The sequence below is a fragment of the Echiichthys vipera genome (assembly GCF_963691815.1).
Source record: "Echiichthys vipera genome assembly, chromosome: X".
In the NCBI taxonomy this organism is placed as follows: domain Eukaryota; kingdom Metazoa; phylum Chordata; class Actinopteri; order Perciformes; family Trachinidae; genus Echiichthys; species Echiichthys vipera.
The window spans coordinates 33,841,311-33,980,689 of record NC_139825.1 but is presented as its reverse complement, the minus strand read 5'-3'; the positions used below and the strand labels follow the sequence as shown (position 1 = coordinate 33,980,689).

The following is a 139,379-nucleotide window of genomic DNA, read 5'->3' as shown; positions in this document are numbered from 1 at the left end:
AATTCCTACACTTGGCCTGATTTGTATATTTATATAAAAACTGATCCCTTGTCTTTGGAAACAAAGGAAAGAGGGTGTTCCCCCACTTTAGGCGGGAAAATGAATGTATCTCATTGGATTTACCTCTAATTGGATTTAAAGATAGCAAAACCCAAGCTCTCCTTAGTTTTTTGTCTTCTTTTTGTCTCAGTCTTTAGACTCCTGGTGTTAGTTTTTGTCTTAGTCTTGTCTGTTGTACAGTCTTTTATTTCGTAACGTCTATCTAGTTTATTTTTGTCTTTATTTTTATAAGTAACTTTCTGCCTTCAGTGTTTTATTTGATTAGTTACATTATATTAATCAGTCAAACATTGTTTTAAGTTAGTGCTCGCTGGCCGGAGAAATTAAGCTTAAGTCAACTGCACAAGGTTACCCTTTAAGTTTATATCAAAGTCCAGTATTCGTCGGGAGCTTGAAAGTGACCAACTGACTCTTTCATTCACCTAACTCAAAGCTGTCAAAGCTGAAGAATCCAGAAATACCCATTCTGGCTTAGAGCTGAAGATTTAGGGTTCACAACCAAAGTGACCCTTGATGCTGAATATCCGTTGCCACAGTGAAGTGTCCACTATCGAGAGGCTGTTGCATGCTGTCCTGTTGGACAGCCCATCCACTCCATGGCCTCTGACAAATCCTCTGACGACCTGGTTCTGCCAGCCCCTAACCTCGGGAGAGACCCGGTGTTCTGCACGTCTGGGCGACTGCTTTGGAGCTGTGAAATACATCTCCTTCCTCTTGGATCCCCCTTCTACAAAGCTGAGTTGATGTTGTTGGTACTTTAATGAGCAGATCTGGTGACCACTGGCCATTTTATATTAAACTTTACTTTCCATAAAGGTATGATTAAAAATTGCATTGCCATATAAAAGTTTTTACCATTCCCATTCATTTTCTCTGTTATTCTCACGTGTGTTATTTCATGTTATAATCTATCATGTATATTACGTATATAACTATATTCATATTTTTGAAGTAAAACCCCCAAAACCCTGGCTGTTGCACTGCATGAAAACCCAGGTTATCAGGCCAGTGAGCTCACGATTATTTGGATGTTCCTGAGTTCAAATAAAGGTCATAAATAAAAATAAATAAATGTACCTGCTGCCATGGTTAATTGTAGTATCAGAGCTCCATTGATGATGTTTTTATGTTCATGCTCAGAGTTGATTGAAGTTACTCAGCTGTTCGGAAAAGGCAGAGTTTCCCATCTCAGGATCAACTCAGAGGTCAGCCTCAGAGTTTGTTGGGCCTGCGTTCAGGGCTCCAGTCAGTTTCATTATCTTCGATGGCAGGCAGCTCTATAAACAACAACAATAACAACAACAACAACGACAACGACATCAACAAACAAGAGGTCAGTCACAAACCACAAACTTGTCCACTACACTCTGCAGAGTATTAGCTTTTTGTGAAGCCAGGTGTTAAGTTGTTGTGGTAGTCACTAACGTTTAGTGAGTTAATGGCAGTGTTAGAAAGTAGCATTAGCATGAATGCTAACGTTAGCTATTGTTACCAATATCATGCTAGCTGGCCAGTATACATTACCCAAGCTAGCATTGCTACTAACGGATGCTGTTACGAACATAGTCAGTAAAGTTAAATTGGTAAACTAAACAGCTAAGAAATGTATAGTTGGTTTGCAACAAGGTGAAACATTTGAAAAAGGAAAATTACCAGGTTAAGTGACGTTTTTAATCCTGGTGGTCAGGAAGTCCCACCATGTCTGTATACGTTGAATGGGGATTTCTCCGAAGGCTCCCTCTAGTTTATTCTGTACCTCTGACAACGACCATTCTCCAAGGAGACAGTTTGTCTCCTCTACAGATGACGACAGCTGATTGGATTTTGCTTCCATAGTTAACGTTAATACTAAGAGGGTATATTGTGCTGTTACACAGGCCCTGTGTTTCAAGCTAGAGTCTATGGTTTCAAGAAATGGCACTTGCTCACGCACATTTATAACCAGCCAAATGACCGAGCTGACTCTAGCCTGTTTAGTGTAAAGTTTAAACAGAGAGGTTATTCATTCATTCATCTTCAACTGCTTGTCCCTATCGGGGTCGCGGGGGGGGGGGGGGGGGGGTGTACACCCTGGACAGGACGCCGGTCTATCGCAGGGCACACAGAGACAAACAGAGACATTCCATTCACACTCACATTCACACCTACGGGCAATTTAGAGTCATCAATTAACCTAACAAGTGCCTGACTGTGGGATTATTATAACCTCATTGGTGTAAATAGGATTTTTTGCTGTTTATATAGATACTTCTATACTTTCAAACATGTTACTTGTTTTAAACTGTCAGGTACTGTTAAATATTTTTAAAAAGGTATTTTCTTATGTTTTCTTATCATTCATAGTAAACAATGAACAGGGGACATAATCTAACAGACATTAGCTATTGTTAATCATTCTATCAAAGTTACCATGCACAGCTGGTAAAATACACAAAATGTTGGTACATGTCATCACTAAGTAAAACCATGTGGCTGTATAGTCCAATATCCAACCAAATAATAAAAGTAAATAATGCTTCAGTTGTTCAACTGAATACTGTCACTTCAAAATGTAAACTGAAATACCTGAAGGAAGTGAATGCTTTTGAGAATGTAAACTAGTCTAATGTACCTACAGTATGTATCTGATTATAAAAGCATCCTGTGATTCCAACGACTGTCGTTATAACACAGAAGAGCACTAACAAAGTCGAAACCAACTTCCCCCAATGACTATCACTTCAATGACTGTCATCGACACTTGGGGCACAAAGGTTTCCAGTGACATCATCAGCCTTGTATATGCCCTCACTAGAGGATAGATAGATAGATAGATAGATAGATAGATAGATAGATAGATAGATAGATAGATAGATAGATAGATAGATAGATAGATAGATAGATAGATAGATAGATAGATAGATAGATAGATAACTTTATTTATCCCCAAGGGGAAATTAGGTCATCGTAGCAGCGGTACAATACAATCAGAAATACAAAATATAAAATACAATATAAAATACAAAATATAAACTACAATAAGAGTACAGTATCGTAAATTTAAAACACTATATTACAATATACTATGTGGATTTTAAGGTACAAGATGAAGAGAGAAAGAATTATTTTTTTAATTAAGTGTATTCCCTGAGCATTGCTGTGAAGCGTTGTTGATTTTCCTGTGCCGTTCTTTAAGGCAGCGGGGTTGAATCAGTCTACTGCTGAAGCTGCTCTTAAGCTAGTCCAGGGTATTGTGGAAGGGATGAGAGACATTGTCCATGATCACTAGCAGTTTTGCCAGCATCCTGTGCTCCATCACCTCCTCCAGGGTGACAAGCTTAGAGCCAACAACAGACCCTGCCTTCTTTATAAGTTTGTTTAGTGTGTTCGCGTCTTTTGCTTTGATGCCCGCGCCCCAGGACACCACAGCAAAGAAGATGGTGCTCGTGACAACAGACTGATAGAACATCTATAGCATCCGGTTGCATACATTAAAGGACCTGAGCCTCCTCAGGAAGTAAAGCTGGCTCAGGCCCTTCTTGTAGACTGCCTGCGTGTTTGCGGTCCACTCCAGTTTATTGTCCAGCACCACACCCAGGTACTTGTAGGAGTCCACAATGTTGATGTCTGTCCCACCAAATGCAGACAGGAGAGGGCGGGGGCTTGCCGACCAGGTCCCTGTACTCATCCTCCCTCCCACCCTCTACCCGCCCCACAATGGCCGTGTCATCAGAGAATTTCTGCAGATGACACGACTCAGTGCGGTACTTAAAATCTGCAGTGTAGGTGGTGAAGAGGAAGGGCGACAGCACAGTTCCCTGGGGGGCGCCGATGTTGCTGATCAGATGGTAAGACACACAGTTTTGTAATCTTACATACTGTGGCCTGCGAGTCAGATAGTCATTAGGCCATGTGACGAAAGGAGAATCCCCCTGCATTTCTCCAGTTTGGCCTTCAGCAGCTTGGGCTGGATGGTGTTAAAGGCCCTGGAGAAGTCGAAGAACATGACGCGGACAGCAGTGTTGGGTCTATCCAGGGAGGAGTAGGCTTCCTGTAGCAGGTAAATGCGTGCATCATCAACCCTAACATGGGGCTGATATTTAAATTGTAGGGGGTCCTGTGATGGGCACACTAGGGGTCTGAGGTGTGCAAGAACCAGCCTCTCCATGACGTTCATAATGTGAGAGGTCAGTGCAATTGGCCTGTAGTCATCCAGTGCAACAGGATGTCCTTTTTTGGGCACTGGAACAAGGCAGGATGTTTTCCAGGCCTTCAGCTCGCGAGGGCTTATGCGGTCTGGTCCAGCAGCGTTTCTCTGATTGAGCCTCTCCAGCTCTCTCCTCGCCTGGCAGGTTGTGATGTTAAGTCAAGACTAGGGGGTGGGAGGTAGTGCAGAGTGGTGACTGTTTGTAGGCAGAAGTGGGGGAAGTGCAAGGGTCCTGGGGGAGGGATGTGTGAGAAGGTCTGTGGTGGAGGCCAGCAGGGAGGTGGGGGAGGGGGAGCAGGAGGGGGTGGAAACTAGTGTCTGCTGTGGCGGTCGGTGTGGCGTTGATGACGTCACACGCATTTCAAGATGGCGGAAAGCAAACAGTTATGGCGGTGGCGCTGGTGAACTTCCGTGGCAGATAGTATGGACGCAGTCCGATCGCGATGAGCTCGATGTCCGGGCTGCAGAACCCGTCTTTCACAGAGATGTGCCCGGGGGACACCACCTGTTGTTGACTAGCATGGTGAGCCCTCCTCCTTTCTTCTTGCCGCTCGTGGTGGTGTCTCTGTCGGCTTGGACCGTGTGGAAGCTGGGGATGGTGGTGTTTGAGTCCGGTATGTGGTCGTGTAGCCACGTTTACGTGAAACACATGATACTGGACTCTCTGTATTCCCGCTGCGTCCTGGCGAGCGCTTCGAGTTCGTCCATCTTATTTGCCAGGGACCTTACGTTTCCAGTAATAACTGCCGGGATGCAGGGTTTAAACTTCCTCCTCTGTTTAACTCCTGCTCTGCAGCCTCGCCGTCTCCTCCTTAGCTCCTTCGGTACTGTAGGTCTCTCCCCAACAAAGAGGGTTTGAGGCCCCAGGGCGATCAGCTGGTCGCGACTGTAAACAATGCCGACTGTTGAGCAGGCACAGCTTCCAGTCACCAGGAGAGACCAAAGCACGAAAAAGTTAACTAAGAGATATCCAAACCGTTGGATAAACATCTTGATGTGTGGACAGTGTGTATCCACAGCGCAGGGTACAGATAATACATAAAATAATACACTAAAAAAACAATAAAAACGTGCCGCAAATCCCACTTTTCATGCAGTGTTGTCTGTGAGCTTCCATTCTGTTTTGCAAAGTTATGAGGTCACTGTTCTACGAGATCAAACGTTTTCAGATTGAGATTGATGGAAATTAATTAGTACAATTAATTGATCAGAGAAACTGATAGAAAAGTATTCTTTTAATTCCTGCAGGTGACTAGATTTCCACCGGGGCTTAGTCCACATTACCTGTCTATACGGTGGTGGTGCCCCTTTTTAACGAGGGATAATTAATTACCCTGATTAATACTTAATAAGGTGCTCAATTAATTTATTGTAATATGTGTAGTTCTCTCTTCTTATGCTACATTTAGATGTAACAAAAAACAATGGAAATGCTTTAGAAAACTATTAAAAGAAAATCCACATGTATATGCCAGTCATGATTCTGATGGGAAAACCAGCACCAGCTGCCAGTGTATTCTTTGAAGGGGCTGTTGTGTTAGGAATACAATCTGTAGGTTACAATGCGTCTCTTCTGCACTAGTGCATTAGTAAATTATTCAGGCCTACAAGACTTTGGAAATACTTGGTGCATTCATGCAAAGTGTCTTCTATGCTTTTGAAATAGTAAAGACAGCAACAAGACACTATGGATGTTTAATGTACAGGAAAGCTACAGAACTTGGGTGGTGGGTAAAGTTGACATGAATTATCGGTTTGTCTACAGAGGCTCTTTGCACTGTAATAATTTAGCTTGTGTGTATACCTTATATATCTACAATTTATCTCTAACCACTCCCATGAAATACAACATAACAGATATTAATTGCACCTGGCTTTTATGAGAACATAATGTAAATTGTTAATATTGAAGGAAAATGAGCTGCATCTACTTCCCGTGTTGAAGTATGGCATGACATGCTGGTTATCACATCACTGACATCACGCATGACCTCGGTCTATGTGTTAATAAGCTTGGACACATGCCATGTTCAGTGATGCTTAATCACCACACACAATCTTGCACTACAGTACTTCCAAGGACATTATATTGACGTACAGTCAATCCCTGCAGGCTGTAGCTCAGGTGGCCGTTAATCTGAGGGTTGCTGGCTCAATCTCCTCTGGTCCACATGTTGAAGAAGCCAGCCCCAATACTGTGTTGCATTGGACAAAAGCATCTGACAATTACTGTAAATACAATGCAATTCTTATCATAACCATAACTGGTACATCCCTAAACTTTAAAGGTCCAGTGTGTAGTATTCCAAGCAAGTATTTGTCTGTGGACCCACAAATTAATCATTATAAGGTAATGAAAACACAACAATTTTTATTTACAGTTGATTAGACACTAAAGAAAACGTACTTACAGTATTGATTTATTCAATTTCTGCCAATCATTCACATTTCTTAGCTTAATGGAATGAAACTTGCTTGCTCTAAAATATTTGGTTCTGGCGGCAATAGGAGTCACCACTTTTATGCAAGGTTGTTTTTGTTGAGAGCAATTACAAATTTACTGTTAGATTTGGGATAACTGTGAACTAGCATAAATAGTTTGTGATAAGCATGTATGCAACTCAAAAGGAAAATAAAACACAACAAACTATCTGAGTCCTCAGAACTTTGATGTGAATGCAATAATAACGGCAGTCCATTTGATGGCAAATATAAGTGATTTTGTGGTGTGTTTTTTTTTTTTTTTAGCCTCTTTGGTATCCTGACAGAAGTTTTAAACACTGGTTATAAAAAATGTTGGATTTGCTTTAGAACGTTGTCCTTTTCATGTTTGTGTCAATTTGGTGTCCTTTAATGTTAATGTTAAGCATTGCTGCAAGGATCCCCATTTGCACCTGGATGGTGGAGTAGGTACTGTGAGAATCACATTCTTTGATTTCTCTATTGCTTTAAACACCATTCAGCCACTGCTACTGGGGGAGAAGCTGCGGTGATGGGAGTAGACGACACAATGATCTCCTGGATTACTGACTACCTAACAGGCAGGCCACAGTTTGTCCGTATGGGCAGTGTTCTGTCTGATGTGGTGGTTAGTGATACAGGAGCTCAACAGGTGAATGTACTGTCTCCTTTCCTGTTCATCTTATACACCACTGACTTTCAGTACAACACTGGGTCGTGTCACCTGCAAAAGTTTTCTGACGACTCGGCTGTTGTTGGGTGTATAAGTGAGGGACAGAAGGAGGAGTACAGGGCACTGGTAGACAACTTTGTGAAATGGACTGGACAGAATCACCTGCGGCTGAACATCAGCAAGACCAGAGAGATGGTGATAGATTTCAGGAAGAAGAGGAAAATGGCTTTCCAAACTCTGTGCATTCTGGGAAGGGATGTGGAGGCGGTGGAGGATTACAAGTACCTGGGTGTTACCATCAACCACAGACTGGACTGGAGATCTAACACTGAAGCTGTTTACAAGAAGGGGATGAGCAGACTTTACTTCCTTAGGAAGCTGAAATCCTTCAACGTGTGCAGCAAGATGTTGGAGATCTTTTATCAGTCTGTGGTGGCCAGTGTACTTTTCTTTGCTGTGGTTTGTTGGGGAAGCAGCATTGGAGCCAGCGACACCAACAGACTCAACAAACTGATCAAGAAGGCTGGCTCTGTGATTGGCTGCAAACAGGACACTGTTCTCACACTGGTCAGACAGCGGAGCACCTTCTCCAGAAGGCTGCTTCAGCTTCGCTGTCGTAGCAACAGATACAGGAAATCTTTCCTGTCACAATCCGTCACTTTTTATAATAACTCTCTCACCTCTGCCTGACGGAGAACTCTGGTCTCTCTACTGTTTTGTTTTATAAATCATTATTGTTATTATTGTTATAGTATATTTTGCATATTTTGTTGTATATATTATTGTTGTTTATTGTTTACAGCACACTGTGCACTGTATATATACGCTATGTATATATTGGATTCTATTTATGTTATGTACAAAGTGTTTATTTGCTGACCCACTACTGCTGTTACAAAATAATTTCCCAGTCTGGGATCATTAAAGTAATTCGATTCTATTCTATTCTATTCTAAATGATTAAAAAAAAACATTCATTTACATTGTGCGATTGAAGTAGATGTACGGAAAGTAGGTTAAAAGAAGTTAGCTGCCTACTAGCTACATTTAATTATTACTAATACATTTTTGTAGGGATAGGCAACATTACTTTGATTGACAAAGAACAAACAATATTGTATTAACTGACCCAAAGGAATCAATAAAGAGAATTCTAAGTCTAACTAACATTAACTAGTTGACCAGCTAGTGAGGGCATCTTAAGTAGCACATACAATTGTATATAGTATACAATATCTCATGCGGTAGCCTATACGAACACATGTGACTACATTACAACTAACCATGTCAAATTCCCTCTTAATTCTGTTGGTATTGGCTTATTTCTTTTGGCCTTGACCTTCAGTTGTCACCTGCTCTAGTGTAGGATGACCAGATGTCCCTGTTTTCTGGGGACAATACCCATTTTCAGTGACCTGTCCCCGGAAATATCCCCGGTTTTCACTGTAACTAAAAGATCCAAAAAACGCAAATGTATAGTTGCGCACCCTACGACTTGCACAGGTAGAACAAGTAACAAAATAACATATTTCTGGTATTTTGATTAGTGGAATAGCTGCGCGGTAGAATATTGTTTTCCCTTTGCGAGAGGCAGCTACAGGTACGAGATTCTTCCATGGAATTCATGCATCCATTCAGCCAGCTATAGTAAGTATAGTATAGTATAGTATAAGAAATAGCATTGATTAGATGGGTGAAGCAAAGGTGTTCTTGTAAGTGCTCATCTATCTTATATGTTATTTAACCTTTTATTTACATGTGTATTTATTATCTATAATGCATGTGATGAAACATACAGTATGTTTGTCTGTCAGCCATAGCTATTGCTAACATTATTAGCAGCAATGCAACTGACAACTGTTTAGTACTACTCTACGGCACATAGTTTTATTATTATGACATTTCAGTGTCACTATAGCTCCTTAGAGGTAATTGGTAACTTGTCAAAGTTAAAACCACAAAATAAAACCAACAGACACTTAGTCTAAACTATTCATCACAACTTTGTAACAGCCTGTCAGTGATGACCAGTGATGCCAAAACGTGTTAGCCTACTTAGTAACGCTATTCTAATTTGACTACTTTTTTCAGTAACTACTAGGCTAGGGGAGAGGAAGAGTTGCATGAAAAGGTCCCACTCTACTTAAAAATCTGGCAGGTAAAAAAACCCAACAAAAGCAAATAAACAAATAGAAAACATCAAAACAAAAACATTTCATCTTTAAAAGTATCTAAGAGGGGGAGTCAAAGGTTTTCTTAAAAAGAAATGTTTTAAGACCTTTTTTAAAACAGTCTTTGTGTCATTAACTGTTATGTTAACTCAAGTGACATTCATCGACAATTTGCTCATATAAAGTGACAATACATGACCCTCCCTTGCTATGATGTGCATATTCAGGGTTTAACCCTGTCATCTAGCATCGGCAAGAGGACAGGAGATTTATTAGCATCGAAGAGAATCTTGAAACAATCATCTGTATTTGATTACTTTTTTTATTTTGAGTGTGTGTGTTTGTGTGTGTGTGTGTGTGTGTGTGTGTGTGTGTGTGTGTGTGTGTGTGTGTGTGTGTGTGTGTGTGTACGTGTCCCAATGAGTCTCAATAATAAAAGGTGATATGACAAACCTATTTGCATAAAAGGAAGAATAACTTTCATCTTCAGATGCAGGTAGGTGGGTGTCTGTGAAGATCATTTCACACAATTAGATTGTCATCATCTCTGGAAGTGTCTGATTAAGAGGCCAAGATATTGATGACTTGGTGTCTGCATTTAGCCCCCTGCTACCCAGGGATTCAATTATTCATGTCATCCTATCAGTTTTCACTTGTTATTAGGACATCCTCAGTTTTTCATTTTAAAATGACATGGTCATTTCTCCTAATGAAAGTGAAATTACATATCCCATCATACATCTGTGTTGCCTTATGACTTGATCAGGGAGAAACTACATTCATCTAGTTTTGCCATGTTTGAATATAACCCAATCATGTAATTTGCTGTGTTTTGTGGTTCAGTTATGAATGGCTTTTCTGCAGCAGCAGTATTTACTTGAGCCTGCTCAAAAGTGTCACAGATCTGTGTTTACTTGAATCCAAGTGTTCTCAAACTGTAACGTCCTCGTCCCCATTCATGTTTTAAACCAGACACTGTAACATAATTCTATATACTAGCATTGGTTTTATATGTTTGTTTGTTATATGTTTGTTTTTTTCCCATAATGTGAATTGCTGGATATTAAAGGGATAGTCCAGCTATTTTTAAATGGGGTTGTATGAGTCTCAATAATAAAAGGTGATATGACAAACCTATTTGCATAAAAGGAAGAATAACTTTCATCTTCAGATGCAGGTAGGTGGGTGTCTGTGAAGATCATTTCACACAATTAGATTGTCATCATCTCTGGAAGTGTCTGATTAAGAGGCCAAGATATTGATGACTTGGTGTCTGCATTTAGCCCCCTGCTACCCAGGGATTCAATTATTCATGTCATCCTATCAGTTTTCACTTGTTATTAGGACATCCTCAGTTTTTCATTTTAAAATGACATGGTCATTTCTCCTAATGAAAGTGAAATTACATATCCCATCATACATCTGTGTTGCCTTATGACTTGATCAGGGAGAAACTACATTCATCTAGTTTTGCCATGTTTGAATATAACCCAATCATGTAATTTGCTGTGTTTTGTGGTTCAGTTATGAATGGCTTTTCTGCAGCAGCAGTATTTACTTGAGCCTGCTCAAAAGTGTCACAGATCTGTGTTTACTTGAATCCAAGTGTTCTCAAACTGTAACGTCCTCGTCCCCATTCATGTTTTAAACCAGACACTGTAACATAATTCTATATACTAGCATTGGTTTTATATGTTTGTTTGTTATATGTTTGTTTTTTTCCCATAATGTGAATTGCTGGATATTAAAGGGATAGTCCAGCTATTTTTAAATGGGGTTGTATGAGGTACTCTTCGATATTCAGCATACCTCCTTTAGGAGATGATGGCCACTAGTTAGAAGAAGCAGGCAGAAGTCTCTACACAGGAGCTAAGCACAACTGCTGGGGATGGGGGCAGAAGTAATAACACATTTTAGCCACTTTAAAAAAGGCACACCTAAAAAATTCCATTTCAGTTTAAATTTACACTTTATTGACATCATTTTCACCACATTACCTTGCTGTTAGACAGTGCTTCCCTTCAGTTTCTCAGTTTCCCCTCTCTCTTTATCGGCTGTTCAGTCTTCCTCTGCAGAAGTTCTTCTTCTGTAAACTCCAGCTCATAAAGGGTTCATCTTCTCTCCATAGTGAACAGCATATTGTCACTGCTATTGTAATCACTCATTTATATTTCTTGTATTTGTTTATTCCATAAACAGCAGAAAGTCTGACCCAAGAGGCTGGTATCTGCAGTAATACAGTGCTTTGAAGTCTGATTGGAAGGTAAATCAGAGAAAATATTTTAAATACAGTATAGTGTACTGTATTTCTAGGTGGGCCTTTTTTAAGGTGACTAATTTTTCTGCAGCCAAGGCCCCAGTCCACTGCAGTTTCTGTCTGTACTCCTGACTGCTTCCCTAAAGTGGTGGTGTTCTAACTGTCCTCTGCTGTAGGTAACACACTGACCTCATACAACCCCACTTCAGGAAAGCCGAGATTACCCTTTAAAAAATTTACTATTTTGGCTCTAATGCGGTCTACCTCTCAGTCTGTAATTATTACTCTGTAGTCTAAAGTCTTCTCCAAGGTGCTGGAAAGGAGGGTTCGTCCTATAGTCGAACCTCAGATTGAAGAGGAACAATGTGGATTCCGTCCTGGACGTGGAACAACGGACCAGCTCTTCATTCTCGCAAGGATCCTGGAGGGGGCCTGGGAGTATGCCCATCCAGTCTACATGTGTTTTGTGGATCTGGAGAAGGCATATGACCGGGTTCCTAGGGAGATACTGTGGTAAGTGCTGCGGGAGTATGGGGTGAGGGGGTCACTTCTGTGGGCCATCCAATCTCTGTACACCCAAAGTGAGAGCTGTGTCCGGATCCTCGGGAGTAAGTCGGATTCGTTTCCGGTGGGGGTTGGCCTCCGCCAGGGGTGCGCTTTGTCACCAATCCTGTTAGTGATTTTCATGGACAGGATTTCAAGGCGTAGTCGTGGTGGGGAGGGGTTGCAGTTCGGTGGGCTGAGGATCTCGTCTCTGCTTTTCGCAGATGATGTGGTCCTGATGGCATCGTCGGTCAGTGACCTTCAGCACTCACTGGATCGGGTTCGCAGCCGAGTGTGAAACGGCTGGGATGAGGATCAGCATCTCTAAATCTGAGGCCATGGCTCTTAGCAGGAAATCGGTGGATTGCTTACTCCAGGTAGGGAATGAGTCCTTACCCCAAGTGAAGGAGTTCAAGTACCTCGGGATCATGTTCAGGAGTGAGGGGACGATGGAGCGTGAGTTTGGCCGGAGAATCGGAGCAGCGGGGGCGGTGTTGCAGTCGCTCTACCGCACCGTTAAGAAAAGAAAAGACGAAAAGAGAGCTGAGCCGGAAGGCAAAGCTCTCGATCTACCGGTCAATCTTCGTTCCTACCCTCACCTATGGTCATGAAAGTTGGGTCATGACCGAAAGAACGAGGTCGCGAGTACAAGCGGCCGAAATGGGTTTTCTCAGGAGGGTGGCTGGAGTCTCCCTTAGAGATAGGGTGAGAAGTTCAGCCATCCGTGAGGAACTCGGAGTAGAGCCGCTGCTCCTTAGCGTTGAAAGGAGCCAGTTGAGGTGGTTCGGGCATCTAGTAAGGATGCCCCCTGGGCCCCTCCCTAGGGAGGTGTTCCAGGCACGTCCAGCTGGGAGGAGGCCTCGGGGAAGACCCAGGACTAGGTGGAGAGATTATATCTCCACACTGGCCTGGGAACGCCTCGGGATCCCCCAGTTAGAGCTGGTTAATGTGGCCCGGGAAAGGGAAGTTTGGGGTCCCCTGCTAAAGCTGCTGCCCCCGCGACCCGACCCCGGATAAGCGGATGAAGATGAGATGAGATGAGATGAGTCTCATTCAATGTCTGGTCCACAGACAGGTCGCATGTTACAAGTAATAGCCTGTCAACACCACTGAAGGCCCCTGTGCCTCTGATGGTCAGCTGCTCCAGTGAATGAGCAGAACTGTGTGTTGATTGTAAGGCAGCAGATATTACTAAAGCTTTAATAAACATCACAATCCTCTGCGCTGGTAACATTTTGCAAAAAACAAGTACAAGAACTGCAGTGAGAGGGAGAGGGAGTGAGAGGGCGCCTGGAAGTGGGCGAGCGATGTAACCCGACTGCTGTCTCTGCTGCTGGGGAAAAAGAACAAACACACACATACATATGACATACAGTGCATTAACACATTTACACCTCACAGAATATTATCAAATGGCAAGTTGTTTCCACGTTAAAATTACATGTGTGTGTGTGTGTAAATGCAATGGGCAGCAGTTAACCCATCTGCTGAGAATGCTTCATAATAAGCTAGATCTGGGCTCCCACATATGACACTTAGCAGTCATGATCTGATGTGTGGTGGGAGCTGACAGTACCGCTTCTCCTCAATACTGGGAAACTACAGTATTGTGCTCTATTACTGTCATGCAACAATATCCTCTTTTTTATGAGTGCAAATTGGAATCAAATACATTGAAATTTTATGCAGACACAGCTGAATACCCCCCACCTTGAGCCCACGCATGCACGCAGGCACACACACATGCACACACACATGCACATGTCTTTTACTTACAGCCACATTTCTGTATTGAACAACTTTCTTAGATCTCCAGGCACGCACCCACACTTTTACAGTATTTGCAGACTTCAAAATAAAATTGAAGTCTGAACACCCCCATACTCCCATTCTCTCTCTCTCTCTCTCTCTCTCTCTCTCTCTCTCTCTCTCTCTCTCTCTCTCTCTCTCTCTCTCTCTCTCTCTCTCTCTCTCACACACACACACACACACACACACACACACACACACACACACACACACACACACACACACACACACACACACACACACACACACACACACACACACACACACACACACACACACAGTCTTCAACAATCTACCCATCACAGTTGTTTCCACCAAGCAGACACCCACCCAGATCTTGTGATCCACTAGAGGTTGCTATTGTCATGTGTTCATGTTGTTTTGGCCTGTGTAGTTTTAATGGTCGACCTCCCTCCTTTGCAATTACATGAATTGGAAGTTTTAGCATTTTTTTTAAAAAGCAGAGCAGCCTTTTCTACATAACAGGAGCAAGAGCATTTCAACACAATAACTCACAGCCAGGCAGCTTTGCAGTGTATGGTTGTGAAGTGATTGATGCAATTGCACAGAGGCAGGGTCCTCCAGGGTTGCATCAAAGTGTCCATGGATGTATTGTGTATATTATGTTATAGTTGTGTGTTTTTTATTTGGTTGCAATCCAGAAGCTTTGGATTAACTGTTTCAATTTGCAGTGAGACTTCTTATGTACAACTCAGTGTTAACATTTCCTCAGTTCATGTGTCAAAAGGCAAGTCAGCTTTTTGATTTTCATATCTTGCCCAACTGATGTAACATTCACAAGACTGTACCGTTTCATTTTAGAATATACAATGAAACTGAAAATTAGACCTCTCATACCTTGGAGAATGTTCAATATTTAACGTACCATATGAGCAACTCTTACTTTTTTCTCAGGATATTTAAGTTTAGATCAATTTCATTCATTCAATCATCCAATCAAATTTTATTTGTATAGCACTGCCCAGCAATTTCAGTCGCCTTAATTTCCGTTGGAGGGTTTTTTTGTGTGGAGCTTTTCCTTTTCCAAACTGAGACTTGTAGGATAGAGGGTGTCATGTGTTGTATCGATTGACTTAACTTGGATAATGTCTGGATGCATTATATTGCATTAATGGCCCCTTTTGGAACATTTAGCTGAGCATAAGTGCATTGCTGGAGGGAGAGACATTTAGACCTTCATGAACTCTGGTTATCTGACATGTCTGTAGAAGTTTCAGTCAGGTTGCAAGTTACTGCTCCTCATGTGGTTGTTTTTGTCAGGGCAGTGCTTTACTATACTAAAAGATTAATTTAATGTCCTCTTTAATCATACGGACAGATCTGGTTCTGATTTGATCTGTTGTATGTGTGTTCTATCCTTTGCTAAATTATTTGTGAATTGTAGGCAGTATCAAGGCAAGGATGCTATTACTGATAAGCTTGATTTCAATAACAATTTTGTATGTGTTCGGCATCAGGAGATCCCACTGTACTAATTGATTACCCAGCTCACCAGATATTATCCACAACAGTGGCTCAATGCACTGCAGGACAGTCTCCATTGATAAGGCCTGTGGCAAGGCTTTTAATAACATCTAAGAAGATGAGGTGGAACTCCATGCCAACACAAATATCTCCCATGAGACACTGTTCAAAGGTTACGCTGAGGGTTCGCAGACACATTTGAAAATCCTGGGGCTATTTGTTTTTTAAACCATGAGCAACAAGATTTTTGCTATAATGCAGTTCATTGTAATGTAAATATAATATAATAACTATGGTTTTCCTTTACAGAACAATGATTACTAATTAATATTTTACATACATACAGCACATAGAAGTATTTCTGCCTCAAATAACATGCCTATTCGCATGTATGCCCCAGTGTTGTCAGGAGGAAATGAGTCATATTTGCCAAAAATACACATCTTTGAAGTCAGAGTTGGCCTAAGGATGAGTAGTATCCCTGCAAAGTAGTGTAGACATGTGGGGAAGCATATCTCATCAATAAGATCTGAAAGGAAAGACAAACAAACGCTGAATTCCTAATATTTCACTTTGGTCTTAGACCTGCAGCTCCTACAGTGAGATCAAAACCCAACTCATTAGGGTTTCTGTTTGTGTAACACACAGTTTTTGAATCAGCATACTTACTTTCAGCACTGCATATCAAGTGCTTTCATTAGTAGCTTTGCTGGCAATATCTGAATGCCTGGAGCAAGTTATTCCATACCTACTACATTTTACACCTTCTATTGTCAAAAACATATAACAATTTAATGTAGGGAGTCTATGCCAGTCTATCCTGAAAGAGGGATCCCCCTCTCTGCTACTCTTCTTGAGGTAATCCAAATTGACATTGACATTTATATAAGAATACTTGATTTTCATATTTTGCCACTTCTGAAACCTAATCTCCATATATATGTTTTTTGTTTTTGTTATGATTATTATGTTTCCTCAAGCAAGCGAGCTCTCATTCTGATGTATCTATAACTGGAATTGTTCCTCTTACAGTATTAAAAGACTTCCTTTCTCATTGTGGCATCTCTATGTTTCTGTGCACATCCAACAAAAGCACATCAGGACTGTGGCCTGTCTCTGAACCATGTTGATAATTAATGACATACAGAGTGGAGGATTACATCAGACTTAAACTGGCCTACCTCTCTGCTTGAACAACACAGCAGGGAGCTGGTGATAACATCTTTTCTATAGGAGGAGGTGTAGTCATGCTGAGACGGTCTTGCAAGTGGAAGGCCCTGCATGCAGTTTTTGTACATAGTGAGCTGAAGCAGTATGTTGTATGCAGTAATCTGTGTAAGCAAGCACATGAAGCAGAAGACAGCAAATTCACATTTCTCATCATCTAAAATCAAGCCACCAGTCTCTGAAACTACAGTGTTTTCACTGGGTGAAGAATACACTTGTATGGATGCTCATTTATACCCCCCCCCCCCCCCCCCCTCCATCCCCATCCCAACTCATCAAACAGCAATGTTTTGTCAGGACCCTTTGGCCTCACTTGTCTACACATGCACTGGGTAGACCTGCTTGTCAAACGCTGATTGAATCACAGGGAGAACGTGGTTAATGTTTTCCAAAATAACTTCATGCTTGACACTGCACTGCAGTGAAATCTGAAAAAGTCATATTTTTCTGGCTTGGTTCAGAGATGTTCTATACCACATTTGGTGATGATTGTTCAAAATGTGTAGGGGGAGTTGCACATTTTTTTTATTTTCAACACAATGAAAAATGGAATCCAGGAAAAAAAAGGGTTCAAAACAGTTCAAAAGTTACAAGTCAAAACCTAATCTGTCTTGTTAAAGCACCACGATCTGGACGAATTGCACCAAGTTCAACACAAAGCACATTATTGGGTCCCTGAAATATGAAGTAGATCGGATGAACAGTACTTGAGATATTAACACAATTACATGAATAAGTATGTATGTGTTCTTATCTATCAATTAACTCATCAGATCTGTTGACGAGTATTGAGTAAAGAAGAAAAGGATATAACATACATCCTCAAGCTTTTGTGGGAGAGCAAATGTAGCAGAGTTGAACCAATTTCTTCCAGAGGCTACAGCAAACAAAGGAAATACACTGAAATTGAACATATGGTTTAATGTCAGGTACATGTGTACACTCCCTTAGCTGTACTAACTCACCACCCCATCGTGAAATTTTAGTATTGTGGTTATCAAAGCATGTGACAAATGTTGCAGAACACATAGTATAATCCATGCAATGATGCTGCAGTCTAAAACACTCCTGGGGCTGTTTGACCCAAATTCAGAGCTCCATTTTGTGTGGCCGGTGCGAGGCAGGCACACTGGGCACAGCAAGAACAGGGTTGGGCTGCGCATGAGATAGTAGACAGCTATATTTATTCAAACAAGGAATCATCTCTTATGAAGGCCAATGTGTTCTCTGTGGAGTCTTCAACAAGGGCAGAGCTACTTTGTTTCTAGTGTTACACACAGATTCAAGTTTATGCTATGAATATGTATTTATCATTCCAGAGGAGTCTTCTTTTACAGATTGTAGCATAATGTTTTAAATTGTGGATTAATTTATGGGAGCTCGACCTTTAAGCCTTTCCCGTGTGTTAAATTTCCAGCTAAACGTGTTGTAAAAGAGACACAAAGAGGGAAAGCCTATGAATAAATGGATCTTGGAAACTTGCTGTGGCATGACCACAGGTTCTTGCCAAAACAGGCCTGTGAGTAGCATCCGCCCCAAATAAACTCCAGCCCTCCTCGCTTCTTTTTCTCCACCCATCCTCCAAGGCTACACCTGTTGCACGGGACACAGCATGTTGTTACAGCTTGCCCTCCAATGTTGGAAATGATTTTTCACAGCACAAGGATGATTCTCCTTTGATAGTTGGACATTAAGGTGACATAACAAGGTATGTTTTTCTCTTTATCTCTGCTCTCTCTTTTTTTTTTGCTGGCTTTTTTTGTTTTGTGGCTTAGATATTAAAATCAGGCTTTCCTCATCATGCTGCTTGTATTCTCATTAGTTCAACTGGATGTAGTATATTTTAGCCTCCAGGTGTGTTAGGGAACTATGTGGGAGATTATGAAACACTCTGCCCTCGGGCTTGTCTGCACAGATGAAGCTCACACTTTCCTGTGCTTATGGTTTTAGAGGGGAGTGTTAATATTTCATACACATCTCAGCAGTGAGGTTTTGTTGAAGTCACAATAAATTTTGCAACCAGGAAACATACAAACAATGTCCGTGAGCATGAACCCTTCATAGTGGCAATTCAAATTAATGAATGGCAATACATTGAAATAAAGGCACTTAACGAAGTGGTGGTAGAGGAGAATATAAAGAACGTGTGCTCAAGTACTATATGTAAGGACAAATTCAGGTACTTTACTTGAGTCTTTCTATTTTATGCAACTGTATACTCTGTGTTATACTCTCTATATATTATATATCACAGGACAGAGATGCTTTTAACATATGCTGATCTTGTAGAATATGATGTATTGCTGTAGATTAAAGTATGCAATAAAGAAGTTTAAATAAACACAACCTTGAACATCTACACCACTAAACATACACATTAATGCAGCAGTAATATTATTCAAGAAACATCATATATGATGTATGCCGATTTGACCATTTCAGAGGATTGAATGGGCGATATCAGTTGCTTATCCCTACCATACCGTAGATATGAGGTGGTATGGCCCTACTATAACTCCTAGTTTCCTTAGTAGGCTGTTAGAATTGTAACTTTTTCAGATTACTGATTTTCTTGTTTCTTGTTAAATGCATATTGTCATGTAAGTCATGTTCAAATGACTGTAACTACTGTAAATATTTGAATTGCCTCGTAAACTCGACGTCATTGACCTCAATGTCTCTCGAGAATAAATAAAGGTTATAATAATATCAATCTATTGTAATGGTAAGTTGGATCACCCATCAATGTTGCTCTAAGCTGGCAGACACATCGGCAGGACATCCACACAGGAGAAACCAGGCTTGCTTTTGTTAAGTGGTGAATTTCCTTACATTAAGTTCTTTAGTATGTTAACACAAACCACACTCTTTTCCTAAACCTAACCACATAATCCTATTGCTAAAACCTAACCATGTACATTTATTGCCTAAACTTAACAACATACTTGTATTGCCTAAACCTAACCATGTAAATTGATGCCCAAAACTAACAAAGTAACATCCATTTTGTTTGAACAAGCAACACAACTACTTTATCATTAAAAGTGACCCAAGGGATCCTAATGGCAAATTTAACCATGTGAATAGATTATTGTGAACCTACTGGTATGTGTAGCAGGCTTTTTCTAACCATGTCTATGAGGCTGATTACCATTGATTGCCCATTTAGTAGAGTGACAATGTCCGAAGTGGGTGCATACCCTAACAAAACTTTACAGGTGTGTAGCTGAGATCAAAAAGAGCGCTGGAAGTAGAAGGAAGAAATTAGGGTCATTGCCCTGCCACTTTACACCCATGGCCCGATATTGTATTGCAGTGTGATCCCATCCCAAGATGGTCTCTAGTTTCAGTAGCCATTTTAGTTAGGTTAATGATGTGATGAAAGCACTCAATGTCCTTGCAAGAATCATTCTTAATGGATCAATAAAGAGAAGTCTAAGTCTTAGTCTAACAGCAATGTCATATAATAATTTTTGGGGGATTAAATCAACATTAGTCTTTAAAATGCCAATGAAAAAATATTACAAATTCAGCTAATAAGTAAGGCAAATTACTCATTACTCCTGTTAGAGCATGGTCTGTGAGAGAAATGCTCTTTCCAAGGCTTTGCTTTGAAGCTCATCTTAGCTCAGTTGTCTGTGTGCAGGTCTCAGATCTTTCCAGTATCCCGTGGAGGAATCACAGCAAGTAGGTTTTACTTTTGATTTTTTTTCTTTCTTTCTTTCTTTCTTTCTTTCGTTTTAAATGTATCCGGATGTTTGGAAGTCCTAAACGAGTTCCACATCCTCTAAGAAAAACTGACACATGAATACGTTATTTAAGGCTTCAAAATATTGTTACAGGAATAATGGGGCTGAAAGGTGATACAAGCTATCATTTTAGAGGCCTAGCAGTAAGACACGACACGGAAATGTTTCTCGTGGACATGTAGACAATAGGGAACTGGACAAAGTAGGTCAATGTATTTTCTGAGGTGGTAAGTGCTATTCATTTGATCCTGGAGGTCACATTTCCTACCTGTAGGCCTGTTAACCCACACAAAGATGTTAGTTTCACCAACTTTCCTGTTTAGGAATCTGTCTTCCATCAAGGACTCACACCTGTTGGCCGTAGACACTGATGTGTGTGAGTGTGTGTATCTGTTGTTGTCTTTCTATACTTGTGGGATTTGTTGAGTCATGGAGACTAAAGGTCACAACCCCTAATAGTGTCCTGTGGCCTGTCTCGGGTTCAGCTGTCTCTATAAAGATGCCTGGGTCTTTATTTTAGTGCTTTTGTAATGAGCTGAGCTGTCATTAAGCTTTTACAACTTGAGCAACATGACCCATCTATTGAGTATTCCTAAACTACTCAACAGTGACACTTTTGTAATGAAGCTTTCACTCCTTCATGTTGGTGAATTATTATGCTTTTAAACTCAAATGGAGATAGGCCTACATACTTCCCTTTTTTATGTTTGCATGTCCCTTGGATGAATATACCCCAGTGCAGTTTGTATTTTACCTTATGTTATTTGGCAGTGGCTATATAAAGTCTGGCTTATCTATTGTTACTTTATCCCTTTCCAGCTGATGCACCATTACATACCCACATAAAAGCTTTTAATGTTTCCTAGAATGGAAATCCTTACAATCCTGGGCAAACACAGTCACAGACAGACAGGTGTGTCAGTAAACCCATCAAAAATGAGAACACACACATACACACACACACACACACACACACACACACACACTCACTCTCTCTCTCTCTCTTTCTTTCTCTAAAACAGCTACTTTTTGTGCACAATGCTAACACACCCTTTATTAGACAATTTGTGTTTATCACTTTTCTTTGCAGGGAGATAGCTGTATCTTTACACTGAGCCATATCTTATCAAACCTCTTTCGAATCCTTCGAAAAGACAGATGTGAAAACCTCAAAGTGCGTGTGTGTGTGTGTAACACAGCTCTGCCAGCCAGATGTTTCCTGGTCTTGGGATAATAATACCTTACATGGAGGCAGGTGAGGAGAGGGTCCTAATGCTTTTAAGTCCACATGCCATCTGGATCAATTTATCCTGCCAGTGGAAACGACTGCCTTCACCTGGCATTAGGTAGGAAGCACTTATCCTTAGTGCTTGTTTGGTCCGGGGTCGTGCATCATCTTGTCCTTTTTAGGACAGACTGCTCCTGCACTTGAACTATATGGCCAAGTCTATTCATTTCAGATGCTTTGAAGTCAAGAGATCATGTGTAGATGGTAAACAGAGTGCTGAGAGCATAATAGCCTTCTCTGTTTCGGTGGTTGTTAAGACTCTTTAAATTACAGTCACTACACTGATGAAACATGACATCTAGTGGTCCAATAGCTACACTGCAAGTTCAGTGAGGAAAGCCCATACAAGACAGGGAACCACACTGTGTTTAGTGTAAGTGTATTCTATAATGAAAATGAAGATGTAATGTGTATTATTCCCAGTTTTACTGGGCTTGGGGCTGAACCATATGTTTCACAGTACAGAGGAAACACACTGTAATCATAGCTGTCAGCCACTGACAGTTACAAGCTAACAAACAACAGAAACTAATAAAAGATGCTTACTACACTTAGCATTCTGATACCGATTTTAGTGCACAAGAGATTCCCCATCTGAGTCTGACTGACGCTGGATTCAGGACGCAAAAGCTATATTTACATGCTTTAATGTCCAAAAACCACATTATTCTTCTCATTCTGGTCTGTCTGAATACACTTGTATTTACCCTCTGTCAGAAACGCTGCATTCTAGCGCCTGTCTCATTAAGGCCCACATCTGAAAAAGTTCCGTCTGTCTGCTCTAATTGTTTTCTCTGCAACGTCATTGCAGGCCAGGGGATGACTGTAACAGCACAAGCACTTCTACCATGAAATATCACCAAGCACCAATTAAAGCACTTTAACCAAATCTTCACAATTGGGAAATCAACATCAGTGGCCACAGCATTCTCAGATGTTAGCATTTAGTTACATATAGCAGTGTATGTAATGTAAATAATTGCAGTAGCATGCCTTGAGCAGATGACCATACACAGAAATCTATCATAAGTTGATGTCAGCTTGTAGTCAAAGAAAACAGTATTCATGTCAGTCTAAATCAGGGGTTCTTGCTCACAGGGTAGTAGCTATTGTTCTCCACCAAAGCAATCAATCATTTAACCCTGTTAAACAGAACTGTTGTCCTCTGCATATGGCAAAGTCCACCTTTATGAGCTATAAAGGTGGAATTTTCCAAAGGAGGGTGAAAATGAAATATTCATTTAGTAATAAATTCAATTAAATGTAATTAAAGTATTCAGCCAAAAGAAAAATTCCAATACCCTCTCCCTTTTCTGACAGCCTCCCCCTTCTAATAATTTTGGTACAGTCTCTTACTATTGGCTTTCATTCCCTGATCTCTATCAAATGAACAGAAAATCTAGCTCCTGTTGTGCATTGGATTGGTCCTGTAGAATGCCAAGCCATCACTGTGTGGAGTGTCTTTATGGTTAGCCAAAACATCTGCTACACCCACAACCACAACCAAAAGAAAGCAAAGAAAGCAGGCGCAGCTTGGACTAGGAGAAACTGAACGCAACTACGGATTAAACAGTTTTTAGTAAGCAGACACGCCTAAAGTAAATAACAAAACAGGAATAGTATCAAAGCAGGCATAGCAGAAGAAAAATGAAATAATTTGATTTTCTCATCCAGGGAAATAAATGATTCAGGGTGGTTTTTGAGAACAAAGAGAGCAGAAATAGAACTGTTGAAGAGGGTGAAATAATGATGCACATGAGAGTTTTTCATGCTTAATGTCTTAGTAAATTAATTATCAACTATGTCCAGTTCAAGTTCTTGTTACCAAGTGATAAAGAATAAAATAAATGCAATAAGAAGAAGAGGGTGAGAAGAGCAGGGACAAAAGAGCTAAAAACAGGCAGTTCAGCTGGGATAAGAATTAAGCAGTATTAAAAAAAGAGGGGAGAGTGGCAGGAGGAATTGATGCAAGAAGACATGTTTAGGGGGAAATGGAGAAGAAAAGGAAATAGCTGACATGGAAGAGCGCTGAGAGATCCGTGTCAGGGAAGGTAAAGTAGTTAGAGGCGGTCAGAGAGAAATAATCTCAGGAGACACAGAGGACACATGTGATGAGACAGATGCAGGGAGTGAGAGGGGAAAAAGAGGGGTGGGGATAGTCAACAGATTAGATTTACACTGACTTGTGGTGACTCAGTGGTATTTTAATAAAGCTCACATATTACTGTCTTATTGTCTTAGACTTTCCCAACAAAATTAACACTCCTGTTTATTTGCATGTCAAGCTCTGTGAATCACACCATAAATCTGTCGTTGATATTGGGCCCTATTCCACCTCTTCTGAGAAGAGGCCTTTTCTAATAAAGCTTGTGGCTGTCTCCTGCTTGCCAGTTTTCTCCATCTATGAGTGGATCTTATCTAATGAGAAACAAGCATAACAATCTTAGTTTTGTATTGTATGGCTCTTGACTGGTCATGTGTTAAGGAGGATAGGAGAAGCGTGAAGATATCTCCTCCAAGCTGCTCTTTTATCACATATACCCACACACACACCTGTTGTCCTCTGTTTCACCTGAAACAACACTGTGTGTGTGCCCAGCAGTCTATCTCTGACTCAGCGCCGTGTTTGGGTCTCCCAGTTTCCCATGGCCCAGCAACAGGCGTTGTTTTCATATACTACTCTCCCAAAACACCATTGTGTCGACAGCTTTGCTTACACAAGCAGAGTTGAGAGTTAAATACTGTCTTCGGTGTAGTCTTCATGGGTGTCCCTGGGGCTACTTCGGGTGACTTTCTTGAAAAGCTTTACTCTGCATCAGTGAGAAAAACCTTTGTTTGTTTGTCATGTTTTTAAAAAAAACAAAACAAAAAAAAAACATGTTTATTGATTCTCAACAAAGAGAAAAAAAAGTAAAGAACACAGCACATCATGCATTACAACAATACATCATGGTCATAAAATGAGTGAAAACTAAAGACAGAATAAGAGCACAGAAGAAAAGAAAATATATATAACAATATTTAAATGAATAGGTTGGTAGACATACAATATTAAATTCTTGTTCGCACTGTGAGGCTTTGTACACTAGCCAGTGTCTAAGACACATTTTTAAGGTAATTCAGTTATGGGTCCCATGTTTGATCAAACATATCCTCTCTGTCTTCACTGTAGAATCTCAGTCTCTCCAGATATAAAGTGTTTGACAATTCTCCAAACCATAAGTTATAAGTGGGCACAGAATCAGTTTTTTAGCAATCCCCATCCCAAATTGAACTGCTTTTGAACTGTTTCTTATTGACAAAAGAAACGACAATCCTCGACCCCAGAATGGTAACTGGAGGGTTCGGTGCCATATTTTTAGCCCAGCTCTGTGGAGGAAGGTAATCTGTCTTGACCGGTTGGGGAGAAAGAAGAGGAGAGAGAAAGATAGAAAGTAGTAGTTATAGAAGTAGCAGGAAGCGTCATGCAGGATCACCGCAGCAGGCACCACCACGATCAGCAAAGACCTACACACAGGACCACCGCAGCAGGCACCACCACGATCAGCAGAGACCTGTGAGACGACAGAGCACAAACAACTCCAGGGAAGAAGTTGAATTAGTAACATGCATTGATGAGACATGAATGACACAGACAGAGAGGAGAGAGGGTCAGAGTATTAGGAAATGTATTATCCCCCGGCAGACTAGGCTTATAGCAGCATCATTAAGCAGAACAAACTCAGCTTTAAAAATAACAACATTGATGAGGGCTCGTAAGCCCTAGCTGTAAGCTTTATCAAAAGGAAAGTGTCTGCCTTCCGAATAACACTTGGGAGTTGGTTCCACAGGAGAGGAGCTTGGTAGCTGAAGGCTCTGTCTCCCATTCTACTTTTGGAGTCTCTAGGAACGACAAGTAGCCCTGCATTCTCAGAGCGCAGCGATCTAGTCAGCTGATACGGTACTATGAGCTCTTTAAGATACAACGGAGCCTGACCAATTAGAGCTTTGTAGGTAAGGAGATGGATTTTAAATTCTATTCTAGATTTTACAGGTAGCCAGTGCAAAGAAGCTAATACAGGAGAAATATGTTCTCTTGGATTTGTTTTAGTTAGTACTCGATCTGCAGCATTTTGGACCAATTGGAGACTTTTAACAGATTTATTGGAGCAACCTGATAATAAGGAGTTGCCTAGAAGCAACAAATGCATGGACTAGTTTTTTTGTATCTTTCTAAGACACAATGTTCCCAATTTTCGCAATATTACGCAGGTGAAAATATGCAGACCTTGTCTTTAGTTTTATGTGAGAATCGAAGGACATATCCTGATCAAAAATAACACCCAGATTTCTTACTGTGGTGCTGGAGGACAACACAACATCATCCAGAGTAATAATATCTTTAGCTATTGAGTTTCGGAGGCCTTTGGGGCCAAGTACAATAACTTCATTTTTTTCTGAGTTTAACATCAGAAAATTGCAGGTCATCCAGCTTTTTATTTCCTTAATGTACATTTGAAGTTTTTCTAACTGATCGGTTTCTTCTTGTTTGATCGATAACTATAATTGTGTATCATCAACATAATAATGAAAATTTATGGAGTGCTTCCTTATAATATTTTGTAAGGGAAGCATATATAAGGTGAATAGAGCCAAGGACAGAACCCTGTGGGACTCCCAGACTAACTTCAGTGTACATAGAGGATTTGTCGTTAACATGTACAAACTGAGATCTATCTGATAAATAAGACTTAAATCAGCTCAGTGCGGTTTATTTAAGGCCAATTACATGCTCCAGTCTCTGTAGCAGGATGCGGTGGTTAATAGTGTCGAATGCAGCACTAAGATCTAGTAAAACAAGTACAGAGACAAGTCCTTTGTCTGAAGCTATTAGAAAGTTGTTAGTAATTTTTACCAGTGCTGTCTCAGTGCTATGATTTATTCTAAATCCTGACTGGAAATCCTCAAATAACTAATTATTATGTAAAAAGTCACAAAGCTGATTGACGACTAATTTCTCGAGGATCTTAGAGAGAAAAGGAAGGTTAGATATAGGTCTAAAGTTGGCTAGTACCTCAGGATCAAGACTGGGCTTTTTAAGAAGAGGTTTAATTACAGCTACTTTAAAAGACTGTGGTACATAACCTGCTGATAAAAACATGTTAATCATATCTAATACAGGAGTGCTAACTAAAGGTAACACTTCTTTAAGTAACCTGGTTGGAATAGAGTCTAGGAGACAAGTAGAAGGCTTTGCTGCCGAAATAGTAGAGGTTAATTTGTTAAGGTCAACTGTAGAAAAGCAATCCAAGAATATATCAGGTCGTACAGTTGTTTCTAAGGTTCCTGGGTTTGAAGAATAATTAGTGCCAAGCGAGTTGATTTTGTCTATAATAGTTTAATTTTATCATTAAAGAATGTCATGAAGTCGTTACTACTGAGGGTCACAGGAATACATCGCTCAATAGAGCTGTGGCTCTCTGTCAGCCTGGCTACAGTGCTGAAAAGAAATCTAGGATTGTTCTAGAAGATGAATCAGTCAATTAATTATTTACTGATTAGCCTGACTTATCTAATGCTACAAATATGTCAGAATTTCCCCTTATTAGGCAAGACTAGTAGAAAGAGGCTGTGCCTACAAAAAAGAAAAGTCTGAGCTTTGGGGTATGACACATGTGCAGTAAAGTATGGTCTGCAATTGCTGTGAGGCTTATTTCTACTGCCATCTGCTGGAACCCTCCAACAGCGCAGCTCCAGTTCCATTGTGCATGAGTCATACCCCGACTCACAGAGATTCTTTTATGATGTCCTCATTAAATGATAGTCCTCATATGATGATAGCCTCCTTCCTTACCCTTGTTATCGGGGCGACCTCTATAGCTTCCCTGCTAGAGCCTGCGTCCCATATAGGTTGAGTCCTTTTCAGCAGCCCGGGTTGCGGCCCTTTACTCTGTGTCACACCCTCTGTCTTTTTTCCTTCTCTATCATTGACGTAATAAAAGTCCCCAAAGAACACTTGACAATACATTTAAAATGACCTCAGCATTAGTTTTACTTTTAAATTAGAGAAAGAGAGTACTTCTTTATTCCCAGTGGGATTCTTTTCTCTTAGAGCAGCACATTTAAGACATAAAAAAAAAGTATATAAAATACTTATGAACAGTAACTTAAATCACCACTTCATCACAAGGTTCTGCAACATTTTTAATGTTTGATTATGATTTATGCTATCATTGCATGCTTACATACCTATCAAACTTTAATAAGTTACACAAACATGCTGATGATTTTTCCATGTCATCACACCATATACTGACCCTCATGCAGCAGTAGACTAATGAGTCAGTGCGTTTACATGCACATCAGTAACCTGGAAAAGGCCTTACCCCGGTTAAGGTAATAATCAGGTTATTGGAGTAACTCGACCTCCGGTATAGTGGATGCCGCTCCACCAACATACAGCTGGACTGAATACGGCTTTATTTTCCGATCCCCCTTTGACAAAAACACAAACGGATGACTTTTGGACAGAATTACGACCAAAATGCGTCGTCTTGGTAGTGATGTTAGTTGCCATTGCAAAGTCCTTCCTCGGTTTAAAGTTTTTTCACGTTGTTTTCGGCGCTGTTGCTTCCTGGTTCATTCTATTTCCGGGTCAAAAGTCACCGGGGTATGGTTTTTACATGGTGTTTGAGAAACCTGGGTATGCCCTTAACCCAATTATAATCGGGTTTTTAAACTGCATGTAAACGCACTGCATGAGTCAGGTATGACAACAAAGAGCTGGGCATGACAAGATGAGTCTGAGATGTCCATATAATGGCTTTCTTTTTGGCATCACCCTCAGGTGAAACTGATTATTACTGCTTCACTGGTGGTAAATATACTTTTATTTTTTCATCAACCTAAAAGGCACTTTTGCTTTTTTGTGTGTAATGAGCATTACAACCTCATGAGGCCGCTACGGTGGCTCCAGACAGTCAGTCTTGTTGTTTTATTCTTAGTTGTCAGGAGAAAGGGAAACAACCTTTTTTGAGCCAAAGTCTCAAGCTTCCCACATTCTTGTGCCTCAGCTTGCAGCCCCCCCCCCTACCCCCCCCCCCCCCCCCCCCCCCTCCGACATGTCTGCTGTTGTGAATTTAACACCTGCTTCTTACTACACCAGCACCCAACAGTGTCCAACTCAAGGTTAAAACCTCTCAGCGCTTTGGCTCTCAGGAAAACACATCAGGACAGAAAGGAACCAAAACATGTGGAACTGCTCAGTGGGTCTACCATGAGAGTTTCACATATGATGATAATCACTACAGCATCTAAATCATTTAAAAAAAATTATATAAAACAAAAGCTTGCACATAATCCACAGAGATGGGAAAGTCCTTGATTTGATTTATCAAAACGGTCTATGCAGAAACATCAATTGTTTCACTATTAGTTCATTGTGCAGTCCTCAATTACTTAAAAAGGAAAATTAATGTGATATCACAAAACCACAAACACTTCACATACAATTATACACTGTCCAGTCCAGTCAAAGCCCACACAAACAATATGGAATTATGGTTTCTTCTTTCCAGCTATGGCAAAGATGTTTCCAATTTACATAATTCCTCTCCTGCATGGTCCATTATTCCAAGCATTTGATGTACTAAGTGAGCAGGATTCATTGGCAAAGCTTATTGTTTTCCGAAAGGGAATGAAGTTCATATTGAGGATAAACAGGATGCTGTGATATAAAAACATGAGGACAGTCATCTGGGATGTGACTTTTTGAGCCGCTGAACTACAGGCATCAACAGAGGATTATAATGAATTGTACCATACTGATCACACTAATTAAAGCATGTTGGCATAATATACTTAAATGTCCCATATTGTGAAAAGTCAGATTCCCATGTCTTTTTTAATTTTAAAGCAGGTCGAGTTGTTATATAAATACTGTGAAAGTATAAAAATGCTCAGTCGTCAGAGAAATACACACAGCCTGTATAAACTGTGTTTAAACGAGCAGTCACGACTTCCGTAAGGTTGTGATGTCACAACTAACATATAATTGGGGGCAATGGTGGCCTAAAGGTTAGAGAAGCAAGCTTGTGACCGGGGTGTCGCCGGGTCAATCAGGACCGTTTTCATCTCATTACGAGACCCTTGAGCAAGACCCATAACCCCCAATACCGCTCCAGTGGAGCTGCTCAGTGACCAGCAGAGCAGACTGTGGTTGTACTGGGCAGCTTCCAGGTGTAAACAAATAAAGGTAGAAAAAAAAAAGTACAGGTATAAAGTTCTGAACCTGAAAATAACCAAAATATGTACCCTTTAACCCACTAGCAATTACTTTTCTATGATGATTGAGTACTTATTATAAAATTATTTGCAAGCAACTGTTGTGTTTATTTTAGTATAATGTAAGAAGCAAGATATCTGTCACTAGCTACACTGACAAAATTATGTATTTGTATCCCAGCGAGACCTTCTCGATGTATTAAAATGTGATGTTGCATTATGAAATCTCAGTGTGGTACAGATGGAAAGCAATCTGAAGTGTTGCAAGCAGCTCAGTCCTGCCTTTAATTAGCCCTAGAAATTGACAAAGAACTCGGTAGGTTCAAAATTACAGGGGAAACGAACATTTGGGAACATTTAATGTCACAATGTGTCACTCGTCCGCACCTGAATGAATAATGAAAGACGAGCATGCATGCACATGCAAAGAGCCCCGCTGACCCTGCTGGAATGTCCTTGAAAGCACATCTTTTCTCCACAACATCCCTTATTAAGTGACATGCTCTCAAAACATGTCTCAAATTCTCACACAAAAAGACATCTGTGGTGTAGACAGATATTGACTGGGAAGGAGTCTGGACTTCCCTATTCCTTCTGTTTGCTAAAAGAACAACCAAATGTCTAAATCACAAGCCCTGTCTCCTAATCTTGACAGACCGGGGCCGGGCAGGAAATGATGTCACCATCACAGCAGCAGATCACCAGATGCTGATAAGGTTGCTCTCTCTGAGAACGTGAAACAAGAGAGAGATAGATAACCCCTTTGTCTTCTCGCTCCTGCTTTCACCTGCTCCCATCAAGACAGGAGTGATTACAGCCTAAAGCTTTTCAAACATTCGTCACTGAGACAGTGCACTTCATAATAATGTCACCGAGACATGCTGGAAGAGCCAAGATGAGGAAATTAATTTTCAATGATGAGATTGCTCATCGTCCACTGTGTTAAATCAAAACAACCAGCAACACATAAAGTTAATGACTTATATTTGGAGAGTAAATGGAGTCAGGTAATTGATCCAAGGCGTGATGCAGGGGGTAGACTGCCAAGAGGAGAGGTTGTGTTTCCCGTTCTTTAATGACGTTATGAGTGTGTACACTCACTGTGAGTCATGCATTATAAACACTTCAAGACCGTGGGCTGCTGTGTCTAAGAGTACATGGGAGGTCATGTTGGTTTGAAGAAAATCACTGAAGAGGTCCTGCTCACTTGCCTTAGGGGTCTCCCACTCACTAGAAAGGAATTAGACATGGAGGGAGGAAGGAAGGACAAAGCGTTCAGGGTCTCATCCTGCTGTGTTTGCATGCAAGTGTGTGTGTAAATGCATGTGTTCATGTCTGTACTTAAGAAATTGCAGTATGTGTGCATGTTTATACGATTGCTTAATGAAATCTGTGTGGGTGTGTGCTCCAAACTTCCTGGCTTTTTCTCCGGAACTCTCGCTCTCTATCTCTGTGTACATTTCTTTGTCTGGTTCTCTGTGTGTACATATGTATGTTTATGTCTGCATTTTAAAGAGTGCCCTATCAAATCTCCCGAGTCACTGACTCACAGAGGACAGAGCAGCCCCCTCCACTCTCTCTCTGTAGGCTTAGATGGACAGAACATCTGGTTTTCATGAAGGAGGGATCAAAACTGAGTGTCGGCCCGCTGTGGCCCACTTTCATCCACCTTGACCTCAGCTCTACCGTCACATTTCATTCCCGACTGTCTGGACTGGTATGGACCTTGAAAATGAGTGAAACACAAATAAAAGTAGATTGAACCTCTCTTTCTCATGAATCAGCTAGAGCCCTACTGATACATAGACTTAGGTCGCCCTGATACTATTGGCCCATTTTAGCTCATCACGGATAGGCTATCTTGCATTGTTGGATATGTTGTTGGTTGAGTAACAGTAAATTACCAAAGATATGTTTGAGGTCACTTATAAAAAATGACATCAAGTTTGTCCTTCTGGATAATGTAACGCTCAGTACATATCTGGGTCACAACTCACATTTAAGGTATCCTAACCAAACACAGATTGGCTGATATATTATTGACATTTTTTAAACCCTTAAAGTTGCTAGAATCAATATTTCAATTTAAATGATTACTTTTAACTCCTCCTTTTAATGCAAGTACTTAATAGCGTGATTTATAGACAAAGCTCGCAGGGAGTTAGTAAAGCATTTAGAGCCAGATTTTTTTCTTGAGAGTTGCTGGAGACCAAATAAATGTGCCAGGTGGCAAGAAACACTGCTAACACATTTACTTGGTTTGGTGATAATATATACAACTTTTCAACATTTTCAAAAAAATAAATGTATAATAGAATCCCAGATATTACGGAATAGATAGAGATATTATTGTAGAATGTTAAAGACACAAGGAGGTAAATAAAGAATTAAACAAAGGGAAACTGGGAATGAAAGAGTGTTCCACATTTCAAAGACGTCACCTATATATTTTTGGGGTTTAGGGTGAGAGACAAGTGATCATGGCTAGAAAAATGTGAGGAATGCTCAAAAGACTGCAGTTTCTGCAGATCGGGAAACCACAGATACCGAGATAATTAATGAGAGGCAGAGGCTTATGTTTCATATTTCCAGCTGCAACTTCACCTACTGAATAAAGAGAAACTTTAGATCAGAAGAAATATATTCTCCCTGTTCTCCTTGTGACGAAAATATGTATGGACCCTCATTTAATTTCTGGAATCTGAACAAACACACAAAACACATTCATTTTTAGACAGAAAATGTTAATCTTTTTTCCTTTAGGAATGTCTCGGTGATGAACATTGCTTCTTGCAGCAGGAGGTCTTGGGTTTCGTACTCTATACATCTTCCAAATCCAGATGTACAATGTAGTCCAGAGGGTGTAACCTACATTCCCCCAGATTAATGTGGAAGTATAGCAGCTCTCCTCAGATACCTGCTGTTTGGCTCGGACCTCTGCAGGGAAGCCCCTTTCTGCTGTCTCTTTCTGCTGCTGGGCAGTCTGCCGGAAGACAATTGCTTAAGAAAGGAAATGAGAAAGCCTGGAGCAGACAGTAGAGGTCCAGGAGGGACATGAGAGAGGAGAAAGACTGACTTAGCCTTTTAAAAGCTCCTAGTGATTAAAATAGAAAAAAGAGGGGCCACAAAAGAGGGGCTGGAAGTGCATATGCATCCATGTGTTTATATGCATGACAAAATAGGATGTAGGAATGTTTAAACTCTTACATTACATACAGTAACACACAGTGTCTGTGCAGGCTGGCATGCTTTTGTGTATCCATTTGTGGGATATTGTGTCTGTGGGTGTGCTCGGGTATGTGATAAAGCCTGCGAGAGAGCGAAGAAACTGAAAAGCCTTGAGGGGGATTTCCTCTGAAAGGGAAAGCTTTTCTCCTCCCCTTTTCAGACACTCTTTCTCCCTCCTTCTCTCACTCTCTCTCTCCCTCTCTCTCTTTCTCTCTCTCTCTTTCACCCCCGAACACTCAGAGTAGCCGAAGTGAAAGAGAAGTTAGGATCAACAGGCAGTCTGACGATTTGGTGCTCTCTGTGCTACACATTAAGACTTGTGGAAAGTCCAAGAAGAATGGAAATGACTTTGGTTATTTTTTCGATCAAGACAACTCAGTATCATGTGGAGTTACTTCAGTCGACTTCTATTGTTGATGCTCTAAACATGGCAAGTCTCTCAGCAAAGAGCCAAGGGAGGCTGTCTGGAGAGGATTATCAGGACCAACAATGAAAAAGTGTTCTGCCTTGTAGAGGGGAAACTTCAGCAAAGATGGTAAAGTAACATCACAATAGCACCAGTTTTTACTCCTGCTTGTCTTTCTTGCCGGTTGTTACTCTTTGATTTAAGAGTTAAAGTGCTCCACTGACCCAGAAACTGAGAGCGTGAGCCTCTGTTTTGGACAAGTGACTTTGTTTTTTTCTCGTGGCTTTTCCAGTCATGTGTGACTAAAGTTTGAAGCATTGTAACTGATGCACTTTATATGCTTTTACCATTTTTCTTTTCAGTTGAATGACATTGTGCACAGTATTGATGCTATTGCTTCTCTTTCTGTCTTTGTGACATACAATGCTAATGTAACTGCACTCTTCAAACCTTTTTGTTATCCTGAGCACAGTTGGTGGGACCATTTTACATCGACGGCCTACGGCATCTCAAGCTTTTTAAGTGTGTGCACACTGACAAAGAGTGAGTGACAGAGAGAGGCACATTGTCTTTTGTTTTGCATCTTTAAGTCCTTTGATTAGGACTTAATTGATGCTGATGGCACACATATTTCAGTGAGTGGAGAGAGTTTTGGAGTACAAATTATTTGACTACTTTTCATGCACATATAATGGAATTCTCCAGTACAGTGTTGGACACTTTAAAAAAGTTCAAGCCCCCAGGTCTTTTTTACAACTTGAGAGGACCCATCTTATCCTGGTCACAACAGGAACTAAATAACGACAAAGAGTGAGCTACAAGATGGGCACATGTTTAACGATGGGTTTTGGGGAGGATGCGGCTTCTTTTAACTTTTATCTACTGGTTGTTGCTGCTGTGACAAGCGTCAAATAAATGCAGATAAAGAGTTGGATAGAGATCATAACAATGCACATTTAGCATATCCTCTCTAATACTCAGCTCTCTATGTATTCATTGTACTTTTCTTCTTTTTATGGAAATCTGTCCAAGCATGCCAGATAAATGATAGCTTTGCAGAGAGCAGGAAGGAAGGATGATTAAAGGAGTACAGACTTGGCTCCTCATCATGGCCACCACTGTACTTTGTCCTCCCTTCACATGTGCTGCAGCACTTGTTTGACCAGCTTTTATAGCCCTAGCTGTTTGTTTTACTTCTTGCATGATTGATGTTGTCTTTTGTGACCACCCTCCAACAGCCACTCATGAACCGGCACAGTCTAAATTATTAGATGACTGCACCGTGCATGACCGGGAGTTTCAATCTTGGGTAAACACTCAGTAATAGTACATTACCCAGAGCCCTGGCTTGCTGGTGTGAATTGTATTTGTCTTCACATGAGTTACTGTGTTACAAGGACAGCCAATAATCATTCATTTACCAGCAAGGTCAAGTAACTTCTTCTTAAGGCCGTACAGCAGCATGTGTTTCATTCATTGTACAGTAAATATTTTGAGAGGTAGTATTTTTCAGTGTTAGCGTCTGTTGCAGAATTTAAAGTCTATTCAAAGTTAATGCAAATCATCCATTCAACCTGTGTGAAATTTGCTCCTGGTTTTTAGATTTACTCTTGCCAAAACATGTTTAGTCTGAGCCTAGGATGTTTTCCTGTGCCAACTGTCATTAGCATAGGTTATTTAAGAAGAATGTCAGATATAGCTTTTAAATTTTGTTTTTCCTACCAAGGAGATGATCTTTTAAAACCTGCTTTAACTAATTTTTGCATACATGTTTACAAATACAGCATTGAGAGCAACATTCGCATGAATTTGGTCTTTGTGTCCATCTGATAAATGTAAGTCCAATATTTAATCTCCGTTTTGCTCTTCAATAACTCCTGGGAAAAAAATATATCAGGCTCCTTCACTGCTAAAATCTATTCTAAAAATAAGTTAACCAGCTAGTCGCTTACCTTGTCTTTATGCTGTTTGGTGCTGAGCAAGTAGAGTACAATACTGTTGGTCTATCAATGTTTTTTTTGTTTTTTTTTAACTACCAGCTAGCTGCATCTAAAAATAAAAAAATAAAAATCAGTTTTGTAGCGGATGTAAAACAATGAGCTGAAAGATGCTAAAATGCTCAGTAGAGCCAAGGAGAACTGGAGAGAGAGGTAATGATTCTCTGTGAGTTTGTCAGTTTGTCAAGTGACCACCTTTCAAACATCTGTAGTCAACTGACCTATTGTTAGAGGTCCAATATTGTAAAGAGTGAGATTGATGATAAGGCAGATCGAGGTGCTGCTACACTGAAGTTACATTCATTCCCTGGCTGCGATGACGCTGCAGACACAGAGAGAACAGATGTGAAGACACAGAAACACTGACCAATCAGAGCATACTGGGCTTTTTCTTGAGGGGAGCTTAAAGAGATAGGAGCTCTACCAAGGAGCGTGAATACAGGTATAATCAGACAGACACTATGAAAAAAACAATGTGTTTTTGAATATTATAACATGGAAAATATGTTCTAGCAGAAAGCCAAAATACAAGTATTAACCTAAACATGTGCATAAAATGGAACCTTTAATATGCATAGATTTCTTATAGCAACTTTAAGTCTATTGATAACTGACAGCAACATCTACACACTTTCACATATCTGTTCCACATCATCAGCCATATATGCTCATCAGTCACAGTGCATTTTTCCATTTAATTTAGAGTATGCATGCACATACCTTAATCTATTACCCGTTGGAAACTCTTTGGACACCCTGTGTTGGAGCATCCAGATTTTGATGACCATATACGTATGTGCTGGCCTAGCACAGAGTCACAGCTGTGTCTCTTTTTTAACAGCCATGGAACAGACAGTCATCAGTAGCTCCCTCCCCTCCCTTTAAAAAGTCATCACATCTTTACGATACTATCGTCTGTGCTCTGTTTGGCAGACAAATAACCTGCCCTGCCCGCTACTTCACTTTCTGTGACTTTGCCAAATTTCTGAAGAGGCAGAGAAGGAAAATCTAAACAATAAACCAATATGATTTATAGAGAAAATATGTATAACTGCAGACATCTGCCCTCGTTTGAGCCAAATTATTTCTATCATACTTCCATCAGCATGTTGAGTTTCTGAGAGCTGTGATAGAGCTGTAAACCATATTTTTACTGTGTTTATTATCTCTCTATCACAAAAATTGGGTCAAACTCAACAGAGGCTGTGTAGTGTGTTTTGAAAACAAAGCCATTGCCAAGTGTTTGGGGGAAAATGTCTGTGCAGCAATAGGCTGTCTCTGAGTCCGCTTTCAGCATGCATTGTCTTTAGAAACACAATCACTCTCATTTCCTTCCCAGACTTTGTTTAAAATTCACTTTGTTGTTGTCTGGTTCAGTGATCATAACACACCAGTCTCATATCATACGAATACGTTTTTGCTTGCTTAAATCAAAACCAGCTGAACAACTTTAATCAGATCTTTTTGGCAAATCTGAGGTGACACCCTGCATGATGAGGCAGCATTTACTGAAGGATAAGACCTTTAGTTTGTATGCCATGTAGATTGCTGTGCTCTCTTTAACTCAGTTTGGAGTCTTGCACTTGTTTGCAAAGCTCAAGAATGAAGAGCAGCAGTTGTGAGTGTTTTATACGCTCCTTATAAACACACTCACCTGCTGAGCAATCAAGAAATCCCTTGTGTTAATGGTTAAAGGTTTTCACAAGACCCCCATTTACTTGTTTCAATTTCTTGGCCATTGTAACATTATGGGGTGGAGCTATCATGGTGTTTTGCATTCTCCAAAAACAAAGCATTTTATTTCCTGATAGTTTGCCAGAATGTAAGCTTTGGGAAATGAGCTGAGATCCAGGAGACTTTGTTTTGTCATGTTAAATGGGAGTCTTCTTTATAAAATCAGACATGGTGACATTCCTAGAAAAAAAGATAATATAAATATATTTTCTTCGGTTTTTACACGTCAGTTTTAGTTTTTTTTTAATTAAGATTGGGGACTCTATCTTTTGAGATTTTATGTCTTAAAGCCACATCTATCTCTACTACACATCATGCTACACATGATACTACCTTATCATCACCTCATCAGGCATTGGGCAACTTTTTAAACCATACACCTGTCTGATCCTGTAATACTAAGGACTGCTTACCTGGCATAACAGGGAAGGAGGTAATCAGTCCTTTTGTGCATCCAAAACAGAAGTAGATCTGTGTTAGATCTACTTCTAGATAGGAGGCATTGTCTCAGAGCCCTTTTTTTTTCAAATGTTACATTTCACAACACGTGGTTGCCATGAAGGGTGGCTGTGAGTCAGTGTTTGATTTCAAAAGAGATGACAGCAGTGATTTATGTCGGTTTTAAAACACAAGGTCGATTGTCCTAAAATATATTGTTTTGAATCTTCTGAGTTACATGGTAGAATATAACAAGCCAGACATTCATAAATTCATTATTTACAGATTCAGGGTGGATTAGTGAGTCAGCCTCATAGATAACTGTAGAGACGGGCTGGTTTTAAATAATTGGATCTATTGCGATTTGAGAAAAAAAAAGAAGGCCAAACCAGAAATCTGACACACTATTAATGTGGCCTCTTCACTTTACAAACATAACTTGACTTCTTACAAACTACAAAATGAATGAATAATAGGGACTCAGCCAGATTAAAGGTCTGATAACGGCCACACACCATGTTTACTTCTGGCAGCAGTAAGAAATTATCTCAGGGTTTATCTTGCAGGGAGCTTTTTTTTGTTTTACTGGTTAAAATGATTTAAGATGGCTAAGCAGAATGGAGTCCCCCCCCCCCCTGCTGCGTTTAACAAGAGAGGATCTAACACAAATACAGCACTGTCTCACTGCCAAATATGAGATACTGAATTTTTAAGGAGGAAAAAGTGGAGGACAGGGCTGAGAGATTACATGGTGACATGGTTTTGATTGTGATATGACTGAGACTGTGATCTTAATTATGATTGCTCTGCATCTTCCTACTTTCAGGTTTAGTGTGAAAGTAATAATAGTAATAAGCTACCAATTACCTTGTCTTCTATATATTTCCTAATTTTTCTTGTGGTTAGGTGTCATATTCCATGGCTGAGTTGGTGGTGTGTCAACCGAGATTCTTGGACACATCGGCATGTCTGTACGTGCAAAACTCAGGTAGTCTTAAGGATTTACTGGCAGGTCTTGACTCACCTGTCACTTCTGTTTATGTTTTGGGTTTAGCCCGGAGGTGCAGTGACACTTCATTTCTTATGAGGATTTAAAGTAAAATGTGATGACCAGTCAAGACAGAGAAATCAACAAATCCTGTGAGCAAGTCGCATCAGGAGCTGCGTCCATTTAGTTGAAGTTAATCCTATCTAAAATCACATTCTGGTCAGCTTACCTGCTCTAATCTTTTGAGCCATGACACATGTTGACATTATGCATTACACACCTTGACAGCTTGTTTATACTTTGGCTCAAATCTGGGTCCTGACTTTCTTTGGCCAAGGCCCAGGGCAATGTGGAGGAAACCTGTAATTATCTGCTCAGTACTCAACACTGCAAAAATCCCAGGGGGTCTGAAGAATGTACAAGATAAAGAGAGATGCCTGTTGTCCAAACTAGCATGCCAGTTCAGGGCAAACAATGGTCTTTGTTGAAGACTGAAGCTATTTCTAGTCAAATTACAGACTGCACTTGACAATATAGGGCAGAGAGGGAATCCCCTTGTGTTGAATGTGTAGAGGAGGCGGTGGAGGAATTTGGTCGTCAGCTGGACATTGATCAAACCCCACTGTCTCTACAGGCAAAGATAAAGGTTCAGGATTTAAGCTTGATTGAACACCCCTCGCTGGCTCATTGTGGGAGTAAAAGTACTTTGGAAAATGATGTAGCAATTATTTTTCTTTCAACAGAAGGAAACAAGAGCTGGACGTGTACTATATAGTTAAGAAAAATGTTACCATAAGAATGGAGAGAAGTGGGAGCTCACATAAGACTGGACAAATTGCTGTTAACCAGGAGTTTTTGTAATGGGAGGAACTGTTTAATGGCTGCTGTGCAGATAACAGAGAGACTAAATGTTTGATGGTACAATGCAGACCTCCTGCACACTTTAAAGATACCATATTGTAGAAAGTGAGATTTCCACATCTTTTTTTTATTATAAAGCATGTTGAGGTGCTATATAAATACTGTGAAAGTATCAAACTGCTAAATCTACGGAGAAATGCATACAGCGCATATTCAGATACTGTGCCTTTGAAAAAGCAGTCAGGACTTCTGTACAATTGTGATGTCACAATTATACTATATATAGGTAGAAAGTGCTGCTACATTGCCATTACGGTCATTCCCCAGCTGCAATGATGGTGCAGAGATACAGAGAGTGCAGATGTAGGGAAAGGACTGGGAAAAGACTGACCAATCAGAGCAGACAGGGGGTTTTCTGGAGGGGAGCTTAAAGAGACAGGTGCTAAAATGGAGCATTTCAGACAGACAGCATGAAAAAATTCTGTTTTTTTTAAAAAAACATTATAGCATACCAAAATACAAGTATGAATCTGAAAATGAGCTAAAGTCCCCCTTAAATGTGTGAGCTGTTTATACACTACTTTGGGTGTGATGAGTTGAAGGGGGATTGCATGAAAAGACCAAGAAACTCCAGGATACATCTCAGAACATTAAGTGTATCCCTGGCTGTTATAGAGGGTATGCTTTGACATCACTTTTTCATGTGGTGTGCACAGCTTCTTCACCTCCACTGAGTACCCAAACTAGCCCACTATTGCTACTATGAATTCGGAGAGCTATGATGTTGGGTGGGAACGAACAAATACCTTGAAAAAGTAGGTCATGGGAATCAATAATGGGCTGTACAACACGCAGAATGAGAGAAATCTAAATCATGAGGACTATAATAGAGTAGATGAAGTAAGTGAGTTTTCCATGTGTAATTGCAGACGATGTTTGTGAGTCAGGGTGTCAGATGCATAACCCTGTGTTGTCCAGAGAGACTGTGAATATAAATGTGAATTTAAGTTGTGACATGTTTTAAGATCCAAAATCCAAAAATGACTTAGCTAACTCATGATTATGATTAAATGATTGCTTTCAAATACCAAACCAAAAATGCCTACTCAGGACACATTTAGCTTTGAGTCAGAAGAATTCCAGCTGAAGCTTCCACAGATCAGGCCTGTCTGGCAAGTTGTTTGTCAGACGTTATGAGATACAGAAGTACTCACAACAGCATACTTTCCCTACCCTCAGTTCATTTGGCTAGCCTGTCTGAACTGTGAGCTAAGCAATGCTTAGTAAAATCTCAAGGGTCTCACTCATATGAATATGACGGGTCAAATCAGATAGAAGTTCCAGTCGAGGGAAACATCTCAAGCTTTTTGGGGGCTAGGAGCCGCATTATATCCCGGTACCAGAAGTGCTGGGAACCCTATTGTTTTCATAATGATTTCTATTTATTATTTATTTTTTCCATCGTTAACGCTCATACTGCAGCCTGCACCATACAAGTTATGAAGGTGAAACTTTGAACTTTAGTTAAGACCCATGCACGTACGGCAGACAAGAAAAATGACACGTTCACAATCAGGTGGCGCTTTAATCAAGTTGAACATGTTTTTGCCTGTAACTCCCACATTGTACCTCGCACATGCAAATTTATTACATTCAGGCGTTCCCTGACGGTAAGTGAATCTCTGGATATAGGCCACGCCCATTTTCTCCTTGTCTTTTTTTGCAGGATTACGATGTATGCAAAAGCTACTTTTTCAAACTCCTAGGCCAAGTGTCCGATCAAGATAAAACTTAGTACACGTAATGTTTGAGGGTCCTGACCAACCGCATGAAAGTAAAACTATTTAATTTCGATACTCTTATAAATGCAGAGGTTATAAAGGAACAACTTCCTGTAGATTACAGTCAAAACAGGAAATGCTGCGTATCTTCGTCAAATTGTGTCGGATTGACACAAAACCTGGTAATCTTGTTTCCTATGTCTTACTGAGACCTTCTGCAAAATTGTACACCAACCAATGCAGAGTTCATCATATCTTAGCAATTATAAGTCAGATTAACAAGAAACTTAGAACGATAGTTTCTGATGTTGTCTGAGGCTTTGAATATGACATCAGTCATCCAGGAGGTGGCTCTGTTTTGAAAATCCCTCATACCGGAGCATTAACCGTAAAAGTTATGGAAACAAAACTTTCAGAAAAAGCTTTTTGGCCTCTAACTTCCATAATGTACATTGCAAATATAGATTTCTCTAACTAAAATACCTACACTTTCTTTTTCAAACTACAATCTATGCTGCGTTCAAGCTGCGACTTGTGTTGTTCCCATGGACCTGTGGGTCTGAATTGCATCGCCTCTGCAGGCCGCCAGCTCCGAGTTGCACGGGGGGCTTGGACCCCTTTGATACCTGCTCGCAGGTCTAGTCAACTTTGTTTGGCAAGAAGTTTATCCAGGCGTAAGCATTTCTCATTTAAGCCAGAGTTTTAAAAAAGCAGAGTTAAATCTCGAAATGAATCAGATCACTAATATTTTTGTTAAAGGTTGAATTTCATTAAAGGATTGTTTCAAAGTCAGGATACAGAAGAGTCGACACAGTCTAGTAATTTTATGGAAGCTTAAAAAAAAACTGAAAGTCAAATACTCCACTTAATCAAAAAAACATATAGGGACATTGAATGTCTCAGCCCAGTACGGTGACTTCAGAGGGCTCTGTCGTATTACATACGATCTCTGGTTTGTCGAAATACAGTAGAACCAAAGCTGAAAGACTGCAGTCAGTCGCAAACAGCTGTGATGCATTACCATTCAAGAACCAGTCTCGAAAGTATTCTGCTCTCCATTTCCTAATCTATTGTGACAGATGTGAACAATCAGAAAAAGGAAGCATTCTTTTCTACTAAGGACATTCAGTGTCTACAGGAGATAGAAAGGCTCAGCATACATTTATGTGGTCAAATATTGATATTGATTTACCTCCAACATCTTGCATGTAATGCTGTTGATCGTCAATTTGTTATTTCACTGGTCAACTACAGAGACAGGGGAGGGGATAATATTTCAGGAAGAATCCTAGATTTACAAGATTTTACGAGAAAAAAACATTTATTTTCTATTATTTATTTGCAAGAAATAATTGTGGTTCCGTGACAAACAAAAAGCATTTTTCCTGGGTGCAAACACTAAACTGAATCGTACAATCAAATTTGATTGATTTAGTTAAATGATTTACTGAATTATTCCGTGAATCATAAATCAGCTTTGTGACCTTTGTTCCCCATGTTTCATGACTGTCCAAGGTGCTCCCATAGGCAGTCAGCACAGTCCCAGTGCTAACCAGTGTGGGGTCTTTGAAGCTGCTGCACTTTTGTTTACCCTGGGGCGGTCTCTGGTCCTGGTTAGGCCATCAAGCTAAATGAGGAGATCGGCTAAAAAAAGACTCCTTTGTGGGGCTGGGAGATTGACACAGCAGGGTACTGTGAACTGATTGCATGAATAGCACGCCTGCTGTGGTTAGCGGCTAAGGCATGTCCAGATCCAGAGTAAGCGTGAAGTCCTTATTTTTAACTGAATGTTATTTATTTTATTTTCATTACCAAGAGACATTTATTAGACTGTATTGTACGTGAATGAAAGAAAACAGCTGTAGATCAACCCACTTTACAGGTGCTAAATTAGAATGAAAATCATATACTGTAGGATTGAGACTGTTAAAGGTATATCAAACAGATTTACCTTTCTATTACCAGACCATATACCCCTGACTTTTCCAGTAAAGTCACCATGAGGCTCATTTTTTGTTTTCTATTAAAATTTCTCAATATATTGGCTATAATGCCAAAAGAAACACAAGACACACACATTGGATTTTACAAAATAAAATAACTGCAATATTATGACATTCAATGAGCCCATCTCTTTTTGTGCTAATTAGCAAATTGTTAGCTTGCTCAACATTATACCTGCAAAACACTGCGAATGTGTTTATGTTAGAATGACAACCTGTTGTAAAGGTTAAATAAAAAAAAGAAAGAGCTGTAAAGTAATTGTTTGATTCATGTGACAATTTACAACCAAATTAAGCCCAGAAATAATTTCACTGAGGCTCCTATATAATAGTATATCTAGTTTTTACTGTGCTCAACAAGATTGCATTAAATGCCTGGCTGTTTTAATAATCTACGTTAACAGCCCTCACAACTCAAATCATCACCACCTAGAATTTATGCCGTCTGGTTGGTTCACCAAAGATGCTTTAAAGATGGCCTCCTTTCCTTTCATCTTTAAAGTTTCTGTGTGTTTAGCTGGACGTCACCCATTGCGCAGCTGGTGCATACAAATATACCAGTTTAAATTAAGCATATCCTGGCCAGACATGAAACAAATTGCACATACTGATGGAGGCCAGACTTAAGAAGCTTTTGTTGGCTGAACCGAAATACCTCTACCTAAATGTGAAGATGATAAGTTTTTTTATTTACCTGCAGGCTTTTAGTTTTTTTAGTGATTACATGCCTTTACAGATACAAGTAAGCCCAGTAATAATAAACTGATCCAAAAAGTGCTCTCATGTAGAAAGGTGATCACTTCTCCTTCATTTTTTGTTCCTGACTTTAAAACAGAAAAACTATTTTGAGGGATTCCAAATGAGCACAGTGAGGGGTAAAAGACCACGTCAAATATTTGCCCTTTCATTTTGCATTTGCAGAACATTTGTTCTTGACACATATTAGCCATGTGGACCTTCTTCAAATAAATCCATGTTAGAATGGACATTTGCAAGTGAAATTTTTTCCACGGAAATTTATCTGAAACTTGCAACAGGTGTGATTAAAATGGCCATTCAATTAATATTTAAACCACAATTAGTTACTGCAATGCCAGGATTTCAGTTGGGGACAGCTGTTTAAATGATATGAGACATGATATTCTGTAAGGGAAGATTTATTCTGCCTGTTTTATGATTCATGTGTCTTGAATTTTGAAACGTCAATACAATTGTCATTTGAAAAGAATTTACAGATCACACCACTCCTTTATTTATGCTCTGACATTGATGTTCTGTTCAGCCTTCACATGCACAGCTGGTTTCTTCCAGTCAGTTGTTATAGTGTTTTCTTCTAGTTTTAGGGTGTGTTTGAGGTCCCTTGGCTTTGACAGACAAAGTTGTTATACTGCATCAGCAAGGTCTCTCCAAACACACATTTGAAAAGCAGACTGGGGTTTCTTTTGAAGAAGAACAAAGAAACGGGCAACGTTAAGGATCGTAGACAAAGTGATTGGACAAGGAAACTTAGTGCAGCAGATACATCAAATACATCAAACTTACTTCCCTTCAAAATTGGAAGATGTCCAGCAGTGCCATCAGCTAGGACTGGCAGAAACCAGTGGGACCCAGGTACACCCATCTACTGTCCTGAGGAGTCTGGCCAGAAGTGGTCTTCATGGAAGAGTTGTGGCCAAAAGGCCAAACCTCCGACGTGGAATCAAGACCAAGCGACTCAACTATGCACAAAAACATAGCAACTGGGGTACAGAAAAATGGCAGCAGGGTCTCTGGACTGCTGAGTCAAAATTTGAAATATTTGGCTGTAGCCGAAGGCAGTTTTTTGTCGAAGGGCTGGAGAGCGGTACAGTAATGAGTGTCTGCAAGAAACAGTGAAGCATGGAGGGGGAGGTTCCTTGCAAGTTTGGGGCTGCATTCTTGCAAATGGATTTGGAGAAAGATAGATGTTTGAATCAACCTACGAGCCTAGCTCCTTCAAACATTGTGTGCAAGTGTACAGAGAAGAATCGATGCTGTTTTGAAGGCAGGATGGTCACACCAAATATTGATTTGATTTAGATTTCTCTTCTGTTCAGTCACTGCATTTTGATAATTGATGAAAATAAACTATTAATACTTTAACAGCATTTTTTTTCACGCCTGCCTAAAACTTTTGCACAGAAGTGTATGTACTTTGATTTATTTATTTGTTCTTGCTGTTACTCTTGAGATTGATCCTGGACAAAACTTAAGCTAGTCTCAAAGTCTTCATGAAAAATAATGTAGCTATACAAACCTCATCTTACTGACCAAAACCTCTTCTTGTCTTCCAGAACCCAGAATCTCTGGACTCGTCCATCCAGGGTGCCCTCTCTGCCCTCTTCCCACCTTTCGAGGCCACAGCGCCCATCGTCCTCAGCCAGCTGTTTCGCACCATTGAGGAACGTTACCACGGTGATGCACTACAGTGTCTGCTGGACTTCCTCATCCCCTCCAAACACCTGCTGGAGAGTGTCCAGCAGGCAGCCTGTGTGAGTATCAATACATCTCGGTATACAGTGCCTATACAAAGTTTTGATACCCTTTTGAAATAGTCACTTTTTTTGTTTTTTTGTTTTTTGTGATAATACATGAAAAAATATATTATTCAGTGTGATTTACACATTTTGCCTTACAACATTCAAGTGAATTTTTTTTTTAAACTTCTGAAAATTAATAATAATAATAATAATAAAAAAGAAAAACTAGAAAAGCAGTGTTGGAAAATTGATGAGTCCCCAGATGTATTACTTTGTGGCGGCACATTTTCTTTAATTACAGCCATGAGACATGGCACATGTTTGGATATAGGCACTGTATCCATCTGCGCTCAAACACTTTTTACTCCTCTCTTACAGAGAATATTGTGATAATAAAACACACAGATATGATACGCGCATTTTCTAAATACAGTGTGACTATCCTTTTCATGTAATTTATGTCCGGATAACTATATTGTGAATAAACATCCATATATCGGCTAAGTAATTACAGAAAATTACGCTCCTTATGAATACAGAACTTCCCTTCGAAGTAATCCAGTGAGATATGTCTGTACTTCTGTTGCGTTCATTGCAAAAAAGGCTAGCTAATCTGGCATACTTCTAATGGTTTCAATTTGCCAAATGTAATCATATACAGGCTAAAATATGTGGGCTCAAGTTGTAGCCCACGCATTTCTCACTGACTCCATGTCAACATCATACTTCCTGTTTACATCCCCCAAACTGTTCCAAAAATTAGAGCATGCATATCCCCTGATTGAAAGTAAGAAGTGGAATAATAATAGTGACATACAATACATTATTTTATTTTATATCAATATTTATTTAGATATTACTAAGGCTCAGAAGGTCCCATTGTGTGGATGACAAAAATCTTAAAATAGGAGGCAAGAAAACTACGTAGAAATGAAAAAAAAAATACATCAATGAAATACTGAGAAAACTACATACCAAAAGTAGCAAAGTACAGCAAATTAACCCGAAATTACAAACTGAATTTATTTTACATCTTTTTGTTTTTTACTAGGCTGGATACTCTGATGTGGTTTTCCGCTGTGAGGGCTGGCCTTTGTGTCTCCATGACAAAACCGTCATCCAGTTAGCATCTGTGAATCCTTTGCTGCTGCGTCCTGGAGACTTTTATCTACAAGTGGAACCTTTCGGGGAGCAAGCAGCTCGTGTTGTCCTCAAAACTCTTCTGGAGGAAGGTTGTCGAGAAGTTGAGGAGACCCCCATCCCTGAGACTTCCTACCCCTGCATCTTCACTGAGGAATGGCTGCAGGACATTAATGAAGGACGCTGTGCAACTCCTCTGTCACGTTGCTTGCTTTGCACAGATCAGGGAGTGATCAAGTTACCCTGGGCTAAAATTGCCATTCCAGAGTTTTTAGACAAGCCAAAAATCATGCCAACTTATCGAGAAGTTCCACCTGAGCCAAAAAAGAACACAGTTCCCTCCCTTTTTCACTCTGCCACGCTCCCGATGGAAGCCATTTTTTCCCCTGCAAAAGACAGGATGCCGTCATCTTTGAGACCTGTGGACTGTTCTTCCAAACTTGTTAAAATGGATCATGAAAGACGAACTCCCAAATCATGCTCCAGACCTTTGATCAAACCTGTGGGTTGGGTGTCTCCAAATACCTGGGACAGTCGTAACTATCGAGAGATTGAGGGCGATTATGTAGACCTGGTGGATATTGCCAAAGGGAAGGAGTTTGTAGATAAACAGAGAGAAAGCCATCCAAATCCACCCAATTCAGTTTTGTTCAAACCTGTTAGACCACCGCCTCCTGTACCGCTTGGGCATAGTGTTCCTTGTGGATGCACCCTTCAGTATGCAGAGGAGCCTTGTACACCATGCAGCCAGAGAAGGCTGGGGCAGGAGCCCACTGATCAAGACTTGAAGTGTCGGTACAGAGACTCATACGTGGCAGCACTGAGAAACCCAGTTGCATTTGAGAGGGGGAGTGTAGACCTCATGGCTGCCCTGGAGGAGGTCGGCCGTTGTGAAGAGGGAGACTTAAGATCCAAGGGTGCATTTGAAGGTCAAAGAGACGAACTTGGAAATGTTTCTAACCACTGTAATAAACCTGTGATAAGTAATGAGCTCTGCCAATACAGACACTGCTGTGAACCGACACCAGCAAACTTTGCATCTCATCTGAAAGACCTTCCGACAAGTTCTGAATCAGAAGACCTCATGAAGGAATCACCCAAGATTTTGAAATCAACCCCTGGTTTGAGCCATAGTCACAAAGTTCATATGAAGCTTATTTCCCACCAATCAGGACATAATGCTTGTATGTATCCAGGATTAGATGGCGACATTAAACCACATCAGAAGGTGGAGGTTGTGAAACCATCAGGGAAACAAAAAATGAAGGTTAGGTCTCTGTCCACGGTGTCGGATACTTCTAAAGGGAGTCCGCTTCTCTATAAACTCAACAACAGGAGCAACAGTGACATCTGCCCTGAAACAATCACCAGCATAATGCAGTGTAAGAAAGATGAAATGTTGGATCAGGTGACTCTGAAGCTGGAAAGACTGAAGTCCCATAAAAAAGGTAAGCAGAGTAGGCTGAACGTTCAAACGTCTTTTTTTTTTTTTTAATACAAACTTTCTTTCTCTTTTCCTTTCCTCTCTTCTTCTTACCCCCCACCTACACACAAACTTTGAACATTGTTATTACTGAACATGCAGACATTTATTATGATCTGTTGCTCAGTGCTTAAAGGGCCACTGAACATTCACGCCAAACAGACTGACTGAAACTCAACTGTGACCTTGTGTGCTTGAGGGAATTTGCTCCACTGGAGATCATAAAGGCTCTTTAGAAGGAGGGTTCAAAGGTCAAAGATTAGGCTTGAGTATGATCTTCTCCCACTGATGTCTGGGTTCTTCGGCTGTACGGCTACATTCAAGTTATTCCCATTACTGAGGGAGTGAACGGAAATAGCAAGCTGCACAAATCAAAGGGAGGGCCTGAACCCGTTGGGTAAAAAGAAAGAGCACAGCATTCCTCTAATGCAGAAAGACAGCATGACATGCAAAAAGGAGATTTCTGTGTCCCCTGCACCCACTGGCATGTACCCTCATGCCCTCAGAGGGGCCTGTTGAGATCTTGACTGGAGACATGCTTGTCATGGACTATTAAAGCAGCAAAGAGAGAGAGTACAGGCGAGGCTTTGTTGGCCCTACGGAGAGGCCAATTAGGATGTCTGAAATCAAAGACAGGCTTAGAAGGCAGGCTACTGCAGTGTTTTGTTACAGAAACCATGTCCAATGTTTAAAGGCTGTCTCTGCACAGCTTTGCAGCTGCATCCATGTTAATAGAGGACTAGTAAGGTTTACGGTTGAACAACTGAATAATTACTGTTGGGATAAACGGGTAAGGGTTTCTGGACAGAATAGAAATTGGAGAAAGTTGACAGTTTATAGGGAATTTTCGCTTTGTCTTAGATCCTCAAGAGACAGTATGATTAATTGAACACAAAAAATGTATAAGAAACAAAACAAACACAAACAAACATTTATTTATTTTTTACAATACGGCAATTATAATTTCATTTATTTCGTTTTCTTTTGCTTTTTCTATTGTTTGTGTTTACTGTCACACAGACTCCCAGTCAAGTAGGAGTGAAACTCCCTCCACTGCAGATGGACCAGACTCCCAACTCCATAAATCAAAAATAGAAAAGCCATCTTCTCCTCAGGTTCAACTTCCTTCTGCAAGTTTCGACACTTCTCAGCCTCCACAAACCCAGGAACCAAGTTTCAGAGGCATAGGTGGTCTGCTTGAGCTGGGCATTATTAGTTTGCCAGGTACTTGATTTCTGAGCATTTACCCAAATGTATTCTGTGTGTTTTCTGTATCTCAAAAAGTCACTATCAAAACTATGTTATACTGTACTGGCAAAAAAATGGACTTTGAATTAGGGCTGGACAATATGGTCAAAATCTTCCTTTCATATCTCTCATATATACGTATATCACGGTATAGCACGCTTTTCTGGTGATATATAGTCTATATGAAAAAAACACATAGAGAAAGTTATTTTTGTATATTCCTGGGTGAATTGCAGACTTGACAAATGAAAGGTACTGAGTAATTTCTCATTTTATTAAGAACTAGTGCAAAATGAACATAAGGATCAGAATGTAATGCTTGGTCCAAATGATGAAAATATTACCAAGACACGTTTTTTTCAACATTGCAATAGAAATGTTATGGAAAAATATATACAACAAACATTTTTATATAATTTTGTCAGTATAAATATATATAGTATATCTTCCTTCTTTCACCTTTTTATCACAATATATATATATATATATATATATATATATATCACAATATCCCCACATATGTGAAATCACAGCTTATCTAATCCAGTTGGTGCTAATTACATTGAACTGTTTTGTAATGTAAAGTTTGATTTTAATACCAAAACTGCAGATTTCAAATGTTTCTTCAGGTATTTCAGAAAACATTTTCTGAGAAGTTTTTTCTTCAATTTAGACAATATGATTGTGTATTCCATTGAAAGCTCAATCATCATAATGAATTATCACCCTGCCCTACTTTGAATGACACACAACAATGACGTCACTAACTTCCATCTATGCTAACTTCTCTGTTCTGTTTCCTCAGGCAGCAGGGACAGGACAGGCAGGGCAGTGGTGGAGGTCCATGGTGGCAGAAAAGAGTGGATGTCCCCTCTTGTGTCAGCCTTCAATGTCTGTGAATTACTGCTATACTTACACTCCATACCAAGGTACTGAAACAGTTATCTCTGTATCTAAAATGACCAAATATCTGTAATTGGGAGGCCCAGTGATGATGGTGATCCCTTGACTTGACCAGCAAGCTCCAATGTCTGCTAGTATGTAATAAGAGGTTTGACCATGAGAGGGCAGCAGATGCCATGTCGTGGCCAGAGCAGACTTTGAACAATACTATGCATGCTTTAACATCCAGAGTAATTGACCCCCTTTGGGTCATACCTTTGTATAGTTACCGTTTTACAGCTAATAAAATAATATATTCCAACTTTATGAAAGGATTTTTCCCCCCTTTTCCCTTTAAGATAATCTGGCAGTAACATTGACCTGTGCTGACCCTCTGCCAGATGAGTGTAAATACGCCTCCCCAAAGGTCTACTAGTGAACATTTTAACAGTGCTTTTTGTTTACACTGGGTTTAATGGTGTCTTTGAAGTTCAAAAAGCCACTCTTCTAGATAGCTTGGCCTTCCTCCGTCCCCACTAAAGAGCCATACCACAACAGTCTCTGGCCAGGCTGGCTGCCAACTGTCTGGTATGCAGCGCCTTGCTAGAATTAGCAGCCATGTCAGATCTAGGCTCACACAACAGTAAATTAAGAAGAGGCCTTTAAGAGGGGTTCGTGAAGGTGTCAAAGTGTGGAATAGGATGTGTGAAGAAGAGTATGTGGGTGTGTTGGAGAGATTATAAAAAGATAAATACAAGTTTGAGAAGCAGAGTCCTGTCAGTAAAAAAAAGCCTTTTATCACACAAATGCCCTTCATAAAGAGATCAAGTTGCACTTTGCCCTTACTTGATTCAACGTTTCGTAGGAAAGAAGTTCAAGAGCTGGGAATGACTTTGGTCATCAATGCCAGGAATAAGCCTCCTTCATTTCACCTCTACAAAGCTCTGCTGATGGCCCAGGTGAAAACAACAAACCTGCATGTACACGTCCAATTCAACAATGCCTGCATTCAGCCATAACACACACACCATGTCATCAGATGCTGAGGCGTGTCAAATTATTACATTCCTTAATTCACAGATAAGGAAACTAATGGATTTGTCATTGTGTGTCTGAATTTACGAAACACAAACACTGAGTAACACAAGTTCATTTTAAGTGCAAGTTTCTGACTGGTTAGAAGTAAAGAAATGCACCAGAGAGCGCAATTTCCATTTGTATCACAGACACTGTAACAAACACTGAAGACCTTTTGTACCTAAAGTATCTTGTCAATTGTAAGAGGTCAGTGATACAGAACGCTCATGGTTATGTGTCTAATTTACTGACTGTTTGCTACAGGAGCAAGCTCTCCATGCTGTCCACAGTATCGTGATGCTGGTGGATAAAGACACTTGTCCTCGACCTGAAAAACAGCCAGGAATACAGGTCGGAAATGAAAACCACGGCCATGTTCACCTTCATTCTCTTGATTTTGACAGTAGAGATGAGTAGTGATTAACCTTGCCTTTGTGTTTGTCTCTAAGATGGACATGGTGACTTCTATGAAAGCCCTCAATAAGACAGTTGAAGCTTCCCAGCTGACCTCTGACCTGGGAGGGACCTTTACTTACAGTCATACGGACTGGCTGCAGTTTCATCAGGTACAGAATATTCACTCACATCCCCCACAGAACTGCGGAGCTACCCTAAGATTCAGAGGACACTGCTGTTCAACCAAAGTTCACCCACCGAGGATGACTCCACACACCCACACCAAACATTTATTATCTGTTGTTTCTTAATGTCACATGAAGCTTTGGTCTTTGAGTTGAGGGAGGATAAGGTCAAAAGAAGGAAAGTACTATCCAAATAATTAATTACACTATTCATTATAGCGTGAATTACTGACTGTTAAGCTCCACTACCAGAAGCTGATTGTGTATACAATATATACTGAGCTATAGGTCAAGATAAGATTTACAATATGTCAGCATGATTTTAATGAGAACATCCAAAACCCAACTTCCTCTCTAAACTTTTCTGTTTTGCACATCAGAGAATTTAACTGCAGCTAAAGTTTGACATTGACAACAGGGGTTCAGGATACATCTGAGAGGGTCAGAACTTGATTAACTGGATAGGAAAGAAGACAAAACATAACGAGATGTAGTGTTTTTTCACCTCAAAGCTCTTGGTTTCTTTTCAATGTATTTGTTTTCTCATTCTCTTCCACTAAAGTCTTCCATTTAATTAATTTCAGAGACTGGTTTCTTTCATGAGTGACCTGCGAGGGGCAGACAGCTTGTTGCAGAAGGCTATCAAGAAAGTGGATGGCAGCGAGAAGATAGATACCGCCCAGGTAAAACAAACTTGTTCATAGTGTTAGGTTAGGTAGTGTACCGCACATTTTGGAGCAGGTCAGACGTGTTGACTTTGATTTTGGTGTGGCTGCTACAGGAAGTACAGCAATGCATTGAGGAACAGAAGGCCTCAATGAAAGAGGTGCTAGAAGACACTCGACTGGTAACTCTGCAAAGAGAAGGAGGGGCCATACTGGCAAGAATGAGGCGGGAGGAGTTCAGGTTTCCACAGTCTGAGGACTACAGGTCAGATCAGATGATACTTATGGTCTCCTTCGATCACAACACAATGAGTACAGCTACATTGCTCAGTGTTTTAATCACGTTTACCTGCACTGTCTTGTATCTACACTGATCAATAGTTATGTATTAAATGAAATCTTCTGCACACCCACACAAAAGTTTTTTTTACAATTACCCTTACTCTTAAACCTTACAACTCAGTTGTTAGTTGGGTGAAGCTATGATAAAAAATATGCAGTGTCATTGAACTACAATACAGCCTGTCCTCATTCACTGTTTGTACATATACCTACGGAAAGTAAAGCACTGTAACATATTTATTACTGTAGAAATGAGAAATCAGGTGATACAGTTTAAGAGCGCCACAAGCCATGCAGGGAGAAGTGTCAGGGTGGTGGATGGGACCCAAAACACAGGATTTTCACCCATGGGACCAGTGCTCATGTCCTGGATGTACTAAGCCAAACCATGACTTTTTTCTAATCACACAAATTGTTGTGCATAAGGTTTCCTACAATATCATACGACCCTACTGATGGGACTACGTAGAAAAAGTGGAATAACAGTCCAAGTTGTCCCGCCCTGACATTTACAACAAAACCAACAGATGGGTGAGGGAGATCAATTGAATTTTGTAACATCCACACTGTCCTTAGAGGAGTTCTGGTTAGGTGTGAGTGGACTATGGGTGTGCAGGGGCTTTAAGATTTTACACACAATATACATGTTAATTTTTAAACTTTCAAACTTCCAAACAACATAATAAGCTCTATGTCGAGCAACTACAACATTGAAAATGTGACTGCTTAGGTATTAACAAATCAATAATACATAATAATATTACCCTGCCAGGGGCCACTCTATACAATGATACTTATTACTCTATGGTTGCATTGAAAAATGGAGTAATTTACGAATGTTTTCATGCCTGAATATTTTTTTAACATTTACAGATTATACTATACCCACACAATTTATAGTAGACTGTTTTTTGTAATTACAGCAGTATGGCACCAGAATTTATTCAGGCAACAAGCAAGTCAGCATGTGTGTGTCGTTATAATTTGCCCCATTTCACAGCCTTAATTAAATTATTACTTACATGATATATTTAACCATTTGCAAAAGTTAAAATCAGAATGTTACATCACCAATAACCTGAGTTGATCCTAACTAACGATACTGCATTTACCCCCATAATACACTTAACGAAAAAATAACAAATGATACCTTGGAATGCAATTCAAGTTGAGTGTGTGAGAGTTTGTAAATGTTTGCAGAGATGCTCTGGAGTCAGTGACAAGTCTGTATAACCAGGTGGAGGAGAAGCTCCACACTCTAGTGATGAGATCAAATGAGTCACTGCAGCACCTGGAGTTCCTCTACAGGCTCAGAGAAATGGAGGCCAAAATTATCACGGTAATTCCAGTTAGTTGCCTCACAACATTCAAATCTTAGACGAGATGATGGGATTCATCAAAGCCCTTGTACACCCACACGGGTGTTTTCAGTTATTCTAGCTGATTAGACCTCTGCTTAGGTTGAAGGTGGGTGGGGCTTTGATGAGAATTTATTGGGAATCTATGAGGTCATACATGTCCATCTACCACTAAGAATGATAAAGGTGTACACTGTCCCGCCTTAACAGGTGACACAAAGCTAACAGGAGACTCGGGAAGATGTCATTCAATCACAGTAGACACACCCAAACAGTCCTGAGAAGAGGTCTAATCAACGGATTAACTGAAAACACCTGTGTAGGTGTTAAGGGGCTTTAAGTTAGTATTGTACAGGGGGAGATGAAAGGTGGTCTTCTTTTAGACATTTTCATTATTGTGACTGTTTCTGAAAAATAAGTCATGTAATGGTCACAGTTTGCTGAGCTATAAGAGTTATTCTACATAATGTCTTGCAGGCCGGGATGTGGTTCAATGCAGAAGGCGAACAGAGGCTGAAGGACTCTTACATAAGAGATGATACCCTGGTGTGCACTGAAAAGGCCTTGCAGCTCTTTGATGTGTTCCTCACTCAGTCTAAGGTATTACAGAAATATGAGAAAAGGGATTTAAAAGATAAGAAAAGCTGCCCTTGTTTGGCTCTCTGTGTTTCTCTTTACATACCAACAGATTTATTTCATTGCCCAAAATATGTAAATATTTAAATCACTGCACTGTTAACAGTAAATAGTAGATTATAGACTTGTATAGAGTAGGTGGAAGGAAATACCAGTTCCATTTGACATCTCATCATTTGTTGCAGGAGAAACAACAGTACACCTTGACCCTAGTGACGGAGGCAGAGGGAGTTGTTAACACAAGTGATTCCAGTCCTGCAACAGATGTTTTTCGGACTCTGGTCAGCACTTTCAAAACCAATATGGATGATTTTATGTTGCGGGTAGAACAGAAGCACAAAGAACTGGACCTACTGGCGCATGTGCACCGCTTCTGTGAACAGGTTTGTACTTTGTCATTTCTCCATGCTTTTATGCCCATCTGACATTATTTTCTAACTTTAGTCTCTTTCTTCACTTGCCTTTGTATACATATTCCTGACTAGTTTGTTTTCACCTTTAAACCTAAAATGGTAAATTCACATTTCTTTCTCTCTCTATCTCTCTCTAGGCATCTGTTCTGGCCAAGGAATGCATTCATTTTTTGGAGCAGCTCGAGCAGGAGTGTTACTCAGCTCAGACCCTGAGAACACTTAAGATGTATGAGGAGAGATTAGGTGGTGAATTCTCCACCCAGCACTTCCAGACTCTGAAAGCTAAGGCCTGTGCTGTGGGATCAGGGGCCTCGGGGGCTATGAGAGTGTGGAATGCAGCTTGGGTCCAGTGCCAAGAAGTCAGGCAACGTCTTCAGGAGATGCAAAAGAAGGAGAAAGGCGTAGATAAGAACCAGATCCAGCAGTCCACAGCTGCAAACGCTCAAGCGGAAGATGGAGTAATGGAGGAGGAGAAAAGGAGTGAGCTGGGGGAGGATGAATGCTCCCTGATCCAGCTGCAAACCTCTCCGAAAGAGAAAGTCCATATCTCAGAAAGTGAAGGAGAAAGCACCACTGCTGCATGCTTCAACCATTTAAAACCTGAGTTGAAAGGAGTTGAAAAATCCCAAATGCAGAAATTACCCAAAGTAGCAGATAACAATGAGCAAGTTACTAATTTTTTTCCACAAAACACTGACTGCCACCCAGAAACCCAACGGAGGCCAAGAGAGCACCATAGTGAGGCAGATCTGAGGAGCACAGACTCAGTTGAAGGGAGTGATGATTTGATGCACCAATCTTTGGGTCGGTCCCTGAGCGAGGGCTCAAGTGCAAGCTCTCATTTGACGAGCATATCTGGTTTTTCACCTTTGGATGTAAGACACAAACACTGTCAAAGCAAAACACAGCTGCTGGAACAAAATCTGGAGCCGGTACAAAATCTCCCCATTTCCCATAACGAGAGTTTACAGTCAGGAAACCTGAACTGCAAGTTAAAAAGAGAGAGTAATGAAATGGAGGGTGGAGCATGCACTGCCTCTACCAACGGCCCTACAGATTTAAGGACCTCAGAAACATTACTCACACCAACAGAAGACAATGGCAGCAATGTTTTGTAAGTAATAGCCCCTCCCTTGGCTGTAATCTACAGCTCAGTGAGATGCTGTCCAGTACATTATAGAAACAAATAAATAATGTGAAACTGAGTATGATCCCGAGTTCACCTTGATTTACTTAAGAGCTCTCACAGAATCAATGATTGCACATTTTTCATTTCCTATATGTGGAACAGGAAACTGCGGAGGATCATGGAGGAGCTACTGTCCACAGAGAGGGAGTATGTGAAGGCACTAGGTTATGTCCGAGAGCACTACTTCCCCGAGCTGGAGAGGCCCGATGTCCCTCAGGACCTTAGGGGCCAGAGGGGAAGCATCTTCGGCAACTTAGAAAAACTCCACGATTTCCACCGACATCATTTCCTGAATGAGTTGGAAGGCTGTGTGAATGAACCTTTCAGAGTGGGGCGCTTTTTCCTACGACATGTAGGTGTTTTATTGACAGTGCACAGCGTATTTAATTGAAATTACAGTTGGGTGCACCTCAGAAATCAGTTCCATGACACATCCAGGTTTTAGCACATGTGAGTCTTTGTAATGTCAAGTAGTGGTTCAGGCTTTTCTGTTTTGAACCAAAACACTGGAAAAAAAAAAAAGGCCTTCCAGATGTTTCCCACTGATATGTCTTTAGCTTCCAAGGTATCAACTGCTTAAGTGTTGATATGATTGAACACACTTTTTGGAAATAAGGAGCACGTAGAGCAGCTGTGAACTGCTGAGATTGCTCAGCCTGTATTTCACAGTGTGGTATGTCCATTTTTATTGTTGGCAATAATAATGATGATGACTAATGGTCTTTATTCATTCCTTTTATTTTAGAGAGAGAACTTCGCTTTGTATGCCCTTTACAGCAAGAACAAACCGCAGTCTGATAGTCTTCTGATCAATCATGGACAAGTTTTCTTCAAGGTGAGCACCACTGCCATCCTCACTAGACTCTCCATTTCTCTTCTCAAAATCATGTCATGACATAAAGAATTCAGAAATTGTGCCTTTAAATGGGCCGTCAGAACTTCTGTAAGGTAGAGCTAAAAAGTGCAGCCTACAGTACCTTTAGAGTCATTCCCCAGCTGCAATGATAGTGCAGAGACGCAGAGAGCACAGATGTGGAAGACCTGGAAATGCTGACCAATGGGCTTTTCTGGGAGGATGGATTAAACCCACAGGCGCTAAAACGGAACAATTCAGATGAAGGGTGAATACAGGTTTATTCAGACAGACAGTATGAGAAAAAATATTTGTTTTTTGAACATTAAAGCATATAACCATGTTCTAGAAGAAACCCAACATACAAGTATAAACACGAGAATGAGCAGCATGTGTCCTCAATTAACAATAGGGGAGAGAACGGTGTATTTTAAGATCAGTCGATGTGAGCAGCTCTGTGAGGCTGTACTTAGCAGTGGTTTGCGCTAAATCCTAACGTCAGCATGCCAACATGGTCACGATGACACCCTAGAGCCTTGTTGCTAGCATGGCTGATAAAAATAAATGACCCAATAAAAATGTGCAGTACATCTCGATTCACTATTTTAGTCCTGATCGATGCTTTCCCATCCACTTAATATAAGCGTGCTCTCCAACTCAGGTTTAGCATTATCCTGATAGCTATACTGACAGAATACTGCTGCAAGTTCACTGAGAGCTCTGTCTCCTCTCCTCATACACCAGCAAAAGCAGCTGAAGCTGGGGGATAAGATGGACCTGTGGTCGTACCTGCTGAAGCCTGTGCAGAGAATCAGTAAGTACAGCCTGCTGCTGCAGGACATGATGAAGGAATGTGGCCCGGGACAAACCAGAGAGATGGCTGAGGTCAAGGCCGCCCTGGAGGTCATCAACTTCCAGCTCCGCCACGGTAACAACCTGCTGGCCATGGATGCCATCCACCACTGTGATGTAAGACAGTTTGTTTCTTTTAACATCTTGTGTAGCATAAGGACTACAACTACATTTCATTGTGTACTTGGCCTTGAACCTTGATTTTGTAACATTAAGCAAGATTAGGAGGATTTCCTGTCCTACATATGGTGCAAACATATACAGGTATGCTTTAAAGATACAGTGTGTTTCTATTATACTGAGATAAGAGTTAATTATCACCCTCTCATCCAGTGTTGGATTTATAATTTATTTATAATAAGAATAAAAATGTGTGCAATACCGTTGGAAAATCATGATGAACCTGGGATGGAAGGAATGGGAAGGATGAAGAGTACAAGGAAAAATAAATAATAATACCTTTATCATCTTTTCCATGGTATGTAAAGGGAGGTTTTGTGTGTGTGGGATGATGGTCCGGAGCTCCGTTATCTGGAAAGCAGTGATAGAGTGGATGGAGTTGGATTAATAGGAATTTCAACTTCGTAACTTTTATGGCCCATGTGGTATTGTCAGAAATACGGTTCTAATTATTTTGTCTTGATGCTCACTATAATTGCATTAGTCAATTATAGTATTACAAATCTGCCATTACGTTCAATGTTTATAAGTCTGTATGTTTGTTTGACTATGTCTTTAGAAGCTAACCAATTATATGTAGGAGCAAAGGCTGATTTTTTAATCACACTTCTATAGGAATTGTACAGTTCAGGTTTTCTCTCTCTGGTGCATTACTGCTGACTCCAGTACTTGACCCCCAGACTCTCCTTATGTGAACTGCAGGTTAATCTGAAGGAGCAGGGGCAGCTGATACGCCAGGATGAGTTCTTGGTAACATTCAGGAAGAAAAAATGTTTGCGCCACATTTTCCTCTTTCAAGAACTCATTCTTTTTAGCAAAACCAGGAAGACGGATGTAGGAAATGAAACATATATCTACAAACAGTCCTTCAAGGTACACATGTTACTACATAAATATTTTAATGTAACATTTAAATGTATTAATGTGTATGAGAGAAGTGCCAGTGAATTGAGCAATAACAGTACTGCCGCCCACCACTTCCTTTTTACGACAAGTCAATGCAAGGTTGCTCTCTACACCTACCAATTGCTGGAATGAATGACGATTACTTTTATCTTGCAATATGTAATCATCATGTCATCATAATTTACAGACAAAATTAGCAGCTTCTATATTGTGTCATAATTTTGGAAAAGTTCCAAGTTGCTGCAACCTCATGCAAAACAGTCAGGAGCTAACAACTACCACCGGGTCAACAAAGCTGTTGCTTTGGCCCCATTTGTTAAAATGTGCTGTACTCCAGGCATCTGGTCTGCTCCTGCTTATGAGATTCCCTCTTTACCCACAACGTACATAACATTCAATTTCAGTCTTTCCATCAGATTTTAAACTACAATCTTACATGATCAGTTTGTCTTTGTTTTCATTAAGACCTCAGATGTAGGCATGACCCAAAACAGCGGTGACAGTGGCCTTTGTTTTGAGATCTGGTTCAGGAAGAGGAAAACTCAGGACACATACACACTTCAAGCAGTCAGTCGGGAGGTAAAGGACGCCTGGACCAAGGACCTGGAACGGATCCTGTGGGAGCAGGCAGTACACAACAGAGGTACCAAGAAATGCACACACAGATATAAACACACACTGGTGATGCTCTGATAACAGGTTGATTACAAGCTCTGTCATCAAGCAAGATCACAGCAAAGGTTATACGGTTAAAGAAATGTTTTCTTTATCAGTGATAGCAACATTTAAATTGCCAGTGTGAATTCAACTTGTGGGTGCCTCAAACTAATGATTTCACATATTCCAGAGGTTCGAATGCAGGAGAGAGTATTCATGGGTATTGGAAACAAGCCTTTCATGGACATCCAGCCCAGTGATGCAGCTATCAATGACAGGGCCGTCAACTATGTACTGATGGGAAGAGGTAAGTAAATACTGCCAGTAAGACAGGTCTAGATAGTTATTCATTACTTTCATTATAGTCAGTAGATACTGTGATAGCTTTTCCCAGCTTATCAGACTTCCAAAAACTAAAACTTAATTTCACCTGGTCTCTGCAGAAAACAGGGTGCTGTCCTCTGTGGGATCACATGGGTCACAGGATGGCCTTCCTGAGGGACGACAAAAGTCTGTCGGTTCAGGTAGCAGTTCATCTTCCTGCTCTTCCTCTGGAAGAGGTTCCCTGTCCCCTATGGGATACCTGTGTGGGCAAAAGAAGAGGGTGGTTGTGCAGGGCCTTGGAGGATACGTATCGCCTCATGGAGCTCTGGAGGAGGATGACCTGGACCATGAGAGTGGGAGTCACAACTTATTGTGTGAGTTTAGTGTGTACAACTAAGAAAATATGTTCTTCACTCATGTATGACCAGAATATTGCTTGCAATTAATTGCAAATGGACTAGAAGAGTAGCTGCAATGGTACACGCAGGAACCTCCCATTACCATGAGTGTGTTACTGATGGCCTCTGAACAGCTTCACTGAGGCTGCTGCTGGGTATCATGTTTTCAAGCCTAAAGACACTTACAGGGTCAATGTTTTTTTTTAAAGCATCTAAGTGTTTGAACATTGGCTTTCCAGCTAAGACATTTCTCTTACTCAAGTTCCATAGGTTGGTTGTATCTATGCTTCACATTATATATATAAATTTTAGACCATACCGTACAGCCCTAGTTAGTTAGTTGATGGATTGGATCATCCATCCATCCATCGATCCTGTGTGTAATCAAGCCTTTTCTTTGTTTCAGTGGACAGCTCTGAGTCGTCAGGAGAGAGTGTGAGTGGCTTCAGCAGTTCCAGTCACAGCTACCACTCTGCTATTGGAGGAGAGGTGGACGACACCTCCTTGGTCTCTGCCTCCATGATCACTGTTAACGAAGCAGAGGTTGCTCATGGGACTGAAGCCTTGGGAGTCTTCAACAAACCACATGCAGGATCCCCAGGAAAAACCCAACCACCAGTTGCTCCCAAGCCCAAGTTCAAGCCACAAGACCAGGCCAAGGATGTGCCCTGTGGCAAGGTGCAGTACAAAGCTCATAACCAGTGATTGAGTTCATATGGTTAAAAACTTTAAGAATACACAGAATTCCCTAATGCAACCTGACCTCTTATTAATATTAAACTAATATTTTTCATTAATCTCTTAGGTTCAGAGCACTAGTGTTGGAAAATCCACTGAAGTTTGACCTTGTACAAGGTGAGTGTAAAGCACAGCAATTATATCATCCATGTTTCTCAAACTTGTATATAATACAATTAATGAATAAACAGTTAATAATTACGTGTATTAAATATAAGCTGTTCTACTGTGGATAGAAAACCTTTTTTTTTTTTACAATTTAATTTTTTTCTATAGATTTGGAGGCAAGCCAAGAATAGCCAAGAGCAGTCTTTTGGTGTCAGCGTTGAAGATGAAACTATTTAAACAAACGTTATACCAGCTGTTACTGTAATCCATTACCACTCTGTAAATAGATTTTAATTTTTATCTCACCTCTAAAACAATAGGCCAAAATAACGTAACTCACAACGCTTTTTATAGTGCACTGTAAATCAGTCTAGTTTCATACCTTATGGGATCATAGAGTTGCTGCGGTCTTTGAGTCAGTGCTTAACTGCTATTCATAACATTATGCTAAACTGTACAGTATTCAAAAAATGTGGCTAAATATTCCGGGTGAAATAAAATGTGCAGACTTCCATAACCATGCACTGTCCTGACCCCAGGATGAAATCTTGTGGATGTCTGTGAAGAATTGTGGCACAAAGGCTGCAAACACCATAATGCCTTTCATGTCACAAATGCATTTCCTTTTGTACAGATTTATCAAACTTAATTTCAATAAATAGTATGTGTCTTGCCTTTTCCTTGAAAATAAAACACATTCACTTTTTTTTTGAATAACCATTTTGTATAAACTACTGTTACTGAAATGGAAATATGTAACACTTGTATGGCTTTCTTTCTGAAATAAAGAACAGTTGCTGTGATGATTAGTATGTTGGCTTTCATCTGTGTCTTTATTTGCACCACAACTATTTTTTTGGTATTCTTTTATTTATTCAGATTGGATTTTAAGAACTCAAATATTGATTGCTAATATCTATCTTTAAATTGCATTTGCCAAATACTACAATTACTAGAGTAATTGTCTGAGCCATTGATATAGCTGAGCTATGAATTTATAGTACAGATATTTTAGACATGTTATATATTCTGTAATATGTGATATGGATATAATTCCCTTATTTACTGAAAATAGGTCATCAGAACATCATAACATCCAAGTTTTCCTTGAATATTTTTACAAATAAGAAAAAAAACAAAAACAAAATCACTTGATTTAGCTACAATATTAACTTTGTTTTAAAAGTGCAGAGAAGAAAATGAAAGACTGTAGCCCCAAAGTCACATTTAGCTGTATCACAGATATTAGTGTAGAGTGGTCTTTTGCTGAATTGTTCTTAACAGTTACTTCTTATGTCAAAGGCCATGATTTCTGCAGTATGGAAAAAGTCACACTTCACTGAAACTGAAATTTTTATGGAAGGTTCATTGGAAGTACAGGTTTCATAAAGAGCACAGAAAAAAATGAATCTGGAAGGGATTCCAGGCAAGAGATGCTGTAATCTCTCGGAAGTAACCAAGCCTTCCTTGGAAAGGGCACTCAGTCATTTCCACTCTGTGGGTTTGTATAGGACTCTGGCTTTACTTTCACTTCTGTTAATCACTGACTGAATTTTACTGATGTAATGACAAACTCTGGAGCCAAGACTTGTGTTTGTAGTTAACACTAGTCTGCCCAGAGTGCTTCAAACCTTATGAACAGCTTCATCCTCTACTTTTATTGACACTGTTATAATTACATTCATAATTGATTTTAATTTAGCATTTTTAGTGCAAATTGGTCAAATTTTATAGTAGTATACTATTTTCTGCAGCTGACTCATAAGCGGCAGCGAGTAATTATGGCAGCAAAATGGTGGACTCAAAAATTAACTACAGCTACAAACTACTAAAATGACCCATGTATTATAAATGGACTTTTCATTTCTCAAAGCGCTCTACTTCATGCCACATCATCAGCAACCATCTAAATCTAACCACACAGCAATGGGGTTCAGCATTTAACCCACAGCCGCACCATTGATGTTTGCAAAGCGCTCTGATGCTTTTCATTCTTAGAAAAACTTGTTTTTGTGCCAATAAGATGTTTTCTAATATTAAGTGTTGCATGAATTGCATTCAAGGCATGGCATCTTTAATATACATAACACATTTCATACAGAGGATTGAAAGTAGTAAATACACTGACAAAGTAGATCATTGACATTAGGTCTCGCAGTACGAGCAATTTAGTGCTGCTAAGCCTAGTCTACACATGCAAAATGAGTCATAATAGTAGGATGTCTACGTTTGAATCTTATCCAAATCCTACCCTCTCATTATAGTGATTATTTTGCAGAGGAAGCCAGTAACCTCTGCCCCCTAAATGTAATGAAATGGCTTATTGAAAACATGTCAACACTGATACTATTATCCACCAGAGGTGTGAATCGCGATTCTTTTTGCATTTTACAAATAAGCCAAAGTGAAAGCAAGAAATAGTGGACAGTCCGGGATTTGCAGGGATGCAACTTGCACCCTCAAATTTTAAATCGGAAGTATGAAAACAGCTATACATACAGTAAAGTCTGGAAACACCCTGGGTTTCACGCACTGACATGACACGCAGAGCACTAAAGCATGCTGAGCCAGCACTATGTAGACAATGTGAGACTAGTGCAACAGTAATACAGTCGTCATGTGACCATCTTTCGAAATTGCGATCAAACCAGTCGTCACTCAAATCTCTGTGGTCAAATTAGCAGACGCTATCTATAACTGTAGTGCATCCATATCTATAATGACGCTTATTTTAAAAGGCATTCAAATGCCCCAGATGGAGCTGACGGACAGAACCGACAAGGAGAGCAGCGACAGATTGAAAGAAGTTTCCAGAAGATAATTGTGTGACTACGTCTGGTTTTCAAAATAACTGTTAAAGAGTTTATACAAACTATATGGAAAATAGATTAACAGGATTATTTAGCTGTTACAGCAAAGTAAATAACGACATTTAGTTGTTTTTTTCCTGGATTTAATTTAAAGGAAAATACCACTAAGGGGAATGCCACTACAGACAAGGATATTTTGATACTGAAAAAAGGCAAGTGCTTTCATTAGTGGGTCATATGATCAATCGCAATTGTTTTAACTCACTCTTTGATACATAGGAACTTAAAAGACAATTAAATAGATGAAAATCTTTCGGAGTACATATTTAATTAAAAGAAAAGTACCACAAAGTTGTCAGTGATATGTCTTCATTTATTGAATGAATAATTCCTGACAGTGACAAATACATTTAAACTGAGGAAATCTCTAAGTGTAGACACAATTCAATTTTTACCGAATCAATTTAGAGATATTCCAGAATAAATGTCCCATATTTGTACCTTGAAATTACTACATTCCTGACGACTTATACTACTACTTAAAGTGTAAAGTGTATTATTCAACTTTTCCCATGGTTGTAATATTGAATCATAATACTTAAAACTCAATACATATCGAATTGGCATCCACATATTGTGATAGTATTGAAAATAAAAGCATATTTTCCCTGACCTATTATCCACATTTAACATGACTTGGATTTTGTCTGCTCATGTTGTTTACCTGTACCGTGTTTGCTTTTTTTTTTTTAAACCAAATTTTATCTTTATTATTGATGCCTAAGATGCCTAACAACATCAGGCTAAGGAACTGTCAATAAAAACTAGCCATTATTATTAGTAGTAGTGGTGGTAGTAGTAGTAGTTATGGACAGCTAAACTTTCTGTCTGCACCCTTATTCTTTCATCCTGACCATTGGGAAGGAATGCGGACAATGCATTCATCAGGCGGAGACTTTTGTTTAATAATGTACTACACACACATATCAAATGTGAATAGATTAAATGGTGGCTCGAAGCAGTGATTGGTTTGGTGCCTTGCCCACAAACAGTCTTTGCAGTACCCAGGAAATTAACCAGGCCACACCCAGTCCATCCAGGACTTAAACTGGTGACCCTTAGGTTCCCATGCCAAGTTGAGCTACTACCAGACAGGTTTAGGTCTCAGGGGTATTCCAGGCAGCTGGAATGTCAGCTCACCTGTGAGAAAATATTTGTCTATAGTTTGTCTCTCTGTATTTAGATCTGAATTTGTAAAACTAAACTTGAATATATTCGGTGTCAATTAGTTACTTAGTATTGCTATTTATTAACAAATGATCAAATACGTTGCTGAATGCTATTTTAAAGTGATCTGGCTAACTGAATGATCCCTCTTGAAGCGATATCCCTACCTGGACTCTAACTTCTGGAAGGCTGTCGGACTGAAGGGCATTGTATACAAAAAGCTAACATCGCTTGCACTTTGCCATGAATAGTGGATTTTTAAAGTTTTTTATCTTTGTTTATGTAGGCCCCTATGACCTGTGAACAAGGGGGCACTTGAAAAACTCAATTGACTGGCATGTTTTCTGGCATGTGACTTTTTTGTTTTATATTTTGTTAGAATTTTGTATCAAATAAGCATTGTCAATTTGATCTTTTACAAAATCGTTAAGTAGGTCTACTTTTTCTATGCAGCATTGGTTAACCAAACTAGATTTGTAACTTATGGAGCCTCCACGTCCTATGGGAAATTGGTAAATACCAAAATCCGACATCCCTAATGTGGTAATTTCCACTGGGAAGTTCATAGAATATTTTGATACACAGTTGCAGAGATGAATTAACCTTTGACCTTTTCAACATGGCAGAGCGCAACAACACTGTTTTTGAGCTGGTAGAGAAGATTATGTGCTTTAGATTAGTTCAGACGAAGCCTATGTAGCTAAAACAGAAATATTAGTTATCTCTTTCGTACTTTTAAAAAATCTACTATTAATGATCTATGAAAAAAATACTGGCTATTCTTTACCTTTTTGAATTTTGATAAACCCTCTTCTCGATGGAGCTGATGAATTAGGCAGTCTAAAATGGTTTTCCCCAAGCAACAGATCAGGATCTGTGGGTCCTATGACAACAAATGCACTTGAACACAATGCACTGGTAATTTCCAGTTCACAAGTGGAAAGGATCATCTTTTCAATAGCACGTGAAGGCAGCTTTAGTTCAACTTCTTCCATTGCTAAGTAACTGGTAGCTACAATTAGCTATACTGTTGGTGCCATGTGTTGTTTTTGTGTATCATTTAAAAAATAAAACATAACATAAATTATACATCACTGTGTAACCTCCCTTTGCAGTAGTCTTCTGCCTCGACTGCTCCACACAAGGTCAAAGAGTTAAAAAAAAAAAAAGTGAACAAGAGAGTGTAACTCAATTATCTTTGTAATGTCGCAATATCACAGTCACCGTTCTTACCGTCTGTAATGAATCACAGGAGGAGACATGCAAAGACAGTATGTGTGCACGCGCGTACGTGAGCACACGTGGGGAGGGGTGCGTTATGTCTAGTCACGCCCACCATCAAACTGACTAGACTGACTCGCACGAGAAGGACTACAAATAAGACCGAGATAACAGCGAGGAGTGACACAATATTCCCCTCTGAGCTGAAAACAAACTTTAGTCAAAGAACACAGCAGCAGACATGGCGCAAGGTAAGTACCCTCATTTTATTTCAAAGCAGACTTGTCATGAGCTTACAGTGCTATTTAAAACGCAAGTGCCATGTCATAATATAGTTTTGAAGCATTTTTAAATGGTTAAAAATAAGCTTGATGCATGTAGCTATTTATTACACAAGTCAGTTATGCCATGATTTGTTCTTACTATGTCCTATTATGGGTGTTTGTGTGAATGTTACTCTAAATAGAACTAACTGTCAGTGTATTTAGATTTTTTTTATAGTCATTGACTTAGGAGTTAATAACCAGAAAGAGCAAACTTTCACTACGACTAGGACAGTGTTGTCACTAAACTGTAAATTAAGCTGAAGAATAGCAAAGGTGACAAATGTAAAGTTAGCACAGCCTGCACATATCATCACCCTTTATGAGTAGGTTTCAAAGCTGCAGGAGTCAAGCAGACGTTCATCAGAGATCTGAAGACCAATGCATCTAAAAAATGTTTGAGCAAATAATTAGTGCCCTGGGACCCTTATAATAGCAACTGGAGCTCCTTTTACAGGCACACAGCAGCACACTACAAATAGTTTACTTTCAAGCCCTTGTAAAGATATTTAAAATATCCCAAACAAGAATGTAGACAAACCTTTCTTGCTGGCCTTATCTCTGAGATCCCCTCTAAAGGTTGATATATGTCTTTGACCTGTGCACGTAGGCAAAATGTGTAGCATGCCAAAAATATCTGAAGAGGGCTTGTGGACATTCTATGGTAGAGAAGAATCCACTTTTCACTTATAGGGTGTGTATTTGACAGAAATACTGTGAACAAAACAGTCTGACATCATAACATAAATTATTTTGACATTTATTCTATTTAATCTTTATAGTCAAAAGTTGTCAGTAAGATGTCTATTGAAGCAGCTAAACGCAGTAAATATGAGCAAATGTACACCCCCTGCAGAATTTGCAAGTAGAAAAACAGCATTATTGTTAATTCAGTGCCACCTGCTTCCATGTGTTGGAAGTTTACAAAGCATTTAATTGAAACTGAAAGTGTCTGTGATGGAGCTCTGAACTGAGCATGGGTGTTACCTACAAAACTAAAAACTCCTTTCATTGCTGATGGGAGCATATTTATTTTTCCAGGACTCAAATAGTGTTTACTGTACCAGTGACTACTTGTTTTGATTTCCTTATAAGGCTTATGTTGGCCTCAATGCTCAGGCAGTCCCTCTGTGTATGGTGTGGGTTATGGTTGGTAAAGTGGGATTGAAGCGTGGGTGTGTAAAGTATGTAAAGGTTAGGGAGGGCAGGGTACAGACTGCGGAATCTTAGTCCATGCATTCCATATTAGATCATTGTGCTGCTACAAGTCATGTAACTCTACATAATAAACACCATCTGCTATAGCTCAACTGCTTTACCTTGAATGACGAAATTAATTTTCTTTTATATCACTTATGTTGCCACAAAAAGAGCCCCAAATCACTACAGAAAGCGTGATGTCAGTTTCCCGTTGCCCCTTTAGTCTGTTGTTTCTGAATGTTCCGGGTGTCAGACATTCATATGTTTTTAATCTTTGTAAAAGTTTTCTCATTTTGTAGGCTGGGGATCCATTTTATTTTACTTTGTTGTGGTGTGAGTAAAATAAAACTATTCTCTCTTTAAAAGGAAAAAGCGAAAAGAAATCAGAATTTATTGGAGCTCTGTGAGATGTTTCTTTCCCCAGATGGTACCTCAGTAAACTGTTAAATACCATCGACACTCCACTGCAATGCTGACATTTATTTGATATTTGCCCAGATCAAATCTGAGCTAAACGACTGAACAGTGTATGCCCAAGCTAAGCAGCAAAGCCCACATAATCCTCTGACTACAATCTCCAGCTGTCCCAGAAAAGGTAGCGTTGCCATCCTTAAGGCACTGGCCCAAATTAGTCGCACTAACATGTCTTCAATTAGGAACCGAACCAAGGTCAAGGCCAGTAAAACATTAGAGCTATGAGAAATACTGAGGAATGATGGACTTTGTGTAAAACAACAGGAAGTAGTTGCAGCTGTGTCTCTGTTTACCCAAGTCTAGTCTAGCCGTAACACTACTACCTCATACCAATTTACAGGGTTTTTCTAAACACAAAGGAATAATATATGGGGATAGGTTAACCTCCTGATATGTCATGGGGCAGGAGAGAGACCCTTATATTTTTCCTACAAACAAACACGAAATCAAAGGGTGGGATTCTCCTTCGCCCTGGAGAGAAGGAGTGGTTATGTGTTTGCACATTTGACAAGGAGTCTGAGTCTCTGTCTGTGTTTACCTCTTGTTAAATCCATACAGAAAGCCCTGTGTAACTAAAATATTATACCATAAATGACTGCAAGTGTAAAAAAACAACAAAAAACAGGCACATAACATTATTACAAAAGTTAGTTTGTAGCGAGGAAACATTATAAAATATAAAAAGCACATTTATGGCCACAACATGAACAAATTCACACTCTAGTTCACCACAGGTTTCTGGTTAATTCCCCACAAGTCTGTCATAAAAACGGCATTTGTAATTGTTGGGCCTTGTAAATCTTATAAAATGTCCCTTATCCTATACATAACTATACATTTTACAACTTGCCCTTTATCAAAACTATGTTGGCATTTAAAGTGCTCCATAAACATACTGTATACACTACCCTCCAATTAAATTAAAATAAGATCCAAGAACCATAAAAAAAATAAGTTTTTTTTTAATATTCTACACACATTTAGAGATACCCTTTCATTGTTATGTAACATTGTATGCATCTGTGATGAGACAAGCTTTTAAATGTATTTATGTGTTGTTAAAAGGACAGTAACTAAAATACTCAGTCCATAAGATGATGATTGTTCTACATCCACATTATAGATTTCAGAGATATGTAATAATACGTTTTTCTATGCTTATAAGAACCCTCTCTTTTTTTTAAGATCTTGACATTGAGCGCTGGAACCTGGAGAGTGAGTTCAACAACATGGACCATCGCACTGATCTCAATGGTGTAGATCGTCTTATCTTGAGGAGAGGCCAAACTTTCACAATCAGCTTGTACCTCCGCTCCGGAAACTACCAACCAGGATTCAGCTCTCTTGACTGTGTCGCAGAGACAGGTGCAAGTCCTTGTTTACTTCTTTACTTTTACATCTTAACTTTGCACACATAGAATTAGAAGTACTTTGCTTTACTGAAAGCATATTGTTCCATGCGTAATTGTTGTATGATACTGTACATAGGCATTTTTAGTCATTTCCACTAAATGCACTTTCACTTTACTTCGATTTAGGAAGTTAGGGTCATATTTGAACCCACTGTGTGTTTCTGCAGACATTATTTCCTTTGGTACCTATTGTGATTTCAGAAATGAGAGAGGAAAGTAGCTGGGATGTTGCCTAAAAGGAAAAAGGAAGTCAACTTCCCTTGTTCAGTTTTCAGTGACACTGCTCCTGGCTCTTACAATGAGCACATATTACAGTAGCTGTAATAATTCTGTAGGTTTTTCCATTATTAACCCAGCTCCTCCCTCATTGTTCTGCAGGTGTTAATGGATTTAACTGTTATTGTTGGAAGCCACAGATACTGTACTCTCATGAATTTGCTGTCAGAATATCCTACAAACACTGCAAAACATCTTCCTCTTCTCCTCAGTTCATATTTGGATGAACTTCTCATGTAGAGTAAATGTAGACTATGATAAGACTGTTGCTACTTGCCATCAAATCCAAAACAGGAAGTGTTGCTTGCCAACAGGAAAGCATGTGTTTAATGATAGATAACACGATCAACCTTGAGAAGTCAAGTATGTTTTTTTGGAATAGACTAGGACCCTTAATCCCACTCAGTGAGAAGGAAGTGATCTGCTCTTGGTTTAGATATCTGTACCGGCTGGAAGATGTAAAGGAATTGAATTGTTTTGAATGAAGGAAACACAGATGGTTTTAAGTTTATGTAACTTACCCAAATTCATATATGAACTGAGGCCACTCAGGGAGACTTGAGTCGCATACAATTTTGGTCATAATTGGAAGCCATTACACAGTTATGCTCTCCTTGCATGAGACGAGATTCCAGAGATGTTTGAACTAAATTGGGGCAGGGTTGGGACAATAGAAGAAATGTACCCTGCAACACAATTTGTTTTTATTCCCCCCACATGTAGTCCCAGGGTTCTAACCATATTATCTGTTACATGCAGGTCCTCAACCTTCTGAGCAGTATGGCACCAGGGCCTCCTTTGGTCTGTCTGCCAACATTGACACCTCCCGCTGGAGTGCTGCTGTCACCAGTCCCCCTGGGGACATGGTGGCCCTGTCCATCTGCTCTGCCCCTGATGCGCCTATAGGCCGCTACACCCTGACCCTGGGGCGATCTGGGCGGGTTGAATTTATCCTGCTCTTTAACCCCTGGTGCCCAGGTGGGTAAACAGATCATACATCAAGCTGTCGTGAAGTGGGTCTTGCATAGTTATCTTAGGCTATTAAGTGCTTTGATGATCATGTTTCATGGGTGGGCTTATGACAGGAGCTATTCAGGAGCGGTGCTGTAGAGACTATATAGAGGGATGGCTTTGGCCAGAGAGAGGTTAGATGTCTCCTGCTGCTTTCAGTCTTTATGCTAAGCTAAGTTAACCTTCGCCTCGCTGTAGTTTAATAATGAGTGGACACATATGAGAGTGATATCATCCAACTCAAGACAGAGCAAACACGTGAATTTCCCAAAATGACCAACTATTCCTTTAAGTTAAGTAGAAACTTCACATTCTATGAGAGTGCTTTGAATAAACTCCATCAACTGCAGGGCGAGAATTGAAGTTCAAGGACATGTATTAGGACGTTCATATTGTTATTTGTTATGTCTCCTTGCAACAGGAGATGCAGTATATATGGACAATGAGCAGAGTTTGGCAGAGTATGTCTTATCTCAGGATGGAATAATCTTTCGAGGCAGCTACAAACATCCCATATCTACTCCCTGGAACTTTGGCCAGGTACCAACACCAATACTGACGCTGTCAGCCTCACCTCATCTTACACCCACAGTCCACCAGGCCAGCCAGCATTGTGCCAGGGGGGTGAAGGGGTTTAAATCATGCTTATTCTGATAACAGAAAGAGATCCACTTAGCAAGTGATTAATAATGAGTTACACAACTGCAAACAGGCAATAATTTCCGAACATTTGGCACTGAGATTAACTGAAATATTTATATCTGACAGTCTGGGTCTGATCTAGTGAGAGTGTTAACATATCTAGCCTTTTCTTTGATAGTTGATATACAGTTTGATTAGCCTGTCATTAGTAGTGCTTTAGTTGTGCAGCCACTGAGCTTCACAGTATGTTATAGTTACATATATAATGGGCTATGAGTTTTCAGCTGTTTTTGCTGTTTAGAAAAGGACATGTCTCACATCTCTTTTTTGATTAATTTATCCTTAAACCTGACTCTGTTTTTTCTGAACAGTTTGAAAGTGGAATCCTGGACATCTGTCTCAAGATTTTGGATATGAATCCTAAATGTATGAATAATCCTGGCAAAGACTGCTCAGGGAGGAGAAATCCCATCTATGTTTCCAGAGTGCTTAGTGCCATGGTAATCATTCATATATATGTTTATGTTTGTGCCATACAAATGAAAAGCTTGGATTTCAAATGTAAAAGTTTGTTTTACAATCCTTTTCTTTTGCCTGTTAGGTTAATTGTAATGATGATAAAGGGGTGTTGCTGGGAAAATGGACAGATGGCTATGAAGGAGGTGTCAGCCCCATGTTCTGGAGGGGCAGTGTGGAGATTCTGCGCAACTGGGACACACAAGCCTGTCAGCCTGTTCGCTACGGACAGTGCTGGGTGTTTGCTGCAGTGGCCTGTTCAAGTAAGATAGGGTGCAGTGGAGCTTGGTGGCATATCACTGGAAAACATACTTGATTTGTCTCAAACAGACACACCATGTAAATACACAGTTGCGGTATAAATTTTGCTCCTCTTAGTATCGCAGTACTCATATAAGTTGTTTTGATACCCTGTTAGTTTCCAGAGCCCTCGGCATCCCCTGCAGAGTCATCACCAACTACCTGTCAGCCCACGACAATAACAGCGACCTGGTTATTGAACGCTACATCAATGAAAATGGAGAACTCATTCAGTCTAGAGAAATGATCTGGTAAGAACTCAGACATTTGAAGTGTGTAATACTAAAGTATTTACCTTCAGTCTGAAATGTTTTAGCGCCTGCTTCTTTAAGCCCCCTCCCTAAAAAGCCCAGTCTGCTCTCATTGGTCAGTTTTTCTAGGCCTTTCGCAGCTGTGCTCTTGGCGTCTCTGCAACGCTGCAGCTGGGTAATTACGTAACAGCACTATGGCAGCGGTTTCTACCTACATATACCATCATGACATCACAACCATACAGAGATATTGATGGCTGGTTTAAAGTTTCTGAATTAAATGTTTCTTTATTTTGTTTGCTGTTTTGTTTGAAGAATAAGGCTAAATCTGTTTGATAAGATTAGTATCATTATTAGTTGATTTCTATTGGTGCTTTCGTTTTGAAGGTTCTGAGCAGTCTGAGCCACCAGATGAAGTCTACATATGTGGGTAGGCAGGTATACTTACAGGTAGACACTGGGGAGGGTTCATGTTTTTTTATACAGGGCATGAGAGATGCCATTGCTATTTATTTGCTTGCCAAAATGGTTAAATATACCTCACAAAAGTCTGCTTGCCTGGACAACAAACTTATTTTTTTGCTTCAATGACAGTTTGATTTTGAGTTTTTTTGTCTATGATTTAATTGAGGACAAATCGCTACTGCATTCACTTTTTACTATATAAGAACTTTTAATATACATTGCAAGGAGAGATTTTTGTGTAATATAAGGAGATTGTCAGACTACTGTGAACTATTTGAATATGAAAGTAAGAGTTTTGATATTTTAATTTGATGTGCTATGGAAATTATTTTCATACCCTACACAGTAGAGATGTACAAAGTAGAGGTTTAGCTGTGACGAAACTAAAGTCAACCAGTTAACTGCAGTTTTGGTAATGACATCCGAACAAGTCCATTTATGAGATGTCTTTATTAAAGTAAAATGTATCAAATGCAGGAATCCAGCTGATGTTATATATTGTATCTGTAGGAATTATCACTGCTGGGTGGAGAACTGGATGACCAGGCCTGACTTAAAATCTGATTTTAACGGCTGGCAGGCCAGTGACCCTACACCTCAGGAGAAAAGTGAAGGTAATGAACACGCTGCATCAATGAACACATGAGGCCATTTATGATCAAGACGGTGGATCCATAATTTTTTCTTCTGCTTTCTCCCCACTTCCTTTAGGAGTGTACTGCTGCGGCCCCATCCCTGTCAGGTCCATCAAGCAGGGTGAGCTCATGTTCAAGTATGACGCTCCATTTGTCTTCGCTGAGGTCAACGCTGATGTCATCACCATCATGAAGAAAAAAGATGGCAGCATATCGAAAGTCACAAGCACTGCAGTGGTGGGCCAGAAGATCAGCACAAAGAGTGTGGGCAGTGACACCAGAGAGGACATCACTCATCTCTACAAGCACCCTGAAGGTAGAGAGCAATGCTGAATATAGTCCTTACCATAAATAGAGTATGTTATTACAAGACACCATAAAACATGACCTTTACTATATACAAACCTACTCTGCATGCCAGCAGATCACATCAAGGTTAGTTAATGTTACAATCCCTGTCAGTATTTGTGTGACTCTTAATGTACACGAGTTGTTTAAGAAGGTTAGGTATAAGCTTCATTATTAGAAGGGAATTCTTTGTGTTAAATATATAGAAACTGACTATTTTGAATGGCTAAAACTTGTCAAATTTGAAACTCCGCGTGTGGTTTGTTGCTTCCATATTTCTAGGCTCTGATGAAGAGCGGGAGGCTTTCAAGAAGGCAAACCACCAAAGCAAGCTGCTCCAACAGCAGCAAGATCAAGGCCTGCATCTCACTATCAAGGTCACCTCAGACATGAAGAAGGGCTGTGACTTTGACGTGTTTGCTTTGGTAACAAACAACACGCAAAGCGAGAAGAAGTGCCGCCTGGTGTTTGGATCCTGCGCTGTGTCCTACAACGGGTTCCTGGGAGAGAACTGTGGTTTTAAAGATCTGCTCAATGTTGAACTCTCACCAGGAGCAGGTGAGCCGAGTCACCATGTGGTGTTCGCATGTGAATGCTTTATACACTCCACTTTTCACTGTGGGTATTGAAAATATTGCATGTGTTCTTCTAGAGAGGCGAGTTCCACTAAGGCTGAACTATTCTAAGTACGGTGGAGTAGTCACTGAGGACAACTTAATCCGTCTGGCAGCTCTGTTGATGGACTACTCCACCAGCGATGCAACGCTGGCAGTGAGAAACATTGTGCTGGATAATCCTGAAATCCAAGTCAGAGTAAGTCCAATGGCCTGCAACTGATTAATTATATGTATTGTCCAAGTTAATGCAAAGTCAAAAACAAGCCCTGAAAAATTGATTACAAATGTTAATGTGAAAAAAATCAGGCCAGTTATTTAAATAAAACCAAGTCTGAGGATGATCTTAAAAGCTTAGTTTCAGCCAGCACTACAGGATTACAGTATTGAAACACCAAAACCTCTTCTGACAGTATGTATAAATAAAACTTGATCCAAACAAAACTATATAGTACTTACTGTGAGACATCTGTGACTGTGCTCTGCAGATCCTGGGAGAACCAAAGGAGAATCGGAAGCTGGCTGCAGAGATTACACTCCAAAACCCTCTGCCAGAGCCGCTGGAGAACTGCTGCTTTAGCATCGAGGGGGCCAACCTCACCGCTGGACAAGTTATCTCTGAGAGGTTGTATGAGTCCATCCTTATCCAGTTAGAGATTTGTTTTTTTTACTCACACAGGTCACTAATTGACCTATCATAAATTAGACACAACTTAGTCAATCATTTGAACATTTTCTCTCCAGGACAAAGAAGCAAGAAAATTTTAAAATATGTGTAAAACCGAAAAATTAGCCTACCAAGAAAACTCATTCTGTCCCTTATTGTCATTGTCAAAAGGCAGAATGAGTTGGCATTTTAAAAATCATCACATTTGAGCTCCCAAGTAGCTCACCTGGTAGAGCCCCGAGCTTCACAAATATATGAAAGAGTCTTTCCTGAAGCGGTCTGGGGTCTGAATCCAACCCGTAGCTCTTTGCTGCATGTCATCCCCTCTCTCTCCCCCTTCCATTTCTATCTTAAGCTGTGTCTATGATAAAAGCCCAATAAATAATAAATAAATCAATAAAATTGATCACATTTGCGCAATGGAAAAGTTTCATCACCATTTGACTTCCAAATTATGTTATTTTGGTTTGTGATTTGTTGCACTGCAGAATCCAGATGTCTGGCTCAATGCTCCAATGTTTAGTCAGGACAGGAACACCCTGGTAGAGAAAAACCAAAGTACTGGGGTTCACTGGAGGTGACACAAGATTTAGACAGAATTCACCAAATTAAATAATAATAACAATAAACTCTTTTTGATTAGATTTGTGTACTTGTATCTCACTCAGTGAGTAATGTAAGGAGAAGCCAATCGATGACTTTAATTCTGACTATGCAGTCAGAATTAAAGAATGATACATAATGTACCTACTCTACATGGTGCATTTTCAATGTCAGCACTATTGTTTGGCCAAAGCTCCATTCCCATCATCTCCATAAAGAGTAAAAACTGTCATGAGTCCTATGTCAGTGCAAATTTATTATCTAAATATTTATGCAATCAGAGTACTGTGATAAATCCCTCTCAGTGTGTGTCACAAACTTAATATTTAAATATTTACCCTACAGGCTGGGCTCCTCAGTGGGACCTGGGGAAGATGCTAAGGTGAAAATTTACTTCACTCCCACCCATTCTGGGCTGAGAAAGCTGGTGGTCGACTTCGACAGCAACAAGCTGTGTCACGTCAAGGGCTACAGAAATGTCATTATTGGGAAATAAAGGCTTTCAACCCTTACAGTCAATCAGACAGCAGTACTGTTACTATTTTGTCAGAACTGTTAAGCCATCCAAATGTAAGCAAATGCAACCTCTTTTGCAGTGTTTCATACATAACAAAACTTTTTTATTCAAATACTTTAGAATTTCACTGTGTATTCCTAATCGCTTCAAATACACCTGTTTTTGTTCAGAGCCATAGATATGTAACTGTGAACGCATTTAGCCATCAATCAAATCTGTGCATGCAAAACTTTTAACAGAATATGGACTGTGATCTGAAGTGATGAATAGTATTTTAAGTACTATGTACTATTTTTATACTTTGCAATTAAAAGCGTTGTTAAACATCTCAAAATTTTGTGATAATGTTTCAACCAGTCAGGCTGTCTTCACACAATGTGTTATGCAATGTGCAGATGTTTTATTTGTGCCACAGTCTACCTTTTGCACATTCTGCCGAAAGCAAAGATGATGATGCACCTGCCGCTGTTTTTGTGTTGTTTCAATCATGACATTTACTTCTCCCCTCCTTATACCTGGGGCCTGTGGATGCTGTTAGGTAATTGGTCTTGTTCATGGCAAGCTGCAGTGCTACTCAATAGGTGCTGCTGTTCCTATGGTCTTAATTAAATCCTTTGTAAAAGTACATTTCTACCATCAATACCGGTTTGTGTGTGGGCACACAAGTATGCATACAGTATGTGTTATTACTTTTGGTAAAGTTAGAGGGTGCTCTCTTCTGGCCACAAACGGTTACTGCACAACTGAAGGTATAATTTTGAACAGCTCCAACACATAATTAAATACCAAACATTTTATCATCTTATAGATAAACAAGATAACTTTGTTTTAAACTATGTTTGGTAGGTGCACAGAAAATGTATCTTGTCCTCCCCTCCACAACAATCTTAGGCTAAACACCATAAAATAGGATTTACAACTAAGGATCTACAAACGAGTTTGATTGTGCGGCCAAGGAACATATTTCCTCTACTGAGAACATGGCTTACCCACACTCTCACTAACTTGTATTGTATAATGTAATAAAGTACAACACTTTTCAACAATCAATATTTTAATGATAACAATTAAAGTCTACAGTGCCAAGTGTGAATATGCAGAATTATTTATATATTATCTTGATGTGATGAAGGCATACATTTTTATTCTGAAAAACATTCAATTTGTGGTTTCGAAAGCTAAATACAGATAGTTATTAAACAAAACACATAAAACATAAATTAAATCAATGCACTTCAAAAAGTTCTCAGATAAATTAAAAATAAATCTTAAGTTTTCTTAATTCTGCATTTACATTGTAATACTGCAGCTTCGGGCAGGTTTAAATAGAACACAATAGGACTGGCACTTTGCAAAAGAGTGTTTGTATCATTTATTTATTATTTATAATATCCATGATGACTCCTATATTGGAACTTTGTGATGAGAAGTTCTGCATGCTCGGTGATTGAAAGTCCTGCTCAGACAAAAGTCTAAGTCTAGTCTCTGTAACTACAGCTTTACTGTCACATTAACATAAACCTAATGCAATTGAGAAAGCACAGATGACAAAGCAACAAAAAGAACAAAATCATATGTACAGTCAATAAAATTGTGGCCTTTATTGGCATTCAATAGCACTGGCATCCAAACAGCAATATTAAAGATAGAAGAAACAAACTGTGAAACACAAACGGTTCAGTTAGGATGCCTCGAATCTGTGCTCACGTGTGTGTCGTGACAGTCCCTCTTCAGAGAGAAGTCATGAACATGCAGATGGACGGGCAGACTGCCCACTCTAAAGCACACAGCTGTCATTACAGTCAGTGGTGCTGCCAGCTGATCTCCTCTTCAGTTCCCTGCCCTCTGTCTGGTGGTGGGGGTGCGGGTGGTTGCCCTGTGACCGCTGCCCTGGCTTCTGCAGCTTGACATCATCTATCCCCCAACTCTTCTCAGGCTCCACGTGGAGGTAGGCGCGAACGCGGTGTTGCTGCATCACGGTGCCACTGAAGTCAATGACACGACACTCATATGTGCCTTCATCTGACGGCTTGACACTGGACAGACGGAGCTTGTGGGAGATGTTGGTGCCAGCCACTTTTACCACCTAATGGTGACAAAAATATGTAATGCAATAATGTAATCTTATTTAAATCGATATGTTGAACACACACTAAAAAATATTTTTAGGAACTCTTTAAACACCCCATATTGTAAAAAGTGAGATTTACATGTCTCAGCACGTATTCAGAAACTGTGCCTTTAAATGAGCTGTCAGAACTTCTGTACTGTTCTTATAGCTCAGCTATACTATATATATATAGGTTGCAATTCGATTGTTACAGTCATTCCCCGGCTGCAATGATGGTGCAGAGACGCTGAGAGTGCAGATACAGAAGACTCTGAAACACTGACCAATCAGAGCAAACTGGACTCTAAAATGGAGCGTTTAAGATAGAATACAGATAGATACAGATATACAAAAAACTGACAGTATGGGAAAAATAATGTGTTGTTTTTTACATTAAAGCTTGTAAACCTGTTCTAGTAGAAACCCAAAATCCAAGAATGAACCTGAAAATTAGCATAATATGGAACCTTTTGAGGTTGAGTCTATGAATGGATAATATAAATATATCTTGCAAACACTTGATGCTTTTCATATTCATTATACCGTAATACAACAACAATATCTGCTAGTTTTCCTGGATATTGTCTTTGCTTTGTACTCGTTGACAGCTGATGGAAGATCAAACTTACACTAATTTTGGTGGCATCTTTAGAGGTTTCCTCCAGGGGTACAACCTGCAAAGAAATATGGATGATGCATAAGCAATAGAAAGCAAATCGAGGCTGCACATTTCTAAAAAGGTCTCATGTTAAAAATGACTCATTTCATAACAGCAAAACATTGCAGTGGACAAACATGTTTGATGTTTTTCAGCAGTCATTTCTTAACAAAGCGTCTTTATGGTTACAATTTTCTCTGGTTGAGCTTCATGCATGTTTAATGTGTGTGTATGAGCACAAACACTCTACAGCACCAAGCATGTAAGCCTCTGGGCAGGAGATTGTGTGTGAATGTGAAGGCACAGAGGTATTCTTTTGGGCATAGGTATGAATAATACATCGAGCAGACTGAGATTTTCAAAATCTATTTCTTTCTCAGTGCCAATTATAGTGTCTCGAGGCACAACAGGGGAGCCTGAGTTCCCCCATGATGGGAGAGAGTCAACCTGTTCCCCCAGTGCTGGCAAATGCTAATCAGCAATTATCCCTTCGTTTCCAGGCCAGAGGGTTTCTGCCACGGCTAATACTGCATTTCCCTCTGCTGATATACGGAAAGCTTTAGGTTCAGTCAGAAAAGTTTTGTCCGCATAAATCGAACTGCAAAAAGTGAAAAAGTGACACTGAAAATGGACTTTGTAACTCTACATAACAGTTAATGTTTTGATTGGCTGCTCTCAAGCACCAACCATACATTCTTTTTTACCAACACACAATATGATGGTTTATATAACACATAAAAACTTTCTTTTTAAAAGCAAAACAAAACATGGGCAATACACAAATAGTGAGTGGCCATTCACATATGCAGCATTTCTGTTACAGTTACTTGAAGAAACCCTTAAAGATGGGAGATGAGAAAGTGGGGATTGTTGCATTTTTTCTGTGCAGCACAAAACACTTTAACACAAGACCACAAAGAGGACTATAAAAACATTCTGTTGTTTCTGATCATTTGGATGTATTATCAAAATATCCTAAACCATACCAAGTAGTTTTTGTTGCCTAAACCTAACCCAACCCTGCACTTGAAAAATTATGTCAAAAGGGTGCCCTGAGTGTTAAAAACATGGTGCCAAGAGTTCCTGACCAAGTGGTCGTATGTGAGTAAGGAGTAGAATGTGTTGATGCCTACAGCCCAATGCGTTGAGTACCCCTTCATTCACACCATCCATAATATGGTCTTATGAATGGATCATAAATGTTATTTAACGCCATTCATCATCTTAAATATTGTTTTACTTTTTTCATACAATTTATTTGTCATCTTTAGGTTGCTTTGGTTAAGATTGTATTCCTACTATGAGCAGTTGCCCCTTAGAGGGGCAGAAGCTGAACCATTTTAACTTTTTATTCAATGCTTTTATCCAATACTTGTAACAAATTCACACCACATGTTCCAACTGAGAGCACATAAAAATGAATAAACAAGCGGGCAGAGGATTTAGTTATAAGTGACTCAGATTACTAGTTATTGTGAATTTACTAAATTTGCTTTTAACACAAGTATAGAGTATACTTTTTTAATTAAAATCCCAATTTCTATTTTCAAGTCAAGTTTGCTTAAGTTAATTAGCCGAGTTTTACAAATACCCCCTGGCAACTGCAGAATTATCCCCTGGGTCCAAGTATGCCTAGCTGAGAATCTCTGCATTCGAAATAAACAAGAAAGGGCTGTTTTCCCTCACAGCTTACATTATTAGTGATCTGTGCAGGCTTCTCTTGCCCGTCTCTGTGGTCCTTGATGTACCACCACTGGATCTCCAGAGAGTAGGAGGGAGAGCCCGCCCCACGGAAGGAACAAGCCATCTCTACATCCTCACCGCTCTGCGTCGTGATGTCGTTTGGCACCTCTGTAAAGAGAGCTGCAACAGAGAAAGATAGGCTTAAGACTTTCTCAAAATGATAGTAAGACAAATTCCTCAAGATTTTTCTTCCTCTGGGAGCTTAGTGACAACATTTCACTGGTGATGTTGCAGCATCACACTTCAGCAAGAGAAAAACTGTGACACACAGGTACAAGGTGTTGGCTGCCAAGTAATGGGAAATTCAGAAAGAGGGTATCAACTCAAAAGAAACAGTGCTAATTGTTAGATGAAAGCATGGCTTACATTACTTGGTGGTCATTTTTGGGCAAGATCCATCATCCATCATATTTTTCCAGATACTGTAGAAGCAAGCGCAATTATCAAGATACATGATAAAATCCTTCTGTTGATAGTAGCCAAAGTGTCATAACACTTCAATCCCAAGCATACACACACTATTTTCTATGGTTTGGCTTCCAGTCGTTTATTCAATATATGCAGCATGCAGTATGTGTGTGTGGGGGGGACACTCTGTGACCATTCTAGTCTATGGATGCTCAAAAATAGTCAATGGAGACATCAACTGACCTAAATGTATCTTTATAAACACACATTCAGCTTTCTTAAAACACACTGTAACAATCATAGTTGACCTAAAACAAGGAAAAAGAATGAATGAAAGCTTGAATGAAGTTGTTTATGGATAATACTATGACTTAATCAAGGGACAACTTGTTTTATCCGCTACGTTCTTTGTCAGAGATGTTACAAATGTAACTTGATTTCTCCAGCAAAGGTTTTTAAAGGCTCAGATCACATTGATGAGTAACAACTTCATATTAAATTCAAATTAAACATTTATAATACCATATAAGGCTGGAACAGAAACATAAAAGATAGAGATACTGAGTCAAGGAACCAGTAAATAATGGCAGCTTTTCTCTTCTGTACAATTGACTTCTAAACAGAATCGATACACGCTAAGGTTATATTCCATGAAGTGTAATCTTATCATAGTCAGTATTGACCATTCTACGGTAATTACAATATAGCTCATTTATCGTAGAGGGAAAGTATAATGTGCATTGATTATATGTGAATTTACAGTATCACACTATACTGAGCCTTGTATAATTCTTCATTGATTTTATATGAGCATATTTAAGAAATTTTACAGGCAAAATTGTGCTGAACAAATGTTTTTTTTTCCTTCCTGACGTGGGCATTTCCCGATATAAAAAAAGATAAGAAGAGCTATTAGCTTTGAAGCTAATGCATTATACGATTTCACTTTTGTCTAGTTCTGGAATCTGATTTTAAGACACTTTTTACAAAAGCTGAAAATTTAACACAATCTTTTCTGCATCTGCTGTGAATCAAAACTATTTCTTCATTGAACCAAATACACTTGGCAACTGGCCCTCACTGAATAATCAAGCTACTCACTTCTACACTTTAGAAGACAGAGTTACTAATAACCATGTCAATGCATTATGATTGAAATATAATAATATATTTTTTCCATTTGGTTTAATACAACACTGTCAAGTCATCACCTTTAAAACTGCATACCGTAGGCTGAAAGTATTTGCAATTGCAATTTGCAACCAATAGATGTGTACAACATCAGCATTTATAAGATTGCTCCCTACACCTACTAAAAATCCCCTAAATACATCAGTAACCTCATATATTATATTATATCATATAATATAAATACAACAATACAATTTTAAAAACTCATTATACACACACATTGAAATCTAAAAAAAAAAAAAATTAAACCGGAACAAGAACTGTAACACATTATCTACTCTGGAGATTTGAAATGTGAGACCAACTAACAACATTATAATAAAGTGTAAAGAGAATTATCTCAGTTATCTAGAGGTCATACTGTACCTTTACACAATGATGTGTAATAATAATAATAAAAATAATAATAATAATAATTATCAGAGAGACAACAGAACTAGACAATGTTTAGACCAGGTTAGCAAAGAGAGAAGTCAGTTCCCGTATCTGTATTTGACATTCACTTGGCTCTTGATGAACAGAGAAAGAATAGAGAAAGTGTGGAGAGGGCCATTTGAGAGACTGGAGTCGTGCCCTTCATGCACTGCTACTTGTGGCCAGACAGTGGCCTCATTTGTCAGGACAAGACGTACCGGATATGTGGAGCTGTGCGTGCAGAGGAAGGGGAAAGAGAGGAAATGAGAGAAAAGAAGGACAAGGGCAGAGGTAAACCAAGGCGAGTGTGTTCATAAGAAAGATGAAAAAGTGAAGAAAAGTGATGGGAAATGCAAGGAGGAGCTGTGAAGCAGAGCAACTAAATACACAAACACACACACACACACACACACACACACACACACACACACACACACACACAAAGTGATAAGAAAGAAATAGGACCTTTACAAAGGCCTGTTAACAAAGGAATGATAAATGGAAAGGTAAGCTGACAGAGCATCATTTACAAGTGCACTGACCCTTGTTCATAACACCTGCAGGCAGCATGTACTTAAGTTCATATTCTCCCAGTGTTGGCTCTGCATTGATATTTACAGACCAAAGTTAGGACTAACACAGAGAACAAATAAATACATTTTCTTTACAACCCTGACAAGCTACTCATCTTTAAATTTACAACATCATTCAAAAATGCATATATCATTCTTCAGCTGAGATATAAACATGGATAGACCCCCAAAATAAAGTATTTCCATATGTAGGATTTACATCATCATCATCATCGTGTTTCACTCAATATGTAAATGGTTAGTTTTTCTGCATGTTATCATGGCAACATGGAGATCCATTATGTTTGAGCACACAGCACTTAATGGCAAGCTCTAGTTGAGAATAGCATGTTCTTTTACTTTTCTCTTCAGTCTAGTCCGTATTATGCAAATTCTCCTGAGATTGAAAAATAACAGGTGAGATAAGGGTAACATTTCAGTCAAACTCAGTCTACCTCTGCAGTCCTGTTCCATCTCCATCCCACAGTCCTTATCAAGATACTGACAGATGCAATGGCAGACAACACACTTTCTCCGTGATTTCTGAAGCTCATAGTAGGCAGCTCTCAGCGAGCACACAATTCTCATGGCTGTCATGAGATGTGTGCCATATAACATACGGCCTGAAGCTCAAATGTAAAAAAAACAAATGGCCTGAAGCTTTTAATATGTAAGAATACAAATATTGCTGCTGTGATAAAAGTGAAAACTAGAGACAATCTTGCAATGTGATCACACCAGCCAAGTGTGGGGGGCCAATGGCCCTTCCCTACTTCCTGTTTGCCTAATTCTGGCACCCTTGCTCAGACCACATCCATCTTTGAACACCACCTTAGCTATGATCAAAACTACACACCTTTCGTGTCCAAATCTTTCACGGTTACGTCCTGCTATTTTGACAAAATCTGGCTGTAGACAGACGGACTCAAAAGCACCTCGTAAAGTACACACATACACACAAACACACACACACACAGACTCACAAGGTGAAAAAAATGCCAGCGTCACTTTTGTGGCTGGTAACAAGTGATAGACCAATTAATCGGTTGGCCAATTCATACATTTTGAAATAGATGCCTGTGCTCACAAGGCTGTAGCTTGTCTGTAGTTATAAGCCTCAACCATGCACACCAGCTTACAGGGCTTGAAAAGTATTATATGGGCCGTATAAAATAATTTTTCTTTCTGGGTAGGATTTTGTATTTCTGAGGGAAAGCCCTGATGAATATTAAGAAGAAGAAGATCCAGTAAATAAACTTTTGAAAAAAAAGGTAGGAGCTGTCAGCAGCAGTTATTTTTGAAGTAGCTACCCACTAGGGTTGGGCGATACGACAATAGCATTAAAACAAAATCTAAAAATGTGTATTGTATATATTCTTCCATATCGTAAACCAGCAGCCAAACTGCATTACAGGAATATTTACATAACTCTATGCTTTACGTTCTGATCCTTCATTATGTTAATTTGCATGAAATTTCTTAATAAATGACAAAAAGCTTTTCATTTGTTAAGTATTTGATTCACACTGGAGTATCCTCTTTTTAGTGAGGCTCCATCAGAACATGGTAACAAAAAATATAAATGTCTCTCAAACAATCAATTCCCACATTCCTTTCACTGAGATTGGACAAAGGATGAAAATCTAAAAAATATATATATATCCTGAGGGGAGACAACATGAGATGAAATGTGAATTTGATGAGTTTGTGTCTAAGAAAATACATTTTCTTCATGGGCTCTTGTCAATTCTTCTTCTTTCCATAACAATTGATATTAATTTTGAAGTAGCACTCTGTAAGAATGTTTGAAGAGGTGTTGCATAAGAAAAAAAAACGTACCAAATTATGTTATTATTATTCTTCTTCTTACAAAAAGAAGCCTGAATAGCAGAGAACTTCACTGCACATACAACATATGAACAAACAATCGAGGACGGCATCCCAATCGTCTGAGGTTGCTTTTTGCTCAACCCCTGTACAATCATAGTCAGCCATCATAGAAACCCCCTTCCCTGTGTTGCCCCTTCCCTAAAATCAACCGGTCCTCAGCAGAGAGGCTCGACAGCTTCAAGTACCTTGGTGTCCACAGCACTAAAGGCCTGACCTGGGCACTGCATACTGACTCAGTAGTGAGAAAGGCCAGGCAGAGACAGTTTGACCTTAAATACAGGGTATACCCTCAATGAGAAGGCTGCTTTTGTCTATCTGTGTTTGAAATTAAACTGAAAATGTTAAAAAATAACAGAGAATTTGGAGTTGAAAATCTGCCATCATCAGTGTAAACTGCATGTGTACTGGTTACATTTGTTGATTACAGTTTAACAACGACTAGCATTAAGTTATTGTCTTTTGATCAATACATCCTTGCCCGTCACCATTTATCTTTATGATATAGACTTAACAACTGATTACTGAAAATTTAATTTGATAGTGATTTTAAACTATTTATGTCATTGTTTGTGATACAGTAGTATTCTCTGAAATGGCATCCTTGAAACCTTTGTGAATGTTAAAAACAGTCCTTTTCTACAACTTACAACTAAAGTAGAGTGTAAAGAAGAACTGCTTAAGAATAATTCAGCAAGCTTAGCCATTTGAAACCACAGTGCGTGAAGTCAAAGTCAATTCAAGGAGAGAGCTACTAGCCCTCAGATATACTCGAGAGTCCAGAACTACAGTCAGACAGACTTATAGCTGCAAGGTAATTCCTGCACTTTCCCATTTCTCAAGCCAACCAATAAGACCCCAATTCTGCAAACGCAAGATTTTTCTCAATTTTCCACTTCTTTTTTTCTACTGGTAAAATCCTTTCTCAACTCTCTCTCTCTCTCTCTCTCTCTCTCCAGCTCAGTTACACTCCCACAAATCCCCCCCTCTCATTGTTGACACTACTTTTACTCTTCTCTCTCGCTTTTCTATTCCTCTTTCATGCTTACTTTCGACCTACTAGAGGTTCCTTCTGCCTCGTCTTCTGTTCCCTCACGATCCTTCCCCCTTTTAATTCAGTTCCCCTTCCCACACTTTCTCCTTCTCTATGTGGCTCTCTCGTTGAGTGGGCAATCTGTGTGTTGGCTCTCTGGTGTGTGGCATAAAGAGCTGCCTCCAACTCTCTGAGTAGCTCACTACATCTCCTGGAGTCTTGCCCGTTGGCTCTGGCAGGTGTTCAGCATCCTGGGAGACATACCCTGTCTGTGAGCGTCTGCACTGCATGTGGTGTCCTGTGTGTGTGTGTATGTGTGTGTGTGTGTATGTGCGTGTGTGTGTGTGTGCGTCTGTGTGTGTGTGTGTGTGTGTGTGTGTGTGTGTGTGTGTGTGTGTGTGTGTGTGTGTGTGTGTGTGTGTGTGTGTGTGTGTATGTGTATGTGTGTGTGTGTGTGTGTAGGTAAACAAAGCTTTGTCGATTTGAAATGCATTTCCCAAATGAACTATAATAGTGCGGCTGCATGTTTTTGTTGCATATTTAATGCAGGCCATAATGCATTGTGTGTCCCTATATATCAAAGTAATAGATGTGCGGCAGAAAGGAGCCTCTCCAATCATCATTTTGAAACATATTTTTCTAACCCACACACACACACACACACACACACACACACACAGGGGTTGTGTTTGGATAATTTGCTTATGTGACCACGTTTTTATTTTGGCATACATGTTTTCTGCCAAATTAACAGCACATTTTTTGGTGTCCCACAGCAATGAGTTTCTATGGAAGCAGAACCTAACTACCGGTATATCATTAACTATTAGCAGAATTAAAAATCTGTCATTAAAATATCTATCTAGAAATATGCAAAAATCTGAATCAGAAAAAAAATCTTCACTTTTGGATATATGACAAACTCACATTCAAATATATTGACAATCTTACCAATACATTACCACAAAAGATTGTTTTTCTGTGGAAATAGAACTAACTTCTATATGTTTTGGAAGAAAAGTATAGTTGAAGCTGTTTTTGGAGGATGTGATTTATAGGCATGCCTGTTGCAGTTCTTTTGCCCTTGGATGCTGTTTATCATTCTGCACTTTGGTTTATTACTGGTGATGTTTAGAGCTTTTGTCACTGCATCCTGTATAAAAATGATGGCTGCATTTCTTTGGCAGAGCATAGACTGTATAAAAAGTGGATGTAGCATACCCATCCGGGTCCGTTCTCTCAACTTGATCCAATCGTACTCGCCTATGGGATTAACCATTTTGTCCGACTTTGACTCCGCCCCGTTGGGGGGAGTGAGATATGTCCATCTGGCTAACGTATACCTCTGAAGAGAAGTGGGACCCAGTAGCTAGCTGTCACTGTCATTTATAAACTTTAACCTCCAATAAAATAAGAAATAGCCTGGTACAAAATAAGTTCCCCCCCCCCCCCAGTGTTGTCATGGAGATAAAACATTCAGATAAGAATGTTTTTTGTACCAGTGGGTTTAATTATGCTATTTAACATAGGGATCAATGAGAAATTGCTCTATTGTGCAAACGGCTCCTAGTGGACACCCAGAGAACAGCAGTGTTTGGCATTTCCATATTGGATCAACCAGGAACTCGCTGTGATTGGGACTTGGCAGTGAGGTGTAATATTTGGTATTTGTTTATGTTGTTTACTCACACTAGTAAGCTACCACCTTACATCACAATGATGCTGGATTGAACCTTATCTAATACGCTTTCATGAGTGGCTTGCTTGAGGTCCCACAAACAGGTTATGCTCTTGGAAAGTTGGGCTTTTCAGTCAGTGCTCCCAAATTATAGAATGATATCCGACACACTTTGAGGATCAGTGCGCTCCTAATCTATGGATATTTCAGGGAAACGATCACTGTGTCACTGTTTCAGCAGATTCCATTGTTTTTATTTTTGTTTAAAATAGTTTCTAGTATTTCTTTGTTTTGTTTATCTGACTTTTATTAGTTTTTTCCCCACCTGTTTGCTTTCAACTGTAAATTCTGCAATAGTCATCTTTCTACTATTGCGCCACTGCGAGTTAGGGTTATCTTCGAGCCAGCCTTCGTTGATGGCTCTTGGTTGCCAGCCGGAAGAGCAAAAAACATTTGCCTTTCTATTATGAAGCTGATAGTATTTCTCTTGATCTTGTTTGGACTTGCTCCCCAAGCCCGTAAGCTTCCGCACATTTTTCTTTTGTTAATAACTCACTGAACTGCCCTGTCTTCCTTCCTACCCAAATTCACCCCCTGTAATAGTACGATCTGGCAAGGGCTGAGATATGTACTACAGAGCGAATGAGGGGAAGTGGAAACATGCGCAGATGGGCAGGGCAGGTGATGGGGAAAGGTAGTTAAGTCCAAGGGCATCTGATGAAATCGTGATGTTAACAGCTTCAGTGAAACAAATGTCATCCAAATTTTCACTACATCTCCCATCCCTCTCCACAGGACTCTCAAGGCTATTACTCATCTTTAATAGAGGAGAATAAGAACAATCCTAGATTTCTTTTCAGCACTGAAGCCAGGCTGACAGAGAGCCACAGCTCTATTGAGCCATGTATTCCTATGACCCTCAGTAGTAATGACTTCATGACCTTCTTTAATGACAAAATTATAACTATTAGAGACAAAATCAACTCGCTTGGCACCAATTTTTTTTCAAACCCAGGAACCTTAGAAACAACTGTATGACCTGATATATTCTTGGACTGCTTTTCTACAGTTGACCTTAAAAAATTAACCTCTACTATTTCAGCATCAAAGCCCTCTACTTGTCTCCTAGACTCTATTCAAACTAGTTTACTTAAAGAAGTGTTACCTATAGTTAGCACTCCTGTATTAGATATGATTAACATGTCTTTATCAGCAGGTTATGTACCACAGTCTTTTAAAGCAGTTGTTATTAAATTCTTAAAAAGCCCAGTCTTGATCCTGAGGTACTAGTCAACTATAGACCTATATCTAACCTTCCTTTTCTCTCTAAGATCCTCAAGAAATTAGTCACCAATCAGCAGTGTGACTTTTTACATAATAATGAGTTATTTGAGGACTTCCAGTCAGAATTTAGAGCAAATCACAGCACTGAGACAGCACTGGTAAAAATGAATAACGACCTTCTAATAGCTTCAGACAAAGGACTTGTCTCTGTACTTGTCTTACTAGATCTTAGTGCAGCCTTCGACACTACTGACCATCACATCCTGCTACAGAGACTGGAGCATCTAAATGGCATTAAAGGAACCGCATTAAGCTTGTTTAAGTCTTTAAATCTGATAGATCTCAGTTTGTACATATTAACGACAAATCCTCCATGCACACTAAAGTCAGTCACGGAGTTCCACAGGGTTCTGTCCTTGGACCGATTCCATTCACCTTATATATGCTTCCCTTAGGAAATATTATAAGGAAGCACTCCATAAATTTTCATTGTTATGCTGATACACAATTGTATTTGTCGATCAAACCAGAAGAAACTGATCAGTTAGCTAAACTTCAAATGTGCATTAAGGAAATAAAAAGCCCGATTTTCTGATGTTAAACTTATTTTTGATCAGGATACGTCCTTCGATTCTCACATGAAACTAACGAAAAGGACTGCATATTTTCACCTGCGTAATATTGCGAAAATTAGGAACATTGTGTCCATGCATTTGTTACTTCTAGGCTGTCTACTGCTACTCCTTATTATCAGGCTGCTCCAATAAGTCTGTTAAGAGTCTCCAGTTGGTCCAAAATGCTGCAGCTCGAGTACTAACTTAAACAAATCGAAGAGAACATATTTCTCCTGTATTAGCTTCTTTGCACTGGCTACCTGTAAAATCTAGAATAGAATTTGAAATCCTTCTCCTTACATACAAAGCTGTTATTGGTCAGGCTCCATATTATCTTAAAGAGCTCATAGTACCGTATTACCCGACTAGATCGCTGCGCTCTGAGAATGCAGGACTACTTGTCATTCCTAGAGTCTCCAAAAGAAGAATGGGAGGCAGAACCTTCAGCTACCATGCTCCTCTCCTGTGGAACCAACTCCCAAGTGTTATCCGGGAGGCAGACATATTATTTAAGAGTAAACTTAAAACTTTCCTCTTTGATAAACCTGTGAATGTTCTCATTCGTCCAGGTCATCGTTATCCTCAAAGCAATTTCAGTCAAAAACAACTAGACTGGTTGTTTGTCTAGGAAGACGTTTCACCTCTCATCCAAGAGGCTTCATCAGTTCATGTACGCATCTCTTTGATAAAGCTTACAGATAGGGCTTACGAGCCCTTAGCAATGTTGTTATTTTTAAGCTGATTTTGTTCTGCTTAATTATGCTGCTATAGACCTAGTCTGCCGGGGGATAATCCTTTTCCTGATACTCTGAGCTTATCTCCTCTCTGTCTGTATCATTTATGTCTCATCAATGCATGTTACTAATTCAACTTCTTCCCTGGAGTTGTTTGTGCTTTGTCGTCTCGCAGGTCTCTGCTGATCGTGGTGATGCCTGCTGCCATGGTCCTGCATGACGCTTCCTGCTACTCTTATAATCTATCACCTTAGCTGTGCTAGTTTCTACTTTTCTGCTGTATTAACTGCCATAACATATAAGTCATATTCACATTATTATAGATATTATTATAGTTACTGGAAGTGTCTCTGTCACTGTCTTTGTGTCTGTCTTTGTCTCTCTCTGTCCTTCTGTCCTTCTCTCTTTCTCTCTCCTATTCTTCCTCCCCAACCCATCAAGACGGATGTCCGTCCTCGATAGAGCTGGGTCTTTCCGACGTTCCTGCCTGTTAAAGGGAAGGTTTTGTCTGCCACCATACTCTACAGGGGAATTGTTGGGTCTATGTAAATCATAAATAAGTCATAGAGTGTGGTCTATACCTAGTCTGTAAAGTGTCCTGAGATAACTTTTGTTATGATTTGTCACTATAAATAAAATTGAATTGAATTAAATTGAATCGAATTTAATTGAAATTCAAGGCAAGACACTCAGCAGTGATTTCACAAGAGGATTGCTTAGCTTTTGTGGCTGCTAAACCTGCAAGAATAGGACAAAGAGAAACTGTAATTCTCAAAGCACCTGCAAAAGGTGAAATGCCTCCCTAACTGTGCCGCCAAACAAATAGCACCATGGTGCTCCTGTACTATTTGCACATATTTAAATGAGGTAATATGGATACATTTTGCACAAAATTCTTCCATCTTCCGTTTCTATGCAAATGCCTCGTTGCAAAAACAGTCCAATTTAAAAAGATCAGCGCTAACAGCTACAGTAACAGGAACAGTGAAATTATTAGCATCTTCAAAGAGTTTTTGTTAATGAAGCTAATAAGGGATTCCTCTGCTTTAAATCAAGCTATTTTCTTTCCTCGTCTTAAAGTGCAAGTTTGAAAACACCAACAGCACTGACAGACTGGATATTAAAACTGACAAAGCAGCGTTCAAAGTAAGGGAGGCTCTTAAGAACTTAAAGATCAGATTCTACTTGATTCACACTGTTATGGGGGAAACTGAGTCATGTGAGCAAGGGGATCTTCTTTGGGCCACTTTTGCCTGCAGTCTGAATGTAATCTAAGGGAACGATAGAATAGGGAGAGGAGAGGAGAGGAGAAAGTGAGAGACAGACTACGACAAAACCATTAATTAAGATCCTTTTTGTTAATCACAATTTTCTTGAAATCAAGAAAAATTCATAAAACTACAGGTTGATAAGCAATAATTCTGAACTGTTGCCCATCCTTAATCTGCTGATTGGAGGATCCATAATAATACATATGCAAAAATGAGAATTTTATGAAATGTCATTAAACCGCAATTACACGACTGCGAGGGATTTTAATTTGACATGACAATGAAGACACATCGAGGCAGCACTCTAGAATCTGGGAGACATGCACCCAGGATAGGCAGGGAGTAAGACTTAAGGCCTTTTCACACTTCGAAACTTTCACACCGCTAATAAAGACATCAACCAATCACATTGTTTCTTTACTCCTGAGGATTATAAGACAACAACACAGAGATCTGCTAGTAGACCTCATACATCCATGGATTTAACAGAAAACTATTTAACTCTTTCAATCTCGACAAAGGCAGCACAAATATCTCCACCTCTTCAGTTTTTGTTGGCCTGCCCCTGCTGCTGAAAAAAATCCTAGAGGAAACACAGGCACCACTCAATCATGCTGTGCCCAAACTAAGGCATCATCATTCTACCTCTCTTATTCTTGCTCCTCCTCCTCCTCCTCCTTTCAGCTTTATGGATCTGACAGGTGTCAAATTGTCTTTCAGTTTGCTATGCAGGTGCCCTCTTCAGCTTGCCTGTGAAACACGACTCGTTGACAAACAGACAGTCTCCCGGTGAGTCCCGTGCCAACGCCCTGACAAGCCTGCTCTGCAGACATCCTACTGTTTTCTGACTTTAATCACAGTAGCCTCACCAGATATCAATCCCATAACATTGATAGAATGATAAATCAACACAAACGCTGATCCCAGGAGAAAGCCCTGAACTGGCAGAGGTAAAAGTGAAAAAATGTATTTGTGATGGGAATAAAGACTGCCAGGGAAATCTTAACCACACTGGGTTGACTAATTTATAATGCTATAGCACAGAAAGAGTTTACTTGGCCTTTTCTAAGTATAGATTTTCATAAAGGCAGTACTGTCAGAACCGCCTTGAGGCAGGGGACCCTTACTTTAAGATGCAAGTACAGTACATGCATTTTTAAAATGGTCCTCCTTCGCATCTCTTACCATACTGCTCAGAGAACAATGAAAGAAGTGGGGCCATGAGAACACAGAGGCGGCTGCTTGCTATTCACAGAAGACTCATTAAAAATGAAAAGGGGAGAAAATACTGTAAGAAAGCAATGTGGTGGAGGAGATAAATATAAAACAAATGCATATACACTGCTCCAGCCCAAAAGAAACCACTCTTAAATATTCTCTCACCTCAGGTCCAAGGCAAAATGAGAGGGATAAATGTGCCAGTGTGAGGTCAGTCCATCGTTTCCCTCCCTGTTTAAGAGGGAGCTTGAGCTGTTAGAGAATGACTAAATTACAGACGGCTTATTAGAATAGACGAGAAGCAAGTATGACACCCGTATCTTTGCTGGTCCATGTGTGTGAGAGCCAGACAGAGAAGCTTGCAGGGTAAGCTTGTCACCAACCCTGCTTGCAAGCTTCTGTCTTTCTTTGCCAAACCACTAAAGGATAAAGCTTATGTTGTTCAGTATTTTTTCTTATTTTGAACATGTCACATGAAAAGACCAAAACAAACAAGGTGTTAGACTGTTTCTACTAAATCTACTACTAAACAGGTCACAATTGTAACATTATATAAAAAAAAAGGCCAATTAATTTCCTGAAACATTTGGGTATTGTAGATTTTCGCATTTCCTCAAACAGGAGTAAAAAATGCATTCATTTAACCTGATCCAGGCGATTGGATGAACCATTTGTCTATCATTTTTTTTCCATAGAGAAAAGTCTTCAGTCTGTGCGTTTACATGCAGTTTAAAAACCTGATTAAATTTGGGTTATGGCAATACTCCAGTTTCTCAAGCCATGCCATGTAAACAGCATACCCCGGTTTACGGACCTAGATAACTCCTTCAGTAACCGGGGTATTCATGCATGTAAACAGCATTCTCCGATTAATATCGTGTTTCAAGTCTGCGCATGCTCCGTTGGTTATAACTCCCCCTCCCTACTCTGCGGCAGTGATTTCTTAACTGGAAATAGAATAAACAAGGAAGCGACGGCACCGAAAAAAACATGAAAAAACAACAATAGAGCGTTTCCTTTAAACCGAGTGAGGACTTCGCCATGGCAACTAACATCACTACCAAGAAGACCGGTTTCTGTCCATTTTCCTGACGCTTGTGATTTTGACAAAGGTGAACTGGAAAATAAAGCCGTATTCTGACCCTTTCATGTATATGAGGGGACCTTCAATAATCCGATTATTTGCTTAATCGGGGAAAGACCATTTTCCGGGTTACTGATTTGCATGTAAACGCAAGTGTCGATGTTCATTGTTCTTTGCTCTGAAGTAATACTCTCCAAATCTGATATTACTGATCCTATTGCAGCTAACCTCTTTAGGGGCTGCCATATTTGTTATGAATGAACAGTCAGTTAGTGTGTCATTGTTTGAAATACCGTTTGATCCGGGGGAAAAATTATAATATTTGACTTGTAATCATCTGTTCAAATTTAAAATCCTCCTTAAACTTCAGTGGGGAGTGTTCTTAAAATGCACTGTCCATTAGTTTACTAACTTAAAATGCAACTGTGTCATATAGTAATATTAGCTTGTCACTCAAGCAAGACAGGGGAGGTACTAAAAGGGTGGAATGACACTAGGTCAAAATGTATTCATATGCTGAGGCAACAGGATGGGAAATCAGCAGGGTTAAAGCCTACATAACCATGGCATTCAACCAGTGGAAATCATAGTGTACAGTGTAGTCCCCTTCAGATTTTAGAAAATACAACTAAACTAAAAATGTATTTAGCACATGCCTGTGTTAACATGCATGAAATCAGGTAATTCCAAAGTCAGTACATACATTACAGCCATGTAAAAGTAGTGTAGGAATGTAACGAAAACATTTTAAATGAAGCCCTAGTAGCTGGAAGAAATGTACAAAATCCTTCCCAATGTAAAATATTTTTCACCTGAAAAGTTGTCACCTAACAGTGACTGCAAGTAAAATCAGGGTCATTGACTCAATGTTCCCATTTGAGTCACATTCGTAGGGCACTGAAGAGAAGAAATGTTTCACTAGGAAAAATCAGCCACAGTAAATACCAAGACATGAAAAATCCAGCTTAACATCGTAACTTCCACCAAGGTGAATGTAAATAGACCGTGAACAGAATCCCTGCGGGAAGAGGTATTTCTTGATCTTGATGAATTGCTTAAGTAATCACCAGAGCCCCATGAGAATGGTGGATGAAACAACAAGGAACTACTGTGATAAAGACACCTGCTGCAGATATTTATCTTGATCTTAAAAAGCTTTAATCCTGTATGCAGATAACCAAGAGGAAGAAGTTATGTTTGGTTAGTTAATCTGGAAAAAACCTTCAGGGTTACAGCACTTTGCACTGGTTTAAAGTCATAATCTGTAAGATTTGAGATACCTTTTTTCTAGTGGCCTCTTTGGCAGTAAGATGTAACTGCGAGCGAGCCTGTTCTTTCAGAGCGCTCCATCTTGTCATGTTAACAGTCACTTATTATATTATTATTATGTGTGTAGGCTTTTATTTTGGTTCTTTTGTGAACTTTATTGGCACATTTACGGTTTACACATTTAAAGACTATAGTTATCAGATTAAGGCAGTTGTATTAAGTTATTGCATTCTTATTAATTCACAACTTACAGTCAAAGATGAGTTAGTGTACCTGCAGTTGTAAATTCTACTATAGCCTCGACTCAGTGTGCTGACAGATTTATGTACAGCAGTTAGTACAGTACTTATACAACTGATAACCAAATGTGGAAAAATACACACACAAAAACAGAAAGCCTGGAAATTTACCAGCAAGTCAACAATGCTGTATTTGCTTCAGAATCAGCGGTTTATACAGACAGGAGTCTCCTTGGGGAAATAATCGTTTGCTGTGAGACCTTCCGCCTCCATTCAAGGTGGAAGGTAAAATAATGATATAAGAATGGAGCCGGTAATCAAGCAAGCAGCTGTCTGCTTGTTGCCGGCGGTACTCCAGAGTGAATTTTTATAGCCCTTGGGACAGTAGACTCAGGGGCTATTTCTGCATTTCCTCTAAGTGTGACAACAACATGTATCATGTGTCGTTGACAACACATACTGTGGCGTCTGAGCCATTTTCAAGAATGCCGTGTACTCCATCTAAAAGTCAACATCAGGTTCTGTTTGAGTGTGTTGCCCTTGAGAACCTTAAAGAGATGGTGTGTATGTTCTCACAAGACTCGACAGCTGAGTGCAGTGGTAGCTTAGAGCACTCTCTTGGGCATGATGTGTTGAATGGACTTGAATGAAGTTGAAGTAATGTGATGTATCTTGACATTTTTCTATTAAAGTGGGCTCATGCAGCCAGGACCTCATCACAAATGCTCCGTACAGTTTATCCTACATCCTCTTGATTACAAAACCTTCTGTGTCAGAGTAATTACCATTGCTGCACATTTAACTGAGCAGAGCTTAACATCTCAGCCAGAGGTGAAAAGGTACCACACAAAATTAAATTTTACAGGCTCACTGCTAACTTCTCTGTCGTGTTTCAGAACAGATTTAAAGAGCTGTTTGTGCCAAATACAATGGACATTTAACAAAACACTACCTAAAGCTACCTGTTGCCTCTGCTAGCTGCGGTGTGACTGATCTCCTTGCAAGTTCACTCTCAGGACACTACCTGGTTTCTATTTATTTCCTGTTGTGCACGTTGAAAGCTCCGAGATGGACAGAGAGCAGGTGATCATGAAGTTGAACTTAAACAGGCCAGAAAAGGTACATTGAAGAAGCTTGGAGGAAATGACTCTCACTGCAGTGTGAGTGACTGTGTGTGTGGCCAGTGGCAGATTAAGGTGGTAAGGGGTCCCTAGGCTACTGTTTGTTTGTTTGTTTGTTTGTTTGTTTGTTTGTTTGTTTGTTTGTTTGGGCCCCCCCCCATTATCAGTCAGTCCACAACCTTGAAAAATCACTGCAACAGGAACCATGTTTAGAATGTTTACGTATGTTTACAACTTTGAAAAAGTCTGAAAAACATTTCAGTAAATCACTGATTCATATATATATATATATATATGGAGAGACCAAATAAAAGCCTTACATATATAATAAATATATATATTATATACACTGCTGAGGTGCTGTTGAGCAAGGCACCGAACCCCCAACCACTCGGGGCACCAATCCATTGGCAGCCCCCTCTCTCTGACATCTCTCCATTAATTGCATTTATATAGGTCCTGTTTGTGCATTTGTGTGTATTTCGGGCCTGTGTGTGTAACCTGAATAATAATAACAGAGTGAAAAAAATTGAATTTCCCTTTGCAGGATTAATAAAGTAATAATTCTTCTTCAATTCATTCTATATATAATAAAAAGTGTAATGACACACAAAGGATTACTGCGTCCCCAGAGGAAGCAGTTGTTCCTTTACGGTGAGACATATTAAAACTGACCAGCATCCTCTTAAGGTTAGCATTGGTTCAACCATCCTTTCACTCCCCTTTTCTCTCCTTCGGAGCCTCTGCCAGCACCCTCCGCTGTGACAGCATGACTGTACAACCTGTTTCTTCCCTCCCCCCTGCACAGTCAGAGCTCCATTTAATTGAAGTCAATGCAAACTGCCGGGGCAGGCCATCCTCATTAAGGGGACACCGAGCAAAAGGACTGGCAGAGGATCCCAGGCACTTTGAAAGCCTAATGAATTGGTACACGCCCCCACACTGTGAAAGTGGAACGCTCACAACAGATAACAGGATGAGTTCTGCCAAAGAACAGCAACACCATCTCACACTAGAAATGAAGGGTTCAGAACTGATGAGGAAACCTTTTGTGGCGTCATCATCACTTTGTGTTGTGAAAAAAAACTCACACCCAACCACATCAACAATGGTCACTCTTAGCTTTCTCCTGACCCTTTAGGCAGGTGAGTCATATACCACAGTGAGGTGAAAGCACTGATTCACATATCCTAGCCACTTGACTTCTCAGAACATATCATTTCAGGTAGCAGATGAATCAATCTACTCTTCAGCTTGGAGGAGCTGGGGTGCAGGTGCTGTTTCGAGCCCCAGATGCACTTATCTGAAACAAATGAGTCAGGTCTGAATCCAACAAGCACTCTCCAGAACAGTGCATCCAACCTCTTTGCTCTACATGATGGCTCAGCTCCCTTTTGCCTAGGCAATTTATCAAAGAGACCAACTGAAAAGAAAATCTCCTGAGGATTACTTAACCAAAAAGGATATCACAACTCTCCTTTCTGGTGCAGGAGCTGTTGTTCCAAAATGGAAACAGAAGGCTTTTATTTGGTTTTCTGGATAAAAAAACCCTGAACAGTTCTTTTTCCAAAAAGACTTTTCATTCTTGTTATGGATCCCCACACTGAGGAATTTTCTTTTTCATGGCTAGTCTGGGACATGGAGTAGGAAAGAAAACACAACAATTATAGCCCATTTTAATTAACTCCCTTTGGGAAAATGCTGCTAATTGATTTTCTTACCTGTCCAAGACAGTCAATCCATTTTGAACTGCTGCGCACCACATTCATTTATAGCGATCGAGCTAAGCTAACTTGCTAAAGCAGCGTGGGACTCAAGGGACAACTGGTGAGACACTGTAATGAAGTGGTTATCACACAATTAAATTAGACAACAGTAAATCTATATTCTAAAGAAAGGTTAAATTGCTAAAAGGTAAAAATGCCAATTATGTTCAAAATAGCTGACAGGAAGAAAAGTAAAAAACGTTTTCGACACTTGCAAAAAATAGTACTCGCTAAAAATTAAAACACAGTGTTCATCATTCATCTGCACATGCTGCCATGGCACAGAGGTGGATTTAAATCAGCAATATACCTCTTAAAGGAACAGTAATTAAGTTGTTTCAGCAGCTGTTTGAATGCCATACATTACCAAACGAAAACATACAGTATTTAAGGATGCCATCTCGTACAGCATAACATTGTGGACACAAGCTATAATTTAAATCATAATGTATGCACTACATAGTACATACTGCCATGCCCGTAAAGGCTAACCCTGCAGCCCCCACAATCCAAAAGGGCCCTACCCTCGACTGTAAACATACAGTCTATGCTCCACACAGAGAGCACTTTTAGAAGCGTTTGTAACAATCGCCACTCAGGCGTCTCATGCAAAAGATATGTTTTGATTTCATTAAATGCATCAAGTGGGTCATGTGATTATGCTTCAGTGCGCCATCCTTCGAACGGACACAGCATGTGAGGTAGACTGGTCCATAGCCTACTTTGCCTATTTTTTTTCAGGATCAGTACAACATCCAGGTATTTTTGACATAAATTTTGCTTTTGTTTGCATACTAAATGCTACATTTTGGAAAAACATACTGCTTGTATAGTAGACATTTTCGCCTCACTCAGTATCGAGTAAAAATATAGACTCGAGAGATGTGGAGGAGCATTTACACTTTTCAAGTGGTTTCAACAAAGTCTAAGAGAAATAAAGAGACATTGAGAAATGTTAAGTAAGTTTTACTGTTGTGTAATTGGACCCACTATGGACCCATTAATTAGGATCCATATAGTTCTGCTTCATTGAATAATCAATTAAAAGTATAATACAATCTTAGAGCGGGTTTCACTGAAAACCCACTCAAAATAATACCATGCATAATCAAAGCAAATAAATCAGAGTCACTGAAAGTCAAGAGCACAAAGTATGTGTAAATAAGAACCAGTCCTGGACTAGTGAACAATAATTAACTAACCCTATCATTTTTGTTCCGATAAAAGGCGTGAATAAAAAATATGGTGAAGGTGCAGTACAGTGCAGTACAAGTACAGGAACAGAGCATCCAAAGCCTTCACCCACCTCCATAAAAAGCACATAGGGCCCGGTGTACTTTAGGAGCCTTCAGGAGCTGTGATTTGTCTCATGAACACTGAAGGCACAAGCCCTTGGCTTCTTTGTTTTGATTTTATGGTTCACCTTGGCTTGCATTGTACTTAGACATTAGACATGTCCAGCAGTTTAAACCTTCAGCCAAACCTGGGCTGTCGGTTAAGCCTTTTTAAAAATATATAATCTCGTGTGAATTTAAATGAAAAATACTATATTTTTTCTCATTTTAGTGAGAACTTTAGTGCAAAATATAAACTATTTCTGAAAAAAAGTATGTGTTTTTCTTCAATTTAGATGACATAATTGCATATCACGATATCTCAATATATGATCATGATACAATTCCACTGATAGACGATAAATTATCTTATTGAAATATTGCCCTATAGTTTCAAGCCACAGGCCAGGATAGCTGTGTAGCTTATTCAAAAATCACATGCAACATCTTCAGCTCATTCAGGTAAAACTACAGCTATTTTATTTCAATCCTGATTCCACTATAAATGTCATCATTAAAAGAAAAAAGCTTTATTGGTATTATTATAACCTGGATATCAATATTTATAGGGGAACCTGTATATTTTGCTCTGACATACATTTACTGGAGTTATCTTTAGCATTATCAGATATTTACAGCAGTTTTTCATATTTAATTTTTCATAAATAATTTTCTGCAGAAATAATTAAACACACAACAATCTTAGGACATTTTGGTCAGCAGTTATGGTCTAAATATGTTGAAAAAGCCCCTTGGACTACGGTATGAAAAGCTGTAGCCTACCTGACTTAGTCCAAGTAATAGTTTGTGTAATTCTTAATCCAGCTCTTAATAAGTTATGAAAGTGATCTGCCATATTCAGTTATATCAAACGCTTCACCAAAAACACAAAAATATGATAAAACGAGCGATATCCATAAGTTCTATTTAATACCCCAACTCACAGTTATACTGCAATAATAGTATAATAATAATCTTCATAACAAGATTAAACTTAAACAACAAAAAAAAAGAACCCACCCAGGTACTCCTCAAGAGTGAATATTATAACATAGGAGCTTATTTTTCTATTTAAGCTATCACCAACAAACACATGCCATAAAGCAACTTACCGTTTCCAGAGACATAATTATCCACCTCGCCTTGTCCGGCGATGAGAGCTGCGTTAAGTTGAATATAAAGTCCCACGTACTGTAAAATCCCTATTAACACTCCAAAGGCTTCCATTGCTTCAGCCGGTGTTTCAAGCAGTTGTGTGAAATGTGTCACATTAGGTGGAGAGTATCGATAAAATATCCCCGCCGGCGTTGAGTAACCCTCAGACATAAAGCTTGGGGCTGGAGGGGGGAGACGCTACTGCTGCTGCTGCTGCTGCTGCTCCTGCTCCTCAACTCCGTGGGAGGAGATGATGCGGAGGGAGAAGCAGCGTGGAGACAGGTGCAGCGGCTCGCACTGAGAGTCAATTAGGCGGAGGGATCTCACAGTTAGTTTAAGCCTTATTTCTGCACTACATTTGAATTATGTTTTGGTTCACAATTTCTTTTAGGCTACCTAAAAGCCTCCTGTTGGTTTAGGCTAATGTATTACTACTGTATGTTAAATGGATTAAGATCCAATCTAGGTATTTATGGTCATGTTTTAACCATTGGTGAATGGTGATTGGGTTTGATTGGGTGTAGCTGCAAGACAGATTTCCCCTCTGGGATATACAGATAAGGTTGAAAGCTAAAGGAATAGGCATAGTTATTTCATACAGACTGGAAACAGTAGGAAACAGCTAGTCTGGCTATTAACTGTTAACCTGTTATATGTAGTTTGTTATTAAACCGTACAAAAACCAGTAAGGCTTTTTGAGAGGTTTTTTTTTAAGACTGGCACTTTATTCTGGTTTTGCCACCACAGTTCTCATCATGTGCATCCTAAATATAAGTAATTATAACCAAAACATTATTTATGACCTAAATATTAACTATTAATAAATTACTACTAATCATTATCAAAATAAACACAAAACATTGTAATATTGTTGCTTTCATAAAATGTAGCCTCTTCCTTAATGCAATTGCCTTCAGTCTTTCTTTTTTCTTCACAGGACCTGTGAAATTTACTGATCTAAACCTAAACAATGATCTAAACTACATATTCACTAATGTTGGGGTGAGTTATATGCCAGGACCTGTGCATACATTCAGGATGCTAGAAAATAAAGGCGCAGAAAAAGTGGTATCAATCGGCTATAAACCCAACTAATATCGTACCGTAATGTTTACGTATGCACTGAGTAACTCTCTCTCAGTTTTAAGTAGGAGAGAGAGAAAGCATACGTACATTTATATCGATAAAATAGGTTGATATGAATATAGCAGATTTGGGGAGGGCCAGCTTTTTCTGTGGGGGGACTACATTACAGAGCCCAGTACAAAGTTGTAACGAATTGTTTGAGAACATAACAGAAAAAAAGTGATTTATCTGCAGCAGTGCGTGTGTATGTGTATGAGCACTGGCCGATCGTCAGGGGGTGCAGAAAAGCGGTCGCAACACTTTGTGCAAAAAATGAGCAATCCAAGCAAATTAAGGTTCACATATGGGTTATGGTGGTTACAATTAGCATTACTATATTTCCACATAATAAAAAACAATGTTGCACGCATGATGTTCTTGACTTGCAGGCTACAGTAGGGTCCCAATGGGTCCAGCTAACATGCCAAATGCTCAATTACTCAAAATGGATCCACCAGCCAAGATTTCTGTGTTCACTGGGGAAATTTTACCTTCAGTGAGATCTGTGGCTGTTTTGCTGTCTGATGTGACTGCAGAGCCTCATTTAGCTCAAAACATTTTTAATGTGAGGAGTGCATTGGGACCAAAAGATGGAGTGGACTGGATATGTTTCGCTTTGAGAATGAAGATGATGAACATGGCAGACAGAGCAGGAATTTTCAGTGCTCAATACTTGCAGAATGATTTTCAAACAGGTGAGTAACAGGCTCTTCACTCATTTTCCAGATGAGCACATCAACAACCGCTGCATTGCCTAACCACGTAGTGTTGTACCACAGTGTCCACAGCTCTCGTTATTTATTGTTGGTCATTGACTTTGGACATGACAGCTCTGCTGATGTTGTTCCAGTTATGTATAAGTTGACACTTAATGTAATATGTGCTGTGAGAAAATGATCTATTATGCAGATGGTTTGCAACCCCCTCATGGTCATAAAGAGACGGAGATGAGCACTTGCCTTTTAATGGTCATTGGTGTGTATACTTACATAATAAAACAGTTGTAATGGCACAGTCATCAACACCCAATTCGGATCATATTCATATTTCTGAATGTTTAAGTATTTTCGGATTCATTTTCACATAATACAGTGTGAGTATATGTAGGTCTGTGTTGAGCTGTCCAGGGCTTAAATTGCAAACACTGTCTGGGCTCAGTGAAAAATACAACAGGCCTTTAGTCAGTGTTCTTTCTTTCCTAGTTTGACAACCAGAAGTTTCAAATAACGGAAGGACAATGATCTCATAATGTTAACACAAGAAGAATATGCACAATGAGCACAACATTGCATCTCCATTTCATACAATTATTTTACTTTTATGTACATGCTGCTGTTTCTATATATCTTAATGTATGTTTAGTCTGGCTCTAATGATCTGCAAAACTAAGATCCTGACTGACTTTTTATCTAGTGCAAAAGGTTTCTTCAGTTTTCTTTTTGGTGACAAACAATGGAAAATACATGTTAGAAAATTATAAGATAATACTCTATATCGCTGGGTTTATTAAGAGAGGTCTAATCCCTTCACAATTACCATGGTGCCTGCATAGGCATTTGTTGTTGCTCGAGTGTGTAATTAATTATTATCAAAGGGAAGAGAGTCATTTATCCTGCTGACTTTGATCCATCTGTGCAAGAGCCTGACATGTGGAGCTCACAGCATGCACTTCAGATTTTATGGGGAAACTTTTAAATTAAAGTTTGAACACATTTAAATTGTTTTTGTTTATCACCCAGGTTTGTATTAGAGTCACGTGGGGCCATAAAATCCATTTGTTTGCCCTGACTTTAATGAGGTATTTACTTCCAAGGCACCTGCTGTCTTCTGTCAGTGTTAGCAATACTGGAAAATTATTTGTTTGGGGTTTAGATATTTGGAACATCCACAGCTAAAAGCCTGCTCTCATCACATATGAGCATGAGCAGATAGCACCATTTGGAGAGCTCAGAAATCAATTTGAAGCTACAGAAGAAAAAAAAACAGTTAACCTTAGAGGTCTTTGAGAAACGCCACAATTTCTACTGTGTGCCTGGTCCAAAAGAGGCTGTTTATTTCTCTGGTGCTGCTGTCTGCTCCCTTCCTGTGGGTGTCAACCAGGCTCCCGAGCCTGGAGGACTGAGGGTAAAATTGAAGCTGATGCATGCAGACGTGAGCCCCTAACGGACAGGACACCTGCCTGGTTGCTCTGAGCTCAGCACCTCCCCAGCACTAACTGCCTCAGACAGACCCAGCCAGAGATGAAGTGTATATAAATGTGTGTGTGTGTGTGTGTGTGTGTGTGTCTCTGTCTGTCTGTCTGTCTGTCTGTCTGTGTATATTGGAGATGATGGGTATAGAGTACAGGGCCTGTAAAATGTAAAATGAAAGGAGCGAACTGGGAATGTGACTCAACCAGGGAGTGGATTTCAAAGCAGACAGCTTCCATAGAAGCTTTATGACATCCATTATTTATTGAGGTCTTTTTGACACATTCAGCGGCTTCTTTTACCTGCTGCTTTTAGATAGCGGAACAGAGGAGTATACGTTCCTCTCTCTGAGCAAATTGATGCAATCAGCAGAACTTGTAAGCCCCATTTACTCTCAATATGACAATACATGAAATATTATATACTAAGATTTTATGTTAAATCTATACATTTATATTAGATTTAAATTTGTATTTATTGAAAAACTATGTTTGTTTTCTTTTTTTATTTGGCAGAAAATCCCATGGACCTCCTTTGACTGATCTCCATTATCATTGAATTCCCCACAAGCAAATTTTGACACCAGTCATTGTTTGCTGTAAATCCAAAACACACCGGTTGGTTAAGGTATTGTACCTTTGAGGTTCTCTCCAAGTTGCTGAAACCTCCATGTTGTTTTTTAGTCTAAATAAAACAGCCAAGCAGAGCACATGCAGCTCAGTGTAGCCCTACTACTTACCTTGAGTTGTAATATGCATCAAAGACACTGTTAAAATGATGAATTCGTCAGTTTTATGAGATGAGCTAGCTGTTGTAGCCAACTAAGCTAATTGTTAGCATAAGCTGCTTTCTAGATTAACAGTTGCCAATGCAAATGTATGTTAGCTGGTCTGTATAAACTACATAGGCATGTGTTACCTACCTCGTCTGAATAACTTATGAAGACAACTGTTGGAATATTATTGCACATATTTATTTGTAATTTTGTAACATGTTATGCTAAGCTAAGTTTAAGCTTTAGTAAACCACGCTCAACAAAAAGCAGCCTATTGAGTCTTCTGGTAGCTATCTGTCTAGCTCTGCAGTGTGCTGCATCTGCAAGAGTAGAATAAGCTACTTATACACATTTAAACAGCAGGAAAATTACAGCATTTCTCATATGAATTCCTTACATAAATAATTTAGGTCTTGATCAATTTTTAATATTTACCCTGGACATGCCTGGGCTCTCCAAAAAATATATTAAATGGCTTGTTTCCCAAAATCATCTGAATTTACAGAGGCTGTATTATCTTGGTTTCATGTGTTTAGATTTAGAGTCAGTTTAAGCCTGTTTGCCACTTTACTCCTTTACAGGGTGACCTACTCATTGATGTCAGTTCCAGTAAAGCCCAACCCATACAATCAATTTAAATAATTGCAACTTGCACATTGAGCAAAACACATGAGTCACACTTATGGCTGTTCAGTTCCAGCAAGCTTCATTATGTTCATGATTCAAGATAGCGACAGAAAAGTGGTGACAGGTGTGAATGAGATCAACATATCTTTACAAGTTACGTAAGTCACATGTTCATTTCTTTGAACAATGTGTGACCGCAGGTGTTACAGCAGCTTCAGTGCCATAGAAAATTGACCTTGATGGGATAGATACAATACTCACTGCTGTCTATGAAATGCATCTTGGCGCATTAACCCTTAGCTTCCTGTGAACTTTAATACATCTATTGCTGTTTCAAGAAGGTTGAGAAAATGGCAATATGTGTGGCGGAGAGGCAATTTTACCCTATAAAATAATATATTTTTGCACAAAAGTGCGAAGAGATTTCAGGCTTTTCAGCACTTCAACAATATTAATCTGAGCTCCAAGCTTTGAAAATCATATAACCACAGCTTTAATACACAAGGCGAGGGCTAAAGTGGAAGCTCACAGACTCAATCATTTGTGTTTTTTCAAGCTGTTTGAATCTTTTACATAATCTTAACTCAAAAGTTCCTAAGGTGTCTTCTCTCTAACTCTCTTTGCAACAGCCAAGCTTTTCAGCATGAACATGGTGCAGGTATCACCTCCAAAGGCTATTTTCGGAGTCAAATGGTGGAAAATTTTTCCATACCCTGGTGAAGACATGCAGGGCTTATGCTCTGAGAAAAGCGACCCTCCTGGGGGTCGAGTAGAGGAGAAAGCTGACTTGTACAGTGAGTATCTTTCTCATGAGTCTCAGGCTCAGTAATCACTGTGCATCAAAAGTATGCCACAAGCATCACACAAGGAAAAAGATGCATTTAATTTTGATGACATTTAGATAAAGCATCAATGCTTCCCCCGATGCATTACTTTATTTGCAACCATAACAGCATTGGCTTTAAAACTGCAGGATATTCATCAGGGGAAAACATTCATAAGATGATTTAAAAAAAATGAAATGCAACACTGAACTCGGTGTGTGGTTGAAAAATTATCCCTCATTTATCTCCCCACCTGACTGGAAACTGTCAAACCATTCTTTTGTAGCACTAACTGATGTAATGTAATTTACCTACGCAAGACTCTTCATGGACATTATGCCATGACACTTGTGCTCAACAGGTGTAAAGCATTTTCACACACCACAGAATGCATCACTTCCCAGTCAGGCAGATCGTTGGCTGGTCTCTCTCCTCTGTCTCCAACTGTCATTTCACTGACCGTTCAGGGAGCATTACATGATGACAAAAATCATGCCACCATTTCCTGGTTCACTGAATATGGCTTTGTGCTCCAGTAAATCTTTCCTTTTTATTTCTGGTACAATTTGAATTGGCTGCGGCTGAGAGGCGAAGATGTCAACTTGCATCCAGGCAGGTGTGGCGCGTTAACCATGTTTCCATTTATTGCTTTCCTCCTGAGGCTAATGTGGCTTGACGGAAACGGATGCAATGGATAACAATACATCAGGGTGTGGCAATGAAGTGTATTGTGCGTCACATGTAGATGCAATGGTGCTGAATATTCAGTAAAAAATTTGAATCTGTAAATGAGAATTTAGTCAATACCTGTAGAAAGTCCAGAGCAATGGACTGAGTTGTGATCAGTAATTATTAACTTATGCAAACACCATTGTGTGATTGCATACATATGAAAATTAATCATAATGTTAGGTTACATTCAACTTGATAAATGATCTTTATAAGCAAATTAATCAGCACTCAATAGTTTGAGATAATTAATTACAGTTTCTAGTTATGTCTCCAAAAAAGTAACTGAAACAAATTATACAAATTATAAAAGTAACTTGGAAAGTATTGCGTTACTTTCAAGTAAATTTTTATATGCTCAAATGTGTTAAATAATTTGGACCCCACCTCCACCCCTCTTTAACAGAACCTAAAATACATGTGCATGTAGAATTATTTATGATAACTCTGAATTTAATATTGAAATGGACACTTTATACAATAAATTATTAACAGAAACCATCTACACAAATCTTAACTATTTTAATGTTGCTGTGGGAGTGTGAGACATGACTCAAATGTCATGTATTATTTTAGATATTATAATTACTATGTTTATAAAGTGCATCAATAGAAATAACACAATAGATGTTTTGGAACTTTTGGTATTTATTATACTGAGCACTGATCTTCTTTTTTATTTTTAATGCTTTTTTATTGTGTTGATTTATCATGTTATGTTGTGTGTTGTTTTGGTTTTAAATGTGAAACTTGTATGTTTATGCTGGTGTCTTGGCCAGGACTCCCTTGAAAAAGATATTTTAAATCTCAATGGGAATATTCCTGGTTAAATAAAGGGTAATAAATAATATACCCTCATTACAGAAAGCTTTTTGCACAGGAGGTGAAGCAATCATCTGTGTTCTTACTCTCAGCAGCCCTTGGCATTTTGACAAAGTGGGCAATCAAATACTTTTTAATCTTCTATTCCAAATGTGATCAGTACTGCAGGCTTGGGTTTTCTCAATTCAACTTCAGCATCCTACAGGCCTGCAAAGAAGTTTCTGATCAGCTAGCAAAAGCAACAATGAACAGACAGCCATATGCGTAGCATTTTAAGCCATTCATTATTTAACATTCACTTATAAACCATAGCTTGTGAACATGATCTGTGTTTCAAGAAAAAGTTTGATATTTCAGGTTTTATTTCACGCTCATTCATTCATTTTTTTTAATGCTATGTACTCTCTTGTGAGTCGGAAATAAAGTTGGAATTGAATTCACTTTCCGTGACTTCTTTTATTTTGTCCGCCAGGACCGAATGTAACTCAGTCACGGGTGTAAATAATTAACTCTTTAGCTTTTTTTATTAGTACAAGTGTTCAAACAATACCAAAATCAAAATCCACCAACTCAAAATTACTGACTTAAACAAGTAAACAACACTAGAGATTTTGCTGTGCTGCCTGGCTTTGTCCAAATGTGACAAAACTGGATTACCAGCAACTCCAAAGCTCATTAATTAAGTTAAGTTATTCTAGTTTCGTTAGTACTGTTCAAATGCATGTTGCACGTGCACATTGTCATTGTTGAAAGTGAGCTATTTCATGGCTCACTTTCCAATGAATTAATGTGAATTGAAATATAACTACTTGATTGGGTTCAAAAAAAGATGATGGTTTGGGTTGAAATAAGTTTGTTTCTTAAAACATTTAAGTTATTTGTGAACATTAAGTGCGTTGCAGTACGTTGGTTAACAGGCCTCTTTAGTGTTACACATTGAGCGATGACGGGACTATGTCACTCTTGCCTGGTTTAAGTACGTGAAAGTCCTGTTTGTTTGACCCATCCATCCACTCGACCTTAGGGTGGCTATGCAGACGTTGACCAGAAATGTATTAAAACAAACATAATAAAATAGAATTGAAATTAATTTAATCTACAGTGCCAAATCATGACAAACGTTGTCATGACGTCGGACAGACCCAGCTCTATGGAGGGCCATCTGTCTTGACCGGTTGGGGAGGAAGAAAAGAAGAGAGAAAAGACGGACAGATGGACAGAGAGAGACAAACACAGACAGACAGAGACATACTTCCAGAGATGCAAGCAACCACAAGAGCAACAGTGACTATAGTGATAGCTAAAGTAATGTGAATATGACTAACATGTTATGGCAGTTAATATATCAGAACAGCAAGAAACAGGCAGAGCCAGGGTGACAGAACATGAAAGAATCATCATTAAGCATCATTAAGCATAACAACATCAGCTTAGGCCCCATATACATGCAGGCTTCAAGAGAAATTGAATGCCAATAACAACTTAGCTAAACCTTTAAATATGGGGACAGTGTCTGCCTCCCGAATAACACTTGGGAGTTGGTTCCACAGGAGAGGAGTATGGTAGCTGAAGGCTCTGCCTCAAATTATACTTTTGGAGGCTCTAGGAACGACAAATAATCCTGCATTCTCAGAGCCCAGTGATCTAGTCGGATAATACGGTACTATGAGCTCTTTAAGATACAACAGAGCTTGACCAATAAGAGCTTTGTATGTAAGGAGAAGGATTTTAAATTCTATTCTAGATTTTACAGGTAGCCAGTGCAAAGAGGCTAATACAGGAGAAATATGTTCTCTTCGATTTTTTTTATTTAGTACACGAGCTGCAGCATTTTTGACCAACTGGAGACTCTTAAAAGACTGTCTGAGACACAATGTTCCTAATTTTTGCAGTATTACGCAGGTGAAAATATGCAGTCCTCGTTGTTAGTTTTATGTTAGAATCGAAGGACACATCCTGATCAAACATTGACTATCCTGATTTCTTACTGTGGTGCTGGAGGACAACACAACATCAACCAGAGTAACAATATCTTTAGCTATTGAGTTCCGGAGGCCTTTGGTGCCAAGTACGATAAATTCAGTTTTATCTGAGTTTAACATCAGAAAACTGCAGATCATCCAGCTTTTTATATCCTTAATGCACATTTGAAGTTTATTTAACTGATCGGTTTCTTCTGGTTTGATCGAAAAATAAAATTGTGTATCATTAGCATAACAATGATAATTTATGGAGTGCTTCCTTATAATATTTCCAAGGACAGAACCCTGTGGAACTCTGTGACTGACTTTAGTGTGCATGGAGGATTTGTCATTAACATGTACAAACTGAGATCTATCTGATGAATAAGACTTAAACCAGCTTAATGCGGTTCCCTTAATGCCTATTAGATGCTCCAGTCTTTGTAACAGGATGTGATCATCAAAAGTGTTGAAGGCAGCACTAAGATCTAGTAAAACAATTACATAAAAAAGTGCTTTGTCTGAAGCTATTAGAAGGTCACTAGTAATTTTTACCAATGTTGTCTCAGGATTTAGAATGAATCGTAGCACTGACTGAAAGTCCTCTAATAACTCATTATTATGTAAAACGTCACACAGCTGATTGGCAACTAATTTCTCAAGGATTTTAGAGAGAAAAGGAAGGTTAGATATAGGTCTATAGTTGGCTAGTACCTCTGGATCAAGACTAGGCTTTTTAAGAAGAGGTTTAATTACAGCTACTTTAAAAGACTGTGGTACATAACCTGCTGATAAAGACATATTAATCATATCTAGTACAGGGGGGCTAACTAAAGGTAACACAAATACTGGTATTTTATTGAGGTAACAGTAGCCCATTATCTACACAGAGTTCTTCAACAAAGGGCTGAAAAAGACTGTGTATTGTATTCACACATATGATGTGTACAGAACACCGCATTCATGCCTCAACATTCTTCCTTTACACTACATTAAAGGACATCTGAGAGAGATTAAGCAAGAGGTTTTAAATGATAATTATACAAAGGCACAGACATATGTGTTGGATTGTCTAGGCATCACTTCATCTTCTCTGACCAGTATACGAGACGTGGCTTCAACTGCCTTGTTGAAGTGGTTGACAAAACCATATCTCATTTCCAAGCTATAGCAGCAAACTAGAGGAGTGACAAAGGGTTAAATGTGGATATAAAAAAGTTTAAGACCAGAGTGATTCAGACCTACGGGGCTGGTTTAGAATATTACTGGCGGACTTAAACTGGCCCTAATTAGCCGGTCAACAGAACTTGAATCAGACTTTAATTATCACCAACGTTTTCAACCAGGAGTCGTATTAAAAGGCCAACCTTACTTTGCCGTTGATATTACAGTCACCCTGGCGTCTAACAGTACCGATGCAGGTTCCGTAGGTCCGAGTCCCGGTGTTTGGCGGACCTGAGTTCTGGTCTGTAGACTGGGTCAGCTGCGCAGTTGGATCGGCAGGGCTTGTATGCTCCCGCCCCGGTTTGGATTCAGCTCTTCAGGTGGCTGCAGCTCTGCACGTGGCTTGCCTCTGGCTGTGGTTTGTTGGTTGACAAAAAGTTCTGCCCGGTTCTGTGGACTGGTGTCCCGAGTTCCATGCAATTTGCCGGCCGGACAAAAAGGCAAAGACAGCACGAGGGGTTTTACTATACTTATAAAAGATAAAACGTGTCGTAGAAAACGTATAAAGTCGCGCAATAAAAATAGATTAATAAACGAAAATACTTTAGTAAGAAAACAAAATATAAAGTAACGTCTCTTGCGAACTTTTGGACAACAAAGCTAAACAAAAGAAACAAAAACGCAGCAAGCAGAAGAGAGGAAGAAGAGAAAAGTAAAAGAATGAAATGAAGCAGAGTGAAGTGGAGAAGAGTTGAAGTAAAAGAATGAAGTGAAGCAGAGTGAAGTGGAGAAAAGTGAGTCAGACACCTCTGTCTGTTGTTCTTTTATCTCAGGAGGAGCGAGAAGGGGGGGTCTTAGCCTACCCCAACTCTCTAGTTCTGAGCGAATTAACTGCTTTATATTCCAGAATTCTAACAGGGATGATTAAACTATCTCTGGTTGATTTTCCGTTATTACTCTTTCTGATATCCAATTTAACCAAAATCTTAAGGCAGGCAGTTTTAACAGATACCCCTACTGAGTGAAGGGAAGTATTATTAAAACACAGAATATTTCAGGAATTAGACAGAGACTCTGCACTTCTGAAACCACATAAACATAATCACAACAAGATACAAATAATGCATACACTGTTACACATTTGCAAGAATGTCTTTGAACAGCTAGTCGCGATGAAACATTGACTTTAACTGTTTTTCAAACTTTCAAACAAAGCCCTGTTGTTTCACTGAACGTCCCTCTGTCTCCAGAACAGAGACCGACTCTCGAGTTCAAATTGCGGTCAGATTAGATGTTGATTTAGGATAAAAGGTCCTCCGTCCTGAAGTTCTTGGTTTTAATTACCCTAGGAGGGTTTGAGGTTGTAAAACACACCTTATCTCATATAGAAACAAGTGTAAAAACGTCTTATCTAAAGAGCACTTCCTAAGGGGTCCTACAATTCCCCCCTGTTGTCGAGCAGAGGACTTGGATCCTTTGGCTCAAGAAGTCCTGCAGGTTCTCGTGGAAGGGCTCAGCTGCTCATCGATGGGGAGTTCTGCCCATCGTTGTTGAGGAGGCAAAAATGGTTATGGCACAGCTCATGGTTAAACATTGGTGTTCATTTTGTAAAGGTTAAAGGGGATAAGGAAAGATAGCCTACCGTTTATAAAGAAACTTAGCTATCTCTAGACTGATTTCTTCGGTTATTCGTAATCTGCTAGAAGGCGGGTGGAGTCTGGGCAAAAATCTCATGTGACTCATCACTCCCTTCCTCCACTACACGGAGTCCGGCGGGAGGATAATTTGCGTCTAACTATCTTTGCTAACCCACTGGTACACTTGTTGAGCTTGCATTGTAGGCTTTGGGTGCGTTTGAGGTAGAAGAAAGCCATGGCGAAAGTTATAAAATAACCTAATACTACAGTGGCTGCGAGCACTGAGTCAGGGGTCAACCAGGCATACGTGATGGGCTGGATAGGGTCCTTCTTTTGAGAGGAAATTTCTTTAAGTACATCATCAACCGGAGTCAGATCAATGGTCCTAGTCCCTTCGTAGTGCACTTGCTGAATGGTCTCTGGGCTGAGTTCTAGAGTATGCTTTCTGAAGAGCACAGAAACCTCAATCTCACTCTCGTATTGGTCCGAGTCTAAGTGGTAGAGTGCCACGTCATCAGCATGTAGGATGGCTTTCTTTGGTACGCTGATCCATAATGTCTGGTCGGGTAGAGTTATGCGGGTGGCAGTGTCATGCTGGTCATAAGTCAGAGTAGCTGTCCTTACTGGTGTGTTACCGTATTTTCCGCACTATAAGGCGCACCTAAAAACCTTCAAATTTCTCAAAAGCCGACAGTGCGCCTTATAATCTGGTGCGCCTGATATGGGGACCAATATTGAGCCACAACAGGTCTCGCAACTACGGTAAGCAGCCGCCGACTCTATTTTCCCCCGTAGAAGAAGTAACGCGCGGTGCATGTTGAGATATATGACTGCGCGAAGCGTGACGCTTCATTGCCATATGTGTTTTTGTGTAAAGAGCCCCAAATGGCTCCTACTAAGAGACACGCTTACTACGCAGAGTTTAAACTCAAGGCCATTAGTCACGCAGTAGAACACGGGAATAGAGCAGCAGCGAGAGAGTTTAACGTTAACGAATCAATGGTGCGGAAGAGGAGGAAGCAACAAGACGACCTGCGCCAAGTAAAGAAAACTAAACAGAGTTTCCGAGGGAAAAGAGTGAGACGGCTACAGTTGGAGGACAAACTCGTACAGTGGGTTGTTGAACAGAGAGCAGCAAGAAGAAGTGTCCGTACAATCACTATTCGACTGAAAGCAACAGCGCTAGCCTATACTATCCAGCTGCAGACCCGGAGCACAAGCCCCTCACTTGACACAAGCCCCTCACTTGTCACATACCCCTTGCTTGACGGAAGTGACGCAAAAGTTTTTTTTTCAAGTGAGGGACTTGTGTCAAGTGAGGGGCTTGTGCTCCGGGTCTGCAGCTGGATGCTACTCGCGCTAGCACGCGAACATAACATGTTAATTAATCTTAATTTAGAGACGGTCCTTAAAGTAACCCCAGCCTCGACTGTAGCGTCTATTCTATGCGCCTTATATATGGAAAAAGTTTCAAAATAAGCCATTCATTGAAGGTGCGCCTTATAATGTGGTGCGCCCTATAGTGCGGAAAATACGGTATATGTGGAAGAACCTCCTCTAGCGGCCATTACAGACACAGCTCACCAAGGCTAACGGGGGAAATCTGGCACAAGGAGATGAAGTTGGCTTTATTAATTACCCTGGATGTTATCTGTTTTCCAAAGTGGATATATATCGCTGGGGGGACAGACTCATTACACAGTCGTCAAACACATATCCTTATCGAGGGATTATAGAATGTCTTTTAAATTATGGAAAGGATGCTCTACCAACACAGTTTGGATCTGGATTGTTTTGTATGGACACTGCAGGTCATATGGAGGATGTGACAGCTGGCGGGGATAATGAAGGACTTGTCAAGAGAATGGGGTATACAGAAGTAGGTCGTGTGGTGGAATTAATTTCTCCTATACACTCTGATCTGTTTTTTTCAGGACAAGTTGTTGATAAATGGTGTTGATCTTGAACTTTAATTTATAAGAGCAAAAAAAGAATTTTGTCTAATGAGGAATGCGGTGGATGACTTTAAGGTCAGTATTATGTCTGAAAGCCTGTTTATAAAGAAAGTCACTGTGTCGCCCTCTGTTAAGCTCGCCCACGCCAAAGCTCCAATGCACAGTAATGTGAAATACCCTATCGACAGAGTCTGCATCAAGAATTTTAGTATTCCTGCAGGTACCCGGGTCTGTACTCAGGAAAATATATTTTTGGGGCAGATACCGAGATGTATTGCTATAGCATTTGTAGATAATGAATCTTTTAGTGGATCTTATACACATAATCCTTTTGCATTTAACCATTATGATATATCATTTTTATTTTTATACGTTGATGGGCAGCAATATCCCTCAAAACCCTTTCAGCCCAATATTGCAAGGGGAAACGCCCTAAGAGAGTATCACCAGTTATATGCAGCCACTGGCAAGTACTTAAAAAACACTGCTGTAGTGATAACCAGGGAGGAATTTTGTAGAGGTTATTCCATGTTTTGCATTAACTTGACCACTGATGAGGGCTGTGGAGTGCATATGTCCCATATAGAAGAAATGGCAATATAGCATAGCTAATGATAGCAAGTATTTGTCCCATCCTGTAGACCTTTGACTGTCGGATATATTGTGAAAAGCGGTTACACTTCTTAGCAAATCGTAAACGTGGGATCCTTTTATCACGTTGCCATTAAAAACAAATTATCCCTGTTTAGTCCATGAAGTAAAATGTTCTGCAGATGTCATTTCATCCATAATATGCCGCACTCTATTCTTGATGTTTTTTAAAATTTCTTCAGCCAAAGAATCTTTATTTTCATGGTCTTCCTCACGCGCTGCCCTGTTAACATTTTCATTCAGGGGTAAAGACAATGTACGTATATTCTGATCACACTCACCTTGCCTCACCATTGGGAGAAATATCTGAAAGACAATGGAATATTTTTTTGCCTTTTCATGAATATCCTCAGTTTTCTCGTCCAAAATGTTTCTCATGTCGCAATCCAATTCATTTTCAACCATATCCCTTATAGATGCTCGCGGGGGTTGATGTCTTAAAAGATTTATTTGCTGTTGTCGTACAAGAAACATCTTCTGAGCATGTTCCATGTTCTTTCTATTTCTGTCTTGAGGCTATAAGACTAGATATAAAAGGCACAGTAATACTCAAGAGAGGTAGAAGAAATCCCCCAGACTGATTGATTAGCTGCTTCTTTTTCTGTACCAAACCCACTTTTTTATCAGCAAATAATTTAATCCCGCCTCTTCTTTTTTAACTTTTGGTGTTTTGGTTAGAGCAAGGGTGGGCAATTATTTTTCCCAAGGGGCCAAATGAGAAGCAGAAAATATTGTGGAGGGCCGGGCCAAAGGTTTAAACTCTATTCTGCATATTAATTTTATTTCTAAATTGAAAGCAATGTTTACACAAGCTGGTAAGTGTTTGTGTTATTAGGTAATGAGAAAGTGAGGGTTTATTTACAAAAAATATATTTATTCAGTGCAGCTATTAAAAACAATAGTAAACATGAAACATTTGTAACTCTTTAACCACATTCACATTAACCCCAAAACACTTCTTTCTATTAAGACACCACAATGTCTTTGTATGCCAAATATCATTAACAAGATGTGTCACATTATGATTGCCAAACTGTGCAGACAAAAAGTAAAAGTGAACACATTTTGGTATTTTTTTTTGTTCAGTGAGAGAAATCTTGCCTTTGCTGGACTTTAACGAGTGCATCAAGATGCAAAGCACAGCTGACAGATGATCGTCAGTAAGAGAGGATCTGTACCTGGATTTGGTAAACTTCATTACTGTGAATGTTTGTTCACATATGTAGGTAGATCCAAACAGAACCAACATCTTCTGAGCATGACTCCTCATGTTTGGAAAGTTCTCCTCCTTGAGAGATGAGTAGAACTCCAGCAGTGATGCTGACCTAAAGTGCTCTGCCAGTACTGTGTCAGACTGCAGGTCAAGGAGCTCCAGCTGAACATCACTGGTTGCATTATTTACTCTACAGGCAAAGGGAGAGGAAACCAGGTGCATTTCATCCTCAATGTTTTTACAATCAGCAAATCGCCTTGAAAACACACCATGCAAATCTCCTAACATGGATGGGTACCTGCAGAGATAATTAGCTGATCATTTGACTTCTTTCAGGGTTTGCATGTGACAGAGTGTAGTTCTGTAGTTGACTTGAAAGAAACTGGGACTTTCTCATGAAAGCCTTCACCAGGTTATGCATTTCATGAACAAAAAGGCCCTTGCCTTGCAGTTTAGTGTTCAGTTCATTACTCAGAGCCGTCACATCAACAGCAAATGCTAAATCTGCCATCCAGTCCATATCTGAGAGCTCAGGGATGTTTTTGCCTTTCGTCTCACAAAACTCTTGAATCTCTGTTTTCAGGTCCCAAAATCTTTTTAGCACTTTGCCCAGACTGAGCCATCTGACAGCTGTGTGGTACCTGATGTCACCATGTTCATTCTCATGCTCCTCTAAAAGTGCAACAAACTGCCTGTGATTCAATGCTCGTGCCATGATAAAGTTAACTGCTCTAGTTACAACAAACTGCCTGTGATTCAATGCTCGTGCCTGGATAAAGTTAACTGTTTTAGTTACAACATCAATGAAATGGTTAAGTTTTAGCACAGTCCCGCACAATGCATGCTGTTGTATAATACAATGTATCAACACCAAATTATGCTCTCTGACGAGTTCAGTCACTTTGTCTTGGAACTGTTTCAAAAGTCCGACATTTTTCTCCGTCAGATTCGAACAACCATCAGTACTGACACCTACCAGTTTGTCCCATTTCAGTCCAAGCTTGACCATGCATGCATCTACCTCCTTGAACAGATCGCTCCCCGTTGTCTTTCCATTTATTGACCTCAGTGCTGCCAGCTCCTCCTTAATCTTGAAGTCCTGCCTTATTCCCTGGAGAAACACCAATAACTGGGCAGTGTCACGGATTATCACAGCTCTCATCCAAAGCCAAAGAGAAAAAGTCAAAACTTTCAACTCCACTATTTAGCTAAAGTTCGAGATTCTCCGCGATGCCTTCTACCCTTCTGGTGACGGTTCGCTTGCACAGCAGAACTTTTTTAAAGGCTTCTTTATTCTCAGGGCATATTAGCGTGGTCCACCAAGCACTCTTTCACAAACTCGCCATCCGAGAATGGCTTACTGTTTTTAGCGATTTAGTGGCCTTAAAATGCCCAGGGGTTTGTTTCACAAAGCAGGTTTAGTGAAAACTCTGAGTCTGTTAACACTGAAATGAGGGAAACTCTGAGTTTTCCGTTTCAAAAGGGGAGGTAACTCAAACCAGAGAAAGAGGGGTAACTCTAGCCTGTTTCACAGAGAGAGGTAACTTAAACTCTCGGTCAATAACCATGGTAACATGCTCTCTGAACCTAACCTGATTTGGACCAGGTTTTTCTCAACAAACCTCGAGTTTCTCTCTGTCTCCGCCCTCTTTCAGCCACACACAGTATTTGATTTCCTCATTCATTCAGTTAGCAGGCGAGTTTTGGCGTAGTATAGTTCTGTCGTCTGTTTTTTCAGAAAATCATTGCAAAAATCAGTCATTATAAGTTATATTAGGTGGCGACTATTTCCACTACCATGGCATGTCCTTTTGATAATGATCCTGTGGGTGAAGGTGCAGCAATACTGCGCAGAGAATTAAATATTTGTCGGGAGATGATTATCAAACTATTGATTATAGATGTTCTTGCATTTCCAGGCATTATCTTTTTGAGTGGTACAGTTTCACGTCCCAGTCCATCATTTACATACACAACCTCATCCGTCCTTACATTTCCAACATTAACAACCAAAGTCATGCTCTCATATCCCAGCAGATATTGTGTGTTGCGCTGCGGTTTTTTGCAAAAGGGAGTTTTTTATACAACATATAAAACAGCCACTTACGGTAATATATACTTTACAATGTTTACCTAACATGCTTAAAATGGGGTATCACCATGAGATTGTGATGAGGTTTTACCTGTTTAAACATTCTTTTTATGTTTCATCTTAAACTGCTGCCAAGTGCGCTTCTCCTCCACGAGAATGCACCTAAATGAAATTAATTAATAGGCTACCACTCAAGCAGTTCCCCCTGTGATATTATTGTGATTGCAAAGGACTACATTTAAACTTACGCATAGACCCAAGCAGCAATGTTCTCCCACGCCGTCTCCCTCTCTTTAGCTGCTGCAGCGGTGTTACACTTTCGGCAAAAAACATGCTCAAACTCACCGTATGAGCGCATTAATATTTCCAATTCCACTGGTAGCGTAGCCCTCCTCTTCCCCGTTGCCATGGTGACTCGTTGAATCAGGGCTCCATTGATGCTGTCTTTTGCTGTCTCCAGGTCAAACTACTCCGAGTTGATAAAACTAACGCAAATCAGCTGTTCTGGAACTGAAAACTCAGAGTTTCCTATCTCTAGATCAGTTCAGGGTTAGACTCAGAGTTTGTTGAACCTGCTTTGTGAAACAGACCTCGGTTCTGGGTTAGAGGGATATTGCCTTTTAAAACATTGTATGCAATCTCACATAATGTTAATAAATAAAGTCTGAGGAAGCACTTTTAATAATGTTCACGCTCCCCGTCGCTAAGTATTTTCTAATCCTGTTTGTTTTCTGTTTCTCCATAGTTTCCCGTGTTCCTGTTTCCTCGTCCATCTCCCTGTCCCCTCGCCCCTGCTTTTTCCCTCGACCACCTTGTCATTTGTATTACCTGTTTCCCTGTAGTGTTTTGCGTTTTGTTTGGTATTATTATTAATTTAATAACTTTAATTCCGTCTCCATGTCTGCATTGGGTTCATTCTTTTTCTGTGTTATTTCTGTACCGTTCCTGACACAAAGTTAAGGCAGCTCACCTTAAAATCAAACCAGATCGATGATCTTTAGGGAAAGGACCTGGACTATCGAGACATAAAAATAAAGATTTCAATGCTGTGTTTGAGACGTTCAAAGAGCTTGCCAAATCCGTTCAACAGCGTTTAAATGTGGAGGAGCTGCGCGCTGACCAGGAGCAATGGTTTCAGCCAAAGTTAAAGAAATTGGAGGAATTCATTCAAAAGGTATTATTGTGGTACAAAGATGCCAAGGAAAAACCCAGCAGTGGTGGAGCTGCTGCTGAGGAGGATGAGTTATCTCCGCTGGACAGCGTGTCAAATGTTTTAAAACAAAGATCATCAACGTCACACAGTGCGCACTCTAGCGCATCATCAGCATCCTCCGCACGCATTAAAGAGGAAGGACAGCAGCCTTGGTGGCAAAGGCAGCCGCTTTGGGACAAAAGCAAGCACTGGCATTAAAAGAGGCACAGCTTGCGGCTGAAAAGGAGGAGCTAAGGATTCAAACTGCCCTGGCGGTGTCTAATGCAAAGATTAAAGTGTATGAAGAATATGTTTCTGAACCAACTGATGGAATGAATGAATATCTTGATGAAGCAGTTGTTTCACAAACCCAAGGTTAAAGGGCCATATGAGGCAATCACAATGCATGAGCCTAATACTGGTCATCAACGAATAATAAATCATGACAATAAATGATATGATGTTATAAAGAGGCAGACGGATATAACAGAATTGCTTGTCAAACAACAACAGTCAACTCGTTTACCTCATAGTGATGTGCCTGTGTTTTGTGGTAACCCGCTTGTTTTCAGATCTTTTTTGAAAGCATTTGAACATGTGATGCTGATGTAGGACTCCTTATTGGCAATGACACTCCTGAAGTTTTTTTAACCTTGGAGAGTAATTCACAGTCGAAACAATGGACCGTATGCTGTCAAAATGATCCTGGGATGGACAGTCAACGGACCAATCAGGGCACATACGGAAAGTGAACATCAGGCTGTAACAGTTAACTGGATAGCAGTGGAAAACGTAGAAAAGATTCTGTTACAGCAGTACAGCATAGATTTTCCGGAACACAGTCTTGATGAAAAACTGTGAATTTCGATCGAAGACAAAAGGTTCATGGAATCTGTTTCATAGTCTGTGGAATTCAAGGAGGGACACTACTACATGGAGCTATCAATGAAAGACTCGTAGATAAAGATGCCGGACAATCCAGACGCGGCAATCCAGCGTTCACTCACCCTTAAGAAAAGGCTCAGCAGGAATCCTGACTTTCATAGAGAGTATTCTAACTGCATGGCAGATATGTTGACTTAAGGATATGCAGTCAAGCTCCCAGAAATGCAGTTAAAGGGGCAGGTCGGCACAGCTTGGTATATACCACACCATGATGTATACCATTCACGGAAGAAAAAGTTTTGTGTTGCATTTGACTGTGCTGCTAGTTACCAAGGGGTGTCTCTTAACTTAAGGCTGCTCCAAGGCCCAGATTTAACTAACACAGTTATAGGTGTGCTGACTTGCTTCAGAGAGGAAAGTGTGGCCATGATGGCCGACATAGAGGCCATGTACCACCAGGTGAGAGTCCCGGAGAAGGACACTGACCTTCTGCGCTTTTGAAATCGGTGCCGGAGAACGACAGAGCAAAAGAAGTGAAAGCATTGGACCTTGTTAAAGACGCTCTTCCCATAGAAAGAGCTTTGGGTGTGTTGTGGTTGTGAAAACTCAGACTCTTTCAGATTCAAAGTTTCCATGAAAGAGAAGCCCAACACAAGACGAGCAGTTCTTTCTACGGTCAACTCCATATATGACCCTCTTGGGTTTCTTGCCCCTGTCATACTACCTGCCAAATCCATTCTGCAAAGGCTGTGCAAGGAAAAAATCACCTGGGATGATGAAATTCCTCAACACCTTTTGCATGACTGGGGAAACTGGATGAACCAATTGCCCCAAATATCCAACTTCCAAATAGCAAGCTGCATCTAGCCAAGGGATTTTGGTATTAACCTGTTATTGCAAGACATTCATGAAAAAACTGGACACTCTGGCAGGAACTTCATACTTTCTCGACTTCGACAGCATTACTGGATACCTGCAGCAAACGCAGCAGTAAGAAAAATTATATTTCGTTGTGTTGCTCAGGAGCAAAAGATGGCAGACTTGCCCGTGGATCGGCTGATTCCTGACAAACCCCCCTTCACACACGTAGGGATGGACTACTTTGGGCCCATAGAGGTCAAAAGAGGTCGCACCATCATTAAAAGGTACAGTGTATTGTTTACCTGCTTAACAACACGTGCTCTGCACATCGAAGTTTCTCACAGCCTGGACAAAAGCTTGTGCATACATGCTATCCGACGCTTCACATGTAGAAGAGGACAGGTGGATCTCATCCGATCCGATAATGGGACAAATCTAGTTGGGGCTGAGAGAGAGCTCAGAGCTGCAAAAAGAGAAATGGATCAAGTCAAGATCAAAAACGCTCTGGCAGAAAAAGGAATACAGTGGCTCTTCAACCCACTGGTTGGACCACACTTTGGTGAAATATGGGAGAGGCAAGTAAGACTGGTGAAGAGAATATTAAAGTCAGTGCTGGGTGAACAAACTATGGACGATGAGTGCCTACAAACTTTGCTTTGTGAAGTGGAAGCAATTGTTAATGATAGGCCCATAACCACTACATCTGATGATCCAGGTGATGTAGAGGCTTTAACTCCAAATCATTTGTTGCTACTTAAGAAAAAGCCACTGCTTCCCCCTGGTCTCTTCAGTAAGCGTGATTGTTACTCCCGAAGACGGTGGAAGCAAGCCCAGTATCTGGCCCAGTATTTGGAGAAGATGGAAAAAAGAGTATCTCCCAAGCCTTCAAGAGCGCCAAAAGTGGAACAGGATAAAAAGGAACCTCAAAGTTGGAGATGTCGTCATGATAATGGATGAAAAATCGCCAAGAAATTCATGGTTACTAGGCAGAGCGAAGCAGACAATGTTGGACACCAGAGGTCTTGTTCGTCGGGTACAGGTCAAGACTAGGAGCAGCACCCTCGAAAGGCCAATCGACAAGCTCTGCCTTGTCTGTGAGAGTGACACCTGACTAATAACTAATGACTGACGACTGATGGACATTTACAAAGGTATGTAGGCGGATCGCTGCCCCAGCAAAAGACTATTTTCTTTTTTCAGCATGGACCCAGAAGATGAAGGATCAAGTATACTTCTGTATTACTATATTATGTTACGTACATGTATGAACATAAAGATGAAAAAGATAGTATGGTTTAGAAAGTATATTAAGTTGTTAGAAAATATTGCCAAAAGTATCATAACAATGATGATGCTCTGCTTAAGTTAATTATAAGTTCCCCGCATTATAATTAGGGGCCGGGTTGTAAAGGCCATTTCATTTCGTTTGTTTTCTGGGGTGCTTGTGGGCAGGGAGGAGGGGACTGGGGACGCAGCCAGGGAGTGAAGCACAGGTGATATGAGTTAGGTGCTGATTACTGTCTTTGTGCAGATTCAGCGGGAGCGTCATGCCACATCCTTTGATCGTGAGTTAAAAATTTTGATTGTGAATGAAATAAACAAATAACTGAGACATAAAAAAAGCCGTTTTTGGTCTGTGGACGTGCATCAAGGTCAGACTCCCGTTGACTATAGTGTCACCTAATTCACTTGGAAGGTGCCACTACATGAAGAATACGTTAGCCTAAATGAATCCAGTCCTCCCAGTCATATTAATACTGATATTCCTGGAGGCAGTGGCCGAGGAAGAGGCATTGCAGCTATTTATGACTCAGGCCTATTAATCAACCCTAAACCTAAACTAAATTATAATTAAGTTGAAAGTCTTGTTCTTTGTCTTTCACATTCAACCTGGAAAACAGTGCTTATACTTGTTAAAGTGTACCGTGCTCCTGGTCCGTACTCTGAATTTCTATCTGAATTCTCAGAGTTTCTGTCAAACTTAGTCCTTAAATCTGATAAAGTAATCATTGTATGCGATTTTAATATTCACGTGGAAGTTGATAATAATAGCCTTAGTATTGCGTTTATCTCTCTATTAGATTCGATTGGTTTTAGTCAGAGTGTACATAAACCTACTCACTGTTTTAATCACACCCTCGACCCTCTTTTGGCTTATGGTGTGGAAATCAATGACTTAATAGTCTTTCCACAGAATCCTATTTTATCAGACCATTATTTAATAACTTTTGAATTCGTATTACAGGACTACACACCTCTGGGCAAAAGTTTCTACACTAGATGTTTATCTGATAGTGCTTTAACTAAATTTAAGGAAGCGATTCCGTCTGCATTTACTTTAATGCCTTATCCTTATATTCAAGATTCCTACACTTACGTTAGTTTCTCTGAAATTGATCACCTTGTTGACAGTGTTGCAGACTCACTACGAACAACACTCAACTCTGTTGCTCCTTTAAAAAAGAAGATAATGAAACAGAGGAAGATAGCTCCATGTTATAACTCACAAACCTGTAAATTAACACAAGTATTGCGAAAATTGGAAAGTAAATGGCACTCTACTATATTGGAGGAATCTTGCTTAGTTTGGCAAGAAGTTTAAAATATATAGGAAGGCCCTCCGTAATACCAGAGCAGGCTATTACTCATCTTTGATAGAGGAGAATAAGAACAATCCTAGATTTCTTTTCAGCACTGTAGCCAGGCTGACAGAGAGCCACAGCTCTATTGAGTCATGTATTCCTATAACCCTCAGTAGTAGCGACTTCATGACCTTCTTTAATGACAAAATTATAACTATTAGAGACAAAATCATCTCCCTTGGCACCAATTTTTCTTTAAACCCAGGAACCTTAGAAACAACTGTACAACCTGATATGTTCTTGGATTGCTTTTCTACAGTTGACCTTAACAAATTAACCTCTACTATTTCAGCATCAAAGCCCTCTCCTTGTCTCCTAGACTCTATTCCAACTAGGTTACTTAAAGAAGTGTTACCTTTAGTTAGCACTCCTGTATTAGATATGATTAAAATGTCTTTATCAGCAGGTTATGTACCACAGTCTTTTAAAGTAGCTGTAATTAAACCTCTTCTTAAAAAGCCCAGTCTTGATCCAGAGGTTCTAGCCAACTATAGACCTATATCTAACCTTCCTTTTCTCTCTAAAATCCTCGAGAAATTACTCCCCAATCAGCTGTGTGACTGTTTACATAATAATGAGTTATTTGACGACTTCCATTACGGAATCAGAATAAATCATAGCACTGAGACAGCACTGGTAAAGATTACTAATGACCTTTTAATACTTTACTTGTTTTACTAGATCTCAGTGCTGCCTTCAACACTATTGACCACCGCATCCTGCTAGAGAGATTGGACTATCTAATTGGCATTAAGGGAACCGCTGGTTTAAGTCATATTTATTAGATAGATCTCAGTTTGTACATGTTAACGACAAATCCTCCACACTAAAGTTAGTCCCAGAGCTCCACAGGGTTCTGTCCGTGGACCGATTCTATTCACCTTATATATGCTTCCCTAAGAAAATATTATAAGGAAGCACTCCATACATTTTCATTGTTATGCTGATGATACACAATTGTATTTGTAGATCAAACCAGAAGAAACCGATCAGTTAGATGAACTTCAAATGTGCATTAATGAAATAAAAAGCTGAATGACCGTCAATTTTCTGATGTTAAACTCAAATAAAACTGAAGTCATTGTCCTTGGCCCCGAAGGTCTCCGAAACTCAATAGCTAAAGACATTGTTACTCTGGATGATGTTGTGTTGTCCTCCAGCACCACAGTAAGAAATCTGGGTGTTATTTTTGATCAGGATATGTCCTTCGATTCTCACATAAAACTAAAGACAAGGAATGCATATTTTCACCTGCGTAATAATTAGGAACATTGTGTCTCAGAAAGATGCAGAAAAACGAGTCCATGCATTTGTTACTTTTAGGCTGGACTACTCCAACTCCTCATTATCAGGCTGCTCCAATAAGTCTGTTAGGAGTCTCCAGTTGGTCCAAAATGCTGCAGCTTGTGAACTTACCAAAACAAATCGAAGAGAACATTTTTCTACTGTATTAGCTTCTTTGCACTGGCTACGTGTAAAATCTAGAATAGAATTTGAAATCCTTCTCCTTACCTACAAAGCTCTTATTGGTCAGGCTCCGTCGTATTTTAAAGAGCTCATAGTACTGTATTACCCGACTAGATCGCTGCGCTCTGAGAATGCAGGGCTTGTCGTTCATAGAGTCTCCAAAAATAGAATGGGAGGCAGAGCCTTCAGGTACCAAGTTCCTCTCCTGTGGAAACAACTCCCTAGTGCTATTTGGAAGATGGACACTGTCCCCATATTTAAGAGTAAACTTAAAACTTTCCTTTTTGATAAAGCTTACATCTAGGTCTTACAATCCCTTAACAATGTTGTTATTTTTTAAATGATTTTGTTCTGCTTAATGATGCTGCTATAGGCCTAGTCTGCTGGGGGATAATACTTTTCCTGATAGTCTGAGCTTCTCTCCTCTCTTTCTGTATCACTCATGTCTCATCAATGCATGTTACTAATTCACTTCTTCCCTGGAGTCGTTTGTGCTTTGTCGTCTCTCAGGTCTCTTCTGATCGTGGTGGTGCCTGCTGCCGTGGTCCTGCATGACGCTTCCTGCTACTATTATAGTCTATCACCTTGGCTGTGCTTGTTTATACTATTCTGCTGTATTAACCGCCATAACATATAAGTCATATTCCCATTACTATAGATATCATAGTTACTGTTTGTTGGTTGCTTGCATGTCTGCAAGTGTGTATGTCTGTCTGTGTTTATGTCTGTCTTTGTCTCTCTCTGTCCATCTGTCCGTCTTTTGTCTCTTTCTCTCTCCTTTTCTTCCTTCCCAACCGGTCAAGACAGATGGCCGTCCTCCATAGAGCTGGGTCTGTCTAACGTTCCTGCCTGTAATAGGGAACGTTTTCGTTGCCACAGTACTCTACAGGGGAATTGTTGGGTCTATGTAAATCATAAATAAGTCATAGAGTGTGGTCTATACCTAGTCTGAAAGTGTCCTGAGATAACTTTTGTTATGATTTGGCACTATAAATAAAATTGAATTCAATTCAATTGAATTTGCAGGCCTGAACAGTTGGGTACAGTGATGTGAAGTCATAATAATGCATCTTTTCACCCTCAGCTGCTTTGTACAGATTGTACGCGTTGGTGCGACCGGCAAACAGAGCTTTTTGAGGGTTGAGTTTTTTCAGGTGCATCATAAGTTTTCAAAAAGTCCTGCAGAATTGGATCACCTTGTTTGGCTCTCTCCCCCTCATATTCCCACATGACCTTAACTTCTAGTTTATGTGTTAGATTGTATTTTTTTCCTTAAACTGTTGGTGGAGAACGCCAAATGCAATGTTGTTTGAGGGGTTTTTATGACCGTGATTAAAACATCTGGAGCAGCCATGCAAAAATCACCCTGCAAACTCATAAACATTTCGCATATTGTTTTGTCGACAAAAAACGTCAACATATTATGGTCCAAACTGCTCCTCGCCATGATTCAAAGCGTGTTTAATTTCTATTTTATTTTTGAAGGCCTCAAATTCCAGCCAATGGATTGCATCGGAAAATGCCTTGTGTTTCCTGATAGAAGCCCCGTCGTGTGTCAATGCCAGTGTGACACTGTCATGCAGCATGAAGCCAATGTGGCATATTTAAAAGGATCAAGCTTGGCACACTCCAAAAAGGCTTCACGATAAACAATGCAGGCTTTCCGTAAAACAACAACATTGTTGACGCCATATGAATATAGTTCCCTCCGTAAATCAAACACCCCATGACGCACTGTGTTGTACCACAGCATGAACTCTTCTCTGTCATGTACAGACATGTTGTCATATCCATAGTAATGAGGCTTTGTATAGGGGCCTATGTACTCGGAATTTTCTGTGGTGTTAAACAAGTGAGGGAAATGGCCTTTTTTGGCGTCTTCAAAACCTAACGCTGCAGGAGTTTTTGTATGTCTCATGGGTAGGAAACTCAACGAATCAATCCACCTCTGTCTGTAAACTAAATCATACATGCGCACTACCCTGCTTCCTTTCATTATGATTTTAGGGGCGATACCCTGTTTGGTGAGAGACATAACACAATGTAATGGTCAAATCCTGAAGCATTATGAGCAATGAACGTGTAGTCGTTGTATTTTGGTCTACTAAACTTTTGTAGAAATATTTTGACAGATTTTGGGCCTGAAGCTGACCATTTCTGATTTTCACAATCAATAGCCCAAACAAAATTGGCCTTGTGGTGGTTGTTGTCAGTGTGTGTCTCAAAGTTGTAAAGGACATATTTAGTCTGGGGTGCTGACTGTTTTTCAGGTTGTATAAAACACTGATGATCTATGTCTGACTCCATCAATGTGCCACAGTGACTACATTAGTCCTTCAGACATTTATGACCCCCCGCTTTTGATTTGTTGCTTATGCCATAAATACGACCACAATCAACGCAATATTCGGTGCGCTAACTTGGTCTGAAATTTTTGCCTGCAGCATCAACTACACGCTTATGCCTATCGAAACATTATTTTGATCTACAGAAGCGGTTGCAATCTTTGCAGTGTATGGTGCACAAACAGACATACATTGCAAAAGTATTTGTATTTGTGAAATGCTGGTGTTTGGTAGCATTTGTAACAGTAATCAGACACATAGGTAGACCCCAAAAATTTGGTGTTCTTTTCTACTATGTGATAATGTTCATCGTTCAGGTAGAGTCATGCTGTTTTTGGGTGGGGGTCTTCATGTGTTTGGAATGTCTCCAATTGTTTCGTACCGTGATTGTGATGGAATACAATAATCTTGACACCCAAATATTGCTCAAATTTGGACATGTCTGATAACGATACCTTTTTGTTCTACATCAAAGCCTACACACGAATGCACTTGTAGGGCCTGCTCTTGAACCTCATTTTCATGTATGTCTGGGTGCATGTAGAGCATGAGACACTTGGAGACGCAAAAGTTATTATTCGTGTTTGGGGGTGTGTAGAGATTTGATTTTTTCTTATTTATTATATCTTCATAGGGGATGGATGTTAGTTTGTGTCTCAAACCCCCACGCTTGTTGAATGCTGCTGAGACTACAAATTCGAGCTGGTCATCTGACGCAATCCCTTCATTACTCGGCATCACCTACTCAATTTCGTTCAGGAAGGTTTCAGCATTGAAGTTGTAAGAAGCATTTAACAATGCACACACATCGCTAGCCAGTGATTACCCTAATAAGACTACATTTAAAACGCCATCTGGCGCTGCCAAATCTGTTGAAAAGTCAACAATATCTGTCAATATATGTCTTAGTGTTGACAATGCAGTGCTGAGATTATCCAATGCAATATAATTCAGGTTAACACGCAGTCTTATCTCTGCCCCGTTAAAATTGTGCCTTTCTGTGATATTAAACTCACATGCTCCACCCACACGGTTCAAATGTGCAGTGAATTCAGGGCTGTACTTTGCAGTTTTATGCTGATGTGATGAAGGGATGCTATCATTTTGTGGAGGCTGTCTTTGGCGTGCAGAACCACCACTCATTTGTATCTTTTGTAACTCCTCATCTGACTCAACAAATTATGAGACACACTGCTTCATTATACCCAAGCTATGCAGAACATTTAGAGCCTGCTCCGATGTCATCTCCACATCGTCTTCCTCCTCTAATGCATCCATTTCGTTTTCAATATCAGACAGGATGTCAATGAGAGTCGAGGGATTTAAATGATGCCAGTTTAATCGTCACTAGATAACCATACAACGCCTGCCATGTTTTTATTTGCGCGCACATTTGTACAAGACACCGTAAGTTAAATCACACACAAACTTATTTAACTCCAGGAGTCAAGCACACACACTACTATTCACATTTTTCTTAGTAGTAGATCCAGTTTATTACCAATCATATTGAAATATCTTCAAAGACTCTAAGTTCTAAAACTTCACTTCTAAGCAATCCAACCTCTTTTTCAAGCTTCCTAATCTGTCTGAGTGCAAGTTTGATGGTGTTTTTATATACTACTGTAGGTGCAACCGGCGCCCAAAGATGATTGTTCATTTTCTGGATTAACTCAAACTGTCAGTTTGATTACAGTAGGCCCACAGCCTGCTGGAACAAAGACCTCAAAATGCCTTCACCCCCACAACAGGTCACACCCAGGTGTGAATCCTCCAAGGCACCCAAACTGTTCATTGGCTGAATTGACCCCCAGGTGATGACATCATCCGGGCCTATATAAAGTGAAGCACACAATCTCTCGCCCTCTTTCTACTGAATCTTTTCTACTGGATCTTTCGACCGGATCTTCCTCCTACTCTCCTCCATCTCTACGCAATCACTCAACTCCAGGAGACCAGCTTCCAGCTGTCCCCTCGGCCCTGGACCTGGCCTATGGCATGGGATCACCACAAAGGTTAACCAACCGGTTATCCTCAACTGAGCCCAGCACAGAGCGATCCAAATCCTCTTTTGCCTAAGAGCCACAATCAGACAAGAACTACCACGGAGCTTTCTTTCTTCAACCCAGCTGCTGGCATCAAGCAATGCGCAACATCTCCCATCTCATGGACTGGTAACTAATCACCAACTGGGCATTACTACATGTTATAGGACTGTATGAACGGCTAGATACCATTGTAACTTTGTCATAAGAACTGTTACACAAAGGCCGGAAGCCTGATCTCTCAAAGAGAATGTTCACACCTTCTTCGAGCCCCCACCTCTTCTCTTTGTCTCTCTCTCTCTCACACACACACACACACACACGCACACACACACACACATACACACAAACATACGTTTGCTGTTAGCTTTAGTTAGTTGATTGTGTTTTGTTTGTTGCATTTATTAATCTGTTAATGAATGTTTGTGTTTACCATATGTCTGTTTATTTAATATTACACAAAGATGAATGAGCCAGCTTCTACTAAGAAAAGAACTTTTAAATCCTTCAACTAGTTAAACTATTATATTTATTGGTGTTTAACCCTTAATTAGTAGTTTAATATATTTTATGAGACTTTAATATTAGTTATCACTCCGTCTATGACGGTGGTGCCCCGAGGAACTCTGGTTTAACTAGAGTCATTTTTATTATTATCTTTGATAATTATTGGTGATAACTAATATTTACTTGATTAACGGTAAGTTTATTGAGAATACTCAATCTCATAATCTGAACGTGAGTCAAGGCAATATATTTGATTGGTTCTCTGTGTGACATTTTTAATAAATTGAAGTTATTAATTTTTGGTAATTTGTCTTTATTAATTTTCGTTATCAAATATTTCATTTGATAGTCACTATTGATCCAATTAAACCCAAAGTACCTACACTACTGTCCTACAATACTACTACTAACACTACTTATCAAATAACACATCAGGTACCAATTTAAATTTTTACAATAAAAGTTCATACTCAAGATGTGCTGGCCATTTTCCAGAAAAAAAAAGAATATATATGAACAATGCAAAACGCAGTCTGCTTCGTGTCAATATGCAGTCTGAGGTCTGAAAGCTCTGCACAAGGCCCCTAGCTTTTATACAGAAAACCACTCCTTGATGTAACACTTAAATTGTTTTGGATGTCTATGTTGATTCACGGCCGCAGCTTTGGTTATTTCACACCTCATTATTTCAGCCTGGTTTTGGCAGGTAAAGGGTTTTTTGCATGCATTGTCTTTTGGGAGTTAAATAAGATATCTTAAATGTAGTAATTTACTTTTAATATAATAATATAATATACAGTATATACATATATAGTGAGAAAAAAAAATCATTCTGTCAGTTCTATAGCGTGTAAAACAAGAAAGACATGAAATATATGTGACACTGGGAAGTGACACCTTGAGCGGATCTTGGAAAGGCTGCCTCAAAGAATTTCAATGAGATATCTCTACAGACAGTCCAAACACATCACCTTAAGAAAATACGTCGGCAACCCCAAAACCCTCTGGTTTCCACGACTGTAACAGTATCAAGAATAAAAACTTATTAAAAACTTAAAATTATTTCTATTATTATTTATATCACACACACACACACACACACAGACACACACAGACACACACACACACACACACACACACACACACACACACACACACACACACACACACACACACACACACACACACACACACACACACACACACACACACTCAAAATCTATACTGAGAAAAAATTAACAAGAAAACACCTCTAAGAGATAATACAATTTTGACTATATTCCTTCTCGTTTAAACCTCTACTCATATAAACACCACTTTATATAGAACTCTTGCATACTTTTTTTTTTAAATAGACTTACATTCTCATCTATATATAATTCTACTATTTCTTTTGTAACTCTGCTCATCTTTATTTTAACTTAAAGACCTCTATTTAAAAACACTACATCAGCATATATCCTATTATACATGAAAACATGGTCTTGCTATTTTTTTAAAACTCTCATTTAAACACAACTCTAACCCTTTCACATTATTTACAACATAGGGAATCAGTAAAACCATAACATTAAAACATGTCAGGATGCATCACCTTGTGTAAAAAGACCTATACCTTATAAAAAAAATAAATAAAAAAAAACAGGAGGCTTACCACGCATGCTCTGTGTCAACACAAAACATATTATAGACAACAAACACACAGACGTGGAAATAATACGTCACTTAACTGCGGCCGCTAAAACCGAACATGCGCAGCGACAACACAGAAATATAAAACACAAACACACACAAACGCGGAAATAAGACGACATATAATCCCGACCGCTGAAACCGGACATACAGCACGCACGCTGTCAACACAGGAACACACGCAGGATCACACACAGACAGACGCTCAGAAAGTACATTAACAAAGGGACTCCCCACAAACACCACCATAGTTAAAATATAAACTATTTATATCAATACAACATACTATAACACACATCGCTCACACACTTCATCTCTCATCTCATCTCATCTTCATCCGCTTATCCGGGGTCGGGTCGCGGGGACAGCAGCTTTAGCAGGGGACCCCATACTTCCCTTTCCTGGGCCACATTAACCAGCTCTAACTGGGGGATCCCGAGGCGTTCCCAGGCCAGTGTGGAGATATAATCTCTCCACCTAGTCCTGGGTCTTCCCCGAGGCCTCCTCCCAGCTGGCCGTGCCTGGAACACCTCCCTAGGGAGGCGCCCAGGGGGCATCCTTACCAGATGCCCGAACCACCTCAACTTGCTCCTTTCAACGCTAAGGAGCAGCGGCTCTACTCCGAGTTCCTCACGGATGGCTGAACTTCTCACCCTATCTCTAAGGGAGACTCCAGCCACCCTCCTGAGAAAACCCATTTCGGCCGCTTGTACTCGCGACCTCGTTCTTTCGGTCATGACCCAACTTTCATGACCATAGGTGAGGGTAGGAACGAAGATTGACCGGTAGATCGAGAGCTTTGCCTTCCGGCTCAGCTCTCTTTTCGTCACAACGGTGCGGTAGAGCGACTGCAACACCGCCCCCGCTGCTCCGATTCTCCGGCCAAACTCACGCTCCATCGTCCCCTCACTCGTGAACATGATCCCGAGGTACTTGAACTCCTTCACTTGGGGTAAGGACTCATTCCCTACCTGGAGTAAGCAATCCACCGGTTTCCTGCACACACTTCAGATGCGTGAAAAAGTATGCGCAGAAACAACAAAAAAAAACAAAATTTACCCGCACATGCCACCCCACTAGCCCAAAAAGTGACCCGTACTACTCAGGTATCTTGAATATTAGGATAAGGCATTAAATTAAATGCCAGTGGAATTACTTCCTTAAATGTGGTTAAAGCACTATCAAATAAACATCTGGTGTAGAAACTTTTGCGAACAGGTTAGTAGTCCTGTAATATGAATTCAAAAGTTATTAAATAATGGTCTGATGAAATAGGATACTGTGGAAAGACTATTAAGTCATTGATTTCCACACCATAAGCCAAAACAAGGTTGAGGATGTGATTAAAACAGTGAGTAGGTTTATGTACACTGACTAAAACCAATCAAATCTAATAGAGAGATAAACGCAATACTAAGGCTAATATTATCAACGTCCATGTGAATATAAAAATCTCCTACAATGATTACTTGAACCAATTTCTCTGTTGCCTGAACCCACTGATTGAATCAATCACTCTTTTGGCAAAACCATGAGCACTTTTCACCTGTTTAGACACAACTTACCAACACATTTTCATTGTGATTCACCTGTGCTGCATAATGGTGAGCACAAGTGGCAAAAGTCAAACACAATTAAAGCACGGTTGTCACTACTTGAACACAACAACTCAAAATTGATCACACTTGTGGCTAATGATGTAAGGGAATATATAAAGCCAGTTCAGAGAGCACTGATTTGAGAGGCACTACAATGGATAGAAATCTAAGAGGAAGAGTTTGTGTGAGAGGAGGTCGAGGAGGTCAAGGTTGTCAAGGTGATCAAGGTGGTCAGCGAAGACAAAGAACAGTACAGTTTTTCTCGATTGCTAAGACACATTTCTTGAAAGCTTCTCTCCTTTTCTCTAAACTGTGAACACAAACCCCAATTTTCAAGCTACGTTCACAAAACCTCAGACTCTTCTTGCAAAACCAAACTTTCACCTCAAAACAGTTCAATCTGTGCCCAAAACTGAACTTTGTTGTCAAATCGTGCCCCAAGTCAATCAAAATTAAAAACACTACTGAGCAGTCACTAAACACTACATAGAAAAATAGAAAACACAACGCTCAGGACATGAAGCTGAATGCATGTTGCAAAACAAAAAAACTTGCATTTAGCACTTTACACAAAGACAAAAAACAGAAATCTTGTGCATTAACATGTAGCACTTGTACAGTACAAAAAACAAAGATCTTTTGCATTTACAGTACACATATTATTTGTTCAAAACAAACAGAAACCGTATGCATTTGCCACTTGTGTACAGTTCGCCATTGTCCTCACGGACCATATCAACAATTAGGGTCTCTTGGTGTGGGGAGAACATACCTGTCCTCACACCCTTATGTGACAGTCTTTCAATTCTACAAAAAGAGAACATGCAGTTACAAAAAATATACATGGAATACTAGGCCTACAGACAGTTAGACTAACCCTCCATTACAATACTACAGTACATTGGCACAGTGATTACTTACAGTATACTGTGGTACAGTATATACTGAAATATGTCATACAGTAATTTGCTCTCAACATTTACATTCTTTAATATAATGTCAAAAAAGATAATTACCTATTATCTTCTCTAAATCTTAAGATTATGGTGGACACACTGAATCTAGCGATGTTTGGTTGCACCCTTTGTCCGGCCTCCCTCATGCTCATACCATGGACAAGAACATGGTCAATCACAGTAGCTCTGATTTCGTCAGATATTACTGTTCTTTGTCTTCGCTGACCACCTTGACCACCTTGACCTCCTCGACCTCCTCTCACACGAACTCTTCCTCTCAGATTTCTATCCATTGTAGTGCCTCACAAAACAGTGCTCTCTGAACTGGCTTCATATATTCCCTCACATCATTAGCCACAAGTGTTATCAATTTTGAGTTGTTGTGTTCAAGTAGTGACAACCGTGCTTTAATTGTGTTTGACTTTTGCCACCTGTGCTTACCATTATGCAGCACACGTGCATCACAATGAAAATGTGTTGGTAAGTTGTGTCTAAACAGGTGAAAAGTGCTCATTGTTTTGTCAAAAGAGTGATTGATTCAATCAGTGTGTTCAGGCAACAGAGAAATTGGTTCAGACAACAGGATTTAGTGTTTTAGCAATTGAGAAAAACTGTAATATCTGATGAAATCCGAGCTACTGTGATTGACCATGTTCTTGTCCATGGCATGAGCATGAGGGAGGCCGGACAAAGGGTGCAACCAAACATCGCTAGATTCACTGTGTCCACCATAATCCGAAGATTTAGAGAAGAGAACAGGTAATTATCTTTTTTGACATTATAGTAAAGTATGTAAATGTTGAGAGCAAATTACTGTATGACATATTACAGTATATACTGTACCACAGTATACTGTAAGTAAATATATGTTTCAGTACATCACTGTGCCAATGTACTGTAGTATTGTAATGGAGGGTTAGTCTAACTGTCTGTAGGCCTAGTATTCCATGTATATTTTTTGTAACTGCATGTTCTCTTTTTGTAGAATTGAAAGACTGCCACATAAGGGTGTGAGGACAGGTATAGTTCTCCCCTAATTGTTGATATGGTCCGTGAGGACAATGCCGAACTGTACACAAGTGGCAAATGCATACGGTTTCTGTTTGTTTTGAACAAATAATATGTGTACTGTAAATGCAAAAGATCTTTGTTTTTTGTACTGTACAAGTGCTACATGTAAATGCACAAGATTTCTGTTTTTTGTCTTTGTGTAAAGTGCTAAATGCAAGTTTTTTTGTTTTGCAACATGCATTCAGCTTCATGTCCTGAGCATTGTGTTTTCTATTTTTCTATGTAGTGTTTAGTGACTGCTCAGTAGTGTTTTTAATTTTGATTGACTTGGGGCATGATTTGACAACAAAGTTCAGTTTTGGGCACAGATTGAACTGTTTTGAGGTGAAAGTTTGGTTTTGCAAGAAGAGTCTGAGGTTTTGTGAACATAGCTTGAAAATTGGGGTTTGTGTTTACAGTTTAGAGAAAGGGAGAGAAGCTTTCAAGAAATGTGTCTTAGCAATCGAGAAAAACTGTAATATCCCCAAAGTAATTTCAGTCAAAAGCAACTGGACTTGGTTATTTGTCTAGGAAGACGTTTCACCTCTCATCCAAGAGGCTTCATCAGTTTGTGTACGCAACTGGCAAGGCTTGGACTGGTCCAACTAACTGGTGTGGAGATCCAGGTATTTAACATTTCACAAGGCCAATGATGTCACTGGAACCTTTTGTGCTCCAAGTGCCAATGACTGTCATTAGAGTGACAGTGGAAGTAGGTTTCGACTTTGTTAGTGCTCTATTGAGTCTTAACGACGCTAACGCCATTTGTGAACAGTTGTTCTTTGAGGTTAGATCAGGGGTCTCCAAACTTTTTGCAAAGAGGGCCAGATTTGATAAAGTGAAGATGCCCAGGGGCCAGTAGTTCATTCTGATGTTTTTTTAACAACAGAGTCACATGCAAATGAGCACTATTATATCTTTATTTTTTAAATGGCAGTGTAACCAAATATAAGCCACTCAGGCAGAAGTGAACAACTCTAAAAACACAATTCTGCCTTTAATTCACATCTGGAGAGTCAGATAACATTGAACATTGAACTGTACGGAATACCTTAATTTTCCTTGAGTTTGATAAATATCTTTGCTTCATGACCATTTTAAACAAGAGTTATATGTAATGCAAAGTTGTCTGTTATCATTAAAGTTAAAAACAACTTCTTTTTGCTCTTGTCTTTTACAAGATCTTTCAGAGAGTACACATCTACAGGTACACAACATCAACAGTTATAACCAAATCTTATTCAAGATGTTTAATAAAATAAAAAAAAAGTGGCATAAGTCCAAGTGCATAAGTATGCTTTTGGCTTTTCACTGTTAATAGTGACAGATTTAAAACATTCAATTTCAGATTTCAGACACTTACTTGCTGTCACTAATGAGAAGGGTGATACCGAGATCTGGATTTCAGTAAGGAGGCCAGGTCTGGTTTGAGGGAACTCGTTGAAATTGTTTAAGTTCATGACAGAGAATGTTTGCTCACACAGATATGTGGAGCCAAAAAAGCTCAGCATTTTCTTAGCAAATGTTCGCATTTCTGGAAACCTGCCTTTATCCAGCTGCCTGTAAAAGTCAACAAGAGTACGCTGCTGGTGTTTACCGCGCTGCTCATCATCACACTGCAGTTCAATGAGCTCCAGCTGCAGCTGTGAAGGAGCATCGTCAGGGTCCACGGAGAAGGGAGAAGAGAAAATCAACCTGTCCTTTTCAATAGTAGCAAAATGCCGAAAGCGTCTGATAAATTCCATAGAAAGAGATGCGATAGCTGTTGCATAACTCATCATTTGCGCACCGATGTTGTCCTGTGGGAAACTGTCCATGACCTCTTTCAAAGCTGTTTGGGACAATTGTCTTTGTAAAAGTTGCAGCTTGGCTCTAAAGGCCTTGATGTGAGCGTACAGCTGGCTCACCACTGCATCTTGTCCTTGCAGATTAACATTCAGCGCATT

The 139,379-nt window shown here is 39.8% G+C and overlaps 3 protein-coding genes across 3 annotated transcripts; 2 read left to right on the top strand and 1 right to left on the bottom strand.

The window, feature by feature from the left end:
- Positions 1-33,725: 33,725 nt before the first annotated feature.
- On the top strand, positions 33,726-62,933 carry quob (quattro b). The gene is made up of 24 exons (XM_083938552.1): positions 33,726-33,933; positions 45,919-46,116; positions 47,156-48,692; positions 49,748-49,951; positions 50,781-50,904; positions 51,723-51,816; positions 52,199-52,285; positions 52,384-52,500; positions 53,100-53,198; positions 53,297-53,445; positions 54,723-54,861; positions 55,358-55,480; positions 55,702-55,899; positions 56,067-57,043; positions 57,221-57,470; positions 57,864-57,953; positions 58,716-58,940; positions 59,706-59,876; positions 60,375-60,552; positions 60,757-60,873; positions 61,010-61,264; positions 61,695-61,966; positions 62,094-62,143; positions 62,303-62,933. The coding sequence occupies exons 1-23, from the start codon at positions 33,931-33,933 to the stop codon at positions 62,130-62,132; spliced, it is 5,646 nt and encodes a 1,881-aa protein (XP_083794678.1). The 5' UTR covers positions 33,726-33,930; the 3' UTR covers positions 62,133-62,143; positions 62,303-62,933.
- Positions 62,934-67,543: 4,610 nt separating this feature from the next.
- tgm2b (transglutaminase 2b) lies at positions 67,544-77,968 on the top strand. The gene is made up of 13 exons (XM_083938433.1): positions 67,544-67,643; positions 70,575-70,754; positions 71,837-72,055; positions 72,510-72,628; positions 73,102-73,230; positions 73,332-73,509; positions 73,665-73,797; positions 74,773-74,876; positions 74,974-75,213; positions 75,528-75,803; positions 75,898-76,058; positions 76,348-76,484; positions 77,475-77,968. The coding sequence occupies exons 1-13, from the start codon at positions 67,634-67,636 to the stop codon at positions 77,623-77,625; spliced, it is 2,037 nt and encodes a 678-aa protein (XP_083794559.1). The 5' UTR covers positions 67,544-67,633; the 3' UTR covers positions 77,626-77,968.
- Positions 77,969-79,448: 1,480 nt separating this feature from the next.
- On the bottom strand, positions 79,449-102,501 carry vstm2lb (V-set and transmembrane domain containing 2 like b; the record flags this gene model as incomplete). Its single annotated transcript, XM_083939860.1, is given in 5 exon segments — positions 79,449-79,507; positions 79,510-79,732; positions 80,386-80,430; positions 82,108-82,277; positions 102,387-102,501. Coding segments are annotated over 5 exon segments (612 nt in total).
- Between the last annotated feature and the right edge of the window lie 36,878 nt (positions 102,502-139,379).

Coding starts and splice junctions, on each gene's coding strand:
- quob (XM_083938552.1), top strand. Junction 55,481..55,701: donor TGTTCCTCACTCAGTCTAAG/GTATTACAGAAA, acceptor CATTTGTTGCAG/GAGAAACAACAGTACACCTT. Junction 61,967..62,093: donor AGGATGTGCCCTGTGGCAAG/GTGCAGTACAAA, acceptor TTAATCTCTTAG/GTTCAGAGCACTAGTGTTGG.
- tgm2b (XM_083938433.1), top strand. Junction 73,231..73,331: donor CCAGAGTGCTTAGTGCCATG/GTAATCATTCAT, acceptor TTTGCCTGTTAG/GTTAATTGTAATGATGATAA. Junction 75,804..75,897: donor TGAACTCTCACCAGGAGCAG/GTGAGCCGAGTC, acceptor GTGTTCTTCTAG/AGAGGCGAGTTCCACTAAGG.